The 125,243-nt window shown below is 36.9% G+C and overlaps 1 protein-coding gene across 1 annotated transcript; it reads right to left on the bottom strand.

Annotated features, from left to right (window-relative positions):
* Positions 1-56,213: 56,213 nt before the first annotated feature.
* MTNR1A (melatonin receptor 1A) lies at positions 56,214-107,053 on the bottom strand. Its single transcript, XM_066548363.1, has 2 exons — positions 106,657-107,053; positions 56,214-57,399 (listed from the first exon to the last, which is right to left on the bottom strand). The coding sequence occupies exons 1-2, from the start codon at positions 106,847-106,849 to the stop codon at positions 56,531-56,533; spliced, it is 1,062 nt and encodes a 353-aa protein (XP_066404460.1). The 5' UTR covers positions 106,850-107,053; the 3' UTR covers positions 56,214-56,530.
* Between the last annotated feature and the right edge of the window lie 18,190 nt (positions 107,054-125,243).

A 125,243-nucleotide genomic window follows, 5' to 3' on the forward strand; every position in this document is an offset into this window, starting at 1 on the left:
TATTCTTGTAGGAACAGCATTTATGTTAACATAATCCTATTACAGCATTAACCTTGTCTAATTTCTCTGAAAGTAGGAAGTAAACACAGAGTTTAGCAAGTTGCTAAAATTGTCAGTGTATATTCTACATTGTAGCATGAGATAAGATGGGAAAAATATAAGGAGAAACTGAAAAGCTGCACCATCAGTTCAGAAATGCTTTTGAAGCTTCTGGTGAAGAGAAGGAGAGCCAGATCCAAAGCTTTAATATAATTTGACTTTGTGCCATATTCATTTTCTGTATGACAAATACTCAAACTCATATGTAAGCAGTACAGAAGGATAAGACAATGACACAAGCCATGTAGAAAAACATGAACTATAATTTTGAGGAGATTTGTATATGAAAGTAAAGGAATGTTAGTAAATATATGCAAATAATATTATCATTTTCTGACTTTTAAGATTTAACAAAGAAATTAATCAGGATTGCCTTACAATTATGGTATATGGTACAAAATACAATATACTTCTTTATCAGATTTCATTTTCATTTTTTATCTGAACCAGTTTTGCAAAACTCACAATGTTCATAACTTGCAATAGAATTACCTTTTAAAGTTTTCTAAAAAGATGAAATGTGAGAGTTGCAATTTTTATTGTTCTGTAAATAGCAGTACATAGTGTACAATGAGACTGAATTTCTAACTGATCATATGTTTTGTAGGCTTTGAAAAACTTAAATGGAAAATCCCTCTGAAAGCCAAAAAAAAACATTCTGACATTGTGAATTTGAAAAATAAAAATAAATTTTCAAATTTTCCAGTAAAAAATATAAACATTTGGAGGTCTTGAAATGTTTAAGTCTGAATAATTTCATTGTGTTACTTTCAATAATTATACCATATTATGAATCATTCATATCAGCTTGTAAAAATGATAGTTTAAAAAATAAAAGATAATTTTTACTAATCAAAACAGCAATTATTCTGATTATTAACTTAAAACATATGTTTTAACTGTATTTAGAATATTTAATTAGAATATTTAATTTTAAATGTGTTAGGTTATGTGAATGAAAGCTAATCACAGGCAACAGACCTGTCCTGCCAGGAAAAGCATAGGCAGATGGCACTGATGACCCGATGAGTGAAATGATGTTGTAGAGCCAGCTTTTCCAAGAACCATCACAGACCATTGACCCCAGTGGAAACCCCACCAGGATTAGCCAACTAAAATCTCTCTCTTTATCAGGTTATCCATGCTATCAGGGGTGATTGCCTGAGTGGATATAGAACTTACTACTGATGAGGGAGGATGAGTATTTTGGGGTGCTAAAACTTCTGATATGGCTTAAAGGGGCTATGGGAATAAGAAAAACTTGTTATGGGTTGCTGTGCTTGGGCTGGCTGGACTGTATTTAGCTTCCTCTCTAGTGGCCCATATAGTGCTGTGGCTTGCATTTGGGACAAATAAGAGCACTGATAAAACAGAGGAGTTTTGGCTACTGCAGAACAGTGCTCTCACAGCATTAAGGTTATTCTTTTCTTCATCCACCACCAGCCTTCGTTACTGAGCAGCCAGAGAAACTGGATATTTCAAGTTCTTGCTGTTCAATTTTATGTGAGTGCCATGTCTGGGGGCATGGGTGCCCTCCAAGGCACTGTTTTTTCTCTGTGTTGATCTGTGCAGCAAGCTGGGTTAGCAGTGTGGGTGTGCTAGCAGGAATGCTCGACACTGGCTAGATCTGGGGACATGGAGCCACATCAGCCCCGTGTCTGTGAGGCTGGGACCTGAGGGGCTCACTTGAGACCTGAAGTCCACCAGACGTGGACTCTAATGACTTAAGGTCTGTGGTGCTCATTGACACACCCATACCAGGGGACAGTACTGAATTTCTGAAAATCTGGCAGTGCAGCTGTGTGCCTTGATGTCCTTGGTGCTCTTGGGTATTCTAGAAATTGAACACCATCCTTTTACAGTCTTCTTTCCTGAACCTGATTTAATTTCCTTATTTAGGTACCTCTTACAGATAATACAGTCTCGTCTCTGACCTGTACAGCAAGTTCCTCTCAGCTTCAGCTGATGTGGCAACTAAAGATTTCCTCTCTGCCAGGAAAAAATCCTTCATTCCTTCCTTGAATTAACCTCTGTTTTTAGAGGTCTTCAGCAGCCCTTTGTGTGTTTCTTCTTTGTCTCAAATATTTTTCCTTTCTAGTCTTCTAAGTCTCTAAAGAGAGGTACTTTATTTCAGGTGCAAGATTTGCACATTTATTTGTGGATGTTCATCATCCTCTCTGACAACCTCTAGAGACGGCAGTCCCATCACTGTTAACTGACTTACTGCTAGAAGTCCAGTGCGGGAATACAGGATAACACCATGACAAAAACTTGAATGGGACTCTTAATCACAACATTCAAAATAAATGGAAATTTTTCAACCTATAGAATAGGGTCCTGAATTTTATTTTAACCTGCACTTATATCATGCTGATAGCTGGAAAGATTTACAAGCAAAAAAATACATTCTAAAAAGTATATGCATACTTAAGAGATCTGTGACTCTTTAGAGAGATTAATTAAATTCTTATGCCAGGAATTATGATATTACCATTTTAAAGAAGACTATAACTTCAGTCTAAAATTTGTATATGCTCTGTTAAGTTAATGATTTGCTACCTTATTTTTGCTTTAAGAAAGAACAGAAAAGAATATATTTAGAAGGCAGTACGAAATACCATTATGAGTTAGAAGTGTAATTTATGGTAAGTTATGGGAAAGTTTTCGTTTTCAAAAGAAAAGCTGCTGAAATATGTTCAAACATTTTTAATATTTCTAAATGCTGTCCAGATTATATATCAAATATTCTATGTTTAGAAGGATAGATTTTTGTGCTTGATGATTTTTTTCCTGAACTGCAAATGAGGATAAAAAATTTACTTTTTTCTTATTTTGCTTCAATTTATCCTATCTAATTGAAGCCCAGAGTTGTTCAATTAACAACTGAGTTTAGTAGCTTACTATAAGTAAAAACAATTAAACAATTCAGAAGAATTATACAGGGTATTAGGAAATGATCTGAACCGATCTAAAAAGTATGTTGCAATCTGTGGCTGCATTACTTTTTGAAAGGGGGGAATCAACTGTGCTGTAGAGTAAGTGAACCTCATGAGGTCATGCTATTTCTATGCTGAGTCTGATTCTCATCTGAAGCTATTTGTTGATGGATTTTTTATGACAAGAACAAACAAAGCCAGCTTGTCCAGTAGTGGAGCTGGAAGATACACATATTTCTATTTATACTGTGTGACAGCTGATTGGCAAAGGTTGCTTTTCTATGCAACACCAAAGTCCTATAGAAAAACTGTCAGGAAAGTTATACACTCTGTTCAAATGAGTTATTGAAGTTTTTTTGTCATACTTTTATCCCATATTTCAAGAAAATTTTTGAATTATTTTTTAAAAGACATAGTTTAAGCTATTGATAGAGGTCATCAAATAGGATTTAGGATGCATGATCATAGGTCATAACTTTCATAGTTTTTTTTCCTCCTGTTCAGAAATACTGTGCAAAATAACATACTTCTAATGAAAAAAAAAGCAAAATAATCTATGTATTGACTTCACAATGTTGAGTCAGTATGTATTTAGAAGAGAAATAAGGAATTTACACAGAAGGAGACGTTCACTGATGTACTAAAAATGTTTTGGTCATTGGGATTATAAATTAATTAATATAATAAAAGAAAGTGCTCACAAAATATTTTAGAGAGAAACTTTGAATGTTTATGTATCTGCTTCTCTACAACCAAATAGGCTTGAACTCATTCAGGTTTCTATTGACAGGCACCTACCTGCCTTTGCCAAACCATAGCACCACTGTGGTCACAGTGCAGCAAAAATATTCCCCACTAGATGGTAGTGGCACCACTAATTCCTGGTCCTTCATCTTAAAACTGTATTTTTCAATTGCGTTGAAGCTTGTACCTTCAAGATCATAATTAAACCATGCTATTTTTTAACCCAATTGAAAATCTACAAGACACTGATAAATTCAACAAATGCTGAAATTTCCCCATTTTACTAGCACTTGTTGTTGGGCTAAATGGAATAAAAAAATACTTATAGAAAAGGAGCTGCAAAATTCTGAAATCAATAAATGACACTAAATAAATATAGGAAAAAAAATCTTTCACTTTAATTCAATTCAAGATTAAGCTATAATTTTCTATGACACCCTGACAATCATCATTTAAGGAATGGGTCTTCTGTTCTCTAAAGTCTTCAGTCCTTTACTGAATTATACTTTTCAAGATTCACTATGGTTCTTTATCCAAAAAAAAAAAAAAAGTTACTGTGATTTAGAAGAAAAGGTCAGCCTAAAAAGCTCATGAGAAAATTGTTGTAAGCCACAATTTTCCAAAGACTCTTTGCCATTAAAGTGAGGAGCACTCTTTATAACTAAATGGTTTCAAACTGAAAATTTATAATCAGTTCAATAAATGATGATACTCAACATCCATCTGTTTCCAGACACAAAGAAGTGGTTCAGCAAAAATGTATACAAAATTTTTCCACACAAACAGATATTCCCTATCAGGGAATAATTTCAAACAACATTCCCAGACTGCTCTGGGGGATATCAGTCGTATGCTATGTACTTTGGCTTGTCTTAATGCTTTTCTGCCATTACCACTATATCATGTGTGTGTGCACTAACTATCTTGCTTTGCCCTATTTTAGGAAGGATTTCTGAGCTACTCTAGCCTCTAACACAGCCTTTATAAACCTTTTTAAAGGAGCTTTTTTTTTCTTTATGAGGTACTCCTATTCATAGCCCATTTTTTGCAAAAAATCTATATTAATCTGTATCTCCATGCAATCATATCAGTCTGCTAATTTTAGAGAAGCTTTCAATAACTCAGGGTTACTGCCTCTAGATTATTTGATTCTTGAGAAGCTAAAAAGAAAGGAGCCCAGAAGTAATAGCAATAAGCTAGGAATTAATACCAAGGAGGAAACAAATCAAATTAAATATGTTGGGTCCATGCCTTGGGCACAATCTGAATATCCTAAGTTGAGTAAAACTCTAGTCACAAGTTCTCCAATGCATCTACAGATTAAAAATGGCTTCTTCTAGAAATTCCACTAATTGTTTCCTTAGGGAGCATATTGATGTTTATATAAGCTGTTATGTCTACAGGCAGACATTTTCTTTAGTGGAAGAGACTTCAAGGAAACAATTCTCTTTTCCTGGCTATAGCTATTGAATATCATGAAAACCAAGTCTGGTAATCCATACTGACAACTTTTCTTGTACTTAATGCTTATTTCAGACTGACTATGCATTTTTTCTGCGTGCAACACATGGACACAATGAATTCTCCACTAAACATCCAAGGTAGCTTCACAGGGATTTTTACCCTTGGAAAGCATACAAAACCTAGCCAGGAGATGTAGAGTCTTCAGACTTCAGTTGAAATATCTGCAGTCTGTAATCTGTGAAACAATTTAGTTTCCCTGAAACAGTGAGAGATGTAGGTAGTTCCCTGCAACCTTGAGTGCATTTTGTTGAGTTTCTCTTTTTGAGAAAAGGACACCCTATCATGATCAGCTTTTTTATATTTATATTATTCTGTTTGTTTTTCTGTGATTTAGGTGGTCAGAGGATATAATCTGGTGGATTTAAGAGCCAGTTCCAATTTCATAATAAGACTGCGACAATTCTGGGTCCAGCCAGTGGAAATTTCCTCTGCCAAATTTTAACACAGGTAGTGAAAATAAAAGATCTGATAGATCATCAAAAGCAGCCTTGGATTTAGGCAGATGTCAAAAGTCTGAATTGTGATTCCTAATTCTCTGTTGAATTCCTGACTAGTTCTTGAGGTCTAGAAACTCAAATAATGGCTCAGTTTCCCTTGGCATCTGTGTTCCATTAGTGTAAATCACTCTGATATTCCAGACCTGACTCTGAGGGGATATTCAGGCACCATCTCCCAGATGGTGTCTAAATAAACAGCTACAAATGGGACAATAGGAATGGGAAATGCCTATTTACCAAAGGACAGTAGAACCAGTGCTAGTTGCACTAGCTGTTGGATAGAATGGAGTTCTCGTGGAATTTAAAGGATTTATGTTAAACTATTGACATCTCAGTAACTACAGCTCTCACTCAGGACCACAAGACCAAGGTTTAGTTTTCTCCTTTTCCTGGGGATGTGACTTCAAATCACCTGCCTCCCTGATCAGAAAGTAAACTCCTCCTGTTGAAGCCATCTAATCCAAAGAAAACCAGTTGGGCCAGGAGAACTGTTATCTGTTCTTTAATCCCTATGGCAGTCTCCTGGACTGTGGCATAAACTCAAGAAGGAAGCTCAGACCCCGCTAGTTTTAGCATGAGTTGCAAGTTCTATGGCTCTTTTCTTTCTCTCAACCATGTCTTGAAAACGAAGAACAGTACTTTTTATTTTTCAGAAAAATTCACAGGCCTTAGTCTAATGAAGAAGTTCCTGCAGACAGTCCTGCAAGGAAGTGTTCACCTTGGTGAAATAAAGCACCCTAGTTCTAAAGAGAAAACTTGTAGAAACTTATTTCAGCTTTTCTGTCTCAAGATACCCAATACCTTGGCAGTCCAGTATTTAACTTTCTTCAGGCATCACGCTGAGGGGTTTTATCCCTAACACACTAGTCTGTATTCTACTTGAAGAAGCAGGAACTTTAAAATTACATATTTAAATTCTCTGCATTGTGGTACAAGTACCTTTTTTCAGACTATAGCCCTTTGATCTTTTATTATGTAGAGAATGTTCTAGTTAGTCTGAGACATTAGTTGATTCAATTTTTTGGAGTCTACAAAGAAAAGTGCAAATTCTACCCCATAGTGATCAAGTTTGGAATTTCTCAAATTCCAGCTGCAAGTTTTAGATATGCATGTATCTACATATATCTACATATACCTGAAAATCCTGCTGTCATGAAGATAGGCTGACCATCTCAGGAATTTATTATAAATATTTTATAGTCCAGGAAAATAAATAGGGAAATTAGACAGCCTCCTGTAGCAATTTCTAATAAACAACATTACAATATATCATGTTCTAAAAAGGCAGACAGAAAGTGAGCTTTGTTTTTGTTTGTTTGGGGGGGTGGGCTTTGTTTTGAGTTTGCTTTCTTTTTTTTAAAGGATCTCTTCTTTCATACACAGACAGGTTTATGGACAATATGTCCTGGAAGGGAAGATTTTTACAATAAATATTAATATTTATAATATTTTGACATTTCCAATTGAAAGACAATAACAAGTTTGAAATCTTTACAATTTAATATCATCCTGGTTTAAGATTAGTTAAAATACTTTATACAGAAATCAACCCCTCATTTTCCTGAGGATAGGAAAGTGTATCTCCCACACTCTTCCCACATAAATCTTAATGTTTATACTAATCGCTGACAGCAGGGTATGTGCCAACAACACTTTTTCAGAGGGCTGTCATTTTAAGGTAAAAGGAAAATATAGATCCCAGAAGCCACTAACACCCTCCATGATTATTCTTTTGAAAGTCCTCTGTGACGACAGTGTAATCACTGAAGGAACAGCAACAGGGCCTCTGAGTGACCCTGAGGACTCAACAGACTTCTGAGTTGTGGTGACTTACTTAAATAACTCTTACTGGCTTTCTCTTATGGCCACAGAAGAATCTTCTCCTCTCATATCGCGGAGTATTGGAGTTCTGGAAACATAATGTTTACTGAAGACCTTACTGTGTAAGAATCCATTACTAGTTAGTTTCTAGAAACAGCATAGTAATGTGTGTGTATTAACAGATGATGGGGTGATTGTAAGCTTTGGAGCCATCATATTGGACTGGAAATTCAGATTCTGTCTGTTTGGACAAATATTGTTTTCTTCTAAAAAATATTCTTCGCACTTCTCTGACATTCTTTTCATGTTTGGGATCTGAAATAACTGGAGTGTATAAATAAGATTATCCAGATTTTTACAGTCAGAGAAACTGGGGCACTATGTGGGTGAATGGCTTGCTTAGCTTATGGCAGAGTTGAGAATTAAAACAACATTTTCTAACTGCTGGTTTCAGTAGCAAATATTATGTCCTGTGTTTGTTACCTCTTTTGGAATTTGGGGAGTTGTTATTTTTTACTCCATTAATGTTAATTCCATTTTAGTAATAGTAATTTAGTAGCCTAGGGTCTAGTTTGCAGTCAGCTGAAAATTACTAATGCAATAGCCATTTATCACAATTTTTTATGTGTTAAGAGTTAGCCTATGGTTATCTCATCTACAGAAGAAATAAGCAGACCTGAGAAGTTTCTGATTAGCAGCTGCATACTATGTTGTTTGACTGTTCACACATCCTTGAATTTAAAAGGCACTTGGAAAAGCCTTCAATTTTCATCTGTCTTGGCTAAAAGAGTTAACTTGTTTTAAATCATGGCTTGCATAATCCTGTCCATAAGACAAATAAAACAAATAAGACAAATAAGTCTACAAATCCTTTGGAAATTCAGCTTATGATAAAGGTTAATCCTTTTCTAGTTTATATTCTCAAAGTCTACTTGCTGAAGAAGGAAGATAATACATAATTCTTTTAAATGTATTCAAAAATATAAGTTAAAGGATGTAACTGATGTTATTAACAAAAATGTTTATGTTCTATAATATCTCACAGTGCTAGAAGACTGTAAAGTTTTTCTTCAACCAAGATGTTAGAACATACTATCAAAGCACTTAAATAATCATTAAACCTTAGGACAAAAGAACCATGTAGCCAAGTGTGGAATTTAGAAGACGTACAGAGGGGAAAAAGAAAAAGAAGGAATAGGGACACCTGATATGTCAGTGCACCTGAGCAATTAAGCAGGTAAAAAAAAAAATACTGACACATCAGCCAGCTTCATAGACAGATAGAAAAACACATAAGCCTATGTACTATTATTGTAGGATAGAGTATTTGGACATTTTACTCTGCTTTTTTCCACCCTCAGTGTAGCAGCCACATTTAAATGACTCTATCACTTTTCTAGACATGGGGGATTCACACCTCCACTGAAGTGTTTTCTCACTTATATTCTCTGACTCCAAAGGCTACCTTTTACTCAGATGAAAGCTGGAATACTTTGTCATTCCCTTGAAGTCTTCATTTTTTGTCCAGGACAGCTGGTGTCTTAGGAGAAGTAAAATGTAATTCTGAGTACAGAAAACCTTTGTGAATAATTTGCTTAAATATTGTCATAAGCTAGAGCCAACCTTTTCTTATTAATGACTACATAATTTGATTTCTGTCAGTTTTAAAATCCAAAATATGTAAATCTGATGTAAGTTATCAGATGTGTGATACAGACCTGTTCACTGGCCAGCTTTATTTGGCTGGACATTAGCCAGCAATGAGTGCTCACAGCCCAGATGGACAATCATATTCTGGGCTGCATCAACATAAATGTGACCAGCAAGTCTAGAGAGGTGAAACCCTACCTCAAGTGCTGCATCCAGCCCTGGGCTCCTCAGCACTAGAAAGGCATGGATCTGTTGGAGCACATCCAGAACAGGGCCATGAAGATAATCATAGGATCATAGAAAGGTTTGGGTTGGGAAAAAGCCTTAAAGGTCATCTAGTTCCCTAGTGGTAAGAAGAAAAAAATCAAGAATGATTCAAAAATGAACAGGCAAGGACTGTGGTCTACATTTTTAAATGAGACTCTATTCTCATTTTAGTGATGTCTCCATTGCTCTTTAAGATACATTGAATTGATCCGATTTTTTGGGAAGTAGATTATTGCATTTTCAATGCTGCACATAACAATGCTAGACATAATTGATCAATGTAAAACCTATAATTGCTCTTTTAAATAAAGGTTCCCATGCTGAAAATTAAGACAAAGAGGTTAAGAATCTTCAAAAGATTTTCTGGCCATGCAAGATATGCATGGTCTTTGAGAGTTAGCTGCAGCTAGCTGTGGTCCTCTTGGAGTTCACACAAAGTGCTGTTCTTGCCAGGGAAAAGAATGTATGGATGGTAACTTTTGTGCATCTGATCTCATTCTGATATCAGATTAAAATATGCCTGGAGCACTTACAGAGGCCTAGGTACTAAAATGTGCTCATGGATTGTACTCTAAATATAGCTCATCTGTCCTAAAAGAAGCCACTTCACCATTTTGCAATTCCATCTGTTTCATGGTGCCTCATTGGAATTCTGACAAAATTTTCTGGGGACTTTCTCTCTCCCAGCTGAGTCTGATAAAATGTTGGCAGACATTGGTGAGAACTTAAGTGTGCAATGAGTTAATAAGAGATCTATGGTGATTGAGATAAAAAGATCATTGGGCCTCTATAAGAACACTGCTTCCTTATCTGCACCACTGCACCATTTTAATTATTTTAATTAAAATAATATTAAATTTTCTCTGGTATATTGCTGGAGAGTCAGTTAATTAATCTCAAGTGTCCTCAAATGATAATTGATCAAGCTGCTTGGAAGAGAGTTTGGTTGATTGAGGTGCATCATGTCTCTTTCAAGCTCATTTCTCTGAGCATGGGATAAAGATCTCATAGCTGATCTGCACTTGGTTTCATAGTGTGTTTGTCTTAAAAATATAATTTTGTACGTATATTTCACCAGCTCAAATATTCATGTGGGCTCTTTATTTGACAACATCCCTGACATTAGAGGAAATTATTCTCTAAAGAATGAGATAGAGACAGAATGCCCTAAATTAGTATTATGTGGCTGAAAAAATTATATGGAGAGGAATACTCTATTAATTGGAAAGCCCATGGGAATATTCAGCCAATGAAATGCAGTGATTGACTGCATGTTGCTAACTTACTAGACTTAAATAGATGTTGACTCATCGCAACAGTGGTCATAGCAACAGATCATTCCATTTACAGGGGAGAGGGATGTAGAGCAATACTGTGCTTGAAATATGTTTATACTTGAACAGACACAGTCATGCAGAGAGATATAGATATAAACCTCTAAAACATGCTTTCCAAGAGCCAACGTAATCATTTTACAACCTGTTAGGAACTTTGCCCTAGGCAATACTTGTAGTCTACACACTCAAAGATATAAAATAAGAACTGAACCATTTTGCTGCAGCATTTCATATCCTGCCTTTGTTCTGCTTAATCTTTAAATCAATTGTAGATTAATCATCAAGCAAAGTATATGAAAAGAATTATATGAGACTAGGTTAACACAGTTTATATTGATTTGAAATATATGATTAAGAGTGAAATCTGAACTTGTAAACAGAAAATGAATATTTACTTTCACTCTAAGTTTTGTTGTTTTTTTTAATCAGAAGGACTTGTAAGAATTGTAAAAGTAATGTGCCAAAGTACCACCCACACAGTGATATTTTTAACATTCACTACCACAGGAACATAATGCCCTCATCATTGATGAGTTCCTGAGAAAAAATGGTTCAAGATGCTTCATTTATAACAGAACCAATTTTATGGAGAGAATGATACAGTAGTGGAACCACACTCTTGTTATTGGAATAATCGTACAAGAATTATGCTTCACCTTGTTCAGATGTTTAGTCCCCTAGTATCTAAATAACTTACTGTCTTTATTATTCTTGTGATAGTATTATTAATAACTTTAATGATTTATGACAGCACCATTTTACACCTAGTGATGTAAGAGTACAGAAAAATGAATTTGTGGAAGACACAGTTGGTATTTTCTCCATCATAGCATTTGAAAAGTTGGGCTATTTTTCATTTGAACTGCTGCTGGAAAAATGTGGGTGTAAGATTTTTACAGGAATTTACTACCTTTTCCCACTCACTAAACAGGCTTTGCTTTAACTGGACTGCTCCTAGCAAGTTCTTAAACTGCTGCCCAGAATCCTTGTTTCTTTCTATAGAAGAACTGTCTCACCTTATTAAAATTAAAAAAGATTATGTCAAATACATGCTCAGAATATTTATCTTTTTAGACAGAAAATAGCATATTGTGGGCCAAACCTCTATCCTATGAGAGAAAAAAAAAAAAAAGAAAAAAAAAAGAAGAAAAGTAGCTTTATATAGAATTTGCTTACTAGTTATTCAGCATGGATAAATACAGCTCACTGCAGGGGTTATGTCATTGACATATGACAACAAATCAACAAACACTGCGGTGTTTTTTTCTTATTAGTAGCCCAAGAGAGATACTTCCCCTCAAACTCAGAGACTTTATTACAGAATTCACTTACTCAAAGACAGAGTTCAGAAGTTCTCTCAGAGGGAAAATGCCTATTGAATAAAAAGGTGTCACTTCTTACAATAGTTCCCCTCATGTTTCTAATGAAATTTGAGACTACATTGCTTAGTCAAATATAGTTTAAATCTATATATATATAAAACTATAATAAATAGAGGGAATATAAAATATCTAGAATGATAATTTATAGTGCACATATTAAAAATTTAAACAAATTTTGCTATTTTGCAAATTTTGCATATTGCTATTCATCCCTAAAGATAAATTTTTGCTTTTGCATTTTTTAGTATACATTCCTATATATTTTTGTATCTGAGGTCACCTCATCATAATTTGTAAAATCTCTATTAGCGAATCCTGATTAGTTAAGATTAAGAAACTTTGTGAAACAGGTGTTGACAAGTATGAGAAGAACTTTAAATCATTTGTTCGTAATATGAATATATTTGGTAAATTTCTATTATCTGATGCTATGGATACAAACAAGCACAACAGAAAGCAGTTGCCTTAATTTGTTAGTGGATGTTCTATGATTAAATCCTGCAAATTTACACTAGAGGAGCTGGGAAACGGCAACAATTTTGCCCAAAGAAATCACTAAAGTCCTCTTGACATTCAGACCAAGATCTTCCAGACATTTCTCAAAACGAACTTTGAAACAGTTCCCACATGTGGGAGTTTAAAGAATCCCTCTGTGTCCCTATGTAGATCCTCTTCTGTTAAAGGTAATCCTCAAACCCAGTGTCCAGGAACAGGGTGCACTTTTAAAACAGTTGAACCTCCTTTCCGATGCTGCCAGTGTTGGAAACTACAAAGCTGTCAGCCTGCTGAGAGCTATCTACACACTGATACAGATTATTAGCAAGCAATAATGCTTGCTTCTTTTTCTGAATAATTTATTTTTAATGTGTCTTAATTGTTCTGTATTAAGAACTTAATGTTATTCCACAGAATTACTTGGTAAAGCTATGTCTTCATGTAGAATAGCTCTATCCATTTTCAGTTTTAGTAACTGAAATGCCAAAATGCTAAAATGATAAGGTGCTAAAATGATAAAACAAGAAAATTAAGTGGGAAAATAACCTCTAGAGTTCTAAACATAGTCATAAGTAAAGAATACAGTTGGTGGAACATGAGTTGTATCTTTCCACAGGGATGGTAATTTATTTTATTCGAATTCCATTTACTTCGACACAGTTTCTTCTTTTAGAAGAAACTGTGTTGAAGTAAATGGAATTCGAATAAAATAGTTTGAGAAATCAGAATTTGGTTAAATCCATGAAATGAAAATAGAAGAAAAATCTCAGATTCGTCTTTCAAAGTTAAAGCAAAATACAGAATTAAGTTAGAGAATATGTTGTGTGGGACAGTGGTACCAAGAGCTATGGTGGTTATATAGGTATGTGAAAAATTATATAGTACTGCAAAGAGGATGTGTGGTGATTGAGGGACAGGGACCATGCTATGCAAGCCAAGCCAAGCCAGTTTATTACACTAACCAGCAGTATTTATAGTTCTCCAACATCCATATAAAATTTTCCACTCGCCCCCCTTTGCCTCTGTTCCCTTAGCAACAAAATCTTTTCGATTATCAAGTCTCTGTTACATTCTTTTGCTCCAGCAAGGTCCTTGTTACAACTTCTCTCGTCAGAGGGGTCAGAGTGACCAGACACGATGTCTTCACTTCTGTTCTTGCCTTGAGTTAATCTCTCCCACGGCTTCCACTGCACCAGGGCCAGGAAGTCTCCGGTGCTGCCCAGCTCAGCTCCTGTAGCTCCGCAATCTTCCACAAAGATGTATTCTTTTTGAAGCAATTGTTCAAGCAAGATAGGAAATATAAAAACTGAGGAGAGTCAAGAAAAGCCAGTTGCTAAATATTCCAAAGTATTATTTGATAGTAGTTGTTATTTGTGTCAAAAGTCACAAGGAACAGGATGTGTTGCAGGACAGCAGCACAAAGACTTCTTCATAAGAACAATTTTAAAAACTAAAAAACATCTATTGCTGAGTAACTGGTCTTCTGTTAATAGGTGGCCAATTAACTGGAAGTCAGACTATCTCATTATGAAATTACAAGGTATAAATCTAATTTGAAAATTATACTGCATGGTGATAAGTGTAGGGATGTATGTTTTCTTCATTGAGATAGGGACTGCATACGTTTGAACAGAATACACCCCAACTGAGGAGACCAAAGAGCATTGTAATCTCCATTATTCAGCATTGAAATCCTATGGTAAAGTTTGGATTGCTTTTCAGAAGTGTCTTTCTCTTCCAGTGACTCTTAGGTAACAAATTTGCATCAATCTTTCCAGTCAACTACTTTGAATAAAAAAGACTACATCAAAAGGTCTCATTGTTCAGTCATTTTGTCCAAGAAATTGCAGCAACAGTTCTGACAACATGAGACTAAACTTCTTAAAAATATTTCTCTCTCATAAGATAGGTATCTACCCAAAATTTTAGGCAAGCAATTGAAACACACAGTCACAAAGGACAATATATAATGCAGTACTAGGATATAGTTGCAGTAACAAAACGAAGCACTTTTTCTATTTGAAATTCTCATATACATTCCTAGAGCATGATGATGTACTAATATCATCAAACATATGTCATTACACTGCAGTAATAAAGTAAGACATGTTCATACATCATAATCTAAAATACTGTCATTGGCAGAGGTAAGATGATTTATATGGTTTGAGACTAAAGTCACATAAAACTTCATGTGAAAAGGTCTGAACCTATATTCTATCTAAGAAATTGCTCATTGTAGATTCAAAAATAATCTAGACACAGCCAATGAACGTAATTGTCTTCCTAATCTAAATGCTATAGAAACTGCAGGACATTTCCAAATAAGACCAACTTTAATTTGTTAAAACCCCCTAAATCTCCTTGTTTTTTTTTCTTTAGATTTTAAATATTATATTTTCATTTTTAGAAATATTCAGAATTCAGAGATAAGTACTTGATAAAGCATTAGCAAATGAGAATAGAGAATAGACAGGAATATGAATACTAGTGCCAAAGGCAAGTGCTTAGATTCTGCACTGCACAGTGTGAAGCCTGGCACATTCTCCTGGTAGTGGTGTTTACTGGACTACACAGGGAGAAGTTTATATATGTTAGTAGTTAAGGGGATTTATGAGAAATCCTATGACAAGAGTAGAAGAGCAAATTCATACAGTTCATAGCTCTGTTCACAGCTGCTTTCTTGAAAGGGAAAATACCAATTTTTGATTTAGCTCTAGTTCAGTTTTTGCACCTTTTATTCAAAACCACTTGCTTAGAGATGTGGAAGAACAGAACCAGACTTTAGAGACTAGGGCAGAATTATTATGCACATTCAAACAAAGCAACCAGGTAGAGATTTATAGGTTTTTCTGATTCTCCACATAATTGCATTATGCATGGAGCTCTGAGACATATGTAACCTTGGCATACTACACATTATCTAGTAATTTTTCAGCAATAAACAGTAAGCATAAAGTATCACTCCTCATTCAAGTAGTTCATAATGTACCAGTGCTTCAAGCTGATGAAATAATCACATTATCAAAGTCAGACATCAAAAAACCATGGTACTCTCTTCTTCATTAATGGATTGAGGTGAAGGGAACTAATTGATGTATGAACCAATCTAAGTCACTGGTTTTATTTGTTTTTTCAGAACATCTGTAATCTGAAATTCCCTTTAAAAAAAAAGCAGATATAGCCAAGTCTCTCCGGACTTCTAGCTTTTTTTTTTTTTAATTGCTGGGGTTTTTTTAATACAATGCCTGTTGTAGTCTCCAGCCTCTCTCCAGGTTCTTAGGTGTATTATAACATCTAGAAACAAAAATTCAGATATGTCATGATTTTCCAGTAGAATACCTTAATTAATATTTTTTCAAGTGCAAAAGCAGTAAGAGAAAATAAAAATCAACTTATTCTGTTAAATCAGAGTCATATAAACTGTTCTTCAGCTCTCAGTTTATACAGTATAGGAAGCCCCTAGCCTCTTTCAAAGCTTATAAAAACAAAACAAGAAATATTTTTATTCCATGCACAACAATGATACATCCAGGCTCTTTTTGATTCACAGAACCTTTGCAAGTCCTTACTTCTTGAAATCATCCTACAAGCAATCCCTTAGCATCTGATTTTAATGATCACAACCAGATATCTTGCATGTTTTAGATCTTTTTACCATAAACCAAATACCTGAAATTATTGCCAGAAACTCTCTCTGAGATAAGCACACATTAAGTCTGCTAGTTACTTTCCTTAAATCACTAACATTATTTAATTGGCAGGTGACTAAAGCCACATGCAACTGTACTATATAGGATAAATAGGATAACACAGAGGATTGGTGAATTTTATTCATTTATGCAATAGCAGCATAGAATAATTGATAATATAGCATCCAGTATTTGCCACCATTAAACTTTATAAAAAACTGCAATTGTACAGTTGTACAGAGATTACTTGCATCCTCAAAAGTGAAAATTTGCTTTTGTTCTTATGGTTTTGCTGAACTTAATATATAAATAATGACTTCATTTGTCATTGTTCACTATTGAAGTATGAGAAACTGAAGATCACACAAGTTTTAGTCTTTAGATACTTCAAAATATTTAAAATATTCTAGATCAAGGCTCATCAAAATAACAAGATTCAAAGAGACCTGTTAGGAGACTGACCACAGAATACTTTGCTTGTGTTCTCCAGTTTGTGATTTTTTTTTAAATACAAAAGGAAATTTAATTAATGAACATGCTTAAGACAAAATGAACAATTGTCTCAAAGATCACTACAGTCTTCGAACAGTCTTCAATCATTTAGTTTGTATGTTGAAGAGATTAATTGAAAAGCAGCTTCAAAACAAGTTTAATCAACAGTCCCCATGTAATAAACAAAGTGTAACCTCAGGGATTTGTGAAGTACTTAATTAGAATTGAAAAGAAATCTATAACATACATTGAATTATAATAAATAATGGCAATAAAGAGGTGATAAAAATGCAAGAAAATGGAAACAGCCTTGAGGATGATTTAGAAAAGACTGAGGTAGCATAAAAAATTCTGTTACACATATACTGTCCTAGTGAGCAGAAAAGAATCATTAGGTTGGAACATCAACTATAGCTTCTGTAACCCTGTAGAGTATCCTGAACTAACTTAAAGAACACAAAGTGTTTCAGAATTGGCTTCCAGAAAAATTAAATCATGTTTAGAAAAATTTCAAAATAATAGTAAGTACTATGCTTTGAAAAGCTAATATAGCAAGATCTTCTGTACTGAAAAGTGGAAACCCTTTCTGTGTCTCATATTCCCTGTCTGTAACATAAACAGTGTTTATCGTAATGATTTTGTCTGTATATCACTTTAAAAATCTATATTAAAAAAGCCTCGATATTTCTAGTAAAAATTGTGTGGACATCTTTTAAAACATAAAACAGGAATGTTTTAAAAATCTTTGAAGAGAAAGATTTGCAGAGAAAGGAACTCTGGATAAAAACCAGAATTTTTTTTCAGTAGACTATAAAGCAGTAATGAATTAAATTAATTCTCCTTCTCATAGACCCCGACACCCTTCAAAGTGCCTGATGGGTTCAAGTAACTTTAAAAGAAAAAAAAAGAATGAAGGCAGTCAATTGTACATCCAAAGAGAGTAACAGAAGCTGAGGCTATCAACAGGTTATTCCCTGTAGGTGAAAATATCCCTTGATAGATTAAGAAGGGATTATATAAAAATGTTTAGCCATAAAAAAATAACTCCTTGAATTATTGATAGTAATATTTCCTTTGTCTCAACTCTCAGAGTAACACTTCTCTGTTATTGGATCAAAGATGAAGCAGATAGGTACCATATAAATTTCAAGGAATTATCTGCATGTTTTTAGATCATCAACAAAGCTACAGTAGGTGGTGATCACAGGCCAGGATGAAATAAAGGGCAGTAGACCTAGTGTTGTGGGTGAACAGTGTGAGACAACTGCAGCCAGGAACTAGGCAGCACAAGTTTAATGGTGGTAAGTACTGAATACTGTATTAGCAATTATTCTACACTACCATTGATTACACTATTCATTAAAATTCACCAACCCACTGTGTTGTGCCATTTGTCCTATACAGTACAGTTGTATTGACTTATGTCAACTTACAACTCCTAAGTGCCTGCTGAGCTTTTGAGCTCTAATACCTGTTTTTAAAGTTACCAAATGAGCATGTCATAGCCAGCAAATTGCTAGGAACAATTTTTGATGCAGGTTGGACACAACAATCTGAAAAGTTCTTTGCTCCTTAAAATCAGTGATGAAATTGCCAGATGGATAATAATTGATGAAATCTTTTTCTGAAGGGACTGTGAGACAGTAGAGATTTAACATCTGGGGATGTGAGACAAGAGACATCAGCACAGAAGGCTTTGGCATTGGCAGTGCACTGATAGGCAGGGAGCAATTGGATGCTGGCAGGCCAGAGAAGGGGGTCCAGTAACAGTCACTTCATTTTCTAGGACAACCTCCACAAAGAACTCTTTAATGCTCTATTCCAGTGTGCAAGAAGCTGAATAGGCATGGCAGGTGGCCCAACTGGTTAAATAAGGAATTGCTGACTGAACTAAAAAATAAAAATATCCTACATGAAAGGTAGAAAAGGGGACAGGCTACCAATGTGAAATGAAAAAACATCGCCTAGATTGGCAGCAGTGAACTTGAGAATGGAAAGTACATGAAAGGCAACTGCAAATTTTCTTATATATTTAATGAATTTTGATAAGTTTCAGATGTGTCCCCCAAATCTTTACTCTAAATGTCATGAGGCATTGCTAAGATTTGCACTAAGAACACTTCTCATCATATGAAGAACATTTGGGATGCCAAGTGTTCAGAGAGACAAAAAGTTGTAGCAACATAATCAAAGGCTCATGTCTACAACTCCAAGTGAGTTGTGTTGGTTATATTTTCTGCAAAGTATAATGGAGGAAAAAAACATATACTCTGATCAAATGAAGATGAGTTACTGAATCACATAATAAGATTTAGAAAGCTTAAGTGATTTTTTTTGGTACAACAAAGCATATATGTTTTTGATATAGGCAATGATTGAATAGCAATTCAGATAAATTTGAATCTAAGAAAACTTCAACTGAATCCATGAGGGGGGAAGGAAAATTGATACCTTGACAGTCTGTGATAGGTTTATCTTCTGAAAGTGCTTTATTACAGTACTGCCCTAACCTATCTGGACTTATCTCTCTACCAAAGGTTGCCCTGTAGAGAAGCACAGAACAGACTGTGTGTTCTTACAGTTGCTTTGCTTCACAGTCTGGCTGTGACACGCCAGCTCCTAATAAAAGGAACTATTTATTAATATGTCAAAGTGCAGCAGCTGACAAGCAATCTGTCCTTCTGTAGCTACTGAGGTGGTGGTGATCTCTGGCAGAAGGGCAAGGAAACATCTTCAGCTAAATCTGCAGTAGTGGATCTGACAAAATTTTAAATTAGTGTTTCCCATTTCAAACTGGACAAAAATTGATTTTTTTCTCTCTTCCAATTGTGCTTTAGACTTTTTTTTTCCACATTTGTCTGCAGGAAATTTTAAAGGAAAAGTAAAACATAATCGAGGGAATAATTTTTAACTATTACCAGCATTAAATACATTTCCAATCTAATTGCTTGTGCCTGTCTTACACCTACATAATGTTAAACTTGCTGTCTTTTTTAATGTTTCATCTCCAAAGTTGTTGATACAGGCTTTGAAATAGTAGTTAACTGCATTTTGGAATTTAAATGAGCCGTGACCTATTTTTTTCCCCAATGCCAAAAGCAGTGGCTTTCAAAACAAGCCGTATCAAATCAAAGATCTGATGAAGTTTATTAGGGAAAACTGTTCACTTCTAATCCATCAATACAAGCACTGTACTGTAGTGCATAATAATGAACATGAAGAGATCATGGGAGACTCCTTTGTGAATTTGATGGACATTTTCCACACACACATGATTAACTTTGTGGTACATAAGCTTTTCACCCTCCCATTCATTTTAGCAGACTTCTTAACTGCTGCAGAGGAGCCCTATCCTTGGCCAAAAAATGTAGATTTTGTGGGTACCATGCAGCAATAAAAGTGATCTTTTTTTGTTCATTTAAAACAACAAAAATCCATGGGTGATGCTTTCATCTGTAAGAAATAATTCCTAATTGGGCACTGCCTTTCAGGCAGAATAATCTGGTAATAGTGATGGATTTACATAGTCATGCAGATCAGCAGGTATTATTGCATATTTTGAAACAGTTCTATGGCTGTACTGTCTCACAGACTGAATTAATGTACCAGTTGAAAGGAAAGCAGAAGCACAACGGTATCCAGGAGATCAAGCTCTCCTCCAGGATTCCTACTGGCAATTTCTTGTAGCAAATTTTTTTCTTCATCACTTTGGTAACTACAAATATGAGATAATAACTGTTCTTTTATTCTCCCATCCTGTCTCCTTTGTTCAGCTTGTAAGCTCTTCAGATGAGCAATATGCTCAGACTGATCTGTTGCTCACTGTAAAATATCTTTATCTGTATCACCTACACCTATACCTGTACTATTCACATCCATGTTTATCTGTCTACACCTACATCATTTATATCTAGATAGATAGATAGATATGCAGATAGATAGATGTAGATACACAGACACACATTGTGTCCAAGAACTGTGCTTCTTTCAGAATAGGTCCTTTACTTACACTTGAACTTCAAGAAAAAGGTGAAGATGTAAATTACTTTAGATTCTGGAAAAATATAGGGATTTGATGTACTAAGTGCAACTGTAATACATTAAGAAACTTGAAATACAGTTAAAAACACTTTCTGTATGAAACCATGATTTTTAACTAGAATTTCTAGTTAAGATAACATTTGGTAAATATTTTTCCCCAAAACAGTGATCAAGAATAGCAGATATCAGAAGAAATAAATAAACTAACAAGTAAGATAACAAAAGGGTACCTCAGAAAATTAAGTAAAAACACAACAAAAAAATAGATTTTACAGAGAAAAATTCCTTCAAATACATTTAAAATGTCCAGTATAATTTTATGTAAATTTTGAATTGCGATTTTTGCAAAAGTCTTTTAGAAAAAAGAAAAAAAGAAAACAAGGGGACATGATATTTGTATTAAATGGACTTTCTAATACATTTTTAGAGTGGATTTATAAATATTTACAAGATCAATATAATTTTCAGGTACTGATCTGAATGGCTTTGTATTTCATTAACCAATTCCTTCTGCCCTTCCCCACTTTTTGAAGAATTTATATTTAAGACATAAATTTGATTTGTTTTTCAGGTTGTTAACTGTGTCTAATTTCTAACTCTAGGCAGTAAACTTTTAAGTACTCGCAAGAATACAGACAAAAATCTTTCTGCATCTCAAAGAAAAAATTGATTTTTAAGTAATAGTAATGACAATTGTCTTATTATTAACAAGCTTTCAGATTTTCTGATTCCTGAGAATTTTGTTCCATGCTACAACAAATATGCATACAAGAAATATATTTGAATGAGTATTTTTGAGCACAGTCAGTTGCATAGCCACATGGAGCTTGTTAAAAACATGTAGGTCCTTTACTTACACTTGAACTTAAGGAAAAAGAGGAAGAAAAAAGTTTAAATTCCATTTATGGTCATCCCCAAACAACAGCAGATAAAATCTGTCCAGATATTCAGCCAATTAAAAGCTTTGGGGTTCATATTAAGGATAATCTGCAGTAATCTATGGGAACTTTAATATCTTGTATTAAGGAAAGTTCATACTGCCACAAAAAGGTAGGAAGTAAATACCCTGGAAATTTGTATTATAACCTGTTCATGAAAGGACACTAAATTCACAAAAGCAGCACAGGAAAGAAGGCAGACATCTAGGTAGCACAGGAATGGATCTTCACAGGAAATAATACAGATTGTACACAGATTATGATCAAAGTAGAAAAATATTTAAAACAGACATTCATGACCCCTTTTGTGATAAGCAAGGAAAGCATCAGTTCTGTCAGTTCAAGACACGAGTGCCAAACTTAGAACTTCAGCTTTTTTGATAAGTACTTTTGTTATTATTCTATCTACATGGATCAGAAAAATGCATGACTTAAATTGTTATTTCATAATTAAGGACTGTTATGAAAGTATAGGAAAATTATGCTCATTTTTGTGAATCTGATGAATCTGTTTTTAATAAATCAAACAACAAATCTTCCTGGTAAATTTTTAGGGAAAAGACTCAGATCATTAGGCAAATTTTAAAATATAACAGTAGATAATTGTATAAATTCCATATGCAACTTCTGAATGTACATTTTATTGGACAGGAAATTGTAATGGACTGCTGAGAAAGTTAAGCTTTAGTCTGTGCAATATATCTTCTTAATATCTGCAATGCCTCTGATGAATATTCTGTGAGACTTATGTCAAAGACAATTATTTTGTAGGATCAATTAGCTATCAGTCTGCTTTTCAATATCTTAAAGAAAACTTAGGAGAGAACTAAACTCTAGGGGGAATAAAATGAAAAATATCACTTCAGTCATTTTTTGTAGTAATATCTTCTAAACTTGCAAACTAAAATAAGTACAAGAGTTTAAGGAGGTTCATGTCATTTTTACTGATCATCAGCATCACTATATGACTTTCAAGCTTTTAAAAGTTCTTCGCACACTTGAGCTTTGTACCTCTTTGGTAAGGAAATTCTCAAACTGGTGAATTCTCTCTGTGTACGCCATTATGAAGTAGGGTACAAAAGGAAGAATTGCTTTCCTAAAGGATTTTTCACTTCCTGTACTGTTTTCAATTACATCAGCTTCTACCATCAGAATAAAATATCACTGCAGAAATGCACATATCAGGACAAAGGCAAAAACAGTGTTCACAAGTTGATAAAACCACTTGTAAAATGTCTATGTATTCTCTCAAAGGAAACTCAGGAAAAATATGAAGATGTTTCTTTTTCTCCTCCTCTGTAGTGTCCCTGTATTATCTGCACTTGGACACACTCCTTTACATTGTCACAAAAGCCAAAAAGGAGCAGCAGCAAGGCCAAATGTTTCTCACAAAGACACTCACTTCATCTCAGCAGCTGATTCATCTCTGATCTCAGCACTCAAGCATACCACAATCACACTGTAATTGAAAAAGCCTAGCAAGACATTTTTTACATGATTACTGCATCTCTATGATTTTAGACATTACAACTTAGTTACTCTGTTTCCAGAGATTTTATGAGTATAAAGGTTTCATAGTTGTCAAAATAGCATATCTTATGATAAGATCTCTGAAAGTCATTCAACCCCCATGTAAGTTGTGGCCTCCATGTGCCATATAAGCTTATTTTTGAACACTAAATGTTGAGCTTTAAGAGTAATCACACATCTGACTCTGGCCAGCAAGGAAAACTACCAAAATCCCTGGGGAAGGTTTGATGCAACTATTTGCCCTCCAAGGCTGCTGAATGCCAACACAACCTATCTGAGGATGGTGTGCTATATTCCAGTAATCTTACTGAGTCCAAACTCACAGGGTTTGATTCATTTTTGGCACACAAAAGGTGAGCAAAAGCCTCTGGAAAAGGCTAAGGTGAAAAACTGTATCCTAACACTTCATGACACATTTGAGTAATGACTGTACCTGAATTTAAATACAAACCACAAGGAAGAAACAAATATGCAAAATAGCAACACATGTTCATACATTGCAGTGATCTGTTTCTTGATTTTCAGCTGCATCTACCTCAGAGAGGCTGACCAACCTTCAGTAATAAGATACAAGAAGAAACATTCAGAAAAAATATATCTGTAATAATATCAATCCTCCTGCTAGAAAATGCTACCACTCAATAAGAGTAAAAAAGAAAAAATACAAAAGCTTTCTTTTTCATTGCTAGCAATCAATGTATTTTACTAGAATAGTTAAGTTGACCCATTTTTTACACCTCTAGATTTTCATAATTTCCAATATTAGATGAGCTGTAGAATTTTTATATTGGTTAGGCAAAAGCAGTAATCATAGCCAAAATGCAGTTATCTAGAACTGATGGGTGGCTGGAATTCCCTGGTCCTTAATTATACGTTTTATCATCTTCCATTTGCTGCGCATAGTCCCGTTACATTCCATTGATAAACTTTTACCAGACCTGCTTGCAGCCACAAATTATGTTTTGTGCTAGGTAATCAGATAATTTATATTCTACTACCACATGTTACATCTAAATTTCCTCTTCTCACTAAAAAAAAAATCCTATGAGAACAACTCCATATTTCCATAAAAAACCATTGTAACAGAACACACATTATGCAGAATAAACTTCACGGATCCTGAAATCATTTTAGCATATTTGATATCAGTACTTCACAGTAAAAATATAGCTATGGTCATCCAAGAATAAAAATATTCATCAGAACAATTTAATTTTTAATTCAGAGAATAATAATAAATGGCTACATCGGGTTCAAGTCCATATGTGTTCCATAAGACCTGCAGCAGCAATCAGAAGAAATGAAAAATATCCATTCAAAATGGTTTTCATAAAGAATGCATGTTTTATGCATTCTATTCAAGATCCAGGTAACTCAGAACAGGCCCTCAAATATGAGAATTTAAAAAAGAGAAATGTAAACAATATTTTAGTCAATATCATTTTTTCTGGCTTCTTGTCCATACTCCCTTCTCCTTCTGAAACCTTTCCCAACCTTCCACACCAAATTTTTATACTGGACATATTAACTTCAGATAAATCTTGCAATGGGAGACTAGAATGTAATGTGTATGCATTTGCTTTGCACATTAACCTATGACTGGTCTATTTATTTACATTTTCAGAGCTTTGAACTAAAATATATCTTGGATTTGTTTTCTGTAAAGAAATTAAATAACTTACTGTTTTCAAAAACTTATTTTTATGACCCTAGTATGTTTTAAATCATTCAGATCATCACAGTTCCTCTTCTGATTTCTTCTTTCCCTTTCTCCTCACTCAAAAAAAAAAAAGGGAAGGAAGAGAAACAATAGAATTGTTTTAGGGAGTTATTATTTTTATTATTTTTTTATAAGTTTTTTAATTCTTTCCAGTATTTTAGTACAAGTATACAATTAAGGGCAAAAACATTTTCCATTTAACTCCAATTTCACAGTCTGAAAGATCTGACAGCTTAAATCTCATGTCTTTCCCCACCTGATAATAAAGACTCATTTTAATGCACAAAAAGAAGTCCAGTCTCAGAACATGAGGGAAAGGATATGTGTCCTAGGGACAATATCTATTCCCATGTCAGCACAGACAAACTGAAAACTGTCCTAGGATCTTTTTATCCTATAAAGGCATATAAATGTGAATCTGTCCAAGACAGGGAAAAAAAAAATTCTGCCTGCCTAAAGCTAGTTGGCCCTTGTTGTAAATGGGATTGAGGGGTTCACCAAAGCAAGAGATATTATTAGTAATCATACTACTCTATTAGTATGCCCTTAGGCATACTCATAGATACTACTAAAAAAAAAAAAGAAAAAGACTCAATGAATTATTTACAACAGGATATTTAATTAACTAACTTCCTTGCTCCTTTCTGTCTTAGATTTGTCTAAGAACAGATTGTCATTTTCACACATTTGTTTCTTACTCAGAATAATTTTTCTTAATTAAACTTTGGGTGAGTAGTTGTTCGTTAAAAATGCGTCATAAATATCCACTGTTTCTCATGAATTCAAATTAGCTTGGCTTTTTTTTTTTTTTTTGTGTGGCAAGAGCATTTGGTTTCCCTTCTGGAGAGTAATTTTAGAGTATTTGTACCAATGTATTTGTTAGGTAAGGTTTTCTACTTGGCACCAGCCTTAACATTATCTGTATTAGACATACTTCCATAAATAATACAGTAACTGCAGAGAAATGGGTGCCTAAATATCTAGGCAGCAGTGATGAGAAATGAGCAAAGGAAGTCAGAGGAAGTTGCTTTGACCACAATTTCATCCCAAAGAAAGACTGACCATGACCGCCCTTCTGTGCATTGTTTGCCTGCAATGGATACACAAGGTTCAGAGGCAGCCCCCACTGATGGCCTCCATGCCTGTGTGCCATCATATTCCCTGGGAGCCACTGGAGAGGAGGTGTGGCAGGGAGGGACCTGGCCGGGCTCCAAGCACAGAAGGTGGCTTAGCATGAGAGCCCTGCCCTCTCCAGACATATTGGCACTGTCAAACAATCTGGCTGAGATGGTCTAACTCATACCAAATCACACTGCCTTACTTAGGTAATTATGTGAGATGACAAGACCAGCCTCCTGTGGGCATATAGATGCAGGTTTGCTCCATGGTCGCTGAGTCAGACTCAGTGTATATATCAGCACTTTGTAGCTGATTATCCAGACTTTTCTCTGCTGAGAACTCAAACTCCATGCTAAGCTGGGATGTACCCTTGTCACACAGTGATCAAGAGTGCAGAATAAATATTAATTAGGTTGCAGTAGACAGAACTCTGGCATCCTCGGTCTGAGGTCCTGCAATTACATATAAGTTAACTTGATTAAGTTGTCAAGAATATGACTGTAAGGACTGTGAGATCTATATAAACATATATACATGATCCAGCACATATCCTGGAAAACTGGGTTAGTTCAATTAAAAGTCCTAGAAATCATGTAAGTATAAAATAGGCCATTTGCATTTTCATCTTACACAGTAATCTTACACTGAGCTTACTGAAGATTCTACATTTGTATGTGAATTTGACATAAGATTAGTTCACTGTTTTTTAAATAGAAAATACTTTTTTCTGAAATACAGTCACAAAAGAATCAAAATTATTCCATGAGGCAAGAGAGTGGATAAATGCTACTGTATTTATTTACAAGTCATAACATTTTAAAAGTGGCTTTTCTCTTACAGTTTGTCCTTCCCTTCTTTTTTTTTTTAATGTTACTTACAGATATGTTCAGTGTCGTGCCAGTTATGAGAACAAGACAGCTTTGTGAAGCATTATGGTCTTGATAGCTGAAGGAATTTAACATGTCCTCCTAAGTCGAGAAAATAAATTTATAAATTATGTAGTAAAAAATAAAAACATGAGATTTGGTGTAGGCAATAGATACTGTATTTTACTATGTGCTGTGTTGATATCTTTGTTACATAGCAGAGATACCAAAAATACATGTTATGCAGATTTAATCCCTGAATCATATGCAACAGGAAGAGGGACAACAGAGAAAAATGCTATGTATTTTTTCTGTAAAATAATAAACCTTAAAATTTAGTGCAACATAAATCAACAAGAATGTTTCTACATTGCAAAAGTGCCATATGCCACTAACTCTTCTCCAAAAAACAGAGGCATATTTAAATTAAAATGTAGAACCAAATTGCCTTGAATGATGCATCCAACTGGAAGATGAAGTGGACAATCTCTATTTTCTGAAGTTTCAGAAAGCAACATCTCACATCTCACTCTGGCAGAGGCCTCTCTTGCTCAGAATCTAATATGCAATAAGGGCTACATCAAATGATTCTTGGTACAGCAAGTTTCTGGCTGATCTCAGCGTGGACTCTGACTGACAGAGCATCAAAAGTGGCAGAGCAAAAAAAGAAAAGGAGAAATAACTGCTAAAACAGAGCTGCACAATGACACTGCTGAGACCACAGGTCCAATTAAGACTGCTGCCAAAATATTCCTCAGGAGGTTGGATAATTTCCTACAACTGTTGGCACCCTTGTTAGCAATATCAGTTCAATCTTTTATAATCCAAAACAAAGCACATCCACACACAGTATAAATCTGTATTATGTGTGCAATTCCCATCAATAAAAAAATTAAGTCAACTGACTTGTGCAATGACTGAGAAATAATTACCTTTATGGACAAGCTTCTCTTTACTTCTAGTTTGCCTAGTTTAGGCCTCACACACACTTCAGAACTACAGTGATCAAAAACCACATTTTAAATCCCTCTTTTATTTCTATGAAAGAGGACCTTCTTGTTCTCTTCAAATACCAGATGCTAGCATAGGCATTACTGAGCAGAATAGTATTTAAAGCAATCGAAAAACCCAAACACCTCAAATATCCAAAAGAACACATCATTCATTTTAACCCCTCCAACAGCACTTTGTCTACATATCACAAATACAAGAAACATCTACCTGACCTATGTAATTTAAAGACCAAAATGACATTTTGTTAGTACTGTTACCCTCTTTCCTTTTTTTTTTAATAGCTGCACCATTTAATTAACTCCATCCTGATTGACTATGACCTTATTTAACTCTTCAGAGTAATAGTCTCTGAACTCCTTCTCTTCACATTCTGCCCAATTGGAGATTCTCTGTGTATGGTTAATAACTTCCTCCATTGCCAGAAAGACAACTTTATTAGCCTCTTTTTGTGACAGAAATTTTAAAATAGTCTCCATGAGCAAGTTCTTATACTTTCAGAAATTTTCAGGATTATACAATCTGAAGTCCAGTAGCAGGATATATTCATGAAGGTTGTGATTAAATATGTCTTTGTAAATACAAGCAGCACACCAGATACTGTGGTTGTAAAATATTTCTACATTTCAGAAATTAAATGCTTTACAGCAAAGTTTCTGCTTCAGTGTTAATTTCAGAACTGTGAAAACAATATTATTTTACAAGGGATTTAGTGACAGGTTCAAAAGAATTATCCAGCTGAGTCTGGCATTGTTTGAATTACTTTTCTCTCAATACTCTCACCTATTTAGACTTTTACACATAAGGCTCAGGCAAATTTGGCCCCAGTTTACATCGTTATAAGGACATCATAGGATCATAGATTATGTAGAGCTGGAAGGGACCCACAAGGAACATCAAGTCCAACTCCTGGCCCTGCACAGGACAGCCCCCAAAACTGTTCCAGTGCCCAACCACCCTCTGGGTGAAAAACCTTTTCCTGAACCTTCTTTTTCCTAAACCTCCCCTAGCTCAGCTTTGTGCCATTTCCTTGAGGCACTGGTCACAAAGGTGCAGAGATTGCTTCCCGCCCCTCTGCTTCCCCATGTGAGGACGTTGAAGCAATGACTGCAATGAGGTCTTCCCTCGGTCTTCTCCAGACTTGATATTATCAATGGAGAACAATTCCATATCTACCAAGTCACACATTGTGGATAGGACAGCTGAAACCTTTGTTTCTTTTACGAGGTGTTTGCACGTATTTCTCTAGACATCACACTCTGAGACTCTACACACTACTTTCAGCTTGTTAGTTGTTTGCAATCTTCTCAAAGCCTTGGAGAGGAAAACATATCCTTGTGATTGCAGAAGTAGGGTGGGATTTTTTCCACCTCTCAAGTCTGTGCAAAATCTCAGCCTTTTCCATTTTCTTTCTGGTAGCAGGAACATGCAGGGCAGACTGCAGCCTACACTTGTGGCACCAAACCTGCCCTCCTGAAAGCCAGCTCTGTGTGAAAAAGGGCATCTCTTTGTATCTGCTTTCTCTACAGGCAATCTTATATATGGAATGAATCTGTTTAGTTCATTCTTTAACTGACATTTCCATCTTAATACTGTACATTCTCTTAGCTTCAAAGGTCTAATTGCAGGCCTGTGATCCAGACAGGAACGTGTTCCTTTCTGACTGAGGCTGATGCCTAATATAAGTGACCAAATAAGCTCCAGAAATCCCCTTCAGTCTCACCCATTCTGTGATTCTCTGATAAGGACTATATTTTGCAGTGCTGATTAAGAATATCCTGAATTATGATGTTAAAGTACCACCACACAGAAAAATAGGATATTATGCATCATATCAGAGTATTCAGCAAACACAGCGTATCGACATCACCCTGGTGTCTGTCACAGCCATGCTGATACAAAAGTGCTTTTGCCATTTTAGGTTATGCTATGCAGGGTAGGTAGTGTTGCTATGACAGCTGAAAAGGTTCTCCTGTCAGACTATGCTGCATCTCTAGCAGGAGCTCTGCCAGTGTGGCTGTGCTAGAATTGGCCTTGTAATGTAGATGTGTTCTGAAATATCAATGGAGCATGATGCCTGGAAACAGAAAAGCTCTGGAAGCTGGTACTATTGTTAGCAGAAAAGGGATGTTTTGTGTTGTAAATAATTTTTTTTTCCCAGAAAATGTGGACCTATAAAAATGTAGTTGTGTGATAATTGGATGAAACCCTGTGAGAAACTCAGGACATTGTATAATTCCATCCAGAATGGGCATGCCTTGTGCAGGAGAAGCCCATTTTAGATGGCATGTATAGAGGTACATATGCATTTAAGTGCCTACTGCTTTGAACTCCAAGGCAGAGTTATTTGCAGTAGAGGCCCTTCTTCCAAAGTCCTTGACAAGAAAGAAATTTTAAATATTTTGTAATTGTCAAATGTGATTTGACATTCATTTTAACTATTTTAACTCTCCAGATCTCTTTAGAAGCTGGAAAGGAAACTCAAAATATATTCTCAAGTTGTTACAAAAAAAAAAAACCCAAAACAGAGTAAGGAAAGAACTGCACTTCATTATATTATGCCATAAGCATGGGGAAACCATGTCTAAACTGCTGTTCACTAAAAGGTTCAAAATATAATAATTAGTAAATTCCATATGCATGGATGCTGAAAATACTGATAAAAATCAAACAAAAATTGGGTTCCAGTACAAAGCAAATGACAATAAACCTTTACAGCTGCAATATAAAACATGCATAATGGAAAGATAGATTTGAATTACAGTACTTGTGAAGTTGCCTACTTAATCATATGAGAGAAAGTCCTGAAGTTTAGCAGATGTGTAGGTGCATTCCAAAGTCTTTTGAGTCTTTTACAAAGGAGGGACTCTAAAGGTTCCCATGAAACTTAAATAATGACAAGTAAATATTAACATTTCTGAGACAAGGTAGATTACGCAAATAAGGCATTCAGTAACTCTACATCCTCTGTTACCAGGGTCTCCTCTCCATTTAGCAATGGGCCCATATTATCCATAATTTTGCTTTTGTTGTTGATGAATTCAAAGAAGCCCTTTTCATTTTCCCTAACATCTTTGGCCAGATACATTTCCAGATGGGCCTTGGCCTTCCTTGTCTTATTTCTACTTACTCTGGCAATTTCTCTATATTCTTTCCAAGTGGTCAGACCCTGCTTCCACCTCCTGTGTATTTCCTGCTTACACTTGAGCAATGACAGAAGTTCCTTGTTCATCCATGAAGATCTCTTGCCCTCTTTGTCTGATTACTTGCTTACTAGGATGCATTGTTCTTGACCTTGGGAAAAGTGATCCTTGAATATCAACCAGCTCTCTTTGATCCTTCTTACCTGCAGGGCCCATTCCCATGAAATCCAGGAGATCCCTGAGGAGGTTTACTTAGGTCTCCTGAAGTCCATGGTTGCAGTCTTAATTGCTGCTCTGCTTTCTCCTCATCTGATACTGAGCTACATAATTTCATGGTGACTACTGCCAAGGCTGCCCTCATCCTTTGCATCTCCAACAAGACCTTCCCTGTTTGTTATAATGAGGTCAAGCAGCACACCATTCCTTGTGGGACTGACCATCGCCTGTGTCAGGAAGTTGTCATCAACACTTTCCAGGAACATCCAGCACTGTGTGGTTTGCTGTGTTGCTTCTCCAGCAGATGTCAAGGAAGTTCAAGTCCTGCATAAGAACCAGGGTCTCTGGCTATGAGGTGGCTTCAAGCTGCCTGTAGAAGTTCTCATCCACCTCCTCATCTCGATCTGTAGGCAACCTGTAGCAAACCCCCACAACAGAGTCACCTTCGCTAGTCTGATCTGTTATCCTAACACATAAGCCCTCAACATGCTCATCATTCACTTCAAGACCCAGCTCAATACACTCCAAGTGTTGCCTCATGCAGAAGGCAACTCCACCCCAGTGCCCTCCTGGTTTTTCTTCCCTGAACAGTGGGGGTCTTTCACAACAATGTTCCATTCATGTGAGCTACTCACCACATTTCTGTAATTGCAAAGAGGTCAAAGCCCTGTGATAGCAGACAGATCTACAGCTCCTCCTGTTTGTTCCCCATAGTGCATACATTGGTATACAGGCACTTTATCGAAGGATTTGACTGTGTCAATATCCCAGGAAGAGTGCAAAGGGATGCCCCATAGTCCTGTCTTGTAATTATATTTTTAGCTGCTTGCATGTGCTGGAGGTAACTCCTCTTAAACCATTTGGGTTGCCACTAAGCTCTCACCTTCCCCCACCTTTCCTAGTGTAAAGCTCACTTTACCAGGTTGGCCATTTATTCTCTTGTCATTTACCCTAATTAGCAATATTAAGGAGAAAACTACCTGTGCACTCAGACTGAGCTCCCCAGAGACCAGAAAACTGTTTCATTGCTTTCAAGTTACCTTTGGTATCATTAATGCTCACAAGAAAGACCAGCAGGGAGTAATAGCCAGATGTGTTGACAAGCCTTGGCCTGATTCAAGCCCCTGGCAGGCAAAAACTTCTTTGGACAGCTGCTGAGGTCAGCAGATGGATGTCTCTGCCTGCTGTGGCAGGGAGTTGCCCATCTCAATCTCTGATGACTCAATTGCCTTACTTGAAGCCTTCACCACCTCACCGTGGTTTGGAGGGCACTAAACTTGCTTGCTAATGCCAAGTCATCCTCCTTGTATAGAGAGTGAGCAGTTTCTAGTCTTCCTCTTTTATTGACTCCTTGTGAGATCAGGGGCAGAGGCTACCTACAACTCAGATGTAGATGGGAGTTGGGACTCCTGTGTCCATAATATCTCTTTGAATATCCAATCTATTTCTTTCCCATACTCAGGACTGCTGCTCAACCTACTTACTTCCCTGTGTAGCGCTCGACCTGGTGACATAGGTCCTTGGCAGGGACACACTTTCTGCAGAGATAACTGTCAGCCCTGTACAGGCACCAGGCACTCCCTTACAGCCAGAGTCCTGCAGATCTACACCTACAGTCAGGTCTGTTTGGCTGAACAGACATTGCTGCTGCAGCAACTTCAACACTGCTGGCTAATGAACTCCATGGTGCAAAATAATCATAACTTTGGAAGTTCATACTAAGGCTGGAGAGAAGAAGCCTGCTCTTTTGCCTCCCTCAGCATTAACTGCTGCTCCTGTCTGCTGTTCTCTGGCTCTGTTACTGTGTTGGCCTTCCTAAGGAGGAGAGCCCTTCCTGCACCCTCCCTACATCCTTCCTTGCAAACTGCTGCACAAATTGCAGCACTCATTCCAGTGCTCATCCCCACAGAGTTTACCATAGGCACTGCTGCTGTCACCAGCTGACTGAAGCTTTCAGCCTCACCAAACTGGGGATTTCAGTTTCAGCTCATTGAAATCTGCCACTGCAACATCCATCGCCAGGTCAGTCCTGCTTGCAAGGGCTGCCTGTTCCTGGTGATTTCCTGGCAGATTCCTGATCAGTCTCTCAGCTCTTGCTTGGGCTTCCCTGGCTCTGGAAACCCCCTGCAGTGCTCTTGCTACTTCTCACCTCTCAAAAGTTATCATAGCCACCCATCTCTTTATGTCATATACAAAAATTATTCAATAAGCAAAGTACCTTGAGTCATAACAAAGTTGTTGCAACCTACGTGCTTTACCTTGTAAAGAATATACAGGGTGCAACAGCAAATGAATTATTTTTTAAACTTGTGCTTTAATTGGCTCTTCCATTATGTTTCTGACTATTTTTGCTATAGTATATTTTACATTCCTAAAGTACGTGGGATGCAATTTTATGTGATTGGGAGCTGGGGGTGGAAGGTAGGTGACATAATATCAGAGTGGAGTCAATCAAGAGTACCAAGATATCAGGAGCCCAAAGAGAAAGCTATTGAACCTGAAAAGCCATTGAGTTCCCTGTCTGGAAAAATGCCCATTCCTTTCAATCAATCAATCAATCAATCAATCAATCAATCAATCAATCAATCACATAATACATTTAAATGAAAGAATAATTAAAACTTAACTTTAAAAAATGCTCCCTATTCAACAAAAGATCTGAAATAAAAATAAACTATTTCATTCATTTCTTCATTGCCATCTAATACACCACATTTTTAATGAGCATATGAAATTTGTATCCCACACATTGCTATTAAGTTCATTTTGCTGGAGCCAGCTTCTATAGCTGCAGAAGCCCAAGAGAAACACCACACCACATAATATAGCTGTAAGGAGATAATCTTTTCTAAAACTATTCATGATACTCGATTGGATAAATTGTTGTTGCTTGTATACCTAATATTTAGCACTTTATAGCAGTGGTAAATACACATACACAGTTCAAAACAGGATACTTTTCTATTCACTGGCCCAGCCCAGAATATTTATCACTTTCTTTTTGAGTCTGCTTATATTGCAGTTGATAACATTTCACAACTTATGATCTTTTAGGTAAGGGAGAAACTAAAAGGATAACTGATACCCTATTAGGCCCTGTCTAGGCACAAGGATGACATGGTTTTTCTTCATTAATATCATGTTATGGTTAGTTATAAAGAAACATATGGTTAAAACTGTCCTTGAACCATGGCAAATTCTTGCTTTTTATGATCCAGTATAAGAGCAATTTAGTAGTCACTGCCAAAATTCCTGAAATCCTGTGTACTCTAGCTGGTGGTCTGTGAGTCATTGTCCTCTAGGCACTACTACCAGTCCATGACCCACTTTTATTAGGCAATGATTTTTTGTCTTAACCAGAGTGTATAAAAAAACTTAAAGATAGGTGAAAACTACATGATATATATCACATAAAGTCACTGGAAATGCTAATGTGCTCTATGACTTTATAGAGGATTTAATACTAAATCTGCTTTAATGAAATATTGAGGTTTTTCATACAGCAACTACAGGAACCCAAGGGAAGGAGAGAAAAGCACTAATAATGTCATTATTTTCTGACATGCAAGACAAATTGGAGAAACTACAAAGAATTTTTTTTTCTTTCAGGCCAAAGACCTGTGATCAAGGCAACAGAATACTTTGTTTCTCTTAAAAAGGGCTTTTGTACAGAGATACACAAGTCATGTAATTTAAAACAATAAAGCTGCATATTACACTTAGGGAATATAAATTAAGCTAAACTCTTGTTAGAAAAAGAAAAATCTCAGAAGGAATTCTCTAGGTGATGTCTTATAGCACTGAAGATGATGATGAATAAGTGCTGGTGTTTCCACAGAGATGACACTGTCATTCTAGTTGCTTAGTTTTTGTTGCTATTTCCCTGCTGGATCCATTAAAGTGGTATACTGTGAAAAAAATGAAATAAAAATGAAATACCACCCTAATGAGACCAGGTGCTTTTTATGTAGTACTAGCAATAGGCCTAGTTTTTGTTCCTTTTGTTCCTCAGTCCTTGTGGTTCTTGTGTGTAAGTTCTTTTTTTTTTTTTTTTTTTTTCTACAAATGCTGAAAAAAATGTTTTTAAATTGTGATTAAAGATGTGATGCTAAATATTCCAGATCTTGGCTTTTCTGGTTTCCTATGGAGCTGTTCATTTTCCTCTTACTCTAAATTTATGAAGGAACTTTATTTAGAAAGAGTAATTTAGTTGGAGGGATTAAATGTGAGCAATTAGTTTACCTACATCCCATGTTTGGTTATGTGGTGTCTAAATATTTGTTCTGATGAACAGTTCTTGATGAAATGATTTGTAATATCCAGGCTATATAATTTCTTGCTATTAGTGACCACTTTGAGGAGTACCAGTATGACCAGCCATTATTCATTCATTTAAGCTGTATTATACATTTTTAAAGTAAAATAGAAAAGACAATATTAATATAAAGTATTTCTATAGGGTGTATAAATGGTTTCCCTCTGCACTACACTGCCAGCATTTCCATCCCCCAGTATGAATAATGACAGGCAATGATGAAAGATGACAAACAAAATAAAATCATGACAATCATCAGGCTGCTGCTTTCACTGGTAGTGGAGGACACTGGACTCTTAGGGCTGGGACTGAGTCTTGAGATGATGTGGTGGGGAAATATTTGATGGCTGTAAGTCACTCTAAGTATCATGATTCCAGCACAGCATCTGTAAGGTTTCAGAACATTTTATACCATCTTTTATGAGAATCCAACTTATTTAAGTCACACAGACAGTGTCGCTGGGAATTCTCCCTCAGAAGCTGGATACACACACCCAATCCCACCGTCAGTGTCAGCAGACCCAAAGCTTGCACAACAGGGGAATTGTATTGATAGCTCTGAGATCCTCAGCCACCAAAGACAGGCCTTTGAATTGCTTGTGATGGATAAAAATCTTAACTCAATCTACCTGGTTCTTTATTCCTGGGAAAGGAATAAAGCAGGCTCTTTCGATCAGGTGCTAAAAACAAATGGCAGAGCAAACAGGGTGCTGCCAAGTTACTGCTGTCCTTGTGGCAGCCTATACACCACAGTGTACCCTTCGGGAATCCCTGGCACTTGGGCTGCATTTACCTTTGGAGGTTTTGCACTTATTCCTGCAAAGCCACAGCTTTAACCAGGGGCATTGGAAGATACCAAATTCTAAATATAAAACTATAACAAATTATAGACTAAATCCAAGTATACACGTCAGCAAGATTCTCACAAATGGAAACTGACATGATTTAATATCCACAGATTTATGAAACAAAGGGAAACAATGGCATATCTGAATCAAATTGTAATATTGGTTTTTGTTTTAAAACAAACACAGATCTATTTTCTTAGTATTACATCAGCTACAGATTCTACACTTGCATTTAAAGTTAATAGAATACATCTTACAGAAAAAAAAATAAAAAAAAAAATACTGTGTGGCCTTCAAAATGACAATAATTTTTTCTAATTATCTTTGGGTATTTTTTTTCCTAAGCCTAAAGATTTTGGATTAAAAAGATGACTTAGCAGTCCTTCAAGGCATGGTGGTTATAGATAATTTTTTTTCTGCTTTAGCTAAGATAACAGTTTTGAAATTATAGGGAAGCTGATTAATAGGAGCCTTGGAAAACAGGCAATCTGGTCATGTGCATAGTCTTAAACTGAGAAGAGCCAAGTCCTTGATCTGGCACATTTAGGACCTATTAATAGCCCAGGTTCCCACTTGGAACTGGACATTGAAAGGTCTAATGCAGAAAAAACAGGAGCTCATCAAATGAGGCAAAATGGATCTGTTGAACCATACTTGTCAGTGAGAAATCAGGTGGAACAAACTTTAGGTCAGCAGGTAAAGACAGCATTTGTAAAACTGTAGAACTAATAAGGCTGGTATCTCTGATGAAGGACTAGTGTCCCCCTAGTGTCAGGTGAAAACTTTTCAGGACTAGAAAGAAATACAGTGTATCTGTGGACACAAACATTGATTTGTGTCAACCTGTCTGATGGCAGCTAAGGAGAATGAAATTTGGTGGCAGAAGCAGTCTAATTAAATTCATAAGGGAGTCCTGTGTGAGTGAACACTATATGTGAAGTAATAGAGCCAGCACAAACTGTACAGACTTGTCACCCATTGTTTTAAACCTTACTGATTTCTGAGAACAGCATTTATGTCCTACTCCTCAGTGGGATATTCATATTTCCAGGAAATACTAACTAGTTTGAAAGCAAGAACAAAACATTCAAACTTTGGATTAAGAGTTGAAGTTCCAAGCACTGGAGAGTTTCTGTTTTAGGATTAAAACTCAAATGTTTTGTTTCATTTGGGAAAAAAAAAAAAAAAAGAGAACTGCTAGACATAATACTTGTACTTGGACTGCTTCTTATGACCCCTAATAAAAAAAGGGGTTTTCTTGATTTCTTCTGATGTGAGTGTTGTGATTCAACCCAAATCTGCAAGAACCACACAGTCATTCACTCACTCCCCTACAGTGGGTTTGAGGAGAGAACTCAAAGGATAAAAGTGTGAATACTCATGGATTGAGATAAACACTGGTAAAGGTGAAGCAAATGCCACACATGCAAGCAAAGCAAAACTATTCACTGGTTCCCATAGGCAGGCAGGTGCTCACCCTTGCCCCAGAGAGCAGGGCCCCATCTCATGTGAAGGTGACTGGTGAAGTCAAGCCCCATAGCTCTGAATGCCCCTCCTTTCCTCCTTCTTGTCCCAGCTTTGTATGCTGAGCCTGATGCTCTGTGGTCGTTTGTGCTCAGCTGTCCTGGCTGTGTTCCCTGAAGACTCACAGTGCACCTCCAGCCTCCTCACTGGAGGAGAGGAACAGAAAAGGCCTTGGCTTTGTGTAAGCACTGCCCAGCGAGAACAAAAACATCCCTGTGTTATTGACACTGTTTCCAGCATAAATCCAAAACATAGCCCGTACTACCGACTGGGAAGAAAATTAACTCAATACCAGACAAAGCCACCAGGAGGAGACTGCCAAACTCACTTCCCACTTCTGCAGGAAACAGTTTCACTGCCATGATTCTGGCAATCTGTTTTGGAAACTATCAGCTGCTCTGGCTTAACTGAAACTGACAGAAGGTGCTTAGATAGCATTTCAAGACCATTAATTTGACATTTTACAAATCAGTTTTCCATATATCTGTTAATTCACTTGAGTATAGACTCTTGAGTATAGGCTCTCCTCATATATATTTTCATGCATTTTACATTTTATACAGCTAAAATGTTTGTTTCAAGGAGACAGAGAGATAAAGAGAGCAGTTTTTATATACCTCCTTCAGTCTTACTTAGATAAGACTGAAGAAAGCATTAGTGAGGGGAAAAAAGTTCAGGTTCTGGAGTCATACATTCTTGTGTAGGTTATATCATTCATTACTTTAATGTAGTGATACAGAGAGATGGTTCTTTCTCATCATCATAATTTTTTCCATCTCTTACATTCCATATCTTCCATAACTATCATGCTGGTGTATGGATCCTAAAGGTATGATCACTCTGTAGTTAAACTGAAACTTTAATTCCAGTGAAAGTTTGTGTTACACATACACAACTGGTATTCATCACAAACCATTCAGCAGACAAAGAGCACAAAACATAAGAAGCAAGGTTGCCGCAAGATCTACCTAATGAGGCAACTGTTATTTCTTTTCTCCCAGAGACTGTTCTTGCAGTGGTCATTTCACACATGGAAGCTGAACCTGAGTTGACTTTTTAGAGGTAAATTGCAGAACTCACACAAGTGCAAGTCACCATTGCTTTTGTAATATTTGGGAAGGCTTCTGGGAATTAGATCAGGAAAGCAAAGGCCAAATGTGTTGGTTCTTTTCACACTGCAGGTGTAGAGAAGGTTAAAATCTAATGTAATGAAGAGGAAAGACGAGGCAAAGTGAAAACAACCTTCTAGAGCCTAAGAGAGAAGCTGGAAAACACTTTCGAAGAGGGCAAGAACATGAAAATAAAATCCTGCTTTGGATAAAATCCCTTTTTTGCAAGGGAAATGGATAATCAATTAACACTGTGTATTTGGGTTTGGTTTCTGTTGCCTGATTTGTAAATCATGTTTGCAATGTGATTCTCTTCCTTTTAGTGGAGAAATCAAAGCCTCTTTCATAACTCTGGGAGAGAACGTTGTGTTTCTCTTAAAGCAGACTCACTGCTGGAAGCTGTCTAAAGAACCTGTCATAATACTCTGTAACAAAGACATAGCTGAATCACTAAACATAATAAAGAGCAAGAGCAAACTTATCATTCCTGGAAACTAATGATCTGTTTTCTATTAATTCTATTTCTCATTAACTCTAGTATATGATAGATAAACAGCCTTTACTTTTCCTTTAAGACAAGAAAGGCTACTATAAGTAGCTTTTCATTTCAAAACTATGACAGACAGAAAACATCCTACTGGGTATTGATTTTATTGGATGGCAGGACTAAAACCTACTTTCAGATGGAAGTAAGGAATGTGAGCTTGGAGTCACATGCAGGGGCTGTTTGACAGAATGACGTGATGGATACGTCCTTTCGTTGCTATGGCAATGGCTCATCTGCTTATATGTCCAAGAAATAGGGCTTTTCATTTTTTCCTCTAAGAAGAAAACTGCTAACTCATAACAACAAAGTGATTTGTTTTTGCACTAAAGCATAGCTAATGCAAATACCATTGCCCAGATTTAATTTGGACATGAAATTATTATCCTAGAGCAAATAATATGAACAAACAACTTTCCCATCCTCTACCTACTTACACCCATAGAAATTTTCAGCACAGCAACTGTTTACCTCTTTCGTGAACCTCCAGTATATCTGCAACAAATTGGATTTCTGGAATAACTGACACAAGCTCCCAGAATACTGTGGTAACTTTAATAAATTTATTTCAAAGTGGCATTTAATATTTTTTTTTTTACTCAAGCCATCCAGATGTTAGAGCTGAACAGAATTTACCAGCATTTTCTATCAATGGTTTCCTGAATATTTAAGTGAATTCTGTTCAGCTGTAGCCATATTCTATTTCTGTTTATTTCCTCAAGTGCCCTCTGACCAGACTCTATTAGTGGGAATGTTTACAAGATGCTCTTACAGAAATGCACAGCTAAAGCTCCTGAAAATAACACTTTTTTTTAATGTACACAGGGACTATTTTTGTTAGGATTACCTACATTCACAGTCCAGGATGAGCAACACCAAGATGTGACTAATCAGATCAATTTCATGTGTCAACCAAAAGTAGCTATTTGATAACACTTCATATCTTAACTATTTGATTTGAGATGCAGCACTATTTTTCCTTAAGTTGTAGAAAAATCAGTAGAATATTAAAAAAAAAAAAACAACAAAAAAAAGCAAGCCAAAGGAAATCATGTTCTGTCTGCAACAGTTCCAAATGAAAAATTAAATTCTCAGTTAAGATTAATTGCAGATACATCAGTCAAGCCTTAATTAAATGTAGCTGTCGTTTCATTGTAGTAATCCTCATGCTGTGTCAGAAACCAAAATAAAATAAATATCAAGAGCAACCTGACATGGAAAACATTACAGAAATTACAGACATATCTGTGAGGCATTGAAGTCATCCTCTCATTCAACTCATTCAAAATCAGAATGCATGACCATGTTATTTTATCAAATGCAGCAGGGGCTCTATGGGCTCCAGAAAGTATTTTTGTAGGTTACAATAACAGTAATTGCAGCATGACACTTATTTCCATGTGATACTTATTTCCAGATGTCCCCTTGATAAGTTTGCCAGATAGAAAGACCAAAAAATCCAAAAATACATTTTAGTTGGCATGCAGCACAGATCTGCAGGTACCTGTTGAAGAATAAGCCTGTTTGCTTTGAATTAATTGTGATATTTGTTTTGAATGGTTTTCCTCCCAGGTATATTGCATTACAGAGTATTACAGAGTATATTATAAATTCCTTTATTAGAGCAGTGCACAGCTATACATTTTGAACAGCAATAGTCTTTCCTGATATAAAGGAATTACTTTTTTTAAAGGAAAATAGAATGCATGAATTTTTACAAATTCCTGTGAGCACAAACTTCCAAATTATCATCTAAACTCCACAGATGCATCCTTATGTGTCTTCTACAGATGGTCCATTTTATTATAAAGATGGTTTTGAGGTTGCAAAAAATACAACAACAGCTTTCTGTAGGTAGTAATGGTGATAATCTACATAAGGAAGCAAGGACTAAAACTCATGGAAGCAATCACTGATATTCTACCAGAGCCATTCCCACCACAAAATATTTGTACAAATTCTGTGACATGGTAGGCTCTCCGAGGTGTTAGATAGGATCTTAGTCTCTCTTCCCACTTTATAAATTGTATTTATGCTATTTCAAAATTCGTGTTTATAAATTTGGGGTTTGTTTTCATGTGAATTTTTTCACTTCAGATTTTTAAATGTTGGTATAAGATTGGTAATACAAGCAGGCTAATAATAAAAGTATGCTGAGTGCATGCTTCTTTTTTTTCCCCAGAAATAAAACAAGTTAGCCATAGGTAAACTAACCATCTGCCTTATGTGTGAGCAACTATTTCCCACACTGAAGCTCCTATAAACTCACCCATGTTAACTCCACACTAGCAAACAGCTAAATTGAACAAATTTTAAGGCTTAAAGGTCCCTCGCCATCCAAACTGTCTGTCTCACACAGGTCTAGGACCTTGCCAATACTTTTCTCCAGTCCATATCCAGTCACCCTTGCATGCCATCACTGTCTGGCTAAATTTCAGCAGTTAGTCTGAAAGCCAAGCCTCTGATCTGGCAAGAAGCTCTGCTAAGCACACAAATACTGACACCCTCACCTTGGTGCTGACGTTAGCAGACACGCACCAGGGACACTCTCGGTGGCATCGCTTCCCAGTGCTGAGAGATCTGTGCCTGGCTCCCAGCAGTGACATTTCTGTTTCTAATCTAGCCTCAGATCCTGCTTTAGCCAAGGTGACGTCGGTCACAGCTGGCTCATCAGATGCCTCTGGGCTGCAGCAGCAGGTGCTCCGCTCGGCCTGCCATGTTTTGCCTGAAAGAATATGCTGAACTTTAATTGAAAATTACCTTCCTGTAACAGACAGAACTTGCCCGTTTTTCTGTGGTCCTCATTCTCTTAAGCACACACACAAACACCCTGCACCCCAAAGAAAATATCTATAATCAAGATAAGGCCTGGCCCGTGACTTTGATCAGTCTGAAACCCACTTCTCCTTGGACCACGTTCCTCACTTGCTGCTTCTCTTCAGCAAGTGCTCATGGATGTGCACTGTACTTTGCCTTTTGGGTAATATGCACCTGCTACAGCACTCTGCAAAAGAATTTGGCCGGTGATTTTAACTTCCTCATAGTCTCCCACTGCATGCAGGTAGTGGATGTACCAGGCACCACACATGAGCCTTTTGCAGCTGCCTTGAAAAAGGCAAAGGCCTGGTGCAGAATCATGGCATTGCTAGCTGAAGCCCAGGTGTTTGGCTGGAAAGGGGAACCAGGCACCTGGGAAAGGGGTGGGGAGGTGCTGTTTAAGGACATCTGCCTGGAAGCTGGATGCCAAGGAAGGCCTGGCCCCAAGTCCTCTGAGGGAAGACATTTTGCTGTTCCTCTAATTGCCACAGTGGCAGGAGATCCTGGCAGGCGGGATATCTCACCTGATGGTGACCATGTGCTTCTGGCTGGGTTTGTGGAGGAAATTGAATCCACACAGCCAAGGCACCAACTGCTATCTGTAGAGGTGGTGACACAAAGTGGTGGGAAAACCTAGATAATGGCAAAAATTTATATTCTGCTGTGGTAGCAAGTGCCACTAATTACCTACACTGTGACTGAATTTGGCCTCTTCTGCTACCTTAGCATTGCTTTGATATTAAAGCAAGGGAGGTTTCAAAATAACACAATTGCAGAGCATCCCTTCCTACTGTGTTTTATTACATTGTTTCCTGCAGTTTCTATGTGTGTTTCACCTTATGAATGAAAATAAGTTAGCTATAAATAAGTTTCTGTAAGATCTTATCCACGTTTTGTTCCTTGAGAGGGGCAAGCTCATCAAACCTTACTATTGTCATAAGTATCACAAATCTGGAAGCAAATATATGCAGTTACAGGCAGACTGATGGTGGCAACCATTTCTGTGGCTTCTGAAAAGAGCTCTAGCAATTTAGCTGGCTGGGATCTTTCCAGCACTCCTTTGAAATTAGCTCCCTGGAATTAAAAACTATTATACAATATAATTGCTATCCATTAGATAAAAGTGCATTCTGAAATCAAAATAACTCATCCCTGGACTGAAACAGAAAGAATTGCATTATTCATTCTGAGGAGGACATTTCATTTTTAAAGTAACTTGTAGAAAACATAAACTGAACTATTTAAACTTTTTAAAGAATTTTATTTTTCTTCCAATTATCTTTAAGAAAAAAAAGTCATTCCTACGTTTATTATTTGAATTTAGCTAGTTTTCTTAGGAAATTAAAATCAGAAAATTTTGAACCTTGTATTTAAATTTATCACAAAACATTTTTATTATAACTCAAATAATCTTATATGAGAACAATTTTGATGTTACATTAAAAAAATAGAATTAAATAACAATCAAAATTTCATACACATTGCCCTCTGTGTTCTAGTCTGTACATCATACTGTGCTGGAAGTATATGCTACAAGTTTTATAATTGAACACTGGCCTAATACATTAAAATAACAAAAACCACTTGAATTAAAATAGGGAACAGAATGCAACTTACATGACAAGTTTATAAGAATTAAGTTTCAAATGTAAATTATCAGAAATTCTCTCAAGTCCAATATCTAAAATTTCTCTCTGAGACATGTCTCTACCTATTTTTAGATTAGGAATACTCAACTTATGCAGGCACTATAAAATCCAAGAAGCTTTTAAAAAATCATGTGCCTTCATGTAATCACAGTGGTGTTCCAGTAAGCCAAAATTTTTCACCTCTCAAGAACTTGACAAACCTATACCTCAGTTTTCACATAAACCAGCTTAGAGTCCTGCATGTTATTCTAAGGACTCAGAAAATGAATAAAAAATCATAGCTGATCTTGTGACCAAATCATAGCTGATCTTGAGACCTTTTACAGTGTGACAGGAAGGTAGATGGTTAAGTATGTGCAAGGAAAACTAAGATTTCAAAAATTATAATTTTAGGCTAATCATGCTGAAGTTTAAAATTTTCATTTATTTTGTAAAGTTTTGAATGAGTGTTGGATAGCTTATATGACACCTTTTATGACATATTAACATTTTTTATGACCTATTAACATCTTTTGGATACCTACAGTTAAATGGATATTTTCAGATTGATGCTTTTAGTAAAAATTTAGACAATGATATGCACCGTTGTTTAACTATGCTGCAGAATTCATTGGTATGTTAGCAAAAAGAAAAAAACAAACAAACAAAAAAGTTTTTAGTTTAATAGCAATAGGTCTAAGATACATTCTATTTGTGGGGCTGGCTTAGAAAAGTTAGACTTCCAAATTCCTTGTACCTTGGATGCCTCCAGCCTTGATTAAGTTGATTTACAGTGCAAGAATCTGAGTTTAATGTTTACTGCATTGTGTGAGTGGATACACATTTGTCAGGTAAAAGAATGACTGCCCATGAGTCACATAATAATTTCATGTTCAGTTCCATACTGGAGAGGCTGCACTTGTGGGCCATTTGCCAGAACAACTGACTCAGCACATGGCTTACTTCCCTGTTATTTCTGGGAAAGTCCTACAAAAGAGCTTGGAGGCTTCTCATCTGCAAGAGGCACAGGACACAATTATCCATTGGAATTTGATTGGGTAAAAGTAGTGTGGAATGCTTCCCATAAAGGAAAACTAAAAGGGCTAAGAAAATTATTTGAGAGTTTGCTTAAGGCTAGAAAAAAATTATACTGCCTCATGAATACAGGTAGCTGCACCTTAGTTCTCAAGAATTAACCTAAAATTGTATATCTTAAGCAGGTTACACTGCCCCCATAACAAAATTAAACTTTGTCAAAACCAGACTGAGAAAAATGGTATTTTTTTTATTCACTAAGGCATCCTGACTTTGGTTTATTTTGCTTTGAATTCTTGCTTCAGTTCCTCTATTTTTGAAGTTATTTCTTTTAAATGTGGGGTTTTTTAGGGTTGCAAAAGTTTAACCAATGATTTTTATGCATATTTGAAATGGCTGTGCATTATTAGGTTAATTTGGTTTTAATTTTCAAAACAATAATTTGGATACAATTTAATGGCAATCAAAATACTGAAACTTTTCGAAACAATTCCTAACCCTGAAATGGTTATGTAAGTACAGATGGAATTGTCAAGAGTTGTATGCTGCTGTAAAATCCTGAATGATGTTATTAAACCAAATCCACAAGATTAGCTTATTCTACTGGCGCATGCATCTTCTCTGCTGGTTGCCACTAAAGACTGTTGCCATGTGGAGTCCTGAAGTACCCTCATGCTTCTGCAGTCAGACCTCTGGGTTTGACTTGCAATAAATCCTTCCTGAAAGGGAATTTAGCCAGCTGTCCCTAGCTGCTGCTCTAGATTTTTACAAAAGGTTGTACAGATATGCACAAAAGGAGTGCATGTATTCATCAGTATTTGCTCATCCAGATATGCACGTGTTGGAAGTGACGTATAACGCAGCTGAACTGAAGCCTTTCCCCAGGTCTTCCAGCTGGCATGCACTCATGATGCCCTGAAAGCCTTATAGGATCTATAGGATCAACAATCAAAATGAATGAATTTTGTTGTACAATTGTCTCTTTTTTAAGCATTAAAATCATTTAGAGCAGGGAAAAAAAGGATTAGAAAGTCATCTAACGGGGAAAAAAGCCCTGAATACTTGGAAGAATTAGCTTCTGTGTTTATTTTTTATGAAAATATGTTTTTGGAATATGTGACCTGATTCTTAGGTCACCATTTCAGTAGTAATATGAATTATTTTTTAAAGTATATTTTAATATAGAAATTTTCCTCAGTACTGAATAGTAATAAAAATCTCAGTAAAGATATTATACATGCAGTTCATTTACTGTGCTTTCTTCACACTGCCTGATCCTACCTAGTATTACTTGCAAATAATAGAGGAAAAGACTGACAGAGTGGAGGTGTTAAATAATAGTTGGGTGATTTATCCTCCCAACTATTCACAAGCTATTTTTGCATTCAAGTGATAGAGGAATATCAAAGCATATTGAAGATCCTTGTGCTGTTGAGCATGGGAGAAGTACATGGAGACTGCTTTTGCTGGTTTTCAAATATGTATCTTACTATTCACTTTCTAATTTCCTCTTGATTATGATATTTGGTGATTTTCATTTAGAGTTACAGGAGAATATCTCTCTTATTTGAAAATATCTTTATTTTAAAGAAGAATCAAATATATGAATATGATTACATTTTTAAGACATGAAAATGGAAGGCAAATTAAAGTACTTTATTATTATTATTCGAAATCACATTTTTATTTAATTCCATTCTCAGGTTTTTGTGTGCTTGATTCATGGTTTGTGAAGGATTAAGCCTGGCAATGACAACTTTCAAAGTGATCCAGGGAAAAAACTTCAGTCTTTTTCTTTTAATTCTAAACAAGTCTCACTCTTATTCCAGAAAGAAAATCAAATTCATGGTGTGGACTTGAGTGTGGAGAATTTATCCTATATTATTTGCAAGTAAAGCATACATGTGTTTGATGGTTGTTTAAAGGAACGGTTTTTGCTGCCTCTGTCCTTTATTACAGAAGTATAACCACACTGGGAGTATAATTCCTGTTGCCATGGAGTAGCAATGCATATCAATGTTAGACAAATTTTAGGATATGAAACTAAAAATATACTGGGCTAGCTCTAAAACAGAGAAGGGGCACTTAACCAGAAAGAACATAATAACTCAGTCTTGAATTTGCACAAAACTTACCTTTCTTTCATTGTCCTTTAAAGAAAGACAAACAGTGGTGTCCTGATGATACATTTAATCTAAATGAGATCACAATGTTCTCTAATTTTCCCTAATAAAATTGAACTAGTATTGACTATCACAAGTGCATAAAATTCACTGGTAACACTTGAAAACTTCAGATGTCCAGTTCAAACACTAACCAATTCACACTGTCTTTACCTGCAAGATATGGTGACATAAATGTGAGAGAAAAATTTTTAACAAAAGGAGTGGTGTTGTTTTAATTTAAATTACTTACATTCTATTTCATTTTATCACCAGAGTTAAAATACTTGCTTTTTTAGAAGCAGCAAACTCAGAAAATTCTAGATTTCAATGTTTGAAAGTTAAAAAAAATACTGCAAATTCAATTCACTTTCTGTTGCTGCAAGCTTTGAAAATAAGAAAAAACTTCACAGAACCTACCGTCACAACTCAGTTGAAATCCATTAATACTTTGATCCCTGGTATTAGCAACTGTGCTCTCTGTTGCCTAGAGAGGAAGAATTAAGGACTAGTGGGCAGTAAAATGAAGCAGTAATGGCTTTTACTACTGTGGTCCGTTCCCACCAGATCTTCATAAACACCAGCAAAACCTTTCAGAGATGTTTCCCTCTTGCAGTACTTGTGAGCGGTGCTGCTGCCAGCCCCAAGGCCAGCACAGCTAAGCATCGCATCAGGAGGTGTGCCCTGGAGTGGGAAGTTTGCTCTGCCTGCAGAGTAGCCTCTGGGGTGGTCTAGAGCTGGCAGAGGCAAACATACAGAAAATCAGGCTAAGAGAAAAGAAGACCCTGCTCCAGAGTGATTTAGAAGAGAGCAGCCATTCATTCGCCCACACACAGACATGTGTAGAGTGAACTCCCGAATTTTCTGTTGGCATCTCCACCACCTAGAACACATGATGGTTAAATGAAATTGAATGAAAAGTAGGATAACAAGGGAAATGCAAACCCAATGGTTCAGTATAGCTCACTTTGTTGACATTTGGTGTTGGCAAAACAAATGTAATACATATGATTTTCACAAGCCTTAGTCATTCCCTACAACTGTTACATTCCTTACTGAAGGCAAACTTAATTTTCATAGCTGCCAACAATTATGTATGTGCAGCTGTATCCAAACATATTTGGAATGTATTATCAGGGTTCTCCTTGAATGCTTTTTTTTTTTCCCCAAAATAGAAGAAGAACTGAGACCAAGAAAGTCATAGAGAGATGATAAACAGCTTTTCTCAGCATCATGGGACACTGTCCAAAGGTTATGGTGCTGAAGAATGAAACTAAAAAATAAAGTAACTGATGAGGCTGACACTGAACCCCATTTTTAAGAATGTTTTCATGTGGCTACAGTCAGTACTCCTAATTTCCTTATTTGTGTATTTTTACAAGGAATGGAATGTTTTTCAATGCATGATGCCACACTGGCATCATCCTGCCCTTAACAATGATTAGATGGTGAGTTGTCACTACCTAATAGTCATCTTTCGATGTGACCCTGCACTGCAGTTATTCAGGAGAACATTCAACAGTCTCTTGGCTTGTCTTCCTGAATAGATATACTTATCTACAAAAAACAGTGAGTTTATTTTATTTTTGGGGGGGTGGTTTGTTGGTGTTTTTTTTTTTTTTTTAATTAGGGTATTGGTTTTTACCTGCCAGCAATATCCTAAGAAGAGCATGAAAAATTATTTTTTGAAAGCTACACAGAATGTTTCAACATATTTTATTTCAAATTTCAATAGAATGTTACATAAGATTGTGGTTTTTGATTACTGCTTTCCTGGGCATCAGCATTCTAGGAGTATGTGAATCAAATGCAAGTTCTGCCTAGAAGGAATAATCTAGAAACTATTTCAGAAGGAAGTAGGAGAGTCCTGTTTAGATCAGTCTGACTGCCTGGCCCAGCTAATTGCAGACATCTGTCTAGCAGACCTTCAAGTCTGTTTGGGATGACAAAACACCTAACCTCTATGTCCATGTTTCATAGGCTTGCCATGACAAAAAAATATCCCAATGAACATAAGATTTTCCCTTATGGGCTCTTGTGTTTCACATGTTGCTTCCCATAGGATGAGGGAGCGACAGTTCCACTACTCCTGTCAGATATGCTGTACAGAATCAAAAGAGAAGAATGTTATAAACAAATTTACACAAACAAAAACTCCATCCATGCTGGTCCTTTCCTTCAGGCTTGGAGATTTTTGGTGGCTTTATAGCTTTACAGCTTTGTAGTTTCTTTATCATCTCAACAAGTAGGAGCATAAAAATAATTCAAAAGTACTGATAAAGGGTGAGTGTTAAAAGAGGAAGAAGGGCTATATGTTAGATTCTATGTATAAAACTATACTATACATTTATGTAGTCACATAAATGACATTAATCTAGTAATAAATAAATAAATAAATAGACAAATATTTTCTACAATACTTAAAAGGTTTTCAATTCAAGTGTTAATTTATTTGTAACTGAACTAGGAAAAACTTGCACTTTTTAAATAGGTCAATAAAACATTAGTTAGACTGAAAGTAAGGTCTTGATTTATTTATTTATAACACAGGCTGCTTTTTTCCCCTAACAGTCTTTTGATGGTAACATCAGGGGTGATTTCTTACTAACTATTCTTTATTGCTGAGCTCCTCTTGAAACAAGGTCTATTTTCTTTCTTTAAAATCTTTGGGAACGGACAATTATTGTCAAATGCTGCAATACTTAGTATTGCCTATTCTGAATTTGATTTCCATTCCTGACACAGTCCATAGGAGACTTCAAGTGCAACCCTTATTCTAGCAGCTATTTAATTCCTCCCTCAGCACAGAAGCTGGGTTCTTGACATGTGTGGAAAAAGATAAGGGATAAATGGGATTAATGAGCACTTAAAAGAAAAAATAATTACTACAAAGGTTATAAATCAAAGTTTATATTTAAAGAAAAGAACCCCTTGGGGATTCATGCTGTAAAATTGTATGCTTGTATTAAGTCAGAGACTTTTCAGAGTGTCTGTAAAATGGTATTTAATTGATATCAAACTACTGTTAAAACACACAAGTGGTCATAATAGATCACAATAGGACAGGGACATTTCAGAGTCAAGAGCACTTATGGCATATGTTCTCTGGTATGAACAGGTGGAGAAGGGACAGCCAAGCTGATAGCATGGTCAGAGCCAAGGAAGAAAAACATGTTACCTGGGATCCAGAAGAGAAGGGATTATTTTTTGAAGGAGACGTATTTCTAACAGTTGTTCTGAAAAAATTGAATCAACATCAAAATTGGTTGGGAGGGATGACTGGTATGAACATAAATATTAATGAAACAGTTAATATTTCTGCTTTCAAGCTAGGTGAATTTTATGGTAAGAGAGATATTGCATGTTAATAAACTATCAGGAAAGGCTAGAATAGAGTGAGCAAATTATTTGCATATTAGCTATTCAGCCAGTCTGAAACAGAAGTTCGGGGGTCTAAGTGATCTGTAGTTGGTTTAATGTGCTTGTCGTAGCTGTGTTTATTTATTCTGGATGTAAACATCTTGAAACTTGAATATAATATAATTAATATAATATAATATCATATCATATAATATATGGGGGACATGTATTCTTACATAAGTTGACATTTGTAAAGCATGTATATGTAGTCCATAGATCTACACAATATTTTTATGTAACTTTAAAAACTATCACAAAGGGCTTAATGAGGTTTTTCCATGTCAATTTTTCAGCATCTGTATGATTAAAAATTAAACAGAATCTTTCATGTAGGCAGTGCTCTGTGGCAGAACAATTCACACCCTAAGTTGTATGGAAAAATACTTTGGTCTGAGACATACACCTGATAATATTATTGCATTTCTCTGACTTTTATAAACTACCTGGATATTTGTATATATTGAAGAAGAGTATGTACATTAGTATAAAAACTTTTAGAATCTGGAAAAAAAAGCGCAAAGTAAAATTCTTGGTGAGATGAAATGAAATCCATATGCACACGTGCAATACAAGCAGAAAGAATAATGGCAAGTAGACTTCATGTCTCTAAATCTCTTGGTACAATTTTCTGCTAAATAATTGCTACTTATACAATTATGACTGAAGCTACGTAAAAGACTTCTGACCTTTTTAATATTTGTTTATAAAAATGACAAATCACAGAAAGAGGTCAGTTGGATGAGGTTAATTTTGCAGATCATTTGCAGGCAGATTCACATTCTCCTACAACCTGGACATCTGACAGTTGGGGAACATCACAGAAATAAAGTACATTGCTTGTGTAATAGTGTAAAATAGCTAATTTTTGGATTTATGAACTCTAATACACAAAAATCCTCAGCTGACATGAAGTTGTATTGTTTTATGTGAGATGAAACAGACACTGTGTCTCAAAGGGTATTTAAATATAACTTTTGGAATAATCTTTTGGAATAATGTATATACTTTTATGAATAACATGGTTCTCAAAATGTATATACTTTGGTCAGTGTTTGGTAGCTGGGATAGTTTGGGTGATGAGTATTTAATTCAATTTGGAAAATATTTTCTATAGCCATTATTAATATATGTATTTCTTTGCTGGATTTACTTTTGTTTCTATTAAAAACTGTAAAGGCTATTGACTTATACTGTGAGTCTTTTCCACCGTGTACACATTGCAATCTCTCAGACACGCATTTGAGGTAGGAATAATATTTTTAATAAGTAAATTCATAAAACCACATAATGGAATTCTTATTACAGGCAAAAATTTGAGAAACAGTACATGGGCTATAAGGCAGGCCACTACTTGAATATTTTTTCTGCTAAGAAAGTCGGCTTTAGCATGTGGGATTTCCCAAGCCTCAGTGACAAAATGACAGACATTTGTAGCTCTTAATTATTCATAAACAACTTTAATTATACTTAGAAAGTGCATTTATTAGAAAATAATTAAAGAATAACATTACTACAGTTTATGAACAAATTGTTCAAATAAAAGGAGTTTTTGAAATTATATTTCAAATTGGATAACCACATATATTTATGTAATTGTGTATTACATTTTAAGGATTTTTTAATGATTATTTTTTCAGTGCCATGTAAAGGAAATTACAGTTCCCTTCAGTATATAATAATTAATCAGATCTAACATAATAAAATTTCAAAAGGGGTCAAAAAGAAGAAAAAGATGTGACGATTATATAAGGATGCACTAAACACTGATACAGATTGTTCATTATTGTCTCTTTATTATGGATGATTCATATACCTGCCTTCTAAAACAAATTAGAAAAAAGAGAAGTAAAATCATTGCTACATATTGTGTCTATTGAAATAACATATGCTTGTTTCATATCTATGGACTTGCACTAGCCTAGCGGTAGGAGAAAATGTGCAAAGAGAAAATGTGCAAAGCTACTCCAAATGAAACTACATTGTTGCATACAATTACAGTTTAAATACAATGACTACCCTGTTTGATATTAATATATTCATTAAGATTTTCTTTGCTGGTAAGTATTTAATAATGCCAAGCTTCTTTGTAAACGTGAAGTTTGCAATGTAGATGACCGCCAATAAAACTATCTATCTGTAAGGGTTCAAGGTGTGTTGATAAGATCATATTCAGATTGTCAACATAATCAAGATTGTGATATAGGAAAGGAATTCTTGCAGGATTAGGTAGCATTCAATAAGGCTGTAAGTGTGTTGCATACAGGGAGGGGGACAGAGGTGTTTCACTGCTCCTTCACAGAGGTCCTTTGGCTTCACTGGGGCTCAGATCAGAAATGGATGGGAAGTTGGAAAGGGATGGGCATTTTCAGATGCCACAGAGTAAGACTCGCATTTTAGGACTAAATCTGTCCAGGCCTGATGAGTACACTACCTAAACCACCCAGACTGAACTCTTAACAATGCAGTTGTGCTATGCTAACCTTTCATACAGGAGAAAATTTAATAACTTGGAATATAAAAAAGCATACCATAACTCATCCACTTTCACAGAAGCAAGTAATCTCAGATGTTTCAAACTGCATCTCCTTAGAATGGACAGAAATCGTTATTTTCACCAGTCATCTCTATGTTGACCATAAAGACTCAGATCTTGTGAGGGGCTGACTTACATTGTCGTGCTCATTGTCATTGAGCAGCTGGCAAGGCTGCTGATTGTCTTGCATGAATCACTTTGACTTTTTTGAAGCAATAGACTGGAATTAAAAGTAACCATTACTGCAGAGTTAAGCATCATTCATTATTCTTCTACTTTTGCAATGAGTAGTTTTGCAATCCTTACCAAAAACATACTTCAGAGGGCAGCAGCTATCATCCAAAGTTTTCATCCATAGTAAATTAAACAAAATTATCAACTCTCCCCACAAAGAAGAACAAGAGATAAATTTCTTAAAATTATTGCTATATTTAGCAGCTCATAACATCACCAACATGCACATTTCTGTGATTTAGATTTAATACAAATATTTCAAAATACAGATCTGAAAAATGCTCTCCATTTTTATTACAGGCCTATTCAATAAAATATATACCTTTGGTATAATATGTTCTGTTGTATATAGGAAATAATTTTCATTGTCATCAAAAATATATTTTAGCACTTGCGAATTACAGGGGACTTTAATTCCTCAGATAACCCACATATTGGATACAGTATCTTGAACCAGCTCATAAATATGCAGACATGGTACAGATGTACATTTTCTGTAGGAAATGGAAAGTGAAAGGTCTTTGAGAATTCTAAACTTAGTAATGATTAAGCTACTTTAACTGTCTTTATGCTACTTTCATAGATATATAATAAGACATTATTTTCATTGAAAATATGCTTTAATAAGGCAATTTTTGTAAGAATTTAAATAGTATTTTTCTTGCATTAAAAACTCATTTACTTGTAAGGTGGTCATGCCTCCCTTGCCATTCTAAAATCACTACACGCAAAGCAATAAAATTACAGAGCTAAGCATCCTCCAAGGATGAAATCACAGTGAAGAAAGCTGTGATATACTTTATGCTGTAAATCATGTTGTATCATATCATATGATGATACCACAATAGAAGAAAGCTGGTTATTTACACAGTGGTTCTGACTGGAAAATGTAAACAAAGATGAGTCAAGCACCTCAGCAATGCATTGACTTGCTAGTTCATATCCAAGGTTTTACAATGTTGTTCATTTAGTTCTATTGATAACTTGACATGAGGCACCTGTTTTTAAGGTAAGAAACTGGTCAGATGATGAAGTGTCAGTGGGGCTTTCAAGCAAATATGAATTGATTCCCTTTAGTTCATTAGTAAACCAAGGGTATACTAATCTATGATCCAAGAAAGAAGGAATGCTATTATGCTATTAGATTTAAATTCAGCTAAAGGAGCTCTATGACAGAATGACAGTTGTTTTCTGAAAGAAAATCTCCAGTTAAGTAAATAATATTTTAAAATAGCAGTGTAAGTAAAATGTTAACATAGATTAACAAAAGTCTGATGGCTATTCAGAAGCTCTTTGTCCCACTGACATTGTTGGAATTGGCTTGGAAAAGCCCAAGTGTACTTGGACATCACTGTAGGTATAAACAATTGAGCATTAAAAGGTATGACAGTTGGAGCTTCTTTTCAGAACTAAATGCTCTTTCTTTTTAAGGTCAATTTGAAGGTGAATCCTATTGTTGTGAATTACTTTTCACTGCCAGAAGACTTCATTATAAAGAGAGATCCATTGTTGCAGGAGACAGCCTGTCTTGCTATTTTTCCTCACTTCACACTGTACTTCCCCTTATTGAGGAGGTCCCTGCTGTCTGTGGAAAGTCCTGAGAATCACATGTTCCTCTTTGTACCACTGTTATAAGTAGTATAACTTTCTGTTATTTAAAGGTGTCTAATTCTTCTAGGCTATTACACTATGTTCATAATTGGGGTAAACACCTAATTATTAATTTGAAAATTTTATCTGTGACAGATTAAAAAATAACTGCTAGCCTCAAGTTATTCTCAGGGGATCAGTTTCAGAAATATGTTAAATACTCATTCTGTATACATGTTTTATTTTCCAGTGTTTCATGGGCTTAAGATTCCACTAACCAGACAAAACTGTTATACTCAACTATCACTCCTATTAAACACATTAATCTTTTTCTCACAGAGATTTAGAACTTCTGTCTTGTACACAAGTGAGATATAACAGTTCTTCCTCACTTATGTTTCTAGAAGGTGTTTCCCCAGAAACTCCTCTGGGACACTTCCTGATTTCATGAGTTACCGTCTCTTGAGAAATAATGGCAATTTAAATTTCTCTTCCCAACCCTCCTACACCTCTTTTTCATGCTGAAACAGCTTGCACTGATGAATCATGGCTCTTTTCCTTCCTTGCTGTTTATCCTCCTGCCCTTGGAGCTTTGAAGATAATCATTCAGGCTTGTTTCTCCTGCTAAAAGCTATTTTAAAATTGAAAAGTCAATTGAGAATGCCAATCCCTAGGAGGGCTGGTGAGGTTTAATATCCAAAAAATTATATTCGTGTCCATGTTAGTAGCAATGAAATATAGATAGAGGTACTTTTTAAAAATCCTAATGAATTTTCAGTTACCTTGATTTTTGACTTCACATCTCATAATACATTTCATAAAGGTCTGATTTCTTTTTTTTTAAAGAAATTTTCAGAGATTTTAGAATCAGGACTATAACATGGACAGAAAGAGCATGTGGAAAGTGAGAGGAATAGTTTTATGATTTGTTTTACCGAAGCAGGCAATATGGATACTTCTGATTCAATCTCTTTCTAGGTGCTTATCTCCATCTAAGAAAAAAAAGTAGTCATTCATAACTTTTTATTTCCTCAAGGATATCACTATGTCATTATACAATGGATATACCATTGTATAATGTGATCTGTATGTCAAGGCTCTGTAACAAGCTTCCAAACATCATGAGAAGGATTTGATCAAAGTGCTTTCAGTGTAGAAGGTATATTTCACTATAACATTTAACAGGAGGTCTAATAAAATGGACACTTTTTTTTTGGATGCTGTTGAGTGATAATAGTAAGATTCCCATTTTCACACAGAGTCCACCTTCACTTGATTGTTGTTTGTAATCAGTGGAGAAGGTTTGCTTCTCATTCTGTCTCCTGCATCATTAGAACTATCCTGGAAAAAAACTTTTGCTGTACAAAAAGTGACAATAATTCTCTTGTATTCTCTTCTGAAGTTCTGGTTCAGGAGTCCATATACTATAGCATTAAGGCAGCTGTTGAAATATGCCATGTAATAACTAGACACAAACAACCACTCTGGAATCCTAGGGATTACAGTTTTTGGGTTGACAGCCACTGCAATGCCTATAAAGTTCAAAGGAGCCCAGCAGACTGCAAACAGTACAAACACCACAAACATGGTTACAAAGTTTCTGAAGTCATGTGGTTTCAGCCTCGGGTTGTTATCCGGTTTAACCCTTCGCCTTACCTGGATAACGAGGATCCATATTCGCAAGTAACAGAAAGTAACCACGGCTATGGGGAGCAGGAAGTGGAAAAACACAACTGCTATAGTATATGCTGAGCTCACAGACTGTGCAAATGTACAGGAGTAAATCCTGGGGTCATACTGCAGCGATCCCACAAACAGGTTGGGCACAATGGCAACAAATGTTAGGACCCAAATGAGGACAATATAGCACAGTGAATTCCTGTCGCTGTACAGCTTGTCATATTTGAGGCTGTGGCAGATATAGCAGTACCGATTGATAGCGATGCCTGTAATATTGAAGATTGATCCAATGACACTTAGGCCCATCAAGAAGCCACTAATCTGGCAGTGTAGGTATCCCAGTTTCCATCCGTTGTGAAACACAGATGTGAGGACCAGTGGATAAGGGTAGATAGCTACTATCAAGTCTGCAACTGCCAGGCTTACAACAAACACATTTCCTGTAAAATAAATATAAAAAGGCAAGTATTAGTTTCTCTTTTGCTCCCTTCTGTCATTTCTGCTCTCGTTATATTAATGAGCAGCCTCAGTGGAACACTTTAAATGTAATTAGTTTCTACTTCCTGGCTCAAAATTCATTGTCATATATCAAAAATAAGAGACTCATTTTTAGTTTAAAAATGTAGCTTAACTTAAAGAAGAACATTTTGAAAGTAAACTGTCTTTAAGGTTATCTACCATGACCTATTATTTTTATCATGCCATTTCTTTGGATTCTTTCAATTACACAGACTTAGAATTCATATCAAATCAAAATATTCATAATTTTAAGGCTTGCTTTGGTTTTAAATAGTCTTTCTTGAAAAATCAGCAAAAATAATATTTCTAATAAATTTCCAAACTCAAATTTACCTTCTTTATTTAACTTCCTTTCATTACATTAACCAGCCCTTAACTTGTCCAGTCCTGAAATTAAAATCTCTTTTCTCCCATTTATATTTCAAACTTCCATGACTTTAGTATAACTTTTACATTATTCTCTTTGAATCAGCTGGCAAGTACTTAAATAACCCTAACTTCTAAGAGTTTTGTTGAACACAGACTAAGTTGTCTTTCCTAAAGACATGCTCTTCAGTAAAAAAAGAGATGCTGTGGAGTGGCCTAGACAGTTCCCAGACAGTGCTGATGCCCCATTTTTCTCTGCCTCCAAACTGGAAAATTAAGAAATGGAACATTCTGCTGAATAATTTTTAAACAAAGTGGGATCATATTCTTCAAAGACAATAGAATCCATCAGGTTTTGAATTCATGTTTTGAGAAGAGATTATATTTTCTTTTTTTAGTTGCTTCAATGATAACCCATCTGAATACCTCCCAACTATTCTAATTTCTAAGAAGAGGCTCACAAGAAACACTGATGTCACTTTTATTCATTTCTTTAAAATAACTATTACATGTAAAGGCCTAGTTATTCATGTCCATAAGTACAGAAAGCTTTCAATTTTATCTTCACATGGGTGTTTTTAGGTAAATAAATACATATATACATAGACATTTGATATTCTACTTTGTAGTTCTGAGATTATTCATGGAAGATGAAATACGAGCTTCTATTACAACCTGTAATAAAATATATTATTAGTTTCAGATGATATACAATTTCAGTGCTAATCCAAGATGGGCTTGGTGAATTGTTCTATGCATTTATTCTGAGCATATAAAATATGAACAGATAATAGCAGGTTAGTGGGAAAGGCAAAAGTATCTATGGACCAATAGGGTGTTTTAGCTGCTAAAATTCTCAAAACTACTTTTAAAATATATTATTTCAAATATCTTCAAATGCATAGTCTCTTACCAATTTCAGGCTTTAACTGTGCAGTTAGAAATGTTCAATCTGCAAATACTGTCAGAGAAAAACAGAAATTCTCTTTCTCTGGATGCTGCCTATGCTATTGTGTTTAAATTTTGATACATGCACAAAGTACCACATTTGATATTTATACTAATGGCACCTGGAACAAATGGCCTCCATTAAAAGACTGCTGCACTAGTTTTTCTTGATTTAGTATCTGGATTTATAAATAACTTTCTTGTGATGGTGTCTGTAGCTGTTTTGTCTTTGTGGATTCACTGCCAGACTGAAATATGCTTATCCTGAAGCCTTTGGCAGAATTCCAGATCATTTCAGCACAAACATCAGAGCTTCTTTAAGCAGAAGATGACACAGGAAAAAAAGCACTGCTTTCAGAATTTATCTTTGACGTAGTGGCAACTGATATAAGAACAAGAGACTGTATGGAACTGAGAGCTCTTTGTTTATCTGATGAATCAAGAAGTGGAAAGTAAATGAAAAGCTGCTGCTGCCAGGTTTTTTCCCCCTGTCCAGAATATTGCAGGATTGACGAAATGGTAACATATAAACCCCAGATACTTCTTAAAATGTAATATTTGAAAGAATTCTATTTATATTTTCTTATTAATTTCCTGCTTAGCTGGAGACTGCCCATCCTAAACATTTTTCTCTGCCATCCACTAAAACTTCTGCTGCTGCTCACCATTATTATTGCTAACATTGCCATTATTTACCCACTTTAGCCAAATGATAAGGACAAATTTAAAAGGGTTTTTTTCCCTTTAAAAAGTGCTGTATTGAAAGGTGACAGATGGTATACATTTCTCTGAATGATTTTAGCTTTGGAAAAAAATGAGTTTAGGAAGAGTAGGCACTCTGTCTCTGAATCAGCCAAATTTCAGGCTTCCATAAACTCATGCACCATGGTTGTTCCAGGTTTTTTTCAGCTGGCTGCTGTAGAATGACAAACTGAAAATCTTAGAAACACAAGCTGTTTCATGTGAAAATTGGAGGCCAGCATGAGGATAGGAGGATGTCCTAGTAGTCTATCTTAAAGAAAAAAAAAAGAAATCATGAGTTTGTAAATCAAGCCACAAGCTGCCAGCTCATGGTTAGCATGTCAGCTGAATGAGTAAAGTGTTGGGGGTGGAAACTGCTTGGAAACCAGGTACCTGTTTGCAGACAGGACTTTTAATTTGCCTTTCAGGAAGGGTTCTTTTAAAACTTGAGTTCAGATAAGTTTTTGTTATGAGCATGGAAATTTTTTTGCTAAGACAGAAAGTTTAAGTAAAAAAAATTGGCATTAGTATGATTGTTGAATATTTTGGGGTTCATTATTTCAGACCCTGAAGTTGGATCTGAAATGAAGTTGAGCTTTCATATGTTATATAATAAACAATTTAAAAACATGATCCTAGCTTTAGGTACTACAATCACTGGAAAATATTGCTAATTTATAAAATTCCCATATTATAATACCATATTGTGAAATAAACTCTTATGTTTTTAGCACAATTGGTATTTTAGAGGTGAGCATCCTAAAAATGTATATACGAAAGGGCTAATTTTTATCTTCAGAGTTAGGTTTGAATAGAATGCTACAAATGAAGCCTGAAGCTCTGTAATGAACCCTTCAAAAAGGTCACAAAATCAAAATCTTGAATAACTCTTCCTTGAAGAAAAAATATTCATTCTCTTTAGAGAGTAAGATCGCGTAACTGTGAAAAAATGTTATTTGTGTACATAAAGAATATATTATTATGCATTAACACCAGTGGGCTGAACTGAGAAGGCAGAGGTTGAATTTCTTGACTTTGACATAAGCCAAATAAGCTTTAATAAATTTAAGCAAATGTTGTGCAGTGGATGCATGTAGGAAGAAAGATAATCTACTGGTAACCAGCTTGAGCAGGTTATGTTTTTCGATGCTGTCTAAAGCAATGTTCCACTAAATATTTTCTTCACTCTTACTGAAAAAGAAGCCTTTCTGCTCAGCAAACACATAGCAACATCAGATCTACCTGCTGAATATAAAGCTGCATTAATGCAACAGAAAACAAACAAGTGTTTTCCTAGGCAATTTGACTTTTCCAAGAGCACAATACAACATTAACTGAGTGTAAAAATTGTGACCCTGACAGTTTATAAGAAAAAATGCTTATGGGATTGCCAAGATATCAAAGTGAATATAAGAGCCTCTATAAGAACTACATGATGTCATTGTATCAGTAGCAACTTGTATTTGCAGAACACATACAAATTACTCTGTGGGTTGTTAATCCCCAGATTTAGTGTTAAGTATGTCCTGAATGATAATTAGAAAGCTTCCAGAAATTTCTAGCAACATAAATATGTACAGGATATTAATGGAAAAAAATTAAAGTTACATAGATTGGGTGGTGCTGAATGCCTGCCCTGGAATTAGAATAGAGGGCTTTGCCAGCAGGTCAGAAATGACTTCTGGCAGTTTTAGGAGAACTGAGGGTGATGTTGTCTACAGAGCTCTTTCCTCAAGTGTTAGGGCTGTGAAGTACTCTTCTAAAATATTTAGTCTGGGGAAAATAACCTACTGTAAAAAAAGGGAAATATCTTATGTATGGAAAAAACAACAGTACTTTAAAGCATTAGGGGGATTCCAGCTAGAATATTTGGTACTCAAAAAATCTGACTGAATTTCAGAAAAGATCTCATATTTCTGGCAACATCAGTATGGCTACGTTTTCTTTTTTCACAAGTTATTTCTATACCTTTTAATACTGGTTGCCAAGTGACTATTCTATTCACCTTCTTCAAAGCTTTTCCTGGATAAATAATGCTTTGGCTTCTTACAACAAATGCTTTCCACAAACCCTCATGTTTTCATGCTGTAGTTGCATTTTGAAACACATACCATCACATTTCCCATATTGCTTCATGAGGCTGGACCAATTTTAGGTGAGGGTTTTAGTCTTTATGTCAACTGGAGTTGCTTTATCTTTAAGGTAAGATTGTACAGTATGTGCAGCAGTCATTGAGGTCACATAAAAGGATTTTTTTCCAGTGGCCACTGTCTCAGACCTCTGATGTTTACCTGCTAAGTACATCTTTAAGGAAAGAAGATAGTGTAATTGGTTGAACATTGTTAATTTTTAGAAGATCAAACTTAGTTTCTAATGACCAGATTCATGTCATTCTTATTTACTGTCTTTTCACCACTTGTAAGCTATTGCCAGTCATTTCCAATTGTTTCATAACTAGCTTTAATGAAAGGGATGCTTTCCTATAAATTTGGACCATGTTTTGTAGGTATTAAAAAGTATTTAAATATCATACAAGTATTATATAATACAAATATCATACAAGTTTGTTATGTACATATTTTTTACACAACTAATGGCACAAAAATTATTTACATTTTTAAGCACTGGTTTCTGATAATTCTAATACTCCTATCAATTTTCCTCTAGGATAGCTTACAGATTTTTTTGGCATAATGAAATTTTTCTGATTATTCTAGCCTTTGCTCAGGATGTTAATTTGAGAGCTTGTGCTCCTAGCTGAAAACAAGACTATGATAGATGCTCACCAGTGAATGCCTGCAGCATCAGAAACTTTAAATGTGATATCTCATAACTGGGTACAGCATCAGAGAGATGAACTTCTTCCTTAGAGAGGTATTTTGTCAGGCCTGTGCTTATTTAAGGGTATTTCCATGCACAAATTGTGTCCCAATGACAAATATTAAAGCTAGAATTGTTTCATATTCCATGAACATTTTTTACCCTGAATGTTATTCCATTAGCACCAATATTTCACTTACAAAACATCATAAACAGCTACAAAATCAAGGAGTGAAGGCTGCTTTTGTGAGTACCTAATACAAATATAATAACATTTTCTTGTACATGTATCCAGAAACAGATCTTAGGTCTACTCAGTGTTTCCTCTACCTATGAGAACAACCAGTCAGAATGTTTCAAGAAAAAGATCAGTTCATAATCTTTCTAGCACTAAATTAATACTGGAAATTTGTTGCACCTAGCAGCACAGTTTGGTTTTTCACAGAGATCATGCACAACATAAATTGGTAAATTAAAATAGTTGTGAGTGGGGACAATGACCACGGTTTCTTAGGAAAAATCCCAAAGTCAAGTAAGGTTACCTAGACAAGCAAGTGTGCAGTCCTAGCTTCACTGAAGAAAGATTTGAAATGTCTAAGAAACCAACAGTCCTTGCAGCTCAGCATCAAAATGGCACAAAACAGCTGAGCAAAAATGTAGGAATAAATATTACATAAGCTCTAGTTACTCCTGGGAGCTTCATTCACTTTACAGATCATAATATCAACTCCCCTAGATCTGAAAAGCCTATTTTTAAACTAAAGGCACTATTTATAAACCTGTCCTGAATCAAGAAGTCCACGTGCACATTAAATTTGAATAGTGTGATGGGCCTGTGGGTTTTTCTTCTCATTCGCAAGTTAACCCTGATGCTGCAGGTGGTGATGCAGGGAAATGGGAAAGATTTAAAGCCCATAGTCAACCTTGTAGCCTTAAGCATATGTAAGAAAACCTCTCTCTTTCCTTTTAAGCTGAGAAAAGACCTTGTATTACTTTGTCATTTTCATCAAACCTCATTCCAATGTGCACTTCTGTCACCTCACAGAAGGAAATTTCAGACCTGTCATCTCGTTGGGATGCTAATGAAACCAACAGGATAATTAAAGACATTGCCACTGCCTATAGAAGTAAAGATGATGGGCAGGTAACTTGTTAGCACTGGGGAGAGTATTAAATATTTGAGGTTTAACCTAATTTATATTCTTACTAAAGTAGACATACTTAGTGTCAGGTAAGTTCAGATACTGAAATGACCTAAGTAACCTCAATGTTTAACTCCAGTTTATAGAAACCCAGGGTGCTGAGTCTGACAGGTCTGGACAGCTGAAGAACTACATAACAGTATATTAGAGAAATATTGAAGAATAGATTTGTTAACGAGCTATCAGAATAATCCATATTGTAATGTTTTGTTTCACTGTACTGAAAGTTGAAGAAAAATTTACATAATCAGCACAGCACAAATGAAAGATTACTGATGCATTCAGAAAAGAAAATGCTATACTGTATTTAGATTAATTATCACACAGAACCTTCCAGCGAGGCTGCAGCAACAATTAAATTTGAAATGCCTATGCCATCTTCTGGCCAAGAAAATCAGACGCATGAAAGTGTAATTGGCAGAAAATGGCAGTGACAAATTATGTAGTATTCAGACCAAAGGAATGGCTGTGTATCAGGTCCAAGTTGACTGTAGCCAAAGAGTATGCAGATGAGATGACTGTTTTTACAGATATGCCAAACAACATAGAGTTTTCTGTTTTCTAGTGGTTTTATCACCTACCATCTTTGTCTGCAGTCCCATGGTACACATGTGAGTGAGAAAGCTCCTGCTCTCCTTCTCAGTCTAAAAATATTTGTTGTTGCTATTTTTGGTGGTTCAGTCATGAGAGGAAAGTGATGTGAGCTTACTCTTAGGCACAGAAGGGAATTGAATCCATATGCTGGATGAGTGCTACAGACTTGTGGAAGTTCCTTGCCTCTGGCAGTTTTGTATGACAGGCCAGGGCTGCTTTGAAAATATCTCTTATATTGGACCTCTCACATGAGAGGCATACTTAGTTTGGACAATGTGGCAGGTTTAGGAGGTGCATGGGGTATTGAATACCTCAGAACTGATAAGACTGAAGTATTTCTGGGTGTACCAAGAAGGCAGCACTATCTACTGGATGAATTTACCTGACATGAAATATAAAGCACCTGAGGAAAGCAGCACTAAAGAAAAGGCCTAGACAACCATTACCTATTTAGGTACATAACACAGGACTAAAATGGAATTGGCATTGACTGAAGATCTCTTGTGAAACTGAACTTAAATCTAAAAGTGGTCAGGTTCTGGGTCTTTTTTAACAGCTTTTAAGAAATTCCATTTTAAAAAGCACTTTAGATAGCTCTCAGAGCTACAGCGCACCTCAGGATATGCTCATTTTTCTGTTAGATTATGCAGTGGCATGAAATAATTTGCTTTGAGATTCTACATAATGGGTTCATGTCCAAGATATTTTGCTTTAGAAGGAGCAGCAAATTGAACAAGATTTCTATTCTTTTACAGAAATTTCTAAAATTTTATCACAGCTATCTATTTACCTTGGGAACAAGATTGTATTAAACTGGCACTGTCATAGAGTTTTATACTTTTAAAACATAGAAATAAAAGATAAAAGGGACCATTTTCACCCAGCCAAGACCTAACAGAAAATATCAAGAAGGCTTGTAATGACACTGATGTGAATCAACAAGTCCTGCTGTCTTACAGATGAAAGTTAGAAACCAGGGCAGGCAGACATACAGGTGAATGTCTCAAGTTCTGTGACCCTGGTTTTGGCTCTGATATCTGCCTGGCCTGTTCTTTCTACAGTTCACTGGGTGGGCATGTTTTCAAGGTCAGAACATCTATCCCCCTTGAACATCAGCTTCTTCTATCATGATGGCCATATTTCAGAGATCAAATAGATTTGCCTGAATAACTTATCCACTTTTACAGAAGGGAATTATATCACCACTTCTGACTTGATCTTTCCTATCTCTAATTTCTATGATTCATTTGGGAGGAAAAAAGTCCTGTGGACAGCCTGTTCTCCAACAAGGTATTGCCTAGATGTCACAGAACACTGAGGTTCAGCAAGCTGTATGAAACCGATTAGAATAACAATACTGCTGATGTCAGAGGATCACGCAACTGAACCGCATCACAGTGGAGTCAATGTGAGAGTACTTCTGCCCCCTTCAACTCTATTTGCACTAGAGACTGGAAATATATGGAAAGACAAAAAATATACTGTTCACAGTAATATCAGAGCTCAGATAAATAAAACTAATATGTAGTTTGAACATAGGAACAGGCAGAGATGGATGCTTATGAAATATAATTATGTTTTGTGTCTTTACAAAATCTCACAAATCTGTCAGGACTAGATAATGTGAAGATGCAGCCTATTCCCTTCCAAATTCTAATATGTATTTTGAGAAAACAAGTTGGTGAAAACAGGGGAGTGAAGTTGCAACCACATAACTGACAGGAGAGCCTGACAGGAAAGGCTTCTATATTGCATAAAACATTGCAAACACAAAATCACTTTCCTGATTCTCTTTGAAAGTCACACTTTTATGTAACAGGATTTTGTGGTTGAATTTGTCCAGAAATTTTCATGGGATGAAAAAGAAGTTTAAAAATTCTCAAGAGGATAAAATAATCCATTTTCTTTTAGTTATGACTAATAACTGTATAGCTGATCATTCAGCTAATGTAGACAGTAGACAGCAGAGCTAGTAAAATGAGTTTATAAAATAGTTTTTCCAGTTCTTTTTCTTAAAATCAGCAGTGGTAAGACACCTGCCAAGAAAGTCGAAAATAGCATTATAGAAAAAGTCACTTCTATAGAGTTACACATGTGTGGTTACTCTCTCCTCCTCTATCCATTCTCTATTTCTCTATTCTTCCTTTTCCTCCTTTTCATATTTTTTCCATCACCATGTTTTTTCTCTCCTCACTGACTTACAACGCAAAATTTTTGTTTCTGACAGAAGGCTTTTTCATCCACATTTCCCCCTCTTTTCATTTTCTCTTTGTTGTCCCAAGTTTCTTAGAAAAGAAAACACAGATGATTATCAGTTTGATGATTTTTAGAGTGTATCACAGACCCAGCTGACTTCAATTCTTCCTCCCTTCCTTTCAGTTCTTCATTTTCTCTACTTGCTGCAGCAAAAGTCAAGTTGAATGGTCCCACAGCAGAGTGGAGCAAGTGAAATGGTATCAAGTATCATGGGGAATTCACCAGAATAAGTGCTATTTTAATTGCAATATTAGTGGGGTTTTTTAATGAAGGTAACAGATGGTAGCAAGAATTCTTGCTGTTCTATACCATCAGAAATGTATTACCACTGGAAACTGAAAAAAGGGAAATAAGTGTAATTTCCATAAGCATGGCAGCAAGGTGAAGGATCTTAATTTCCATCATCTCTACTGTTTGTCTTTTCCTCTTTATGATGGACAAACAAATCAAGGAAACAGGGTATGGGAAAACAACTCTGGGTTAAAAGAGAGTAAAGACCCCAAGATGTGCAGTTCTTTTCTTCTGTAAAAAGAGTTTAAAACCTTGAGAAATTTGCTCCAGCAAAGTGACCAAAAGACACTCTTCCAGCCCAACACTAGACACCCATACTATACTAGTTTTTCTGTTGTTTTTATATGTCCACAAACTGCCAGGAGAAACCTTTACTTAACACATTCTTTTGTAATTTGGTGGGAACTCACACTAGCTGCAGGGTTCTGCACCATCCACAATGGGGTAAAAATGAGGCAAGAAATACAAATTAGATCTTAAACTGGCTACACTGAGTTTCAGGCAAATTAAAAATATGACAAAACAAAGCAGACAACTTTCTTAGAGCAGATACTCTGGATTGTTGCAGCCAGCAATGAAATGATAGCCCTGGAAATTTAAATCAGTCAAAAACTTAGAGGGGAATATTTTTGCCCCTTGTATTATCCAAAAAAACAGATTTAGATATACGGTAGATTTATAAGAAATTAATTTATTAAGGAAGAACTAGGAAGAATAAATATTAAATATTAATATAAGAAATCTATAAGAAATTAAGGAAGAAGGTAGTTTATTTATTATTGCCCTGATTCATTAATCATAATCTTTTAGCTCCTGCACAGTATAATTGACTCGAAAGCAATGTTTGTTTGCTTATACTGGATGTGTACTTTAAAGTACATTGCTGAAGAAATGTACAATTGCAATCTTGTATCAGAGGAGAAAGAATGAAGATGTTGCACTATCTTAAGTAAAATCTGTATTTTAATTTGTATCAAAAATCTTGCAGGAAACATACACTTTATCTGCACCTATATCCCCTTGTGTTTGTTTTTTTTTCTTTTATCTAAATATCTAACTTCTAGTCTCTCATAGAACTAAAATAGTTATGAAGGAAAAGAATCCTAAGTTTTCTTATGTCATCCTCATTGCTAGTAGCAACAGTCTATAAAGAATTTAAGATAAAGCTTAACACTTGTGACATTTGAAGGACCATAAATTATTTTCATTTCTTCTAAGGCTCCCTGGTATTCTTATCTTTGTACAATTTAGTTTCTTCATTACAAAAGCAACTGACAGAATAGACAAAACAACAGGAACAACCTGACTATAGATTTTACAGAACTTTAAAAGTAGTCTTAAGTATTTTTCCTGTAATTCTTCAGACAGAGATAAGAAATTTTTTTCAGTATTTCTTCTAGATGGCCTAAATTAGACACTGTGACTTCACTGCAGGCAAAAAGACTAAGCTATCCTAAATTCATGCCAGTACCTTTACAGTATACAATTATTTGAGAAGTACTGATGCTCATGTACATCACCCAGTTATTCTGCAACTGGATGCACTATTATACTTGTGGATAATTAACATATCTCCACTTAAAGTGTAACTGAATAATCTATTTTTTGCTATTGGTCTAAATGATGAAACTTTCACAGAATATGGCTCTGGGTTGACCAGATCTCTGGAAGACATAATAAGGAGACCTCATTTATTGCCTGTTTCTTTGTTGTTGGTTTTGGGTTTTTTTCCCTTATAATGGGAGTTTTCATACAGAACAGAATAAAATTTTCAAGCAGTAATAATTTATAATTATTAATAACAAGAGAAAACTTGTTAGACAAAGAGCAAGGTATGATTACCCTTTGACATCATAGAAGATTTCAGGTATTTCCACACTGTGCCTTACATAAGTGAGGTCAACTTGAAGGATTTTTCTTCTCTTTAGTTACTATTGATATAGAAGTCAAAATTTTTTCAATATCCTCTTGATTATTTAATTAGAAAATACAAGACTCTTACATTTAATGCTTATTAGAAATAAAATGGGGTTTGGATTTGTGCCTTTTATCTCAACAGCATTAAATGAAGTTCTTTATTGAGAGCTCCCTTACAGAGAGACATCTAATTCAGCATACAGATGAATTTGCCAAACCATTGAATCCTTAGAAGTAAGCTTCAGAAAAGAAAAAAAAAGGCTAAAATAATGATTCAGCTAACTCTCCTGACAAGTTGAAGCAGTGTAAGTGAGCAAATAAGTGGGTCGTTGCATTATTGCTTTGTATTCCCCTCCATCTTGTTTTAGTAATTTGTCTTTTCTCTGGGTTTTACTTTCATAAAGAGTGGTGTAGAATTTCTAAGGAAGTATTTTTTTTTAATTGCTTAAGACCAAACTGCTTGTTTATCAGTGAATGCAGTCAAAAAACTAAGAGTCTATGGCACTAGCTAATATGAAAGAAATATATTAAATGGTGTTGACTTGCAGTACCTACATATGTCTTCAGAACTTAACACTCAGTGTTACTTAATATGTTGCACAAGACTGTCCAGCACAATAATACAAAACTGCTGAAACCTACACTTGCTGTCAAAAGTATTGGATTTTGTATTACAGTAATTTCAGTGTGGGTGCATTTAAAAGCTGTGCTATGATATCTCATCCGAATTATTTGTACCCATTGATTTTTGTTATGACTCAGAAATACCCTAACTGAGCATTTTGAGAAACCAAACACAATTTGTAAAATTAAGTTCAATACTTCCAGTGTAAAAATGTGAACCCTTTCACAGTGTGAAAATAAAACAAATCTGGAAAATTATACCACCATTATAAACTTAATCTCATAATGTTATGTATATAATATCTTAGCTGTGGAGCTCCTTTCCTTTTATAATGCCTATTTTTTTCTCTTATACGCCTTTCTATCTTTGTTTAAATGTTAGCAAGAATCTTACAGAAAAAAAAAAGCTTTTAAGCAAGCTGAAAAGCTATATATAGACAGCTAAAGATAGTATCCTTTTAAATATTCAGTAAAAACATTTCCAGTTCTCCCTCTGAACCTTACTGCTCAGTTCTTCATCTTTTTTTAGGCACAAGCTTTCTGTGTGCCAACATAATTCATTATTTAACAAAATTTAGCAAACCAGAAGTCAACACTACTACTTATGAAACTAAAAATAAGAAACCCAAAGAAATGTGGGATAACTATCTCAATGAATATTAATAAAAATTATTTCTATGCTGAAAGGATGCCAAAAGAGTAGAAGTTCTGTACAATTAGTGTATGTCAAAGATGTTACAAAACCTGACTCAAAGTTTATTGTCAAGAAGAATGGGTGGTAAGGAAGCTTTAGCTTCAAACAGCACTGAACTGTAGCTTCATATTTCTTTACTTTGTTCTATTAGGGAATAACCATCTCATTTTTAAAACAATGTCTTTGTAAAATGTTCTACAGGTGACAATGCTAAAAAAGGGTGGGGGTGGGGGAAAGTGTCTTTCACACCTCATCTAAAACTGCCTAGATTTTCTTACTTTAGTTTCAGAAAGATTGGCATTCAGCTTTGTAGGAGAAAATATTACTTCAAAACTTTTAAAAGACAGCTTGAGCTCCTCAGAGAACCACTTCAGCCTTTTCCATGAATGAACACAAAAATGTCTGCTTTTACACATTAATGTATTTTTTAAACTAATAGCAGAAAAGCTTTCCCTAAAGATCTGAACAACAGCTTTCATTTGTGTTGTGTAAAACTGGTCAATTCATGAATCAGAAGTTAATTATTTTGGTAACAGGTAAAAAAATCTCCTAAATCTTTTATTGAAATTGTGTGTGTCAGCTGAAACCATTGATAGGCAACAGTAGAATTTCTTGGCATTATAGTCACTTCCTGATAGACTTGATTTCACATTTTAGGAAAGTCCAAGTGGATTTTTTTGTTCATAAATTCCAGTATCTGGAATAGGACTCTGTCAGTTCTTAACAGTATTTTTAGATATGTTTTATTAACAAGCTTGCTTTCTGTAAGTTTGTTCTGGAAGAATGTTGATCTGGTCAAAGCTTTAAAACAGATCATCAACCTTATAGCGAGCTCAGTGAAGAAAACCCTGTAAGAGAGAGAACAATAAAGCCAAATGAGTTTCTCCCTGTATTTCTAAGGCATCTCCTTTCTTCCAGAATTGTTTTCTGTCAGTTCCATACTTTGATGGTCTCCTGTGATCCTCTTCTCATTTCTTAGGCCTGATGAGTTTTCTGTTCTTCTCAGCCATCCCAATTCCTGCTGTAGCTGCAAGCTCTGTTCTCAATGCCTTCTTGTTGGCTGGTGCTTGCTTTTATTGACCCTGCTCAGCTCTTCTGAGGACAGAAATTCCCCCTTTATTCTGGGAGATAAACCTCACCCACATATGCCTTTACTAACAACATGTGGCAAGCAGAGTGAGGGAAAAGTAACAAATACCCTTATTCAGACTTAAGGGAGAGAAGAACAGTAGTTAAACTTTTCATTCTAAAGACGGCCCCTGAAAATGTCCCTTGCAAGTTTGCAAGGAATTAAAAATCTATGCCAAACCACTAAGTCATACAAAGGAACAAATACATCCAACTTTATTCACATAAGCAAGTAGTTATGTGAGTTTTTCAGTAGTGGTATAAAAGTGAGAAGATGTAAAAAGCAGGACCAGTATCAAAGAAACAAACCAAGGTATTGTTTAGCATATCCACCAGTGATTTAGATGAAGAGGCAGATGCCTCCTCACAAGCTCAGTGAACACAAAGCTGGGAGGAGTGCTGACAACACAGAGTGCTGTGCAGCCCTTCAGAAGGACCTTGACAGCCTTGGGAGATGGGCATAGAAATGGATGCGCTTTTGATAGCGTGATGGGGAGAGACTTGCTCTGCTTCCCTTCTGCCCCAGGGAACTGCATGTTGGAAAGTCTCTCCACAGGTGAAGCATGAGAGCAGAACAGGTTCACCGTGAAATGCATCTTCTCATGCTTGGATTCTACCATATCTCAACAGTAAAACGGTTGTTGAACAAATGTTCATGCAATTAGTTAGTATTGCAATTGTGATTTTTACCATAAACTGCAGAAGTATACCTTCAATGTCCTTTAAAAATAGCAAAAAAAAAAAAAAAGGGTAATTAATATGCTGTTCATTTTAGCCTATTTTTTCTCACCCAGATCACAGAATAATCAAGGCTGGAAGAAACCTTCAAATTCAACTAGTCCAATCATCAACCCAACACCACCATAATAATCCCTAAACTGTATCCCCAAGTGCTACATCCAGATGTCTCTTGAATATTTCCAGAGATGGTGAACCCACTACCTCCCTGGGCAACTTATTCCAACGCCCAACCCCTCCATCAGTGGCTTGTTGTTTTGTTTTTTTCTTCTAATATCTAATGAGAACCTCCCCTGCACAGCTTAATGCCAGTTGCTCTCATCCTTTCACTTGAGACTTGGCAGAAGAAATCAATCCCCACTTTACCACAACCTCCTTTTGGGTGCTTGTAGGGAGCACCAGTGAAGTTGTCTCTGAGCCTCCTTTTCTCCAGACTAAACAATCCCAGTTCCTTCAGCCTCTCCTGTAAGACTTGTTCCTCAGCCCTTCAGCTCTGTTGCCCTTCTCTGGCCTGGCTCCAGCCCCTACATGTGTTTTTTGCAGTGTGTGGCCCAAACCTGGGCACAGGGTTCAAGGAGCAGCCTTGCCAGTGCTGAGTACAGGGGGACAATCCCTTTCCAAGTCCTGCTGCCCACACTGCTGCTGACACAGGCCAGGACACCATGGACAGGGCCACCTGGGCACATGGCCAGCTCCTGTTCAGCTGGCTCATATCCAGCACCCACTGGTGGGGCACCTCCACTGTCTGGGTCACTTACCAGCTGTGTCAGGCGGTTCTACGCTCTCCAGGAACCTTCTAGATTGCCTCTTCTCTGCTGTGCTGTATTTCCAGCAGATATCTAGCAAGCTGAAGTCCCCAAAAAGAACAAATATAGGCTATATAGGCTAGAAAAAAATCTTAGCTATATGGTGGAAAAAAGTAGTGACTGCCATGGATTTGTGTTTCTATAAATAGGGAAGATTATTTGAAATCACTGTTGCCCCAAGCTCATTATAAAAATTTAGATGTTGATGTAAATTTGATTACAGTCCATTCAAGATTTGTTTCAAAAATCATGGTATACATGGCTTCAAATTACAAATCAACCTCACATCTGTTTCAGTTAATTACATGAATATAGAGTATTGGGACTAGGGTTTATAGTATTAAATGACTGCATTAGTATTTTATCATTTATAAGCACATTGTTCATATATAAAATGATTCACTGAGAACACATTATTATATAGTGACCTTTTAGTGCTCCCTACTGAACCTTGCTCACTGAGATTATTGAACTTCATAGAAATGAGAAGAAATCCAAATCCCCAAAAGAGCCAATGACAGAAATCTAGCAGAATTATCAAACCAAACATAAATACATCATGTATTGTATATTATTCACACTTATTATTATTGGACAAAATCAAGCCCTTCAAGAAACACACATGGAAACTTCCTGTAGCAGCTATTACTGCATTTTATTATTTTAGTCATTTCACTCTCTCCCCCCAAAAAAACTGGAGTGTAGTGATATCAAAGCAATGATTTTCTAGAAGAAAATTCCAAGAAGCAATAAAAATAATTTCTTTTAAAAAAATCATATCCAGAAAAAGTAGCATAATTATTAAAAAAGGGTAATGTGGGCTTAGTAGATTGGGGTTTTATTTTCACATAGTGTCTCTTTATATTTCTATTTACGAATTCATTATGATTCAGTTTCCAAAATTCAAAAATCAGGTGTAACCTATTTCCTTGTAAAGTTAACTATTCTGAAGACTGAATTAATTTCTTTGCACTCAAGTGTTTTTAAGCATGAATAAAATACCCTAATAGATTCATTCATATAAGGATCTGAATAATCCTTTGAAGTAAATTCAAGGGTAAAAAAACAGATATCTCAATGCTTTGGTTTTCCTGACAAAGATTAAAGAAAAGAAAATAATGCTTTTTACAGAAAGCAGAAATATTTCACTATCTGGACTGAATTCTGTGTACAGAAATAAACTGAAATTCTGTGTATAAAACTCTCATACAACATACCAGAGAAATTAATTATGGAGACATCCCTCTGTCTGCAAGTTGTTTCAGAGAAAAAAATCATTAATTAAGTTCTTAAGTGTCTTTTAGGCTGATGGGTGATGCTTTGCCTTACTATGGACCAGTACTTACTAGGACCAGTGTTTGCTGTAGTCTTACCTTCATTTTCTGAGCAAAGGGATTATTTTTTAAAAATCTCATGGTTATGAGGCTGGATCAAGAATTTAATTTAAAAAACCCTAGGACCTAGTACAGACCACTTTGTGTGTTATAGATTTCACTAAAAGTTCAGAAAAGCAAAATTTCTATTTTCAAAAGAATGGCTGCCTTCATTAGGACAGGACTGTAGCTAATTCTGGGTTTCCAGTAATCTTAAAATGGCTGCAGTGTGGTCATGTCCAGCCTGACCTGAGCCAGCAGAAGATATTGAAGATATGTCACTTCTAAAGACAGCAAATTGATGGATCACTTCCAAAATTATACTATTATTGTTTTTATTATTCTGCTTCCTTCTCTGTTCTTTGATTTTTTTTCTCCCCTCCTTCAACCCGCAGTTTGAGGCACAAATAGCGGAGGACATGATAGCTCGATATGACAAGCTCTGCTTTCAGTGCATGGATGAACCAAAAAAAGAAAAGAATGAGGCATTTGAAGATAATTTAATCACTTTAGGACCAATCTTTTTGCTTTTTTTTTCTCATAAAGATATATTGATGTTAGATGGCATATGGGGAAAGACAGCCTCTGAAGAAAAACATTTCATATTCCTTAGTCTTGTAGATACATGAAAGGATATCATAGTGTCCATCGCTAAATGATGGACAGCTTTTTGTCCTGAAGTTTTTATGTCATGAATTTAATAAAAAATTTGTGCCTTTGCCAGTGGCAAGTGTAAACTAAAGTGGATTTGAATGTGTTTCGTATCTAGCTACTGGAAGTCTTCAGAAATTATAATAAAAATACCCTATCCTGGTGATCTTGACATTATAAACACATGGCAATGTCTCATGGAGGTTGTACTAGAATTTCTATAAAAAACTATCAGAACCATTAAATATTTGAAAGAATGAAGAAAAATACTTTTGTCCTTTATCAAAACTTTACCATTAAACCTACTTTCAATCTTTCAGGTAATTTTTTATTCTAACTGGCGAATACTTTTCCTGTCATTAAATGTTGGTGCAGCCACTGAAGTTAACAAATCTATCAAGTCTGACATTTTCTCCTGCAAAGTTAACTGTTCTGGGAATAGAATTGTCTTATTTGCTCTTAGTTGTGTTGTGTTTAAGAATGAACGCAAGTTACACATTAGATGTAGTAGCCTGAATGAATCTTCCAGTTATAGCCCTGTATTCCTTTGGCAAAGGCCAGCTATAAAAGAACATAAAAAGGGAAAGGGCCAGTGTTTATGCTAATATGCATTCATCTTTCCATCTCTAAAAAGGGTTCTGTGTTTGAGAGCAATGGTAACTGCGATGATCATTGTAGGAAAAGTACTGCTACTGCATATGTGTTCACCTTCTGGTAGACGGAAGACAAAGGGCGATGATCCCTATGTGTAATTTCTCTGTATTTTCTTCTGATTGTATTGGAGGAAAACTCCCAGGTCCAAATATGTTTGCGTAAGTTAATCAAGATAATCACAGCAACTTTGAGGAAACCATACACAGTTGCAGGCACTGAGAATAAATCCATTTAGTGGTTTCTCAATTTTAAAGTCTCATACATTTGACAATGTGTCCTTATCAAGGCCTAAAATCAATCATTACTATTCTATGGGATTTTAAATAACCCCAATTTTATTATATTGAAATCTATCCAATAATTTCAGCGTAATGCCTTGGTAAAGATAGAAACTCTTACTAAAAATGATGATCATATCCTTAACAAGGTTAGTTTTTAACTTTTATTTAATAAAAAAATCCATTTTAACATCACAAAGCAGGAGCATTTCCAGAAAGCTGACAGAATATAAATAATCCACAGGTTCTATGGCCTGTTTCTCATCTGTACTGCTCTTTGTATGTGAAGACTGGGTGAGAAAGTTCTTTAAATCATCTCATCCATCATGATGCAAGATATCCACATTTCTGGCTTTCAGATCATTTGAACAATATGCACAAACAAAAAAAAAAAGACTAAAGAATGAAGCATGTGTAATTCTCAATTCATAATGATATATGCTATACTATCTACTGTAATAACTTCAGAAGTTGCAATGTTTACCACAGGAACAAATTTCTGTTCCATAACCTGAACAGATATAAATTTTATGAGACATTGAGCTTTTTGAGGTCTATTTATTTCTCCTATTGATAAATCTCATTCTATTGGGGGACACAGCAGTTCAGCATATATGAAATTTCTGGCCAGTTTTTGAGCTACAGGTCTGTGAAAAAAATAATTTTTAGTTATTTCCCATACGTATTAAAAATACTATAGTATTTCAGGGGATATTGTAATTGTCACCAGCTGGAATTTTGTTTGTTAGCAACATTTTATTTTGGTTCAGATCTTACTCTGTACATTTGAATTAAAACAATTATAATTTAGAAAAAAACTTCTATTTTCTCAGCTATTATTGCTAATTGTCAATATTTTTCTGGGTAGATGACTGTGAACTTGAACACAGCTAAACACTGAAAATAACAGGCAGCTCTTGTAGCCAGATAAATCAGAATCACTGAGTGTAAGATCTGCATAGAACGAAATGGTAAGTACTTCAGAGTCCTGAAAGCATGTCTATGAGCCAATGTGCCCAAATATTTGATATAGACAGGGATCAGACTTGGAGGAAATTTACTTAAGCTTCCATTAAGCTAGAAAATGTACAGATAAAAGCTTTGGCCCAGCTCCAGATCATATCTGTATGCAAAAGATGGCTCTGGAATCAGTCACATCTAAGGAGAGTAACTTCTCAAGATCTTCAGTTACTTCTAAGTTTTTCTGAGACAAAATTATCAAATCAATCTGAATTTTCATATTCGACACCATAATTCTGCCCACTGACTTTTTAAGAGCTATGATCATACTACTTGTGAAAAACTCTGCAAAGAGCCAGCCAGAGACATCACTAGGAATATGCTTGTTTAATTAAAGGAGGCTATTAATCCAGTGAATAATGTTGGCATAGAGAAGATTCTGGTTGCTTCACAAAGTTAACATTTACATTTGAAATCTGTTTTTAAAATATTTTAGATAGCTTTCAAGTGTGGATTAAAACATATTGAGAGAACCCTATACTAGGTACGTTTTTCATGCAATAAATAACACATAGTGTTTACATGCCTGTCAAGCTCCACTCATTTCAAATGATATTAAAAACCAATCTGCTCTCAAAATTCAATACTCAAAGAAAAGTCAAGTATAAAGTTCTGATGACATCTTTAAAAAATTTTTTTGGAAAAACAGATGGGTTTCCAAGAATCATTTCTGAGCCAATAATCTGTAAATTTAGCATTTCATATGTGCGACCATGAATTAGCCCACAAAAACTATCTTAGTTAAATATTAAGTTAATGACTTGAATGCAGTGCAGCTCTCTCCTAATGCTTGCATCTGTAGTCTAAATGCAGCCCATCTTCAAAAGTTAATCAGCATTGGATTGATGATTGCAATGGTTGCTTTGCTTTTGTTCCTTTGAAGTCTGGTGGAAAACAAGCTCAACATGAGTGGACAGTTTGCTGCTGCAGCAGAGAAAGGATGCTGGGCACCACCAAGCAGGCATCACCAGCAGGAAGAGAGAAATCATTGTGCCACTCTGCTCAGTGCTTGTTGGGCCACCCTGGGAATGCTCTGTTCAGTTTTGGTCCCCACTATACAAAAAAGAAGTGTACAGGCTGGAGAGAGTTCACAGAAGGGCCACAAAGGTGATTAAATGACTGTAAGGCTTGAGGAAAGCCTGAGAGGACTGGTTTTGCTCAGCCTTCAGAGAAGAAGGCTTGGAAAGACCTTATCACCATGTTCCTGTATTTAAAAGCTGATAACTCCCTTTTTACAAGTAGTCACATGGAAAATATGAGGGGTGATGGCTACCAGTTACTCCTGGGAAGATTCCAATTGGACGCAAGAATTTTCACAATGAGAACAATCTGGGCAGGAATAATCTCCCAAGGTAAGTGTGGGATACCCCAGCGCTGGACATTTTTAAGATTCAGCTGCACATGGTGCTGAGACATCTTGCCTGGACTGTGGTTTTACTATGCTCTTGCCAATAAAGATTAATCCCCCTTGAGGTCCCTTCCAACCTAGTGTCCATTGATTCTGTGAAAATATCTCAGTTATGAGAGATGACATGGGAATATGCAGAAGTAAGTAACTGGACATTTTTGATTTTTATAAGAGAAATGATTACTGGATAAGTAATCAGCTGATCATATAGTCACCAGTCTTCCCTTTCAAAACAAAAATTTAACTTAAGTACAAACTGCTTAAAAAAAAAATTACTAGAGAAAACTCTTTTGTAATATTCCAAAACTGACCAAAAAAGTGCACAAACTAGCAACCCAGTGCATGGCAGTAGTAAATCTTTACTGTCATTTTTTAAACTAGGATATTATGAAATTTGCCTGTTATATTCGACAGTGGTCTATTCTAAGGAGTAAGCCAACATGTTTACCGCACTGTGAGTTGCAGTGGAAAGATGGCTGTACATATATAAAAGAAGTACTTTCCAATCTACTTGCTAGTCAAGACACAGAGGTGACTTTGATTCTTACTACTCTGTGGGGAACTGGCTAGAAAAGAGTCTGCAGTCAATTTAGCTGCATCTGAAATGGCCCTAAGGTGCAACATGGACCCCAGCAAGGACCATCAAGCTGTGTTAAGAATATGCATAATGTAGGCTTTAATTTTGTTCATACAGAACTGGTTGTGTAGGCTGATTACACAGCCAACACAATCATTTGAAGACTGGGTTTAGTAATGATTTGACAATAGAGACAACATGAATAAGAATCTACAGCAGATTCAATCATAGCCTTTTTTAATAACTTTAGTTCAGGTTTTCAAAGCTGCATTTAATGTTTAAATTCACATTTGGTACCAATTGAAACTGGAATTGGCCATCTAGCAGCTTGAGGTGGCTTTACAAATATTACCAGCCAATTACTATTTTACTCTATCAGCAGCTAGTACTAAATGTCCCAATTGTTATACTAGGCACTACCCGGGGTTGTTGGCCTAGAACTAAAATGACAGTACAAGAGAGAATAGAGGAAAAAATATTTTTCCATCTACATGAAGAAAGCAAAATCGAATGGAGGTAGCTGTGATAAAGGCCTCTAAGAGTATCAGAGGAGTTTAAGTTTATATAAAGTCAGTTTATGGCAGAAGTCTGACTCTGGTACAAAATTGATTTTTTAGGTGCATTTTCTTGATAACTCATAGTATAGACAAAATTGTTGACTAATAATGTTAGAATGCAATGTGACAGAATAGCAGACATAACTACTAGTTAACATAATCAGAAATCTCAGTGACAACTCTCATTCATCAGGGATATATTTTCCCCTTGTTGAACATACATCAACCTCATTGATATTAGCAGGAGTGATTTAATCTTCTTTAAAACTGAAGATGACATTTAATAACTACATCAGCAATGGATATGTTTTCAGATAATCCAACTACTCCTTTTTAAAAATCATTGTCTGGAAATTGTTTCAGCTTCGCTAAGTAGCCACATTTGCTATAAATTGTGAATGAAAACTGTCCAAAACATATGAAGTGCTCCCTTTATCATTCATCTATCAAATCTATCACATACTTTTACATATATGTAAAAGTAATACATCTATAATGGAATCTATCATTCCATTATAGATGTATTACTTTTATATATGTGTTGCTTTGGTTTATATAATTAATTGCACATTTTGATTAAAAATAAAGCCCTTAATTTGAGAGAGGCATAGGAATTTTGAAGCATTGCTAAGATAATTTCCAGAAAAATCTCTATAAATTTACATCTGTAGAAGAATAAATAAAAGTATTAAATTTTCTGTTATTCAGTTAAGCTGTATGGAATCCCATCCAAACTCTGCATTTGGCTGTCTCTCTATAAAATTGACTAGTTCCAGATGACTAAACCAACCAATGTGGTTTTAGAGGTCTTTACCTTCATATTCGGATATACTTACGCTTTAGAATATAATCTCATTAAAAATTTGGGGACTCCTGATAAGCAACAAACCAGTCAAATAATTTTGGAGGTGTCACTCTTTCGCTTGTTATGATCACCTTTTTCTACCTTCGTGGCCCCCAAGTGTACTTGCAGCCTTGTCTTCTCACCTAGCAAATGAGTATCAAATATCAAATAGGAGTTCATATTATTCTTTACTTGTCAATTCATCTTTTGTCACCTAGTAGAACTAGCACAGCATCATTTCTCACTGTACTGTAGCACTCAGACAAGGGGTAACCAATTATATTGAGTAATTCTCCTGGCTGACACTCCTATTTATCTTTCCTCTCTTTTACTCTGTTTCTTGCATCTATCAAGATGAAAACAGAACAACACACATCTCTGCCCTACCTGGAGTATCCCTGCACCTTCTGCCAAAACTAGCCTGTTGAGAGTCAGCAAAGGAAATAAGGTAAGAGATCCTGTCTTCACAGGATAACCTAGTCTGAGCTTCTAAAATGGACCACAGGGACTTGGATGCCCAGACCTCAGGTCCAGGGACAAGCAGAAACCAAGCAGTTTCTTTGGGCCTCTTTGAGAAACGCCATCACATTTGTCAGCAGTACAAACAGTAGGTTGTATTAAGGAGTTGTAACAGAAACACAGAGAAAAGAAGCAGGTAACAACCCCCTGGTTCCAATCCTGCCCTATAATGCTACATGCCCTATAGTACTAAAGATATTCCAACATCTGGGTTTGAACTTTTTTTGGCTTAGTTTGTGGAGCACACTTGCACAAATCTGTTGTTCTACCTGTTACCCATCACTACTTAACATTTCTGTTTTCTGTGCCTGCCTAGGAGAAAACACCACTGAATTTTCTAAAGATCTGTTTGTTTCTGGTAAAATGGATAGTGAAATATATTTTGATATGAATATTCAAAGTATTTGGATTTTGCAAAGCTCTAAGTATTCCAATTTTTTAATTTATTTTTGTGGTAAAGCAGAACGTAGAGAGTGTAGAGTTCAAGAAAACAAAAACTGTCAGACTTGTTTTAAGAAACACAACTACAAGCATGGAAGAATTCTTTGTGCTCATGAAAATGTGGATATATTTCATAGAAAAGAAAAAATGCAGTTTCCGTGAATGAACACGTTCACAAGAACTTATCCATACTTAGAAATTAAAGAAAGCAGCTACCATCAACTGGATGAAGTTATTACATTTTAATTAAAATACATTGTATTTTAATGGATTTTCATACTCTTTAAGGATTAAATAATCAGACTCTATCACATCTTGATGCCAGCTTACTATTTAGTAACAAATGCTGTTATGAACCCCATGTCTGAGTGCTAATTCAGTGAATCAATAACAATATGAATACAGTATAATTAATCATTTCCTGCTACAAATAGAAAATCTATAACAAATGTATTATACTCTGCATTCTTATTCTGAGAAGTGATGCATAAAATGGAATACATTACAGCTTAGTTTGCATCTTAATGGTCTAAAAACATGGAACATTTTTCCCCTCTAGTGTCTGGTAGTGGAAATGACAACGAGTTGAATGCATTTTTTTATTTTAAAAACTATATTTTTTTTAATCTACCTTTTTTTTTTAATATGAACATGTTAAAGTCTAACCTAATTCATTATTTTGAAATTATTTTCTAATGAATAATTAATATCAGATCCAACTCATACTGAAATTTTTACTAAAGTTTTATTGTTGATGTCAATGGGCTTTTAATTCCTTTTAAAATAAGAGAGTGGGGAAAAGATGAATCTTCAGAAATTCCAGATTATATAGTACTGAGTTAAAAACAATCAGAGCAGATGTAGATTGGAACTTGTATTGATAATGTGAGTCTTTAACTTTTGGAAAAGCTCTAAAACTTCAGATGTATCAATAAAATCTTCACTACAAAGTAAGAGATTCTGGGAATAGCCAGGATCTGTTACCTTGCAGTCAGAGCCTGATCTGCCCCATCCAAGCTTGCCTTTAAGCTTTACATATTTAATACAGTGAAGCCATAAATTGATCCTGTCACTTTCTAGAGCAGCCAAAAATTCCAAATTCAAGAAATGGAGAAGAGCAATTCAAGGTGATTGCTGTCTGTACCCATCCCAGGTGAGTCCTACAGAGCCAGCAGAGAACAGCAGGCACGTGGTCAGGGGGCTGAGAGCAGATGTTTTACATGAACGGCCTTTTCCTGCGTGGGGCTGCTTTGGGGAACAGACAGGACCATTAATTGCTATTTCCAGTGTCACTGCAGCGACCAGATTTTCTCACAGGCCTGAGAGTCCATTCTCTGAATGCACCCAGCAAGTGGTAAATATTATTAAATCAGACTAAACAATGGAATGTTTCTAATTTTCTGCACTTAATGTACGTTCCTACAGAGTCTACAATCTATTGTACAATTATATTAAAATAAAAGTCTTTGTGTGTGCATGGAACTTATCTGGATTTTGCTGGTTTTTCTCAGCTCTCATTAGAGGAGTCTATATTTGGAATTCTGTCTGTTTTCTCCAGGCATTATTTTAGTGAAAGTTATCCCTTTGGACAAAATTTAACTCAGATACCTAAATTTCTGTAACTTTTCCAAATTGGTTAGAAATGGCAGATTTTGAACATTGTTTCCCTTGGAATTTGGTTTTTTGGAGTTGGGTATGGGGATTTCTTTTCCTTTGTGTATTTCTGTGTTGATTTATTGGATTTTTTCCAAAAGATTTGCTAAGTGTAAAGGAGACCAAGCTAACTCCTGCACACCCAGATTCCACAGGCAAAAAATAAACATGACATCTTCAATTATTTTATTTTCTAATCAAGTTAAAAAAAAAGAGGTAAAGAGAAGTAAGAAATTGTGTCTTTCTTTTCTTAATCCCTCTGTATCTCTGTTCCAACTTGCAAAGACATACATTCATCGTTTTGGCTTCTGGTGTCTCCATAATGATGTTCCACACTGCTTGTGTATTTATTGAGGAAAATTAAACTTCATACCTTTCAATGAAACCACTGATGTTGTTCCTTCTCTGTTATAATTATTAGGCCCCTCTCCTCCTCTCAGTGATTCAGATACACACTGGATGTTTTTAAGAATGAGTAGTTATCCCAGTAACCAAACTGAAACCCAGAAAGAGTTACGAGGGGAATGAAGCAAATAGCAACCAGATGTTTGATTAATGAGAAAAATTATGTCCCTCAGAAAATTCATGATAGTGCTCATTATTATCAACCTTCTCTATTGGCACTTTGTGAAAAAACTTGATGGGGAATTCTCTCCCAGCTGACCAGCTTCCTTGAGGCATTTCCATTGATTTTATAGATGCCTCTGATACTCTACTCCTAACTGAGGTATTTTGATTGCTACTTTACAGCAAATTTGGTTGGTACTTTAATCTGTAGAAATTTTGGTGTCTAGTTCTTTGACACAATAAAGTGTACCTCTTGTTCAGGAAATTGCCTAGGCATTTTTGGCTTAGAAAATATTCATTTTCTAAGGAGAAAGAACTCCTGCATATGACACACTGTTTTATATTCACACTCCTATAAAGGTAAAAAGAAAAGATGAAAAAATTTTATAGGAATTTTATTTAAAAACTTAAATACAATACTGAAGTCCATTATTATTTAAAGTATTTTGCACTCCAATGTAAGAATGAAATCAAGTAGCTCATTTCAGTTAAAGAAGATGCTCGTCATCCTCATGGAAACATTCTTACAAAAGTATGTTGGGTTTAACAAAAATTAATAAATTGCATTCCAAAAGAAGAAAGTTTCAATCTATAGCAATCTCAGAAAGATATGCTTTAGGTACATCAAGTAATAATGGAACTTCCAAATTGAAAGATACTGCAACTTATTATTTTTAGTTTACTTAATTGAAGATGAATTCCCTACAGGAAAAAAAAAAAAGAGTTCTAAACAGCTTGATGCAATAATATTGCATGATTTTTATTTTAGTATCTGCCCACTGCCAGAATCATTGCTAACAAAGCACTTTACTTTCAAAATCTCAAGAAGAAAAAAATCTTACCAAGTGTGGGTGAGCTGTAAAAATCTGACGTTTGTTGAACCTTTGGCTAAATAGTGCCAAAGGAAGGATAAGTCAAATATATTGCCTAAAATGGCTCTTTAACAAAATTCCTCAGAGTTTTCTGTAGATGAATTAACAAACAGTTGGTTGCAGAGGGAGTTCTCTATAGATGGCATGCTAATGAATTCTGACAGGCTGAATGGTGCAATGATAATGGGCTGAGCTGTCCACTGACTGTAAAGCAGAAGATGATTAAGGTTAAGACTTCAGGAAAATACCTCCCAAAAAATGGATCAAAAAGAACAATTTGACTTAGGGGTTGAACTGCAGAAGTCCAGTTTCTCTACTAATGATTGATGTGTTAGTCAAATTCAAGTATCTGAAGTTTTGCAGCAGAATCATGACTTGCTGCATAATTCATGATTGTTCTAATATTGCCATTCACTCTTCTTTTCCAAATATGAAGGGTCAACCAACATTTACTTCATCATCTTAATGATCATCTGCCTTTGAAATAAATTCAGATTCAATTAGATATAGTTATTATTTCATAATTTGATGGAAAACTTTTTCAAAAGAGAATACCTGAAATTAGATTTCAGAAGATGAAAAAAGATTAAATAATATTAGAGATATCTACCGAGGAATTATTATGCAGTTTTTCTTCCAGAAGAATTGTCATTAAAATCATAGCTGATAAAATGAGGACTTTATGTAAGAAAGGTGGCAAGACATGTGAAAAGGTTGGAAGACTTTTTTCAAGCCTATAATCAGTAAAAATATATGTAGTACTTGTTAGGCAGAAAAGAAACTTTTGCTTCTAGAAATATTAATTTGTTTATTTTATGCACAAAACGGACTAAATCTCTCAGAAATTGCAACAGAATTGCACCATTTACCCTTTCTATCTTCAGCAGAATGAAAAGGAATCAAAAATATATTTTTTCCCCTTTTTTATGTAATTTGTTTAGATGTTGCCTGCAAAAAGCACACTGAACTGTTCTAGACAGTGACTTGTGTATCATCCAAGGTGGGGTGCTCTTACCATTACTCAAATATCATCAGACTGAGCTATTTTGTGCATGTTTACAAAAAATAAATAAATTCTATAAGACCAAACCAGGAAAAAGGAAACAGAAGCTGAAAGTGACTTTGGCAACATATCAAACTTACCAAGCTTTCATAATTAGGCTCTGAGAATTCTGAAAGAGTAATGGATCATTAGCATCAGTAGGGTGCTGGAAACAAACTTCCCGGGGAAAAAAAAAAAAAAAACCAAACTAAACTTCAGCAAGACAAATACTGTTTTCAGCACACAAGTATGGAAACTTCATTGTTAAACCATACCTTGCTACTTTCAAGCTACAGAAAAAAACCCTTATTTTTTGATTAAAAAATATTAAAAGTTTTTTATTTTTCTTTTTCCCAAAGTTATAACCTATCTTGAAGCAAAACCAAAACCTAATATAATTTAAAATTAAAGATTTTGACTTCAAAACCATAAAACATTTCAACATATATAGACATTTTTTGCCATACGTCTCAATAAGACAGGACCCAAAGTAGATTTCTAACTGGTCAAAAACTTGTGAAAATTTTCAGAATTTTAAAGTCCTGGGTGAAGGATAAAGGGCAATTGAATATTTCTTCTATTATGTTATTGGAAAATGATTATGTATTTTTAGTCTTTGTATGCCTCACAGACATGTGACAAAGATAGGCTCCCCACAAAGTGATGGTGATACTTTTGAGTTCTCATCAATTTCACATGACATTAGATGCAGGAAGAGAAACAACTCTGAAGAGAATGACAATGGAGTTCCTGTATGCATAGATGTAAACTCAGTTTTTACTCCATAACCTTACAGCACAGAATTAAGCAGAAAGATTCTGAAATCCTGTAATGAATTGGCTGAGGAGATCCTTTTTTAGGGTCATGTTAGTACAGCTGATCCTGTGTTAGGTAGGATAAGAGGCAGATTGATTCCTTGACATTTTCCTACAGCTGTTTTCTCTCATCCCTATAGAATTTGGCACATCCAGTATTTTGGAAGTTATTAATGCTGCTTTCTAAATTCCCCAAAGACTAAATGGTTGAAGAGACACATAGTGGAACAAAGCAAAATTTCCAATTACAAACAAAAGTGTAAACATATATATATATTGTAAGTACCCAAATGTTTTATATTTTCTTTTTCAAGTCATGTTTATACATTGCATTCAGCATTCAAAAGCCATTGTAATGTCATAGATAATTTTTTAGTCACTACTATCTGCCAGGCAAAAATCAGACAGCAATCACTGTGGCTATATAATTTCTAAAATGTTGCAAATACTGCTGTGAGATGTTTTTCCATGCTGGATAACTACAATGCAGATGGAGTCTAAAGAGACTTTCTGCTTCATGCAGTTGTTAATGATATTATTCACAAAGCATATACATCAGGCAGATTTGGCTTGACAGTCTCTGAGGTAGCAACCTCATCTTGTTTCTAAAGAGAAATGATGTTCCCTTATGACAGTCACGCTCTTGGAAATTTTGGGAGAAAAAAGGAAAACTTGCAAAAAGTGCCATTTAGCTTAAAAGATGTGATTAGGGGAAGGAATCACTGACACAAAATAGTCAACATTTTCTTGCTGGAAATGGTCAAATTTGCCACTTTCAAACCATCCATTTGCCTTTAGAAACCAGAACACCCCCTGGCTGTTTCATAGCATTCATAACATCTTTCATTTGAAAAATATTGAAAGATGGGGTAAAATGTAGAACCACCTGGGAATTAACTTAAAAAAACCAAAAACATATATGGCCTAAAACATTTAGCTGAAATTTCCTTCTGAATTTTGGACTGCAATCGATGTGCACAGCTTTGGATTATCGGGACTCATAAAACAGCATCACAAACTTTATTTTGATGGAAAGCAACTGACTTTATTAATATGATTTTTGTGACAATTCAAGCGGCTAAGGATAAGCCAAAGGGGAATGCAGTGTGTTGGAATAAATTTTGATTTTAGATAAAGCCATGTATCTGAGTGACTGGAGCATGGGCACAGGAGGCATGTAGATACAGTGACATAAGAAATCTTTCAGTCACTATTGCTAGAAAACATGTCTTAGGAACTTCATCTTGAATACTTTGTTTACCACAAGAAGAGTTGAATCATTTGAGCAGAAAGTGCCTTGAGTATCTGGATGGAAAACAAAATACTTTTGCCTCTTCTTCTCAAGTATAACTGGCACTGTAGCTATTTTTCCCCCTAGATATTTAATACATCAATCATGATCTGCTTTTGTGGAGGTGTTGCAATAAGATGAAGACAGAACTATCTGAAATAACTGAAGTATTCCTGGGACTTGTTGCAAATTTAGTGTCAGCATTCTGTTTGTTTACATTTTAATCTTAAATTCAGTTTAGACAAGAAAGAAAAAAAAGAAAAACAAAACAAAAAATCTTCATAATGGCTTTCAGTTCCAGACACTTCAGTAGTGACATGCATAGCTAAGCACTGCAAAAGCATTTCAACATATGTTAGCTTCAGGGATAACCATTGTTTGACTGGGGCACTCAATATCCTTAACATGTTTATGTGTTTAAATGGAACTGCCCTGAAAAAGAATGCTGTCTGGAAAATAACTAAACCACAACAACCCATCAGTGACCATCTTCTGTCCTCTTCACTTATACAAAAACGGTCATGTGAAAAAAAGAAAAAAAGAAACAATGTGAGTTCTCTGTGAGGTGACTATATTTGAAAGACAGCAGGAACTGAATTTCTAAAAAAATCCTTACAGCAAACTGTAAAGCCTTGCCTACCTATGCAGGTTTTTCTGAAGAGGACAGAATGAACTATTTCCCAGTCAGTAGCTCCCAAAACACAAAACATCTTTTATCTCAAGGAGAGAAAGAGAAAACCTACAGATGTTCACAAACTCTATTCTTGCCCATAACAGTACAGGAGGGATGTACACTGTACACTCTTCAGCTGGAAAGTTTTATCTCAACAATGCTCCTGTGAGTCCAACCTTCCTGCTGTTTTCTCTACTCCAAAGTCAGGGTAGAGAAGCTGGTACTTGCTTTCCACCTCTCAGTTTTTCTGAACTGCAGTCTTGCTGTGTCAATACCTTTGACTTGGGGAGCATTACTTGGGGGTGTTGTTGACACAAAGCTCAGCACGACCCAGCGATGAGCACTCCAGAAAGCCAAACGTGCCCTGGGCTTGTGCATCCAAAGCAGTGTGGGCAGCAGGGACAGGGAGGGCATTCTGTCCCTCTGCTCTGCTCTAGTGGGACCCCATCTGGAATACTCCATCCAGCTGTGGGGTCCCCAACGTTAGAACAATGTGGACCTGCTGGAGCAGGTCCAAAGGAGGGTCACAATGCTGATCAGAGGACTGGAGCACCTCTCCTAGGCAGGCAGACAGAGAGTTGGAGCTGCTCAGTCTGGAGAAGAGAAGACCTTAGAACAGCCTTCCAGTACCTAAAGCTGAGGGAACTAACAGGAGTTAGGGATGTGGTTTTTGATTTAAAGCAGATTAAGGAGAAAACTGCTAAACTCTGTAGTGGCACAGACACCCTACTTTCACACAACAAAATGTGGGCAATACCACAGCTATTAAGATCCACTATTAAGATCCACTGAGAATCTCAGTTCAAGGTAAAAAATCCACACAGCCAAAGTCAAGGAAGCAGATGGCTCTGGATTTTCATACAATAGATGAAATACGACACTGAATTGAACAGAACAGTTTGAGATACTCAGTCCATCTGAAATTAGGTTTGAAGATAAATATATCATTAGCTGTATTCTCACAGAGAGGGCAGAAAATGTGCAGCCAGAGCTATGCAGATGTTAATTATAAATGAAATTATTATTGTAAGGGGTGCTGCTCTGAGCAATACAAAAGATATCACATAATAAGGATATATTTCCTTTAGTATATGATATACACAGTCCAAACAGTCTTTCAGGCTGCCACATGTTTTGTCCAATTGTAATACAAGTTATAGCTCTGACGCACATCTGGAATGAATGATTAGCAGAGAATTCTGGAATACTGCTTTGATCAGACTTCAAATAATAAACAATTGCACAAACTGAGTTCACAATGGCTTAATTGTAACCCTTTTAAGAGAGAAGTCTTTTTTTGGTGCTTTTTAAATATTTACTACATAGAAGCTCAGTCCATGATGAGCAGTATAGATAAAAGCATGAAATGGGTAATATTATTCCTACTGCTATGTAATTTAATTTCTCTTGCCATAAACAAAAGCCTCTTTTATCTTTTTCCTTTGGTTTAAAAGATACTTTTGCAAATTGGTAGGTAAGGCATGTGGAAATGAAAATAAGACTCCATATTTGTGCTTTCCCCTTAAACTGGTCATGGGAGTTTCAATTTTTTTAATCACTGCACTATAAACAGAGGGACCACTGAAATGCTTTTTAGAAAATTTCTGTTTACAGTTTAGAGCTGTGCTAACAAATCTTTGAGCCATGAAAGTGGCTGGATTTGTGGTTTACTCTGTGACCTCAGCTCTGCTACTTATCTTCTTCAGGGACAAGAGTTTTCAGGAGTCTTCTCTGATTAACTTAGCTTTTATGAGAGAGAACATTTGGCTGCTAGAGCCAGACTAATGTTTTAATGTAAAAAGCTTGTTAATTCTCTCTGATGATAATACTTCTAAGTCAAAGTCATTCATTAGCCCTTAAAATTAACATCAACATATAAACATCAGTGTCAGCAGAATGGAAACTTTCCAGAAAGTTCTGAAGTCTGCCATTTAAGAGGCAAAGACCATAGCTAGAGTGGCAAACAGTATTAGGTTTTCTTGTAGTGATTTTAAAGCTATTCCAAGCCTATATTTTATGACTACTTTATGGCTGTCAGTAGAATTTTCACACATGCATAGTCACCACTGACTGGTATTTCACCTTGTTTACAAGGACATAAACAATTTTATTAGAAGTTTAAAAATTCACAAGCTAAAGGAGACCTGTAAAATTTTACAGTAAATCTATTCACAGATATCCTGCAGTCTTCTCAACGTGATCATCAGACATGCTGGTCTTGGGAGAAAACAGACAGAACTGCCTATAAATAAGCAGCACTGTAGATTTGCCAGCAAGTACAGAAGAGAGCTTTTTTTGGATAAACACTTTAAAACAATGGCAACTTCTTTGATTGGAGCAAAATAGCAAGGAGAGATATGCAACTCAAGCCCGTCTTCTGCTTATGGCAGAGTACAGTATCTTCTGTGAAGCTTCTGATTTCAACAGTATGAAAAGCTCTGGAAGAGCTTTTCATACTGTTGAAATCAGAGATGACACTCCAAATGGTAAAATGAAGATTTTAGGGCCAGCTCAGTGAAGAATAGCACAAGCTTTAGGTACTGATGCAAAAAGTGACAGAAAATATATTCTGGGACATATTAGACTTTCCTTGAACTGTCATTTGAGGGAAAAATTCTAAAAGCCCTATTTTCATTGAAGATAGAAAACAGCATGGCTAAAAGGGCTGACATAAAGCTAAAAGAACTCCCATGACCTACGGACTTGTATCATTAGTGAATGATCTTCATGACATACCAGATCAAAAAGACAAATGGACACGGGAGTTTTAAATGGTATTATATGAAAATGCTGGAAATTAAGATGTTTTAGAGGGAGGCCACAGTATCCAGTACCTGCAGTCCAGTAACAAATGTTTAGTTACAGCTGTACTGAAAAGACTATGATGTAGCTGAACCAAGGATCAGCTGAATAACAACCTCATGAAATCCCCTAGCCATGCCATCTAACTGATGCTCTCAAAATGACACATTTTGGAATAATCAAAGAAAAAAAAAAATAAGGCAAACATCCCCTAATGTTTATCTTCATTTTATCACCTCACCAAAACAGCTGTGCAACTTCAGTTGTGTCAGTACATGATTATAAAAAACCCGTCTAATTACATTAATAATTTCATTTTTTGAAGGTGTATTGGACATATTCATTGAGTGTTCATATTCATTGACTTTTGTAAGCAAAATGAATTCATAATAAAGGATGTTTGGAGAAAAATTAAAGTGTTTCAAAGTTATTTATGTTATTTCAAAGTTATGTATTCAAAGTTATGTATTCAAAGTTATGTATTCAAAGTTATGTATTCAAAGTTATGTATTCAAAGTTATCATACAAGGTACATTTACAGACTTTCACAAGCTGCACAAAAATCGTTTAAAAATTTATGGGAAGATCAAGACTGATTTGCACACTGATAGGCTCATAGAACACTAACAAAAGAGCAGGGAGAGTATAAAACTTGGAGTTGAGAAATTAATATGTGCAACGACAAATCACAGAATATACTGAGCTGAAAGGGACCTACAAGGATCATTGAGTCCAACTCCTGGCCCCACACAGGACAACAGTCTGCACTCTATATAAAGCCACAAGTCTTGAAGTAATGAGTCAACAATAAAATCCCAATTTCCCATATTCAGAACAGGTGACTTACCCCAAACACAGATTCACAAATCTCTGGCTCATCTCTAAAGTACTACAGAATAAATAGCATATAAGGCTTAAGATTCAGAGAAACTTAGTATCCTTCACAGTATTTAGAGGTTCTCTCAAGCTTTTTAAAGTGACCGAAGTCAACATACTGCATTATTATGGATACTCACTTTACAGAGATAATAGGTCTCACTCAGGTAAGAGAGTCTGACACTGTCTTACCTGACACATCTAAAATGTGAAAGGATCCAAAAAGCCCAAGGTGAAATGACCTTAGTGAAGCAACAGTCCAGAATAAGGATAGTTCTTAATAGTTTCTCTCAAAAATTATTACAGTATCACTGAAGTTGAAAAGGTTCCTTATTGCTGTACACTTAAATATGCTAAAATAACCATGCTAGGCATGGTCAGAACATGCATCCATCACTCAAATCTCATTATGAAGCACCTGAAATTCCTCAAGAGGTTGTGGGCATTGTATTGGTCTTGAAGATCCTAACACAACTATTAAGAAATAAGAAGAGTCTATACACATAACTTAAGCAACATTTAGGATCAGATGATCAAATAAGTGATGCAAAAAATTAAGTGTTCTGAAAGAAAGAAAAAGGATATTTAAAAAAATACTCAGCTAAAATGTGCATGCTAGACACACAATATAAATTTTTTTTATTCTTTTTGGGGATAAAATCAACAGTGGATTAGTGCAACCCTGACAAAAAAACCAGGAGGGACACTACAGGCATCCATGCAATAGCATAAGGATACAAATTCAGAGAGAATATGAGGAGACACTGAAGAACGTAAGTGACAGAAAGCAGAAAGATGGATCAGATAAAATTGGGGATGTAGTAAAAGAAATTAAATGCATTAAATATATGCTCATTCATGAAGCATATGTTCATTCTATGAAAACCCAAGTTGGAAGAAAAGCTGCAGTTATAGTTTGGTACAAGGCTTCTTTATGGCTGTGAAAGATGATATCTTCTGCAGTTATTTAGGACAAAGAACTATGGCTGTCATACTGGGACAAAAGACTGCTCCAGAATGAAGCTGAGAAATGTTCATGAGAACATAAAGTATTGGAACAAGTAGATTCAGTAGCAGAACTGTAATGCAACATACAAGCCACTATCACCCAAACAGTGAAGACCAAAAATGGCTTAGAAACTGAGCTTTACAATATTACAACAGTGGATGTAACCAGAGACAGACAGTTGTAAAATAAGAAGGAAACTCATTCTCAGCTGATAAGAAATTACTTAGCATTGCACATGCCTCAAAAAAATGTCAACAAACATATAAACAGTATGGGTTCAAATAAAACAGACTGATGTCAGTTCCAGATAGTATTTGATTTTCTTGGAAAATGCTTCCCACGCTAATAATAGAATTCTGAAAAAAAATCATGTGGTTGGAAAATTTTGTTCCATACTTAGAAAGGCCTTACTCTTATTTTTTCATTACATATATATCTTTTTTTGGTGTCAGTGGTCTGCACAATGCATACGCTATTGCTGCTTGAAGGGCTTTATAGTGTTGTCAGGGAAATCAATAGATCCAAGCAATAGTTAACTGTATCAGTAGAAGTCACTAGTGACAGAAAAGCATGCAGTGATTTTTTTTTCCTGAATTCCCAAAACTAGAAAATGGGAATTTCAGATTCAAAATTATTCTACCATTTGCTTCATTTCATTGAGATTAATTTCAAAATTCCTATTAATTCTCTTCTCCATAGCTCCTCCTTTCTGAAAAGTGCCAGTACATGAAATTTTGAAGGCAATGCTGATCCACTAAAACAAGCCATCTGTCTGGACATTTAACAAAGCAATAGGTACTGATTTAAACAGCTTAACTCCAAGAAAACTCTATTGTCCAGTGTCCATAATCCAAACAAAAAGTTGAACAGCAAGAACCAACAAATACTTATTGGTAAATATGAAATGCTGTATTTCAGATTGTTCAACTCTTTGTCTCTAACTTACTAAAAAATGTCTGTCTTTGGAAATTGTTTTGACTGAAGTTGCATTGTTGCTGTACTTTCTTTCAGATATTACTACTAGTAGTCATTAACTGGAATGCTATCAAGCCTATCTGTACATGTAGAATAGATTTCATAGCTGAACATTCCTCATGTTTCACAATGATTTGTAAACTGAAGGCATTTGATGTAGATGCAGAATATAGGAAGTGATAAATTTTGTGTAATTTTTAAAGTCATTATTTCCTAAACACAGTCACAGTTTAAAACAAAACAGGATTTGATATAGAAAACACATGTAGAAAAAAATTGTATAGGGACTGCAAAAAGCAATAGAAGCCAATGGATTTATATTTTCTACACTGATAGCCTGAAAATCATGGCATAAAGCAAAATTGATGAGAATATCAAATGAAATGTAATGATTTATAAGCTTTGGCTTGGAACAAATATAGAAAAACAGTTATGACATATAGAAGAACAAAAAGGACAGTGTTAAGAGCAAAAATTTCAGCCAGAACAAGACAGAGGTGACATGTATGCAAGTGCTCAGAAATTTAGTATTCAACATATGGACAGAGATTGGAAGAAAAAGGTCACATCTGAACTTTGAGTATGGAGTCAATGAAGTCTACATAGGATTGGGAAGATGGTTCTGGAAGACACTAAGGAAAAGAGCGACTAATGCCCTTTCATTAGGATTTCAATAGGAGATTTTTTTAAGTCTGCTCCTCCAAAGGAACAAAAATACCAGCATTGGAGAGACTGCTGCCATTTGTTGTTGAAGAGCTGGAAAAGCAACCTAAAGCTGCTTAACACCCCAGAGAAAAAAAGGGCAAAAAAAAAGACAAAATTAACTATGCCTACTTGTATGTATTATATAGACCTTTAGGGCATGCTGGATAACATGCTGGTTTGTTTTACTTATGAGCAACAAAATGTTTCATTATCCCTGTCAGATAATGATCAAGTACAAGAACTGAATCAAATGCATTCCCTTAACAGTGCAATCTAAGATGATCTCCAGATTCCACCAGAAACCTGGTGGAAGCAAGATGTAGTGAACTAAAGTGAAGACCCTTCTGGAAAGCCTCTTTGTAACAAGGTTTTTTTATGTTGGCGTTTAGCTCCACGCACATCCATTTTGCAGATGGTGCAGAGGTATCCTTGAGTAGATGTACTGCTCTGCATTGTGGCCAAGAAGAATTCCAAGCTGGAGCTAAAAACTAAGTTGAATAATTAAGTTCAGGGCAAATATGTCGGGGTACTTATCAACGATATCAATACTTACCAACTATACTTATCAAATGACACTAAGAGCAAAAAAACTCATCCTGAAATATTCTGGATTCTGAAGGGTCCCATTTCTTTTCCAGAAGCAAGAGAAATTAAAGAAAGCACAAAAGAACAGCACCATTTTGAGGCTGCTAGCTGAATGACACCCTGTGGACTGGAATCACCTTGCAAGAATGAGAGAGTTGGCAGTGGGGCCCTTTCTGCTCACCAGGAGCACCAAAATTACTGCAGCTGTAATCACTGGCTGTGGGGTGGGGCTTTAATCCTGAGAGCAGTTTCTGCTAAAACAGAGAGACTCCAGCCCCAAGCAATCATCCAGGTATCTATGCAGAGAGTAGTACCTTACTTTTAATGATTAGATCAACTCAATAATTAGACCTGTGAGAGGAAGGCTGGGTTTAGGATTACAGACTAATGAGTGCCCTACTATAGCTGACATAGTAATCTAATTTTTGCAGTTACACTGCATTCCTAATTTGTCAGCTCATATGACTCTTTTCTTTCCTCAGTATAGGCTCAGAGTTTCTGAATATAGAAGTCACAAAATAATTTTACTTTACACATGATTATTAGACAGTCATTTATTTCCAGTGCACTAAAAAGTCAATATTTTGTGTTTTTCTAAAAAAGTATTTGATCACGTACTGCATTTGCACTTAGCAAATGATTATGTAAAATTGTTCCAACAAAATAAATCCTTAAAATAATGCTGTAAATATGTCTTCAGAATAGGTATTAGCTTAAATGAAACATACTGTAGCTACCTCACAATGTTTCTACTGAAAATTTAATTTACTTCATTGGAATACCTGTATAAGAGTGTAGACCAAAAACAACACAAGCAAATCTATGATTTGGAGATTTATTTGCAAGACAAGCAAGTTTCTTGGTTTTGAGTAAAGTAAGCAAATATTCTGTTCAGTCATCACGACGAATGATCAGCAATTCAAAAGACAGAAACAGGTGAAATCTCCGTGAAATTTGAATTTGATCAAGAAATTTTTCTGGGTAAATATGGAGACAGGAGTTAATATAAATACCTATGTAAGCAGAAGATCTTAGAAATCTATTCACTGCTCTGGTGATAGCTGTGTCTGCACTAGAAAGACATGCTCAGGCAGCTTTACCCCAGGAAACATTCTGGCAGCAAAGGCCTGCCACTGCAATTGCTTGAGAAAAGGAAAACAAAACACCCACTAGCAATGAAAAAAGCTTGCAATGAAAGGATGCATCACTCTTGTGACAGATGGGACATCCCAGTACAAAACAAGCCCCAATAACAAACTGACTGCAAATTCTACACCCACTAGGTTACTTAAACTTATCTTGTACACCTCATTTTTTTTTCCATTCATACTTCTGCACGTCCATGTTTGTAAGATTCAGCCACACCTTTAGGCCATGTTGCAGATAAGAACAGCTACAAGGGGTATTAACAAGGTACAAGTGCGAGCTTTGCACAACTGTATAATCTCCTCTAGATTGTCACAAATTATGCATTAGAAATTCTTACAAGGAATAATTACAAAAGCAGCACTTCATTTAAAATTATAGTATTCCTAATGCCCCTAAGAATTCTGCAGCATCTCAGAATTTTATTTTTACAGAGTGTATAAATACCAGTTATGACAGAACATGTAAAGGGGACCATGAGGGAGAGACCAGAGTCAACAACAACTCTAAAATAAGAGCCTTTCAGAAAAAAACCTGACATCCACACTCAGTGGGAAAATGTAGGGAGGAAAAACAAAGGAAAACAAAAAATCCAGCAGCAAACAATTTAGCAAGTGAAAAGTTGTTCTTCAATACAGGAGTGGTCATCTTCATGCACAATACCCAATGGGTATGGATCATCCAAAGAAAAAGTGCAAATGTATGATGAGTGAAGCATGTCAAATTCACAGGAACATGCAGAAGTCATTGAACAAAAGTGGATATGTTAGGTAAATATAAAATATTTTTGGAGATTGCCTACAAAGGAGACAATTATTGTGCCACAAAAATTAAGAAAATCAAGGCAGTTTCCCACCAACCAACAAAATGTTCATAGTCATTATCAGGCACTGCAGTAGTGGGATGCACTGAAGGGGCAAGAGAAAAAGGAATCAGAACAGCTGCAAAAAACAACAGTATGTACACAAATTTTAAGTGAAAACAAAATGCCCAATTATTTGCCAAAAAATTGTTCAAAAACCATTGCTGCAAGAGCAAGAAAATCTGACTGCATTTTGAGCTCTACATTAGATATTTAATATATGCTAAGACACAAATTGCTGTTTTCTCCATACTTACCAGTATAGAGGAGATGAAAAGCTCTTTTGCTGAGCTTGACGAGGATTGCTTTGTTAACTCTGTAGTCCTGAAAGTTTGCATCCAGAACAGTTAGAATGAGCTTGGCCAATGAAGACTATGTGTACATGACACTCACAAATACAAAAATTCCCACGGGAAGCCGTCTCAATAACCATGAATTAAAAACCACCAAAATTCTTCTAATTTATCCTAAGAATTAAAGCCACCATCTGTGTCTAGGTGCTGCAAAAGTAAAGATTACTGTCCTCCCTCCCCTCAGAAATGCTGAAGATTGTTCTCCTGTGTATGAGAGACTAATTTCTGGAGTGTGTATATCCACAAGCAATACACAAAATTATGAGTTACAATGTGCCAGCAGATGTTGCAGTAGGAAAAAAAAAAGGTTAAATGAAAAGGTCTTTCTGCAAAAACCACCAAATTAGAGGAAATGTTTCTGGATGTATGAGTATCTGTAAATTCATGAACCCAAACTACACAAAATTAAGCAACCTTTGGTTGAATAACTTCTGCAACATGGTAAAAATCAGTAGGATTTGCATGTGCTTTAATATAAATGTGGTTCTGTACATACCCAAGATAAGACACTGCCAATGCCATGAAAATCCTCAGTGAGAGATGTTGGAATGCGTTACCTCATCAGGAACGGAGAATAAGATGGGTTTATAAGCACTGAAGAGATTCTCAACAGTACAGTTCTTCAGACAAGAGATTCTCAACAGTACAGTTCTTCAAAACCAACTGAAAAATTAGTGATCACAGACAGCCAGACTGAGAAATTTCCAAAGGAACATCATACACATATGATGATATAATTCACAACAGAAACACCCAGCTATACATCTACAGCAGCAAACCCCCAATTTACTCCGATTAATGAATGTAATAAAGAACAATGAGTTCCTAGAAAATAGAAAAGGACAAATATATCAAGAATATACTTGTGTGATCTGACCAGACAACTCCAGTACAAGTAAAACTGTCTTTGTCCTAATAATTCCCATTTGTAACCCTACAAAGTAGCAATCATTGATGGTCTCTTGTGTTTTATTTATTCCCAAGTGTGTTCTTGAAGCATCAATTTCCAGACTTAATAGCTTGCATACCTACTGTATATGAAATTGTAAGTGGCTTCCTACAATGCACCCACCTCAGGACACATAGGTCAGGCACTCATGACCCTTACCTGTATTCAACTTTATTACAACACTATCAGGGATCCAACAAAAATCCTATTCCGTCTCCAGACTTATGGAAGACTTCTCTGCTTACCAGACTTAGAGTTTAGGGCTATGAGCAGTACATCAGCCTTCTTACTCACTGGCAAGTATTGCAGAGACAAAAAGGGAAGCAAGACAGGACCTTGGTAGGAGATTTGCTATTGATTTCAGTAAAACCAGGATTTCACTTTTAGGGAAGTTATTTCCAGAGATCAGGCATACTTCTGGAGATGGTGCTTCCTTGCAAAGGGGAAAGGTGATTTTGTAGAAACCACATTCTGTTAGTCTATCAACCTTCTTTTGACTAGCAAAGCAACAGCCAGGAGGTAATACTTTTATTCTCATTACAGGAATAGCAATGCTATGTAATATTGGTACAACAGCAAAAGCATATAAACCGACAGAAAACACCCAGGCAATGGGAATCATAGAATGGGTTGCGTTGAAAGGGACCTTAAAGATCATTTAGTTGCAACCCCCTGCTATGGGCAGGGACACATTCCACTACACCAGGTTGCTCAAAGCATCATTGAGCCTGGCCTCGAACACTTCATGCAGCATCCAAAACCTCACTAAGCCACCTTCCAATGTATCAACACTTCTTCAGTTGGGGCAAGGTGACTCCAAAAGGATTTCTATGAACACCCACAACACCTGAAAATTTTATTTGATGACTGAAAAGGTCCCATTCAGTCCTGTGTTCTAAGTGAGAGCTAATTTAGTGACAGATTGAGGGAAGGTTCAGAGATGTAATATGGAATAACGGTAATGTGGGGAAGAACCTAGGTTTCAAGTAGATTAATATTATGTGAACCTGTATGTTAGTTGATGCACATTGCAATACTCAAATTACAGAAGGCAGACCTCAGCATTACACTGATAATCTGAGAGACATCTTTAATGTAAATAATTACTATAATTAAGATTGTGTATTTTACATTAATATGCCTTAACTTTAAAGACCATTAATTCTTCATCCAAAATAAAAGAAAAATGCAACTGAAGTAAACGATTAATTTGCATTTATGCAAACTTTGATTCTTCATAATGTGCAACTCCCATATTTTCAAAGTACTCCTAATAAAAATGTCACACCCTAGCTGTACTAGACTCACCTGTGAAAATGAAAAATGTCTCCCAAATACAGACAGGGAGATGAAGATGTCCTTAAAAATCAAGTTAAACTAAGGAGTAGAAAACTGTTTATCAGTCATTCTGGAAAACAAACATAAAATGAAACCTGTAGGCACTACTGGGGAAAAAGAATACTCAATTTTTTTCCCAGAATGCAAAGACTTGGTGGAACTTCTGCATGGCATGACTGGATATCTGTTTTCAAAGCTGATCCCTGTACTCATGCCCATTCGTCACTTTGGTTCATCTCCACAGAGCTGGCCAATTGTCTGGCTGAGTTCTGGCAGCTGCACCATAACCTCAATAGGCTTTTACTTGGTGCAGCTGAAACAGCTGACTAAAAAAGAAGTCACATTGACCTCAAAACCAAGCATGGAGCTGACCTCTGTCAGCACAGGGGGAAACTACCTCTGCTTGGTGTCCTCTCCCTGAATACAAATCAACTTTGCTAACTTTGCATCTGCAGCCAAAACCAAACCCCAAACAAACAACCCCATGGTGATATGACATAAACAGACCTTATACTTCAGCACCATGTGCAGAATACCATGTACACATCGTGCTGAATGGGGTTTCTGTAGGCCTAAATGAAAAAAAGTACATATCCAGTCCAACTTTCACAATAAAGGTAGCTGAACAGTCAGTTTAAAGGTGTTAACTAAAAATATAATTAATTTGAAAACATCCATAAACCTTTCCAGCTGCTTAGTCTGTGTTTAACTAGAGAATTTCAGTGCTTGGTCATGCATGTAAGTGTCTAAAATTGGCTGCTTCTGTTGTCTCTCATTTAGAGAACAGGGGTTCTCAGGAAGGATAGAGAGTCCAAATGAAGCATTGAAGGACTTTAGTGGAATTCTAGCAATGGAAAAGATGAGTCTTCCACCACCAAGAAAACCCAACCCACCATCCTGCCTAAAACCCAAACAAACAAATTCAAGTTCCCAACTCCAGTACAGGATTCTCTGATATAATCAAGACCTGAATTTTTATGAAGATCAGTAGTCTAACACCTACTCTTCAAAAAGCATATCTAGCTATACAACCTGGTACTGTATTAGGAGATTTACAAAACGAAAAGAATGAGCTGCAAATTTCTACTTCTGGTGTTAAGTGTTTCCTCAAGGAAGGGAAGTCTGTCTCCTCATTAAGAAAACCTGTAGAACATGAAACTTTTTACACATACTGGTCAGTGACTACCACAAAGCTACAGAAGATACTATCTAAATGTTGTAAACAGCTTTGCTGATTGCTTTCAGTTGCTGTTCTACTTGAAATCTTGATTATCCCACCTGTCTACCTGTGACTTTAGGAGGGCTAGATTTGGAAAGAACTTTGGATTTGTTTAGTAGCAGCATCTGTATTATAGTCCCAAGCATTACTTAACTACACACATTAAATACATGTTCATTTGTTCATTCAATAAGCAAACATTTTTTGCGTTGTTAGCAATATGTTTTCTGTTATCCTGAAGAATTCTTACTAACACCTGTCCTCCTGAAAGAGAGGTCTGTAATTGTTTCTCAAGAGTGGAAATGTGGAACTTAAGATAGCTCAGAGATGTGACTAAGAGAAAAACTGCCAAGAGCAAAGGGGACAAGTTCTTATTGACATAGTAAAACTAAACTGTGATGCCTAGCATTGAATTGACACCACAAAGTTTTTACTGCCCTAGGAAAGCAAGCCTGACCAGAGAAACAGAATGGACATTGCCACCCCAGCACTGGATGACTTCTCTTGGTAGCATTTTCTGTCACTAACCTAGACTTGCTGATATCTGACTGCTGGAAAGACATGAAGTATCCATGTTATGAAAGAAAAGTGGACAGCGTGAAAAGAAATAGGAAAGAGAGAAGAGCAGAAGCAAATTGGATATTGCTAGTGAAAAAACCAAAGATAAAAAAAAACTTTATGAGAAAAGGAAAAACCCCTCAAAAATAACCGAAAAGAGACAGCAAATAGTAGAGCATATGAGTATCACTGCCCACTGGCAGCAGCTACACTAGAAAAAGCAATGTCTCTAAAAACTTCAAAATGCAGAATCTTGCGAAAAGAATAAATACCTGAGCTTGACAGACACATTAGCAAGAATAAATTATTAATTATTTGGAATACTCACCTCTACCTTTGGATCACTAACAGCACAGCACCATTTAAACAAGCCTTTGAAGCAAACTTTTGATTCAGTAAATTATTCAATCAAAACCAGTCTGAGGAACAACTTTATTGAAACTGTATTTTTATGCTCACTTCTGTTCAACAATTGAAAAAATTCAGCATCTCCTCTAGACATTTTCCCTTCTCCCAAACAGCTTACCATTTTTAATACTGGAAGTTATTAATTTCTGAAATAATGTTCATTGCCATCAACATCTCAGTTTTTATCAGAACCCTGAATTTGTGCTATAACTTGATCTTCTAAGCTCTCTTCCTTGTGTCAAGGATTTGTCGGGCTACCCATAGTCTCTCAGGGCACAAAATGAAGTCCAAGGTTCACCTGTGACAAAAAGAAGGATTTCATTAGTCTAAATTCACAAAAGGAGTTTCATTTATTAGATAAAACAATCTTTACTAGAGCATTTAATATTATAATTTTAAAACTAAAAAACAAAACATCATCAAGAACAACATTTTTCTGAAAAGGCTGATGATATCTCCAATCTGGTTATCAAAAGATAACTCTGTCCTTATTTTTAAAATTTTTATTCTAGAAAATGCATTAAGAGAGGAGCACTCCTCAACTAGATTCTTACACTGCTTGAATCAAAACAGTGATTTTTTGTTTTGATTCAAAACAAAAATTTTGAAAAGCCTCCAAAATGAAATTCTAACTGATAGATTCCCAACCCTAATTCTGCAATGGTTGTAGTATTCAGCAAAGAATGAAAAAAAAAAAAAATAAGTAGCTGTGTTAGTTAGTTCTTTCAAGAGTGACTTCACTGATCTGAAGAGATTTTAGAGAGATTACCCTTACTCAATATTACCCTTGAGTTCACTGTATTCTTTTGAGCACTCAGAGCTGTCTTCACAGAACTCTTGGGATCTAAAGCAGGTGAGGCAGATTGAGCATGCAAACATTGGGGTTTTTTCCCTTTGTCATTGCCATCTCATTCAGAAGAGTAGTTACCACACATAGGTAAGTTTAAGCATGTGTGCAGTCCTAGTGAAATTAACTGTATCTTGCTGCCCAGGGCCCTGGGGCCTCAGCAATGTCAAACTCCCTCTATGCCTTCTTCACTAGTAACAAAGTTTTAGCAACAAAACATTTGGGCCAAGGACATGAAAAGCTAGAAAAATGTACAAAACCCCAACTACACCTAGCACAGAACAGAGATCAGTGAGAAGCAGCTTTCTGCCCTGATTTAGTAGGTGCTAGTTACCAGCTTGGCACCAGTCCCTGTGTTATCCCAACCCATGCCAAGTGTCAGCAGACAGGACAGGCACACAGGAGTGAGGCTGAGGCTGCTGGGCCTCCCTTCCCACACTGGACTCCACTGGAGGGGTAGCCAGGGAACCTTTGGACCTCAGCACACGGAACACCCAGAAAAAAAGCAACCCGTCAGGCCAAGAGAACAGTTTCAAAAGGAAGAGAAAGAAGAGCAAGAGGTGCAATACCATTCAAGAAAACTTTCTTCACTGACTTTAAGAATGGTCCAGTCCTGCAATCACTGAATACCCAAATCTACCTGTCACCAAAAGAACAGGCATGTGTTGACATTTTAATGTCACTAGCAGAAAAGTAATCTCCATAGTCAAAGACTTAGAACTGCTCCCTCACCTTGTTCTTGATGCATTGTTTTTCTTGGTGTGGGTAACAACAAAGGCATAAGGATACCAGCAATCAACAAATTTGTCTGTAGTATTACATAGATCACTTAAATGATCTCCTCAGTTTTTGGAGATGCTCTGATTTGATGTTGACAGTTTCAAGTAAAAATTCCACTCATTAAAAGTACCAACAGTTTTTTAATACACCTTCCCTAAGGCTAGTTATTGCATCTTCCCAGGGTGGATCTGTTGAATGACCTTATTTCTGATCTATGAATATTTATAAGGGTAAATGAGACAAGGATTTACACAAAACTTCTTTTTAAAATGATCTGTTCTCATTCTTTTTGAAAATTGGCTATTAAAGAAGGCACATCAGTTTAAAGTTCAAGCTGCATGAATACGCTACCAAGATATGGTCATTAAAATCCTTATGCCTTGAATGTTTCCCTTGAACTTTGTTTCAAAGTTAAAAGATTACAGATATCATAAACCAAATTCAGTCTTTGTGTAGGTCAGCTTTAAATTGCAGCTGTTCCCATCAGGACTGAATTGGTGTCAGGCACCTCTTGGATTACAAGCCACCATAAAAGAAATAACAGACCAGAACTATGAAACTTATTACAAGTCAAGTACATTAAATAAAAGAGGATCCTACCAGTTGCATCATCAGCTTCTGTGTCTAGAAGAGCATCTATTGAAGCCATGCTTGTGCCTATGAAGGAGTCTGTAGTATCAGACACTCCTCGCTTGCTGAGACAAACTTCTTTGAGTTACTGACTTCTCTGCTTTGATCAGTGTCTTTTACTAACCTTCTGACTGTCAGGAAGGTTACACCACTTGTTGAGAAGGTTTTTCTAGGCCTTCCTACTATTCCCCAATGCACTTTTTAAATTGTAAGTCCACAGGTTCAATTTGTAGTATCTTCCAATACATATGTATATAATAGAGAGTAGGACAGAGATGAAAGATGTTTTCCCCCACCAAATCCACCTTTTTGTGAAAGGGTTAAATACTCTTTATTTCTGTTAGTCCTCTCTTGCAAAGAGGGAAGAAAATCTTCAGTGAGATACATTTTCTTCAGGAGGTATCTTCTGTTCCTCCCTGACCTTTTTCCAGTGGAATTTTCATCCTGTGTCCTTTTTCCTCAATAAATGTGCCAGCAAGACTTAATTAATATAAGTTGTTGCAAAAGTAGAAGTTTCTTTCTTAATACATTTCTGTAAAAAGTCGTAACTGCCTTTGGCATTACCAAGTTACAAATTAGTTGTATGGATAAATCAGATTATTTTCAATGTAATCTCTTCCTGAATAATCTGAATTAGGAAAAACAAGACTTGGGAGACTTTAGTCTTCAAACTTACCAATTTGGGCCAGGGTCTTCTAAATACTTCCTGTTACAAATTTATTTGCCTGAGTAAGTCCTAATTGAAGGCCCAATTAAATGGTGGTGCTTACATAAATAAAGTTATTCCCAGGCAAAGGTTTTTGCAGGATTAGCCAAGAACACTTACAACACCTTTTTAAAACCTGTGTTATTTCCAAAGATTCCTTTAATCCATTTACTAAATCCCCCCATATTTTAAAGAGAAAAACCCTCAAACTCAAGAGCTTTAAAAGCTTGCTCCTATTTTTCTCCTAAATCACGACTATAAACTATTCATCACATTGTACAAAGTATGTACTTGTTTTAATTAATCCTTTGTTTCAGAGGGTCAAGAAGTATCTACTTCATGTTCCAGTCTCAAACAATTTATGTTCAGAAGAATACTCTACTCTCCTAGCTGTTGCCAGCTTATTGCAGTTCTGAACAGTCACTATGACAGAAAAGGCAAGAACAAGAAATGCAGTAAGAGTGAGCAAGTGAGCACTTGTCGAGATTCAGGAGGGATTACATGATATCTACAGCAGAGATATGCACACACAGAGCCCAAGCATTCAGTTATGTCTCCAGAAAAAAGACACCATGTTTATTTCAGACTTGTCCATATTGCAAACTACCCACCGAAGTGCTAAAGCATAGATTTATTAATTAAGGAGGTGGAGAATATCACCCATTCCCCTAGAGTAACCCAAGTAATATGCCTGTCTCAACCCTTTCTCCCTCCATCTAAAAGTCTTCCAGGGAACAAGGGTAGTCAAGTGGTCACTTGGACTTATGGAGTTGGAGCCTCCTTTCAATTACAGGCACAGCACGTGTTGCCCTGCCAGCTCCAGTGAATGGAATTCCTGCCAATGAAAGCAGGAAGATAAAAGAGCTTTCAGAATTTACATCAGTGACAATTGTAGAGAGGAAAAAAAATTAAAATCTGTTATTCTTCATTTTGATCTTGTGTGTGGCATTCCACTGTGGCTGAATGAAATTGAAGCAGACAATCCACTAGAATTACCTGAATTAACCTCAGAAAGACAAGCATGCCACTGTCTGCCAGAGTCCAGTACTAGATACCTTTCTTAGGCTAGCTCAAAGCCCAGGCTCAAGATCCCCCTCAGATGAATTTTAAGCCATTAACTAATGAACTTAGTGCAGTAGTAATGGAGACCTTGACAGCCCAGTTGTGAAAAAAATAAAAGCCCAGTTGTGAAAAAAATAAAAGCAGCTTCTCAGTTGTCATGGAGTGAAATTCTGCTTTCATTACCAGTACAGCTTTCTTCCCATGCTCCTGTATTTTTTTCAATGAAAGATGCATAGGGTTTGGAGTGCACAGATTTGGTACACGTGCACAGCAGCTGGTCTGACATGATAAAGCAGAATGAATCTGAAGAAGTTCCTGCCTGTCTGACCAATAATCCATGAACTAAGAGGGATTTACTCAATAGACCAGCACAGATTCTATCCTGTCAAAATTAGAGGCTGATTTTTTAAAAAAGTGCCTAAAGCTGTTTTCTGTTAGATGTTTTCCATTCCCCAAAGACCTAGACAGCAAGTAGGAGGCGAACAAAGGTGGGGGGAGGGAATTGTCTGAATCCTGCAATGTTTATAACTTCGCATTCGCTTGATTTGAAGCTCCAAGCACAGAATTTGTTACTGAAGACATTTCTGTAACTCAAAGAAAATCAATCAGAAGAATAGCATCCAGCATGCACAGACACACACTGTATGCCAAGGCAGCATCCCCAGTACCGTGTCTAAATTTCATTCTTAAATACGACTTACTTGCCATTCTCTTTTGCTAGGTGGGAACTGCCGAGAGCTAAAAATAGCACCAGGATTCAGTGGCGGGAGCTAAAAATACCCTTTCCCGCTCGATTACCGACTCGGCAGGAAAGACGGAGCCCTTGGCATCTGCCACAGCCTGTAACCGCCAGCTGGGGATGGAGACAAAGAGCCCAGCCCCGGAGTTCCGCGCTCGGGGAAAGTTTCGCCAGCAGACGAAGCGGCCGCGGCGCTGCCCCCCGGGGCCACGGGACCCCCACCCGCCCCAGCCCGGGCGGCGCCCCCGGGCCTCCCCGCCGCCCCTTACCCGCGTTTCGCAGCTTCTTGTTGCGGTAGACGGAGAGGATGACCAAGAGGTTGCCCAGCAGGTCCACCGCGATGGTGAAGATGAGGATGGCGGCCAAAGTGGAGGTCACCCAGGGCTGGCGGCGCGGGGCGCCCTCGGCCGGCGGGTCCCGCGGGAGGACGGAGCTGTTCAGCTCGCTCTCGTTCACTCTCATCCTGCCGCCGAACCTCCCAGGGCACTACCGGGTACCGGCGGGACGGGCGCGCCCGCCCGCGCTGCCTCCGGCGGGGGCAGCTCAGGTCGGGGCGGGGGTCGCGGAGGCGGCCCCCCTGCGCCGCGGGGCTGCCCGCCCTAGGGCGGAGCGGGGCAGGCGGGAGCGGGCGCACCTCCCATGGCGGCCGGCGCCGCCACCCCAGGCAGGAAGTTTCCCCGAAGTGTGCATGTGCCGCGGCGGGACACTTTTATAGCCCGCCCGCGCCGCCGCCCCGCCCGCCGCCACCGCTGCCGCCAGGTGACACCGAGCCGCCCCCGCGCCGGCACGTGCGCGGCCGGGGCTCCAGCTGCTGCCGCGCGGCGCCACAGCGCCCCCCCGCGGCGGCCGCGCCGCCCCATTCACGGCGCGCTCCGCTTCCCCATTCATGCTCCCGGCCGCTCCATTCAGCGCCGGCCGCTCCATTCACCGGCGGAGGCGCGGCAGGGATCGACGGGGCTTGCTGTCTGCGGTTGGGTGGTTTGCGGCGCTCGGCGCTATTTTTAGCCCTCCTGGTTAACGCCGACTCTTAATTAAGCGCCCGCCGAAGTCCCCTCCCCTCCTCCCCCTCCTTTATTTAACATCGCACCCGCACGGTAACGTGAGCGCGGCGAGAAACCTCCCATCGGGGAGCGGGTCGGAGCTGCTATAAAAAGCTCCTCGCGAAGGAGACTGGCTGGCTGGGCAGGGGGGGCGTCTGAGGACCCGCGTCCCGGGAGCACCACGTGCTGCCGCAGCGAGGGGGCGGCGGGGGGGGGACACGCACCGCCTCGGCTGCCCCCCCTCCTTCCTCCCCTGCAGCTTTTCTTCCTCCCCCGCACCCTGGGCAGCGGGGGCGGTCTGCACGGGGAAGACGGAGAGAAAGGTAGCGGGGATGCCCCGTGCCACCCCTACGAGCCCGGTGAAGTCTGGATCGCCTGTTCCCCAAAAGCAGCATTTGCTTCAAAGAAAGGAGGGAACAGGGAGCCATTGCCCAGCTGTTAGGAGGACCCAGTTGACTGAATAGGTTACCCCTTCACCCTCTCGTGCGGTGGGCGCACTGGTAAATAAATTAAATTTAAAAAATAAAATAAAAAAGGCACTTTCTTCTGACTGAATCTTCTCGCTCGTATGGCATAGAGCTGTTGAAAATCTCCGAGCAAACTGGGCGTGGGAATCACTCTCCCATTCAGGACAACGGGCTGCGAGTGCGGGTGGCAGTGCGCGCTGTGCTCCGCGCAGCGCAGGGCTGGGCGCGGTGCTGGCGGCCAGGGGCGGCCCCGCGCACCCACCGCCGTCCCGCGCGGAGCCTCCGCTCTCGGGGCTGCTGCACTGCGGGGGACAAGCGGGCATCCGCAGCGGGAGCGCGGGGCTCCTCTGCCGGTGCGCGGCTCTGCGCGGGGCGGGGGGCGCTCATGCGGCGCAGCCTGCGCCCAGCACCGGGCTGACGGCGCTGTGTCCCGTGGCAGCCCGAGGTGAGGGATAACCAAAGCCACCGTTGTCACCAGCAGTTGCGTAACGCGGCGGGTGTGACAGGACACCGCGGGAGCGGCCGGCTCGCAGCCGCGGAGAGGCGCGGACGGGCAGGGTGGTGGCGGTGGCAGCAGCGGCACCCCCGCCCTGGCAGGAGCCGCAGTCCCAGCCTGCACGGCTGAGTGCCAGGGAAACCCCGAGCTTCCCATTCACCCACGGTTTTCTTACACCACCGCGGGCAGCGGAGCGAGGAGCGCCGCCGCTCAGCCTCCCGCTGGTGAATGAGACCGCTTGTGTTCGGTGCGGGAAGTGCTGATTTATTTGATCACTTACTGACTTATTAAATGCTCGATATTCCGGCAGCGTGTTTTCCCGCCGCCCCGATAAACAGCAGTCCCGGGGAGATGTGTCGGCACTATACAGCATTCCTTCCCACTGCTTCCCGAGCAGCATCCAAAGCCCGTGCATCACTGGAGATGGAGAGCAGCAGCCCGCACTGCAAGAGGAGGAACCCCTCAGCGCGGCGCCGCAGCTCCTGGGCAGAGGGTGGTGGTGAGCACACAGCCGCCCAAGACAGCCACATCCACCCACCACCAGCCCCCGCCCTCCATCCCCCCGGCCGGTTAGTGCGTGTGTCCGTGTAGGTGCATAACAAGTAGGTTATCAAGCTGTGGAAGAAGATTAAAAATAGGAGGAGCCAGTATCAGGGGGATATCAGATCAAGGGCACGTGGAAACAGGCAGAACTGCCTGGTCCTCAGTAGACCTCCACGGGTGTTTGAATGGACAGGGAGGGGCTGGCTGCCCAGAGACAGCTGTGAAGTTTCACAAGGTCAGGTATTTTTAACCAGAAGGTAGAGTGATGATGAGGATCAGCCCAGGATTTTGCTTCAAAGAAATGGAATCTGGTCCATGCAGGAACTGTTGTTATTTGTCCCATTCCTGGGATGTTCAGTGACATATTTGCAATTTAGATCCACAAAAGAATGGAGATATCACTCCATCCATCCCATAGAGCGTGCTCTGGACCAAGGCTGCTTTTGTGGTGGGAAGGGAATGCTTCTTGAAAAGGGGACTGAAGGCATCACTACCAGAAACCAGGGACTCAGGCATCACTACCAGAAAACCCTGTATGAGAGCTAAGGGTGACTCAAGCACCAGCAAGGGCCATGATACATTGAGAAGCCTTGTGCTGCTGCTCTGTGCGTTGGATTTGTTTCCTGCAGAGTGGGAGATGGGAGTCAGGATGTGGGTCAGGCTCCAACAAGAACCACCTTCCCATTCCCCACCAGGGAGTGGGACAGCATTCTCTTTCTTCCCTCTCACCTTGACAGAGACACCTCATACTATAAAATGCTGCTCTTTAGATTTTGCATGTGTTTACTCACATTCTGGAGAGTTAGAGACTCTAAGATGCCACCCAAAACAAGCAAGCTGTGAAAACTGCAGAGGAGCAGATCTAACAACATCAGGCTCCTTCACACTGATCAACATTCAGAGTCAGTCAGACAATCTTAGAGGCAGTTTGGTATTGTTTGTTACATTCTCTGAGGCTGGGCTGTCTGCCCTCACATTTTCTACACTTTTTCTACATATTCATTTTTAAAGTACAACTGAGTGAAGTTAAATGATGCTTTGCATGAAAGCAGCGTAAGATAAGATCGGGCAGAAGAACAAGCAAATCACTTGCGCCAGACACCCCCTATTATAATAATTTAAATCAGAGTTGACTTCACTGTAGTGAGCAACATTGGCAGAGATCTTATAACATGAAGAAGTATGGAACTTGTCTGATCTGTCATAAAAGAGTCCTGATTTGGTTTTTCTTGAGTTGTTTGGGATGTGCCTGTTGCTCATTCTGTCTCCAGCCAAGTTTCCTGCGGGTCTTGAACTGATGTTGAAGTCTTGGTTTTGGTCCTGTCTCCTGTTGATTGAACCTGGTCTCTCTGGATGAGTGCAAGGCCTGTGTCTTCCTTTTGTACTCTCTAGGGCTAGCAGTTGAGCCTGTTGTCAGCATCTGGCTCTGCCTGCTGCTCTTAGGTCCTGTGAGACTCTGGTCTGGGCACAGCCTGGGCTCAGGTTTTCCTTGGCTCCTGGTTGGCTTTCCTATGGAGAAGCTCTGGCTCTCTGTGTAGCTCTTGCTACACAGCAATGACATTAGATGAGTTGAGGGAGCACCGTCCACCTGAAAAGATAGATGGAAATATAGAAAACATGAGAAGACATCAACAATTCAGCTGGTTGTCTGAATAAGAGAATGGAGACTGCCTGGCAGATGGGGCTGAGATGATCAGTAACAGGGGCAAGTACTGAGAACATGCTGGTGTGGTTGCCTGGCAGAGAATGGAGTGGGAGGGCAAAAGAGAGAACATTTGTCTCCTTACAGAGAAGTTTTCACCATGGTACAGTGTGGTTTTCTTACATCAGAGGAAATAGCTGTGGAGGCTGATAGCAGATAAGATATCTTGGAAGGGGCTGACTAGAATACAAATATGGGAGGAAGGCCTTGGAGGGCTGTACTGGAACAGGGAGGTAAATAAGTTGTGCCTGTGGCAGAGAACCAGCAGCTTCTGACATACTTTATGTTTTGGTGCCCTTCTCTCCTTCAGAAAAGCCCAAGAGCTGCCTGAAATATATAAATGCAGACTCTATTCTCCTCAATCACAATAGGTATTTCTGTAGTGAAAAGCTGAAACTATCTTAGAACTGAGGTGGAAAAAATTGACATCAGCCAACTGGCAGTGTGTTTCTGCGGTGAGCAATAGTGCGGAGAGTAGGAACAGCTGCTCATTTGAATGCTTAGCATTAAATTAAGTGGGTGCAGATTCTGTCTGGTGCTGTTCCTTACTATTTTGAGACCTTCATAATTCGCCTGTAATGCTGAAGAACAGTTATGATGCTGATGGTTCTTGAGCACTCTAGGAAAGAAAGGAAACCCACAGCTCCTCTCCACTGTGGTGCTCAGAGACATTTTCACCTTTACATTTGGCAGCCTCTTGGGCTGCTCTCCCAGCACACTGGCACAGTCACTTAGTTCTCCCCATAACCCTGCCTTGGCAGCTGTTGTTCAGTACACAGATCTTGCTGATACACCTATGGGGCAGTTCCACTTCCCCAACAGTTAAACTGCTGTGGAAGCAGGCTTGTTGCAGCTCATCCTGTGGCAGGAGGTATCTACTCTTCATTACATCATCAGACCATTGGTTGTGATGCTGCACTACAAAAAAAAAAAAAAAAAGCTGGCTGTTGTTCCTTCTGTCTTTTAGAGGAGTGATTCAGAGTGCTGAAATTTTGCCATGTTTTATTTTGTGGTGTGCAGCTTTCCTTCCCTGACAAGTCTTTTATTTCAGTGTTTTTTTCATATTTACAATCTGTGGCATCTCCTACCTACATGTTTTAAGTCATAAACCAGCTCTGTAAATCACATCCTCTCTATGAGTATCGGGTTTGGGCAGATGATGCAAGAGATTGATGGGAAATGTGCCAGCTCTTTAATTCTTCATTCAGCACTGCCTTAGAGCAGAGTTTTTGTATTCAGAGAGTGCTGTTATGACAATTCTTGGGCAACACAGTCTGCTTTTGCTTCTGGCTTTGGGGTTTCTAAGGTGAGATGCTATTCACCACATGGCTGGGACAGGGAATTGCATTTAATGGAACTACATCCTAGGACTCTTCTCTGCATTGATACTTTCTTCTTCTACAATATGAAATGGCCTCAAAAGGAAGAAATAGTAGCTTCTCACTTTAGAATGGCATATTATATAATTGTTAAAGCATTCTCCAGGATGATTAGAAAATTATCTTTGAAAGTTTGAAAGCAGAAAAGATAACTAATCTCAGCTTATCTGTATTTTTGGTTAGAAAAGTGAAATGCTGTAACTGACAGTTTTAAGCATGCTACCTCATAATTTTGATTTTAAAGATTAATTTGGAGCTGATTTTGAAGTTGGGGGGATGACAGTGGGTAAGGTTCAGGGCTATAAATCCTGATCAGAACTGGTACTTTTTGAAACTCAGTCACACACCACAGTTACTGAGATAGGTGAGTTAAAACTCAGTTTAGTCTTAGTGGCTCCAAGACTTCTAAATCAGTGCATCTAGTGGCAGATCACACTAAGAGACCTACCCTGGTACACATAGAGTAAGGTTGCTTCCCTCAGACTGTTCTTCTGGTCTATTTGCTTGCCATGTCCATTTCTTTGTCCTGTGATTCTTCAGGACATTGGTCCCCAGCCACTGCTTTTGAGAGATGATTGACGTAGATTGTTCCACAATGTGAGCAGTCCAGCAACAAGCAAGGCTGCTGGAGAGAGGGCACTCTGTGTGCACTGAGGGAACAGAGCTGTCCTATTATTTGTGGTTGCCTTCTGCTTCCTTCAAGTCTGCATTTACGATGTTAAAAATAAGGATTTCCATGGCACTAGCATTTTAGAGTGTCATGACAACATGTCACTCTCCTGCCCTGCCCTCTGAGCACAGATCCTGAGCTCAGTTCGTGGTAATGCATTTACTTGCATTAACTATAGAGGTTTAAATACTCCTGTGATAAAATAAAAGCTCTGACAAAAGCCAGAATGTACCTGCACATTCAGATTGTTAGCTGGTATTCTTTTCTTGCAAGGCTGTAGCCTGTTTTTATATGCTGTTACAGTGCTTTTTTATTAAGCAAACTCAGAAATCTGCACCCATTCCAGCCCACCCATTTCTCTGGTGTTTTCACTATGCTGACCAAATTCAGCCTGTCTACTTAGCATTTAAATTTGATTCGTATTTTTTTTTCTGCATAGGAATCTATTACAGTCAGGGAAATATCATATTCCTTTAACAAAGCATACAGAATGGTTTAAAATAGAAATCACATTCACTTTCTTGTATATTTTTATATTTACCTTTGAATATTCTACCATTGTGTGTTTATTTTTTTCCTCCTTGGCAGTAACTTTAAAACCTTTCAATATCTTCTTGTATTCTTTTATATGACTCTTTTGTCAGTCTGAGTGAATGTTTTCTTTGGCTTTCCTTTTGTTTAAATATGGGGAATAGAGGGAACATGTCTTGAATTGAAATCACTGAACTGGAAAGAGACTACAAAAAGAATTGACTGTAGTAAAGCTGAAGTATTAAAATCCAGCCAGTGCGGTTCTTACCAAGTATAGAAAAGCAGAAAAATGCTTACAGCCTCAGAGAATGCATGGAGAAGTTACAATGGAAATGGTTGAAATGAATGGGAAAAATTGAAATTGGTAGTCTTGAAATTGGTAGTCTTTGACATGAATCTAGATGAGAATGAGCCAAGGGTGGGGTAGGGTGGGGTGCTGAGTCTGGGAGATTGGAAGAGGTCAAAATGCTTAAAATGGAGAAGCATAGGATTGTTGAGCATAGTCAATATTCTAGTTTTAGGCTGTTATTAATGAACTGAAATCAGTGGAATAAAACTTGGTTGAAACAGTGATGACACAATTCCATGATGTAATGCTAAGGAGCACTTCACAATGGGCCCTTTAAGAAATGTGGAATCATTTGCAATTGGAATTGATGGGAAAACACAAAGACTTAATCTGAATCGAAATCCTCAGATGCTGTACTATTGAATAGGTTTGTTACTATGGAATCTCACAAAAAAAAAAAAAAATCAGCAACAATTTTTTTATTCAGCAAATATGGGCTGAGCCATTTTCTTCAATTAGAGTATCATCAGTGAATCCAGGAAGAAATTTTTAAAAAGTTTGCCTTGTCTGCAGTGTTTCCAGAAATCTTTTCAGGCTTGAGGTCTACAAATAACAACTTCTAGGTTTGGGGGCTTTTAATTTGTTTGTTTCTGTTTGCACACACCCTCTTCTTCCCGTGCTCTCACACACACACACTCACACACTCACACATATAGAGAGCCATCCTCCCCAGTATTCCCAGGGCAGACTTGGATACAGTTTGTAGATGATAATATGACAGTGATTTACCTTCTCCATTTGCCTATGAAAATCACAAAAGTCCCACTAAATCATCCAGATAACATGCCACTGTGAGCAGTTTCTAAACTTGAATCCTAGAAGGAGAGAATATGAAGAAATGTAGGCTAGAAAAGCCAAGCAAGTAATTTTTCTGAGCTGGCAATTGTGTACTGCTCAGCAGCTCTTTAAATTAATTTTCCTTACTTCTTTCAACAGGTTATTTCATACTTTATCTAATTTATTTTTATTTTCTACTCTTTTCATTTCACTAATAAACAAAAATGGATTTTGTGACAATTTCTGCTGTAACCTTTTAATTCCCTCTCAGTGTGCTACACTAGATTTCATTCCTATTATTAGTAACTCCTCAGGTAGTTAAGAGTTGTGTCAATATAAAACCTAGTCACAAAATAACCCCTGAGTTCAACAAAGGTTACTTAATCTTCTCAGGGATCTCAAAGCTTGATGTTTTCCTCAAAGACAAAACGAGTGACACATCAGAGGTTCTTTACAAAGGATCGGACACATTTAGTATTGCTCAGTAATCAAAAAATACTTTTGTGTTTTCAATACAGTGCTCTTCATAGAGACAAGTAACAGCTCTGAGAAATGTTTCCTCTATGTGGAAAATGTACAATACATCCAGGGAATAGAAATGCTGTCTCTATTACTCTTGTACCTGAATATATATTTCAGAGGCAATGAGGCGTGAGAGGGCAATTCTGCCTTCAGAGGAAGAACTTGCTATTTTTTTTTGAAACTGTAACCAGGGTACCTGCTATATTGAGATATTTAATATTATACAGAACATGTAGGACATGTCTCTATTCCTGTATCTGCTCAGGAAAATCTGAAGTGGTGATGGGAGGCTGTAAAATATTTTTGAAGTCAGTGATCAGCACTACATCACTCTGTCACTCAGTCCAGCTTGTTCCAGGTAGCATGACCTGTGTCTTGTGATTCCTCACAAGTCCTATTCAGGGCTGATTGTATTCATTTCATCTGCTGGTTTTGCATCCTCATGTCAAGATATTTGTGTGGGCTTGTGCTTATCTGACTCCTAGTAATCTTGCAGCTTTTTTTAGTATTTGTGTTATCTCCCTCTACACGTCCTATCCTCTTGCTGAGAAATCCAGTTTGTTTGTCTGACTAAGCCACAGAATTTCTCTTCAGTTCTGAGACAGTTTCACCGTAACATTTAATTTCTGCACTTACGGGTTTCATTTCACTTCCATCCTTGAATCCTCAGCCTGGGACAGTAAGACAAAGGTATTTATTATTTTGTGCTCTCTACTTTTTCAGAGCATGCTCTTTCCTGGTAATTACTCCCCTCTTTCAACAAGAAACTTCCCATGTCTATTAGAAAAGATGAAGAAAAATGGGAAGACAGACAGTAAAACAGAATAAAATAAATCTGGTGATTAATCAGTGAATAAGCACCACTTGTAGTACACACACTCACTAAGGGGATACATTTAAATCTATTGGCTTAGAAATCTGACATCATTAATCCACGATTAATTTTTGAAAATAAAAATTCTCGTTTTGCTGAAACTTTTGCATTCTAAAACAAAATGGAAACAGTGACAAAATGCAAATCAAAACTGCATGAGAAGACAACATGCATAGTGAAAGAGTCAAAAATAGTATAAAGATCTTTACTCCTTGAGAATTGTGATGGTTACCATAACGTGTATTTATTCTCACTAGTTTTTTTAAAAAAGGTGCCCAGTTAGCTTCTAGACATGAAAATGCTAGAAACTATTCACAAGAGTATAATTATTTATATCCAACAGGCTTCTGGGCTAACTTCTTTTAAACTTCTATATAAAATCAGAATTTATAATATTTGTAACTCAACCTGTGATTTAATACCTATTAGTCTAATGTGGTCAAAATGATGTTTCTTTACAGCTCTTGAAAAACAGGTATGAACAGTTACTTCACTCTTGGTGGAAAACCTCAAAGTTATGAAAAAACTTAGGGTATTGCTTAAATTCAAAGCATGCACATAAATAAAGAACTAATGGAGGATTTCTTAGTAATTTTCTTCACTATGAGGGTAGTGAGGCACTGACAGAGGATGCCCAGGGAAGTTGTGGATACCTCATCCCTGGAAGTGCTCAAGGCCAAACTGGATGGGGTCTAGTGGAAGGTGTCCCTGCCCATGGTGGAGAATTGGAACTGGACAATCTTTAAGGTCCCTGCCAACCCAAACCATTCTGTGATGTACTGGGGGAAGTGTTTGATCAGTTTTGTGTTGCCAATTTCACCTTATCTACATGTTTTACCTTCTGGGACTTCAACTGTGAAAAATTCTGCAGCAATAACCTACGTATGAAAGTGCAGACATTGTGTTCAAAAGTCATCCAGGCTAGGTAAAATTATATATTAGCTAGCAATTTTTAGTACCATCAATTTCAACTATGTTGATTATATCCACATCTTCTTTGTTGACATGAGTGATTAATTTCAGGAGTGTTTTGCTACAAGGTCTGCTAAAGGTATGTTGTCACTAAAGTTTGAATTTTCTGCCATTGATAAAATCTCTAGAACTTTTCATATAACTTCGATCTCCATTATGAAAAGACTTGTTACTTTTAGGCTTGTTTTTAAATCTAAATATAGTAAAACATCATATAAAGTTGTCATATACTTTTTATGTGATCTGGGACATGGAATAAAGACTGTCACTTTGATGCTGTGCATTGACTTTGTTGAATTTATCTGAATTATTACTGAAATTGATATAGTGATCCATTTCAGAGAAACTTTTTGGATCTAGAATTTCATAGCAGATTTCAGCTATATTTATATAATTGTGATTTCTTAGGTGCACATATCCTTTGGATTTATTTTGGAACAAATGTGTTATTTCATTGCTGAAAATGGGTGACCAACATTTTGACTGTGATTCCTGTGATATTCCCCTGTTTATGTGTGAGGAACTGGTCTGCAGCCTGTTGTAAGAGATAAATGCCAGTGATGCCAATCATATTTATTATTTCTTCAAGTGAGGAGGAAACAGTGGAGCTGTTAATAAGAAAGAAGATTTCCAAAGTTGGAAATCTTAATAATTTAATAATTTATAAAGTGGGGGGAATACAAAATAACACCTCAGTGGCATTAAACCCTGAAGCTTTTTCTTAACTCCAGTAGTTGTGACATCATATCATCCCCTAAAAAGACTTATTTTCCTTATCTTCTATCTGACTTTTTTGATAAATGTTCATCATTCAGCATTTTATATGAAATAAACTAGTACTTTTCATCTAGTTAATGGATCAAAGCAATGTTCAAAGAAGAAAAACTCCTTTTATTAGCATTTTGTAGCAAATTCAGCTGACACAATAAGAAAGCAATAGAGGTGGAAAATTACTTGCTCTTTTATCTGTGAGTGTAACTCAAGGTTACAGCTAGCATGTGTGAGTGGTAGTTATCAATATTTTTAATGAGTCTGTTGAGAAAATTTCTATTCTATAGCCGGTGACCCAACAATTTATTTGTAAACTGAATCCACTTAAAATTATCTTTGGTGAACAACTATCTGACTAATAAAGAATCCAGATATGATACTTAAATTGTTTTAATTGAAATGGTTGAATGTGCAGCTATTTAATTATAACTGAAGAACTCTTGTGATTTTATGGGCAAAAAGTAATCTAAAAGCCAACTTCTGAGTTTTACTTTTCAAATGATGTAGGATAGTTTGAACACAATACAATTTTTCCTGGCAAAATTTATGTAGCATTATTGACTGGTTTTGTTCAATTAGAGTACATTTTAAAATATATATCTGGAGGAAATGACCCAAAATACAAAGCAGCAAAAAAGCTGTCTGCTGAATACAGTAAAATAAACAAAATAAATGGTACAAAACCTTCCGGTACAAGTTTGGAAATTTGTGTGGATTTTTTTCTTTTTTATCTTCTGAGAGAAGTTTGCAAAAGGTTTTTTTTGTTGTTTTTTTTTAATCACAATTTTAAAGTCTTGCATGATGTATTCATTTATCTTTGTATATAATCTCTATGAGCTTCTTTCACTGCTATTAACTATCCTTTCTATTTTTGTCTGTCATTTTTCAGGTGCTGAAGGTTTTTCCTTATATGAGAAAACAGATTGCCAGGTTGCCCTATCATACAGAAATATATCTGTCATTTTGCCTGTCATGTGGATTGTTAGTTATGAAGAACTGTCTCTCCTTTCTACAAGAGGATATATTTGTATCTCTTGCTTTGATTCTCTCCAGACATTTAGGCCTGGTCTGAGTGGTATTTCTTGGCATGGGCATGTGCTTTACGATGAGTTTTGTTTGCATGTAACAAAGCATCCCAGATAAGAAAATGAGCAAAGAAGTTCTAATCTGTTGTAACTACCTGTCACTGTCAGTACAGAGAGAGGGTCCATAGTTAGTAAAATGATGGTCTTTTTTTTTCTCTTACTGATTAACCCGCTGAAATAATTTGTAAATTATGTAGTACGTTGAAGGTACTCTTTTTTCCATGTATGTTCTTACTAAGAACAACCATGTTCACTAAGTTATGGGCTGAGATTTTTCTATTATTTATTATTTTACCTTAATTTGATATATTTCTGCGGTCTGCAAGTAAAACAAGTGTCAGGCTTTGTTTATGATGCATTTGTCCTATGCACTGTTAGTAAATCTTTTGTCAGTGCTACTAAAGCCTCAAGAATCACTACAAAAATTCACCATGTAGTGCTGAGCTGTCTTACTGTATGGACTGCCAGATCTTTTGATATTTAAGTTTTTGAGGAGTAAACCAAAGAAACAGTGGAAACAAATTTGTAATTTAAATGATTCATGAAATCCTTGGCACAATTTTGGATTTTCTTACTTCATTTTTAGATGCCTGTTGCATGTAAGAAACAGGTATATTGAGAATAAAAGAGAACAAAATGCATTTGATTTTACGATGTTTTTTCTTATTTCAGTGCGTTTTTTTCTTATTTCAGTGCGTTTTTAATGTGATTTTTTTCAAAGGAACATTCCAAATTTTGCTGTCCCCCTTTCAGTGAATAGAATTGTTTTCAGGTGTGTTCCATTGTCATGCCTTTTCTTGATGGAAAATAAAAATATGGGCAGAAGAAGAACATTTTTATATAAACATTTTTGAATCTGAAAGCTTAAGTGTAATCTATTTCCAATCTAGTGAAGTCTGCATAAAAAATACCAATAAATCTGATGGAATTGATCACTACAACACAGAAGTGGGGCTAAAACATGGGTGTCCCTTAAGGAAGAGAGCAGAGCCATTTTCCCCTTCTGTGTTCTTCCCCATATGTTTTTTGCAGCAGTGGCAATCCCTGAATGTAAGGTACATGTCTGCCATGCAGCACAGAAACAGGAAATGGAAAAGTCTTGAGAAAACAGGGCAAAATTAAGTTGTTAGGCTTTCCTCACAGGCATACATGCTACTGATGAATCCAGAGAGAATCTGTGCCTTATTTTATTCGGTGCCTAGAAGAGACAACCTAAATTTAGAGGACTGTCTAGTGAAGTCGTGTGTGTATTTTTCCAGTATTGTAAAACATGTTCCAACACGTGACCAAACTCCACACTTGAAAATAAGTTGGGTTTTTTCCTTTTCTTTCTTTTTCTTTTTCATTGAGCTGTTTAATGTCTCTTTTCTGTGTGATTGTTCAGGTTAGCCGGCATTTGCACGACCATATCATGTGCAGGTGTCATTGCCTTTAATGAACATGCATTGTGAGCTGTAGTTGCACCACACTGGCTTATTTCAGAGCGTAGCTGGAGGACACAACCCAGAAAATATGTTGTCATTGAAGTGCAAGGTGAACCTCAGTGTAGTGGAATTAAGAATGAAGATGGTTACACATATTCCCAGTCTGCTGAAAAACCAAGGAGGCACACATACTGTCTGCAGTGGGTGCCACAGAAGGCTGGGAGAGCAGGGGCTTGTTATTGGTTTGTGTATGCTTGTTTTCTACAGATTCCATTCTGAATTTAGGCATTAAGAACACAGTGGGTAACTGGGATTTGGGCATACATATAGACCAGCAAACAGAAAGGATCCCTGGGGTTATGCAGGGCACGGTGTGGAGCCTGGTGCTGGTTGGAGATCAGGGTAGGAGGAGTTACTGTCCCCTGCAGATAAAACCAGGGTCAAGGGACAGACAACCCTGCACTGCTGAGTCAGTGTAAAGCCTGGTGCCCTACCTTGTTAACAAGCAAAACAGTGTTTATGGAACTTCATAGGGCAGCTATAGGATTGCATGGGAGCTCTGAGACCCTGAACTCTACAACCCTATCCTTCCTGTGAGAGGTGACTCAGCCCACACTGAAGCAATGGCTGGTGTTCCCATTCTAGGAAAGGGTATCTGAGTTTTGTCAAGATTTCTTGAGAAGTGCATGTTTTATTCTTAATTAATAAATTAATTAAATAAATTTCATTCTTAATGAATTCTTAAATGAGATTTTGTGTGAAAGTAGAAAACCTGTATTTCCAGATGCTTTGTTTGTGCTTCTAGGCAAAGTCTGTTCTAGATCGAGATGCCAGAGCCTGGAAGTTTTGCTTCAATCTTCTCATTTCATGTATAGAGTTCATAGACATGAGATAGCACCAAATGAAGATAAATTCTCTTTTTAAGGTCCTTTCTGCTTTTTAAAGTCTGTCAGGAGAGGCAGGTTAAAGAATCTGGAAAGCTTTCCTCTCACATGAGCCCTTTGTCCCCCTGTCATATGCCTTGTGTTGAAATCATTCTGACATACAATAATTTTCTTTTGGGAGAGAAATACTCCTTTCAAATGAAAAAGAGAGTGCTCAATTACATAACAAAACCGTCTTTATCATTGGCTAGACAAGATCCAGCTCTTTCTTCCTTTCTTCTTTTACTCCTTTTTGATTACTGTAGCCTCTTCAAACTTGCCAGCTGTGCCACATGTTCCTGTTGTGTTTAAATGAGTGTAAAGCTATGCTCAATAAAAGCAGATATCTAAAATAAAGGATAAAGTAATATCGTTTAGGTGACTGGACCTTAAGGTGACTTTTCTGTGGGCACTGCTTCTGGGAGAACCTACTCTAGAAGGAAAGGAGACAGATCTACTGTCAAAATATGCAATTCCTGTCATGCTTCAAGGAGTAGGATCTGTTTGGACAGGAGTAGTGTTGGGGACACTGGCACAACTCCATCAGGGAGTCAATTATCCTGATATCAGCATTGCAAGGAAAACCACCCAGTGAGGTAGAAGAGGAAGGATAAGCCCTGTATAGATGTCACATCCTCTTTGATCTTCCTGCCTTTTCTGTTATATTACTCCCAACACCTATCCTGTTAGTTCAGGTAATAGCAAATGAAGTAATCATCATGAAGTTCATCTTCTGTGCGATGATTTATGGCTTTAATAGCAATAAAATGTTCTTGGCACCATTGTGAGAGCCTTGTTATGGCTCTTCCTTAGTAAGCTAGTTGTGTTCTGATTTTGACTAGAATGAAAGAATTTTAAAATGGAATTTGGATTTAAAGTGGCATTTGAATATACTGGGAACATGGATCTTGTAATCATCTCCTCTAAGGCCCCTCTTGTGCTTTGGGAACTGAAAAACAAAGTAGATAGCTGAGTTGGAAAAGCAAATCCTGTGCTGTGTGAGAGACAGTTTAAATACTAGGTGCATTTATGTATCTCACTCTGGACAGCTATTGTATTTATGCATTTCTTAAGTCCTGGAAAAAGAAAAATTAAAAAAGTAGATGAATCAAGGAAAATAGCTTCCTGCTTAAACCAAGAAAACAGCTGAATCAGGGAGATAAACCCTAGTATAAATATATATTTAATCATTAAGAAAGCATTGTCCATCTCTCATTACCCTGGATGTTGTTAGCTTTGCATTTTTCTCCACGGCTAAAGAAGGAAATTTAAAGTACCCCAGAAGAACCTTAAAGCTTGGATCAATACACACAACAGAATTCTTGAGAACAATTCAGAAACTGAGCCTTAGCTCTATTATGACATGTACTAGAAGACACACTCTTTCTTGGAGAGATGAAGCAACCCATGATCCGCAGATGCTGTGTGAAAGGAGAAAGAAGATCTCGTCCTCCACAGTGGAATAGTGTGACAAAGACCTCTCAGTAGGTACAAGTCAGAAGGAGGAATGAGCGCTTGAAACAAGGTAGATGTGGGGTGTAGAAGAGAATGTTTCTTTTCTGATCAAATACTTATGAAAGGTAAAAAATCTCAGTGGGTTATTGAATCATAGCAACGCTTCACTGGTTTAGAGAGTGCCAAAACTACTTTGTTGCTCTTCATAAAGAAAAATGGGAATTACCTTTTGGCCCTCTAATCACCCTGTTCATTCAGCCCTTTGAAGTACTTGTTTTTTGTGGGTAAGTTCAGCTGCTGTCTCACATGGCCTCCTTGGTTTGGTTCGAGAGGCTGTACAAGCAGAAGGTAGTGGAGAGCTGGGGAGCTGGATTTCCCAGGGGAAGGTGAGGGAAAGGGCAGCAGAGCTGGCCAGGACACACTGTTGGTATTCCAGCACAGCCCACTGCACGTCTGCTCTTCTTGATTACATTGTCTGAACACATGCAGAACTGGGGATTTTTGTTTGTTTTTTGAGTTTTTCTGTTTTCTTTTTTTTTTTTTTAATTTTAGGATTTTTTGTGGGATTTTCTTTTGTGTGGAAATTTTGCTTATTTATTTTTCTTTTTTTGTTTGTCATTTGGTTTTTTGGGTTTTTCTGGTTGGTTTTTTGCTTGTTTGATTGGTTGTTTTTTTCTTTGGTTTATTTTGTTTGTAGGTTTGTTTCTTTGGGGTGGTTTTTTTTTGTTGGTTATGGGATTTTTTTACTGGCTTTAAGGTGTCCCTGAAAATGTAGCATCCATGTGTCTTGCAAGACTGTCTCCTAGAATAGTTCTGTATCCTTTCTTACAGACAAAGCCCTTTGGGCACAACTTAACTGTAAAGAAGTTACATAATAGTGAAAAGCTTAAAAAAAAAGATAAAAAGATGTTTTTCCCTAGTTGATGTAGTTGTCCCCTGCAAGCACACATTATTAAGTATTGGTGGATGCTCTAGAAACTTATCCCATTTTTCTGTCTTTTTCTATTGATTTAACTGTGTTTTTAATGGACTGCCTTATTACTGTAGCCTTTTGTCCACCACCATCTTTGTATTTGCTTTTCAAGGTAATTTTCTCTCTCTCTAAATATGTATTCACTGTGCACCCTTAAGGATGCTGTTACAATACAGTAAACAGATATCCTTCATGGTGGAGCAGAGAATTAGCAATTACAGCAATTACAGCAAAGAGCTGATGAAACCCTGAGGTGCCTCTCACTCAGCAATGCAGCATGTTTAAAAAATGATATGGACAAACAAACAATTTACAGACCAAAGAAATGTCCTTATGTGCACACACACAAATATGCATGGACAAGAAAAGACCTCCAGAAAGATTTTGTGTATTTTTTGTCTTCTAAATAAAGCAACAACTTCAGAGCACATACTATACAAATACTATGTTGTTTACAACTGTTATTTTGCTATTTCAGGAAAACTGTTCTGCATTTAGTGTAATGTGCAACTGCACAGCATATCTGGTGTGAAGGAAAATGTGCTGTTAAACCCAATGAACTGTATGTTTTAGAAGCTGAATCAGTCACCAGAGAATTGGTATTAAGATTTTGGAGGTTTATTTGCTGGCTGACAGAACTGGAAAACTGTGAACTTTCAACCTGATGGTGAGAGCCAGCATATATGGTGATGAGTAAACAAGGACAAAGGTGAACATTTTAAGAAAAGGAATTCTAAACAAACAAATATGTACATAAAAAATGTTGTTATTGCTGACCCAAATTTATCTGCAGTTAATGTAGGAAGAAAATTTCTTTAACAAGCTAGATGAGTCTAACAAGGGGATTTACCAGGGGGTAAATCTTCTAGGATAATGTGATGTTGCTCATTGTTCTGTGAAGACTGCAAATACACAGTGGCAAGAAGGATGTGCTCAAGCTGGAGATTAGCCAGAGTGGGAATTCGAGCAGTGGGGTCATGGTTAAAGGGAATGCATAGAGGCTTTAAGCAAGCTGCAGTGCATATATTTGGAAGGGAATTAGAAGGTGTCATTCTGACACCAGCTTCTGTTTGTTTAGATGATTAATAAAGCAAAGGGCTACACTTTTATCTTACAGTTATTTTTGATCTGCTTGTGCACAATCCTAATTGTAAAAGGCCTCTTATTTCTTCCCTTTGTAATTGAAGCCACAAACTCCTGAAATCCTTGTTTGCCTTTCTTGCCCCCATCCAGATTGTCATGTGAATTTTCTTCAGAAAACTCTTGCTGAAAATTTATTCCTATGAATCTTTGCATGAAGGCCTGCAGGTTAATATAAAGGGTTAATAAGTGTGTCTGTCCTCAGTGTCCTGCATTGCCCCTGAGGGTTGGGCAGGATCAAAGTGAGGATATGGGAAGGTTGGCACAGCCTTCATTTGGGAGCAGGCAGAGAGGAGAAATTTTGTTGGGGGTAATGCCTCCAACCAGAGGTGAGCTGCAAAAGGGCTGTGTGTCTGGCTGGAGCTGTGTGGGAAGTGGGAATCCTGCCAAGAGCTGAGCTGCTTTGGGGGCTGACTTGAAGGAACATGAGCCTGTATGAGAGGCCAGACTGACCAAGGGATAAAAATCTCTATATTCTAATACAGTAAAGGAGGTGGAGAAGATGTGTGTAAGCTGTAAAGGAGGTGGAGAAGATGTGTGTAAGCATGATGAAAGAACAGATATTTGTTCAGGTCTCACTGTGATTTCCTTGTATTGTTTTTATTATTGTCCTGGAGAAGAAAATTCACCACCTTTTTGGATATTGTTTACTAATGCAGATTCTGGACTGACTACTGCTTCTTCTAATGCCCATCTCCAGTCAGTCTATGCAGCAGTCAGGACTGTGTGGCAATTTTATATAAGACAATTCTTTACTAATTTG

Source organism: Molothrus aeneus, chromosome 4 (genome assembly GCF_037042795.1).
Source record: "Molothrus aeneus isolate 106 chromosome 4, BPBGC_Maene_1.0, whole genome shotgun sequence".
Lineage (NCBI taxonomy): Eukaryota > Metazoa > Chordata > Aves > Passeriformes > Icteridae > Molothrus > Molothrus aeneus.

Excerpts from the sequence above, each read along its gene's own strand:
- MTNR1A (XM_066548363.1), bottom strand. The coding sequence starts at position 106,849 with ATGAGAGTGAACGAGAGCGAGCTGAACAGCTCCGTCCTCCCGCGGGAC. Across the intron at positions 57,400-106,656 it reads CAAGAAGCTGCGAAACGCGG|GAAATGTGTTTGTTGTAAGC; the intron begins GTAAGGGGCGGC and ends TTTATTTTACAG.